General features: G+C 40.6%; 1 protein-coding gene across 2 annotated transcripts; it reads left to right on the top strand.

The window, feature by feature from the left end:
* Positions 1 to 35,408: 35,408 nt before the first annotated feature.
* On the top strand, positions 35,409 to 140,944 carry SERTAD2 (SERTA domain containing 2). 2 transcript variants are annotated; one of them, XM_032497681.1, is made up of 2 exons: positions 35,409 to 36,083; positions 135,700 to 140,944. In XM_032497681.1, exon 2 carries the CDS (start codon positions 135,704 to 135,706, stop codon positions 136,619 to 136,621), a length of 918 nt encoding a protein of 305 aa, XP_032353572.1. In that variant the 5' UTR covers positions 35,409 to 36,083; positions 135,700 to 135,703; the 3' UTR covers positions 136,622 to 140,944. The 2 variants fall into 2 exon arrangements, with proteins under 2 accessions (XP_032353572.1, XP_032353570.1); XM_032497679.1 differs by lacking the exon at positions 35,409 to 36,083 and adding an exon at positions 118,586 to 118,953.
* The last annotated feature ends 3,235 nt before the right edge of the window (positions 140,945 to 144,179 follow it).

The raw sequence follows: 144,179 nt of genomic DNA, 5'->3' as shown, positions 1-144,179 counted from the left end.
GAGGGCAAGAAACTTTATTTGAAACTCAAGAAGCAGAAGTTACACACATTGTTTCTACCCATTGGCCAAACCCAGTCCTATGGCTACTCTCAGTTGTTAGGGAAATTGGGAAATGTAGTCTCTACCTAATGTGATCATGTGTCTAGCTAAAATTCAGGCAGGAAAGTTCTATTAGTTTCCTGTGAGTACTGTAACAGGTTATCAAAAAATTGGTGGCTTAAAATAACAATAATGTATCCTCTTACAGTTCTGGAGGCCAGAAGTCCAAAATCAGTATCACTTGGTCAAAATCAAGGTGTTGTGAAGGCTGTACTTCCTCTAGAAGCTCTAGGGGAAAATCCCTTCCTTGTCTCTTTCAACTCCTGATGGCCACCAGCATTCTGTGATTTGTGGCCGCACGGTATCACTCCAATCCCTGCCTCAGTGGTCACATCCCCTTGTCTTCTTTTTTAATTTTTCCCCAACCCCCTTCTCTTCTATCTGGGTGAAATCTCCCTCTACCTCTGTCTTATAAATATACATGTGATTGCATTTTTAGAGCCCATCCAGACAATCAAGATCCTCAATTATATCTGCAAAGATCTTTTTCCCAAATAAGGTCACATTTACAGGTCCCAGGGATTAGGACCTGATATTCCAGGTCTGGGGGATTATTCAGACTACTACAGGGGCATTCAATTACTGAAAGGAAAAAGGAGAAAAGGGGCTCTGTAACACCCCAGCAATCAGAATTAGGAAACTCTGGTCAATGCAACCAGCCTCACCTAATGCTGGGTCTCAAAGAATTTGTCTCCAGCTCTTCAGATTTTCTCAGTTGGGTTCTAGATTGGTGTGGAGCCTGAACTGGGCTAGTCCCTGGCTGGGGCCAACTCAGGCAGGTGGCCCTGGCCAAGGGGAAAGAAAGGCCACTAAACAAAAGAAGGAGGGCATGCAGTGTGTGCCTTAAAAACGGTACCACCCACGGTGAGAAAGCCCAGTGAGTGTTACCCAAGGACACACATGAGGTTCTTCGACAAGTAAGTGCTGAGACGAGACCTTGGCAAAGCCTTGTTTGCAGATCACAGCCTCTTAAGACAGAAGGGTGCCTTCCACCATCACATTCCTTACCTTTCTCACCCCTGCCCCCAAATACCCAAACAGTCCGGATGCTTGTGAGTGAAACAGCGAAACCCCCTTTTACACAGCCCCAATTCTACTCCTCAGAATTAACCAATGTTAACAGTTTGATCCTTCCTGATTTTAATTCATGTATTTATAAACACACACATACAAAGAGAAATACAGTGGTTCCTTTTCACATAGATGGGATTGTGCCATACATGTGTTTTATTTATTCCCTTAATAATCATAGACCCAATTGCTTGGTAATAATAATAATACTAATAATAAATTTAGTGCCCACGATATACCAGGCAAGGTGCTGAGCACTTTACGTGTTTTTTATTTCATGTCACTCTCACAACCACCTTATTAGCTAGGTCCTATTATTTTCCTCTTTCAAAGATGACAAACAACCACGGGGAACTTAAGTGACTTGCCTAAGGTTACACAGTTGGTGAGAGGTCAAGCTAGGATTTGAACCCAGATAACCACCACCAGGACCTCAAATCTTTGCTAGCATCCTTCGCTATCATGTTTCTTGTCATGCGGCTCTCCCACGGGGAACCTCATCAGCTGTTGCACCAGATAAGCTTAACTTTTGCATCACCACCTCTTAGACTTCCCTGGAAACTGGTCTCCCTGGTTACTGGGCTGCTGACTATCTTGTAGAGCACGTGGCTTCAGCTGCCCTAAGTTGGCTTGTGCTGGGAAGGAGCCCTCAATCCCATTCCAGCGGCTGCTCCTGCCCTAGTCCCAACCTCTCTGCTAACTTTCTCTCTGCCTCCAAATTCGTTTTCTTATTTAGCCCTTGTGGGTCTGGGCCAGCATCTGTCGCCCCTGTTCAGATAAACTGGCCCTGCCTGGCACCTTCTGCCTCAAAATCTTCAGTCACGTATATGACTCTTCTCTCTGGTGCTACAGCAAATAGAAAGTCTTTGTAACCGCCAGCATCAGCCTTTCCTCCTCCATCTCCCTATTAGCCAAGAGCGGGCAGCAAGGGTCTGGTTGCAGTGAGACCCCTTCCGGGCCATCACCATGGAAACAGATGCTATAGAGGGCGACATCCCCCTTCCTGTCTGTTCCTGTTCACCTTCTAGGGGGACTCTGGCCCTCTCACTTTCCCCCTTGCCTACTTTCCTACCATTGAAACCTTCTCTTGCGCATGTGCGGGTGAAAACCGCTGATAATGCGGGCCCGGAGCCTGCGGGCTTCCGTCTTCCCGCGAGAACAGGACTCCGACGGGAGTGTGAGTCTCCCCGGCTGACCCACACAGACACAGGTGCGGGTGGCTGCTGTTGGGGTCCTAGGATGTTTCCTTCAGAGAACTCAAGGCTGGCAACGTCTCATCCTGAACCTTTGGAAGGTAAAGGCTATGCCTGGCGCAGTATCAGTCGCTCTGAGTGCCCAAAGGACCACCCCCTCCGCCCCCCCTCAGCTCTCCGTGGTGCAGCTGCTTCCGTGAGCTCGGCTCGTGGCCACACCCTCGCCGACTCCAGCCTCCCTCGTCGTCAGGCTGCGGGCTTCATTCCCTGATGTGGCTGCCTTGGGCCCCCCAGCCTGAGGGCAGGTAAAGCACAGGAGTTGCCGCGATACCAGCCACAGAGATGCCTCGGTCTCCGGGTGAAGCGCAGGTCCCGGGTGGTTCCTCACAGGCCTGTTGACCCCCACCCCTCAACACACACCTGCTCCACCCTAGACCCTCTGAGTCTGAATCTGCGGTTCCTTCAGATTCTCTCTCCTGGGAGGAAAGCAGGTCCACTTCCCTCACAAGACGGAGGGTTTTTCCTGGGTGGCCGTGGTTTGTCACTTTAAACCATGTGGTCAACCCTTGTTACCTACCCCTTCTTGGGTCTTGGGCTATGAACCAAACTTTTCTGTACTCTTTTGTGAGAAGCCAGATGCCCACTAAAGATAAGAAGGAAAGAGGCTGTATTGCCCCTCTTAGGGATTGATGTTGTTGGGTTTTTTTTAATAGACTTTATTTTTTAGAGCAGTTTCAGGTTCACAGCAGAATTGAGCAGAAAATACAGAGTTCCTACACAGCCCTCCACACCCACACATATATACTCCCCTACCCTCAACATCCCTCATCAGTGTGGCATATTTGGTGCAATCGAAGAACCAACATGGACACATTATTATCAACCAAAGTCCATAGTTTACATTCGGGTTCTCTTTTGATGTTGAACATTCTATGGGTTTTGACAAATGCATAATGACATGTAGCCACCACTATAATACTATACAGAGGATTCTGTTGTTTTATGAGGCCACGAAAACTAACAGGGGAATCTCAGGCCATTGGTAGTGGAAGGGTTTGGGGGAGACACACGATTTTCCAGGTTTCTCTGGAAACCATCATGTTGAGAGGGTTCCCTTGTTGCAGGAAGGGGCAGCAGGCTTCACGTGTTTATCCTTTGTGTTTACAGGTTTGTGCCACCCATGCTGAAGTCAGATTTCCCATAACCACAGCCTTCTTGTATTCAGACAGGGCTGGAGTAGGAGCCAGGGGCCAGATCATGAAGGGCCTTGAGAGCTTCTAAATGTTGGTCTTTATCCCCAGAATAGTGGACAGGCTTTCAGGCATGGCAGGGACATGCTCAGATTTGAAGGTTGGGGGCAGGCAGCTCTGGCTTCCTTGCAGAGAATGGATGGGAGTGGGGCAGGGTGGGGTCAGAAGAGTGAAGGCCCAGAAACCTGTTAGGGACACAGATGAAAGAGAATGGCAGCTTGAATCAGGTTATTGGCTGTGGCGATGGGGAGAAGTGGACAGGTTCTAGAGATGCTGATTATGGAGGAGAGGAGGAAAAAGAACCTGCTTACATACCACCTACTCTGGGTGAGGCACTGTCCTTGGCACTGGACATTTAAAGCTTACAGTGACAACCTTCTGCAGTCTGTAGGTTATAATTCTCATCTTACAGATACAGAAACTGAGGCACAGAGAAGCTAAGTAACATGCCCAAATAGTTTCTGATTGGATGAACGTAGGGGAGAGAGAGAGGGCGGGAGGAAAGAGTGAAGCATGGTACTTTGGTTTCTGACAGGAGCACTTGTAGATTCAGTGCAATTTCTTGCACCAAATGGGGAGCATGAGAAGAGAAGCTTTTTGGGTGGATCATGATCTCTCCCTTGGACTTGGGTTGGAGAGATGAAGTTCTCCAGCTGTCTCTCCTTAATGTTCTTTTTTTAAAGAAGCTGCTGTGATGCAACTTAAACATTTTTATCAGAAAGGGTGACGATGAAAAAATATTCAGGTGTCGGGAGGGGTTGAGTTTCAGTGACGTGGAATTACGTGTATGAATTATTTGTAGGGCTTTTGGGTTCAGCCTATCTTTGGGATTGTGATCCCTGAATCATGAAAGGTAAAAACCTCTGCCTTTTCATTAGCAGCCTCCACCTCAGAACATTTAATTGTCTTGTTTTTCATGTAAAGCCACTTCTTTGGAAAAGGATTCTTCACCCAAGAGATCAGAACGAATCAAGTAAATATGTGTTTAGACAGTTTCTGAAAATCTGTTGTTTAACCCCAGAGACCAGAGAGGTTTCTGTCTCCTAGGTAAACAGCAATTAAATGGTATATTAAAATGTATATTATGTACCCAATGGGTCCATGGAGTAATTATGTATTTTAGGAATATTTTAAAACATGTGTTTTGCCTCCCTCAGCACCATTTCAATCCATCAAGTAACTGTATACTTACAACATGTGTTCTACAGAGTAAGGGTCGTTTTATTAACCTCTCGTTAAAGGGAACCAAACGAAAAAGCATCAGCTGCAGCCCATTTGTCAGAAGTGTTTATGCCAACCAAATGTAGACAAAGGAAAACAAAACCAGAGAAGCAAGTCATCCACCACAGACCCTCCCTCACTGACTGCAGAAACTCAAGGGTGATCCTAGGCCATGAAGAGCAGACGTTGGGGCTCATTCAGACACCTTCCGGAGTCAGGCTAGAAGATGTCGATAAAGAAACCAGGGGGAAGGGTTATAGCCCAGGCACAGGTTTCTTTCCCAAGGGGAAAATTCACACTCCCCTGAAGAGAATGAAAAGCAGGTGTTCTCTTGGCTGGTTGGCAACTGAGAAACAGTGGGCCGAGGTCCAGCTCTGTCGGGTGTGCTGGTTTGCCAAGGGGCTAGAGCAGAGGCCAGGTGAGCTGGGCATCGGGGGAGGTGGGGGTCACAACAGGAGAAAGAGTGGCAGGATTCCCCCTCTGAAACCTGGGGCCTGAGGACAGTGGGTTACCTACACCAGCCATGGCCTCTGCACTCTCTTGGCCTCGCCACTGCCCTCAAGGACACAGCAACACGTTGAGCACTTTCTTTTCCTGGCATTTCAGTACCCCATTTGTATTTTTAAAAGTACTGTTTTATGTGTTAACTCTTGCCAGCTGTAAGGGAGCAAGGATGCACTGAACGTGCCTTTTTTCCCCAGTCTGAGAGCCTAAGCCTTAGCCATTAAATAGAAGGAAGCAGGGCTGGTTCTAAACTCAATGGACTTGGTGGAAAAAGAAAGTTAGGAACTTTCTGAGCCAAAGTGGATTCAACTATATCTTGAAGGCCAAAAAAAAAAAAAAAAAAAAGAAGGAGCTAAGCAGAAATGATTGGAGGGGAAATTCTGAAATGCAAAAGGGAGGTAAGGAAAAGGAAAACTAAAACTTTCAGAGGAAAAGTCAGGCAGTGTCCAAAAATATGCTCTCAGGGGATCTGGTGATTTGCTCGCTTTTTAAGTTCACTGGCGGTAGAGACAACAGTTTTTTCTCTATGTAAAAAGAGGAGCATTTACTCTGCCAGAGAAGATAGCAGCGCCCCTCTTGTTTTAATTTTGATATTGTAACAGCTCACAGAAGCGGCTATTATCTGGGAACTGGGGAATTCTTTTGACGTTATTTTTGGACCCAGTCCTAATCAGTTTTAAAGTATGACACAGATGCATTCTTCTAATGTTTAGTGTCTAGAGTCATTGATGCTGCTGGATGAGGAAGGAAATGAGCTGCATGAAATGCCTGAGTGGGTCCTGGCAAGGTCTGGCTTGAAGCCGTAAGAAGTAACTGTCCTCAGAACCTGCAGCAGGTATGGCTGCCAAGTGGCTTTGGGCTTTGAAATGAGTCACATATTCATTGCCATCAACGTTGTTGCCGCACTGGATGGAGGTGGGGAGTACTGACCCCATTTCATCATCTGTTGGGCACATGCTATGGCCAAGCAACGCCGCAGATGTGTCACATTCATTGTACCTGATCCCTACAGCCACTCAGCTTGGTAGAAATTTATCTGCTTCATGTCACCAAGTGGGAAATTGAGTACAATCTTGGCCGCAAAAGTGACTTTATTCTTCAGTGCTGCCTGTGTGGCTACCCGGGAGTGGTGTCCTTGCCGAACTGTGTTTTACATGCTCATTCTCTACAGGACTCCAGCTTGTCATCCATCCAGACTGTATTCCTGGCAGAGTGTAAGCAGGTTAGCAAGTTGTGGGCAAATAGGAGATAAAAGGAGCCCTAGGGGGTCAGGTCCAGGACAGCCCACTCCCCAGGGTCCACTGGGTCATCTGCCACACGCCTAACACCTGCAAGGTGCTACCTGGGTCATGAGAGAATCCTTATGTCCAAGCTGCTTATGGCCTGTTTGGGAGACCAGTCATGAAAACCCAGTTAGTCAGTCCACCACTTCACTGAGCATTGGTTCAGCTCTGTGCTGGATAAGGCCTGCTCTAGGCCCTGGGCTAGAGCAGTGAGCAAAACAGACAAAAATCCCTGCCCTCATGGAGCTTATAGTCTAATAGGGCAGACAGAAAAATAAATAAAATACGTAGCATGTTAGACAGCTAGAGGGAAAAAAGCAATGTAAAGGGGGGAGGGAGCCTCAGAATTGATGGAGGTTTTTGCACTTTATTTAATTAATTAATTTATAAATTGAAGTATAATTGATCTATAATGTTGTGTTAGTTTCTGGTGTATGGCATATTTATTCAGTTATACATATACATATTCTTTTTCATAACACTTTATTATAGGATATTGAACATAGTTCCCTGTGCTAAACAGTTGGACCTTGTTGTTTATCTGCACTTTTAAATAGTGTGACCTGGAAAGTCCTCAGTGAAGAGGTAATGATTGAGTAAAGACCTGAAGGAAGCAAGGGTCAGCTGGGGGAAGGATTCTGGGAGGAAGGAAAGGCAACTGCAGAGAACCTGGGATGGGGGTGTGTCACGTGCAGCTGGAGCAGAGGATACAAAGGAGAAGGCAGTGGGCATGGGGTTCTGGGAGGAAACGAGGCAAGGGATGGGGCTAGGGCAAGTAGGATGTCCTTGATCATTAAGAACTGTGGCTTTACCAGGAAGGAATGAGAAGTCATTGGAAGGTTTTGAGTGGAAGAGGAAAGTAATTCTGATTTTTTAATCCCCTCACTGGCCACTGTGTTGAAAACAGTCTGTATAGTTCTTAGGAGAGCAAGGACTAATGCCAAAAGACCAGTTAGGAGGCTCTAGAAGTTTCCAGATTTCCAGTCCTCTTCCCCTCTTCCCCACCATCTAACCTATCACTCAAGTTTAATGATTCTACCTCCATTGCCTTTTTGCCATTCTCTCTGCTACTGACCTTGCAGAACTTCATGGTCCTTCAGTGGGAGCATTGCCAGGCACCGTGGAAGACTCTCCTTGTCCCTCACCTCTCACTCCCCAAGCCTTCCTCCACATCACTGTGAGTGTAATTGCCTTAAAACCCAGGTCTGGTATTGTCACTTTCCTAGACAGCTTTAATGCGCCAGATGCTGGGGTGACTGAAACATAAAGAGATGACCTCTGCCCTTGAGGAACTCACAGTCTAGTGAGAGACACACAGGAGTGATGACCTGCAGCATCAGGTGATGTGTGCCACCCAGAGCGGGGCATCAACTTCTACTCCTCGCAAGGGGAATATAGAAGGAGCCCTTTAGCAATGCCAAGGGGGGAAACAGAAGGACATTACCCCATGCCTGGGCTTTAACAGATGAGAAACACTTCTCCTATGGAAAAGACAAAAAGGGCATCTGAGGCAGGGAGAACCACCTGGGTCCATGCACGTCAGTCCAGGAAGGCAGGCTGACCCTCCTGGCACTCAAGCAGGGACCCTGTATCTCAGCAGTGGACTCACACTAGCCCAACTCACAATGACTGATGTTAACATTGCAATTTGAATTTTTAAAAAATAGACTTCATTTTTTTTTAGAAAGTTTTAGATTCACAGCCAAATTGAGTAGAAGTTACAGAGAATTCCCATATACCTTCTGTGTCCACATACATACTGCCTCCTCTATATCAAAATCCTGCACATTTGTCACAATGAGTGAGACTTTTGTCACAGTCTAAGAACCTGTACTAACACATAATCACCCAGAGGACTCCATTGTTTAGCTTAGGGTTCACTCTTGGTGTTGTACATCCTATAGGTTTTGACAAATAGGTAATGACATGTATTGTAGAGTATCATATAGTATCATACAGAGTAGTTTCACTGCCCTAAAAATCCTGTGTGCTCTGCCTGTTCATCCCTCCTTCCTACAAACCCGGGTAACCACTGATCTTTTTACTGTCTCCATAATTTTGCCTTTTCTAGAATGTGATAGAATTGAAATTGTACAATATGTAGCTTCTTCAGGTTGGCTTCTTTCACTTAGTAATACAATTTAAGCTTTCTCCATGTCTTTCCATGGCTTGATAGCTCATTTCTTTTTAGTGCCAGATAATATTCCCTGTCTGGATATACCACAATTTTTTTTTTAATCCATTCATCTACCAAAGGATATCTTGGTTGCTTCCAAGTTTGGGCAATTATGAATAAAGCTGCTATAAACATTCCTGTGCAAGTTTCTGTGTGGACGTAAGTTTTTGGCTTATTTGGGTAAATACCAAGATTGCTGGATCATATGGTAAGAGAAACTGCCAAACTGTCTTCCAAAGCAGCTGCAGTATTTTGCATTCCCACCACAATGAATAGAGTTCCTGTTGCTCCACACCCTCACCAGCATTTGATCTTGTTCAACTTGAATTTGAAATAAGAAATCTAAATCCCTCACAAGCTGACCATACGTTCACGTTTGCTGATTGGCTTTCTCTCCCCGTATGCAAACCTGCTTAGGAAACTGGATGAAAACCAGCAGGTTGCTTGGGAAACAGGAAGGCTAAACAAAGGGATTACCCGGGAACTCCTAATGGCTGCTCTCAGTCCTGGTGGCCTGTGCCCTCCAATCAGCTTGATGGCTTTGTGAGCTGGAAAAGAGATTTTACTTTTCTCATTTCTAAGCTTCCTATTGGTTCATCATTTCTCCCACTGATTGCTACTTTCTATATAAAATATATTCGGAGCCAGGGCCATTCCTTCTCTTTAGGCAAAAGTGCTTAACCATTTTTGTGCCATGGTCCTCTCTGGCTATCTAGTAAAGCCCACAGACCTCCTTTTTTGGATCTCTTTTTGGAATAATGTTTTTAAATGCATAAAATGAAATGAATGGGATTACAAAGGAGACCAAATACACATAGCAACATATAAATGGTGATATAATAATGTATACACTTCTCTATTAAAACATTAATTAACGTGATGTAATGGTGAGCTTAATAGCTACTGTAATTTTGAAAAGATAATGAGTATTAAAAGTATTTCAAGACATGCAACAACCATTACATGATTTGAAAATATCTGAGATTTCTACTGCTGACAAAGCCACAAGAACTGCTGATACTACTGTAGTTTGTTGTTTCCATTCAAAATGCAACGGAATGCTAAATTTCAATTATACATTAAGGGAAAGAGATACGTAACTTTTTCCCATTCATGTTCATTGAGACCCTGACTTTTGCCCTCAAACCTGCAGATTAAGAACCTTCCTTTAAACTGATGGTCATGCATATCTTTGCTCGCATCTATTGTATGTTGTTTTATCATTTAATTTTCTCTTGTTTCCAAATCCTTGTCTGCAGAGGAGCTTCTTCTCCAGGAGACCTTCTCAGACCCATCTGAGCAGGTCCCTGCCCTGTGATTCCTTCCCAAGCACCATGAGCTTCTCTTTTCTAACTCTCCCTACAGTTATAATCTAGTATTTATTTGTGTATCTTCTCTTTTAAAAAAATGCTAAACGTAACTTTTTTGCTGATTACGTAAATACTACGTGTGCAACAATTTGGAACATGACATAAAAGGACTAGGGAGACAAAAACCACCCAAACCCCAGTTCCCTGAGATAGCCACTGTTTCTGTTAGGTTCAGAATAAACTTGTCTTTAGGAAGGTGGGTATAGTTCAGTGGTAGAGTGCATGTACGAGGTCCCGGGTTTGATCCCCAGTACCTCCATTAAAAAGATAAAGAAAAAGAATAAACTTGCCTTTATGTGATTTCTTGATACCTGTTGGTCTCCCCTACTCAACTGTAAGCCCTTGGGGAGCAAGAAGCTTGTTGGTGTTAAAGGAAAAATAAAATCTAAGGGACAAGAGGTTGAGCATTGAGTGGAATTTTTTCCTCTGCCAAAAGCGCCTGCTCCATCACAAAATCTGGGCTATGGGGGATGAGGTTAGTGGCGGAGAAACGAAGTAAGTCTTTTAAATGCAAAAACCCTGCTCATCATCTCCATTCCATATTAGCAAACGAGTTGGAGCTGGGTGTGTCTGGCCAGCAAGCACTGGGCTGTGCAGAGTGCCTGCCCTGGGCTTCGGATGTCCAGCTGCCTTCTATGGCACTCAGGTCTGACCCCTGTCTGCAGGCTGGGTGGCCAACTCAGGCTTCCTCATTGGTGTCTGGTCTCCCATAGAGCCTGGTGCATAGGAGATGCTCAGTAAATACCTGCTGAATTTTTATCCCCCTCTGTTCGCTACATATTCTACTTTGTGATCATCTTTGAACCCTCCTCCTTTATCTCTTTGACACTGCCCACTCCTGGTTCTCTGAAGCAATCGACTTTCCTTCTTTCATTTCAGAGAGACTTTGACTGCTCCTCATTAAGTTATTCTACTCCCCTGTGGTGATTCCTTCCATCCTTCATTCATTTGAAAAATATGAAGAGCTTACTTCATCCAGGGCATCACACAGAGCTTCTCTCCCTGAAGTCTCCGGGTATCTTCAGAGGCTATTTGCTGGCTGCTAAGAGCTGAGGAGGGAAATAAAAATTAGAAGTTCTTATTGTCCTCAGGCCTTCCCAGATCCTTCTCTCTAAAGAGAGTCTCTTCTTCCAAACACACCATGCTGTATTTCAGCCCCCTTTTGGCTTTCTTCATAACTCATCATCACTTGTCAGTGTTTCACTCTTTACTTGGATTTTGTCCTTCTCCTCAACTAGAATGACTTACTGAGTAGCGACGGTGTGTCTCCTGTCATAGCTCCATCTCCCAAGACATCATACATGGCATATCACAGGTGCCCAGTAAACATTTATTGATGGAATTTAAAATGAATGAATGGGAGGGGCAGGGTATAGCTCAGTGTTAGAGTGCATGCCTAGCATGCACAAGGTCCTGGACTCAATCCCCGGTACCTCAAATAAATAAATAAATAACCTAACCCCCCCCCCAACAAAAACTAAAAATAAAATAAAATGAATGAATGATTCAGTAATTCCTCAGAGTCCTCATTCTCATCACAGGCTAGGAGCCTTCTTCGCTGGGTCTGGGAGTTCATGTGCACATCCATTCTCATTGCAAAAAACAGACCTACAGTAAAGTCTGCCTGACCCCCTCCAGTTCCCCTGTACCTCTTCATCACAGGTGTTCTAATAACTCAGTGTCGTTTTTGTGCTCCACACATTTTCAATTTTCTGGAAATTTGGTTGTGCACTTGAAGAAATTAAAAGATCCAAAACTAGACTAAAGATGTGAACGGTGATTATAAAGCAATGTCTCGCCAGAAAGGGAAAGAGAAATACCATATGATATCACTTATAAGTGGAATCTAAAAAAAAGGAAGAAGAAGAAGAAGACAAACGAACTTATTTACAAAACAGAAACAGACTCACAGACATAGAAAACAAACTTATGGTTACCAGAGGGGAAGGGGGTGGGAAGGGATAAATTGGGAGTTTGAGATTTGCAGATACTGACTGGTATATATAAAATAGATAAACAAGTTTATACTGTATAGCACAGTGAACTATATTCAATATCTTGTAGTAGCTTACGGTGAAGAATATGAAAATGAACATACGTACATTCATGTATGACTGAAGTATTTTACACCAGAAATTGACACAACATTGTAAACTGACTATACTTCAATTAAAAAAAAAAAACCAAATTTCAATGTGCCATTCAAAAATAAATACATAAAATAAAGCGATGTCTCACAGTAATTTTAAAATTATCTACAGTTCCCATAGTGGTATCATCACTTTAACTACCTGACCATATGTCTACATACATCTATACATATTCTAGCATTGGATGTAACTTCTTTAGTATTTAACATATTTCCAGAAAGTTACTCAGATACAAGTTGTCTTCACACCAAGTTGCAATTTTCATTGACTAACATCGTTGTAGTGATTGTATGTTACATTGTAGCAAAAATACATTTTACACATAATTTTGAACTTGCCCACCTTTGCAAGGTTAGCTGCCCACCGCTTACACATCATGATGTCAGTCTGTTGACTATCAGTCTTCTGATGCTTGGCTTGACCCAAATGTAAGACAGCCACTGTTGACACATACGAGTTCCCCTGTTGAGTATGTATCCATAGTGTGAGGCTATGTACCTCTCTGTACATGTGTGCGGTGATTGCACATTTTCTACCCGGTAGAGCTGGGTATAACTGCATAAGTAGGAAAGGGTAGATAAAGGGAACTAAGAGTAAGCCAAGTTGGCCCCAGCCAAAGCAGGAACTGTATAAAGAACAGGCACAGTGGATCAGCACCAGTGGCCACACATACCATCAGAGTGAAAGATTAAAAGCCAACATCAGCCAGGTGTCCAGGAGAGCTCCCTGCAGGCTCCAGCCACCCACTGTCTCTTGGAGAGCGACCCTCCATGGCCCTCTAATTATAACGAGGTGGTACCAAGAAAGAAGGAAAGAAATAGTCAACTGAGGCAGGATATTCTGTGGTCACATGGTGGACATGAGGGCAGAGCCAAGAGGTGCCTGAGCAAGAGTTTAATGTTGGGGAGGGCACGGGACACAGAAGATGACAGGGCTGTAGTACATACACATGGGTTAGACTACACAGCACATCGCTGAGGTCAGTTGACTCTGGCGTGGCATACCCTGACTGGAGGGACTACACAAGGGTTAGAACGTGGGAATAATGTGAAAGTCCCTCCAGATATATGGCTCTGAACATTCGCTAGGGGTGATCTTGATGGCTGGGTTCCTGCTGGGCTCCAGATGATGAGCTTGGGAGTCAGGGCCAGTCATTAGGCACCACTGATCAACCATGTGTATCCTATGTACCAATGTTGTGTTATTCAAGGGTGTTACTATCTCCATAGTGGTTTATACAAGCTCCAGCCTCCCTTACCTCTTCTCACTTCTTACTTACCTATGACTGTAAGTCTTGTAAGGCCTTCAACTAAAAAAAGGTGGGCTAAGAGAGACTGTGAAACTCAAAATAGCTTAACTACTATACATGTAAACACTGGTTTAAGATTATTTTTTTTCCAGGGGAGGAAATTAAAATGACAGTAATAGCAAAAAATGAGATCTCATAATTTTCTGTGGATTTCAATTAACACTATCTATGAAAGCACCGTCCCTCATGCCATTCATTATCAAGAAAGAGAAGAATAAAGCACAGTTACAGATATAAATATAGACACATATGCATGAATTTCAAATTTAATATTGAGAGGTTATTAGAAATAAATAGAAAGATTTATTGTTACCAAACATTCCTGAGTTATTTTACCATGGAAAAAAATTGCAAAATTTTATATATTGAAATCCATAAATGCTCAAGAGACCAAAATAAAAAATATTTGTTGAAAGCTAAATGTAAGATATTTTTAATAATGCAGACGGGTGGATTAGAGTAGAAATCAGAAGTGGAGAATTAGATAGTTACTTACATTATCTGTTTAAACTAAAAGAAAGAAAAGATTTTACTCACTCATTGCTAACTAGGTAGTGTAGAGAAACTAGGGAATTGAGTCTGAAGTTGTAACACTGTGACTGAGTCTTTCTAAATTCTTGGTCTTCATCAAGCCAAAGTTACTAATCTCCCTCTTGTATTATACAAGGCATAGGAAAAAATGGATTCACTTTCAAAACCAGGTCAACACATCAACAGTTTTGAAATAAATTTTTATAATTTAATGGCTGATTTCCTTACACTTCACCAAAACACCAGCTCTTGACCTATTTATTTCTTTCATTTAGATATAATACAAAGCTATAGAGTTTTGAATGTAGTCTTCACTTGTAAGTTAAATGAGGATTCTTATATTTTGTAACCTTTGATTATTCCACATAGCTATCCAAAGTTACGAGACATAGACCTATGGCTGAGAACCATTCATTTATTTTTTGTATAAAAGCATAGACATTTGGCGTTAATGGAATCTTAGAAATAAACTAGTCTGTATCAGTCAGGGATTTGGGGTTGCGATTGACAGAAAACAAACTTGAACCAGCTTAGGCAGAAAGGAGAATCAGTTGGAATCAACCTGAGTGTCTTATTTAACTGTAGGCCAGGCAGGGTACACCTGGGTCTCAGAGACACCTGATCCAAATGCCACCAGAACGATCTGTCTCTTATCTCTACTTTTCACTGCATGCTAGCTCTTAGACTTCACATGGTGGAAAATGGACTGCCAAGTGGTCCTGAGCCCTACTCTACACACTTCACCCAGAGATGCTGACTCTTCCCAGTTCCAGTTCAACAATGAAAACAAAAATATCAAGCAAGCTCTCTGATTGGCCCAGCTTGGGTCAGGTGCCCATCCCTAAGCTGATCAACTATGGTCAGGGAGGTGGAGTCATATAAGAAAATAGAGGTCCCTATACTTTGGATGTGGGGGAAAAAAACAGTTCCCGGAAGAAAGGAGGGGGATAATGGGCAGACAACCCCCACCAACTGAAAAAAAAAAAACCAAAAAACAAAGAAACCACTCTGACTCATTTTACAGATGTGGAAATTTAGGCTCAGAGAAATTAAATGACTTACTCAAGGTTACAACTTGTACTTAAACTCAACTCATCTGGCACTGGGTCAAATGCTTGCCTCACTCCCCCACACTGCTGCTCATTCTGTGGAAGCTGCATTTCAAGCACTTTTGGCAGGAAAGGCAGGGGGCTGGGGGTGGAGTGGGGTGGTATTAAGGGTCTCATGTGATGCTTAATTGTCTTTCCAGTCTTTTGCTAGAGTTCTAACTCCAATAGCCTTTCTGTTGTCTGGTCTGGTCTTGTTTTAGTTTCTTACTGGGGAAATCCCCCAGTTGCCTTCTGCCCTTGTCAGTCTTAGGGGCTCATCCTGTGTCAAGTCAAACAATTATAATAAAAGCTTACACCAGAGAAGACTTACAATGTGCCAGGGACTGTGCTTTGGATACATTCTCTGCTTTAAGCCTCAGAACAGGCCCTATGAAAGAAGCAGTACTACCATTGTCAACCCATTTTACAGATAAGAAAACTGAGGCAAAGAGAGGTTAATTGACTTGTCTAAAGTCATAGAGTTGGGAAAAGTTGTAGGTAGAATTTAAACCGAGGGAGTCTAACTCCAGACCCATTGCTAGGCAAACATCTCCAGCCTGTGGCTGTCCACATGAAGCCCTGTGAGTGTCTGGGACTCCTTTGGATGTCTGCTGACCTAGAGCTGTTGCCAACCTGTTTAGGCTTTGGAGCCAGACTAGGGTTTGAGTCCTGGTCTACGATTCACTAGCCTTGTGACTTTGGCCAAATAAACTCTTAGCTACTATTCTGTGCCTTGGTTTTCTTACATATAAAATGAGGGTAGTAATACCTGCCTAGAAGTCTTGTGAAGATTAAATAAGATACAATGTTAGAGCCGATAGCAGAGTGCCTAGCATAAAATAAGTTTCAATAAATTCATTATTAGTATTGAGTCTTAATACTGGTGGCTGGACCTGAACTGACCTTTGATTTATGCAAATAGGATAATTAATAACCTGTAGTTTGCTATTGATCTACTTTCAACCTAGGTCCTGGCTGGAGGAAAGTTGGTTTGGTAACTTAGAAAGGCACAAGGAAGTGGTGGCAGGAGGGAGAAGAATCCTGCCCCAACTCCCCAACAGCTGGTGCTGAAAAAGACAATTCTGCCAGTTACCCTCCACTCCCTTCTCAGTTAGGGGACTCTTCCTCTCCTTTGGATGACGTTGGGTTTTCTTCCCCACTGTCATGGCTACACCAAGTTTATTTCTGATGTCATCTGATTTGTGCTAGGTTCAAGCACCTCCCAACCTGAGGGTCAGCCCTGACAAAGCCAAATGCCTCCTGGATTTGTGCAGTGATTGCAAAGTCCTACCTCACCTGCAGCCACTCACATCCATTCTCACCTCCAAATATTTCAGCCACAGAAGGTGTGTTTTTTGTTAAAACTTTAACCAGCCTTTTGCCTGGCTTTTTTTCAGGTCCCAAGTCTAGGAGCTGTTTCTGATCTATGTGGTTGATAAAGGCTTGTACTTTGTACTTCAGATCAGACTCAGAGAAAGAGGCAAGTGGTCAGCCATGCCACAGATGGGAACAGGCACAAAAAGATGGCCAAGGAGGTGGCACTTAATGGTGAATGAAAGATGCCAGTCTTGACTTTCAAATACCGTATGATCAAAATTTTGCTTTAAAATAAGTGTGTCTATGTAGAATCCAGTCAAGAGAACTAATTTGAAAATACTTTTTTTCCTTTCCCTGCATTTCTTTTTATTGTAAGCAAACAGCCCAGCATCCAAGATCTTACAGAGGTTTGTGCTTTTTTCAGCTAAGATGGCTTGACCTATATATAAGTATAAAAACCCTGTCTAGCTCAAACTCTGAAAGTGGAACTATAACACACTTCCCTGAGATAAAATACCATGAAATCCTCTTGGTTTTTTCCAGGAACCCTTGAGTCCTTAAGAGGACAGAACTTAAGGCAATGGGAAGAAAAATATCTTGCAAATGTAGTTACCTGTGAAAGAAAAACCAAGAAAAGAAGGAATTGAAGGGAGCAGATTATGAGAAAGATTGAAATAAAATCAACACACAGGAAAACGCGGGGGAAACCCACTGGACACAGCAATCAGAAGCGAGAAAGAACTGCAGGACATGCGGACACACACACACACACCACACACACTTAAAAGATGCAAAGGGAATAAAATTGTTTGTGTGTGGAAGAAAAGGAGCGGGGAGATAAGGGGGGGGGGAGAGAGTGAAATTTCGAGATCTAGACCGGGTCAAGCTGGAAGAACAGGCAGAGTAAGACAAGAGAGTGGGTGGGGAATCCCAGAACGATCTGTTTACAAAAAGATAGGCCTATGGAAATTCCACAAGTGACTTTTGAGATTCAGATCCGAAATAGAAAAGGACCCAAATCACACGCTGTCTGTAGTGTATTTTAACCAACTGCTGAGGTTCTATCTAGACTAGAGGAAATTCTCCCCGGCCTCGGACACTTCGAGATTTTAAACTTCAACAGACCTAAGTATCTTCCACGTGGCCTCCGACTGTGCCTGTGGGCCGGCCAGCGGCCGCGGTCCCGCTGGGCCGAGAAACCCGCGGGAGCGCGCGGCGCGCGGGGGCCGCCCCTTCGGAACTCCCCTCTCATTGTCTGTGCGCCCGGGAGTCTCCGCTTCCCAGGCGCGCTCTGGGTTATTGTTCTCCCTTGGCCGGCGGGGAGGAGGGTGGGATGGGGTAGGGGAAGCGGCCGGGAGGAGGGCGGCGGTAGTACTGGGACCGTGTGCCCAGGGGTGGGTCCGATGCCACCTGAGGCTGGGGGGATGCGGGGGCCGCCGGGCGCCTCCCCGGGACCCCTCCCCTGCCGTTCCCGAGGTCCCCAGCTCTTAGGCGGGAGCCAGGCGCGGGCCAGCCGGGCCAGGAGCCGGAAGCCGGGCCGGCGTCTCGGTGCCGCGCTGCGGCCGCCCGAGCGCTCGCAGCCCGGGGGAGGGACGCTATGACGCACCCTCCCGGTATTAGAACACTTCACCTTCTATTTATAGACACTCCTCCGACCGCAGACCTAGCTCGCTCTGGCGCTGCTTCCCTCGTCGTGAAGGAAGGGACGAAAAATTCTACCTAGAATGGAAGATCCTAATACGCAATGATAAGGAAGAAATCTGTTTTGCACATTCCTTTATAATTCCGACTATTAATTGCAGGTCTAGGGAGCGCTCTCTGGCACAGGGAATCCCCCACTTTTATGAAGCTTTAAAAGCTACACTTTATTTTACATGTCTTCTAAACATATCAAATAAATTCGTTTCTTGTGAGTTCGTGAAATATTCGCCAAGAATTTGCTCAAACTGGGTAAGACGCAAACCTATTGGATTCAGGGAAAGGCTTTTTCTAGCTGGCTTTCTGTATTTGCTAAACCCCAGCAATTCTAACCATAAAATTTATTTAGGAGAGGAAGCATATGGAGGGAAAACGTTGCACATTTCAAACAAAAGCAAAGTTTGTCTTTTTTTTTTTTTTAATTGGGGCTTTTGGATACTGACTTTATGCTTTTAGATGTACACTATCCATGTAATTATAGGTGATTAAAAATAATTCTTACCTAGTCATAGTAACATCTGCAGTAATTAAAACAGGGAATTTTTAAACTGTAATTTATTTCTCATAATTTGGTTGGTTGTGCAGCAGTCAACACTAAAGAGGAAGGCTGATCCTTATCTTTCATTTTGGTTTCTATTCAGTTTCACTTTCTAAACTCTAGAGTCGACCTAAGAAATACTGCTTTTCAGATTTTTAAGAAAACGGTTATACATATGTAGATATAAGCGTTTTTTTCATATGTGCCTTTTTAAATGATTTTTTAAAGAGCAATTTTAGGTTTACAAAATTAAAGGGGATGTACAGAAAATTTTCATATACCTTCTGCCCCCTCTCAAGCATAGCCTCCCCTGTTATCAACATCACTCGCCAGAATAGTACTTTTTTTTTTAAACTAAGGATAAGCTTACATTGACCCAGCATAGGCATCCAGAAAGTCCGTAGTTTACGTTAAGGTTCAGTCTTGGCATTGTACGTTCTATAGGTTTGGACAACTGTATAACGACATATATTCATCTTTATAATATCGTACAAAGTGTTTTCTCTACTCTAAAAATCTTCTAAGCTCTGTTTTTAAAAGCCTAGCTAAACCACAGATTGGTTACCATGCAGGCGATTCTAAGACCACAAGATACACGCAGAATATCAAATGTACCATTCTTGCTAACACCTAGTGTATAAAGTGAGGGGTGTCTATAAAAACAATATGGTTGGCTGTTGAACAAAGAGAAGGGGTTGGAGCACTGACTCTCTCACCTCAACGCAGTCAAAAATCCAAGTATAATTTATAGTGGTCCCTTCATATTCCTATGGTTTCTTCTGTATCTGTGCTTCCACACCCATGCATTCAACTAACCACGATCCTGTAGGACTGTAGTATTTATTATTGAAAGAGATCCTCCAAAAGTGCACCCATGCAGTTCAAACCTGTGTGGTTCAAGGGTAAACTGTATTATAACCTGATTTTGCTGTGGAGAGTACTGTGTCCTATTACTGTAGAAGTTTTTAATAAAGTTAAAGAACAACCACAATAGCAATTGTTAGATTGCAGTTATAAATACGTCTTTGATAGTAGGTTCCCCTGTGAAAGATAGTTTGACAACAGCCATCACATATTTAAATGTACATGCTTTGGACCCAGGAATTCCACTCTGGAGAGTATTTGCTACAGATGCAGGTACCCACATGTGAAATCACTGGTTGCTGCAGTGTTTGTACTAACAGAATATTGGAAGCAATATGAATGTCCTACAATTATGGTACATCCATATAATGAACCATTACATAGCCTTGAAGAAGATTAAAGCAACCTCTTTTTGTACTGATAGTGAAGTATCTCTAAGATACACTGTGAAAAAAGAAAGCTGCAGAAATAATATAAAATACTATGAGTTACATTACAAAAATGTAAATGCATATATTAACTTTTATATATATCAAATGTATATTTATATGGAAATATTTATGAAACTGGTGGCAGTGTTTGTTTCCTGGGAGGTAACTGGGAGGCTGGATGGGAGAGAAACTTATTTTCTATTATCTATCCTTTTGTATCTTTGGATTCTATTCCATGAGCATGCATCATCTACTAAAACATCTTTAAATTAAAAATACCTTTACATTCCTTTCTAAATTTACCCACATATGATAGATCTCTCTTTAATCTGTAGAAGTTCTATATTTGGGATGATTATCATTTTGGAGAAGTTTACTGTGATGGAACAAAACTAAACTAAACTTTTATCCTCAGCACTCTTTAAACCTAGTTCTACCTTATCTGTGAATCGTCATAGGAATGGTTTGCCCAGAGGTTGCTAGAATTCTATTACCAGCATTTTTAAAGAAGGCACTCTGTTGTTGATAAATTTTTTTTCTTATTCTTGTGGCATGTTATGAATGGGAGTAATGGCAGAGTTAAAGATCAATTGAGTATGTATTATAAAGTAAGTACTTAAAGAGATTTATAACTCATCCATTTTATTTTACACTAGACCAATACCTAAAATAGAGGTTATCAGAATTCATATTTCCTATGATGATTTTCTGTATTAGGTGTCAAATGGCTGCATTTCAAACTATTCCAGTAAGGTAATGTGCACAGAGTACGTCTGCCTCTGTTATAAAAGTGAAAAAAACAGAGGCATTGGGGCAGACAAGGGGTGTGTACTACAAGGTTATACCAGAAGTGAGCTGAATTATTTATGTTTTCAATTCTATTGTAGGTATTTCTTTTTCTCCCCTTTCCAGCTTTATTGAGATATAATTGACATATAATATTATATAAGGTTAAGGTGTGCAAAGTGTTGATTTGATACACTTACATACTGCAATATAATGGTACATTTTTTACATATTTTCATGTAAGTTTCTGCTACTACTCTTCGGTATAACGACAGGAATGGGTACAGGATTGACTTTGCCAGGGTGGTTTCCTTCAGAGGACCCAACACCAATGACTTGTGATGAAGACGAGGAGGAGGAGGTGGGGTCTCTTTGAACAAACAGAAATACTGCTCATTTACATGTATACCAGCTAATGCATGTAGAGCACTTAGCCCGAGTGTGGCAGATTCAAAAGGACTCGAAATAGAATTATTGGAATAAGGAGAGGTTTACAATAGTCTTCTTGGATCACAAGTTGTGTTTGGGGTCATAGGCTAGGGCCGCCCATATTCCACTTTCTTAAGAACTGCCAAGTCCCTGTACAATGTGTCCCATCTTCAAATACCACCAAAGTGAACCAGTTTCATGATTTGTACTGTCTCTAGGCACTACACTATTATTTGTAGAGAATTTTTAAAAACATAAGTTCAAGCTAACTTTACTCTCTAGCTTAGCTTTGCTCTAAGCAATAATCATGGCTTTTAGGTGTCAGTGACATATGTAATATACATATAATATTAGGATGAAATATGTTATGTATATAATATTAGAATAAAAAATGTTTGTGAACCTGCTGAAAGTATCTCATGTCGTTCCAATCACCATGTAATTGTTCACCTTGCCATAATCGGAAGAGGACCCTGTGAGACACTTGTCAGCTACTACTTCCCCTCCACATCCTAGATTTGATTGGGGTGGCTGCCCTGGAAGCTGGAAGAGCACAATAATCACCTGCTACTCATGCTGCAAGGCAGCAAATTTTAGGGCAGAAAGCTCTTCCAGCTCCTGGCCACGCATGATTAGACCTGCATGTATTCATGTGTCTATGTATCCGTATTCTGGTGGATGGTTATATTGCTGCTGGTCTCAGCTCAGAACTGACACTTTCCAATGAATATCCTCCAGTCAACTATTTAAGAACAAGATTACATTATGTGGGCAGTAAAGAAGTCAAAAAGGGTGGGAGTGTTTTGGGGAAAGAGCCCCAGTTTGTATAACCTGTTGGGGAAAGCCTCAGGATACAGATGAGTGAGGTTGTGGAAAACCTTACCTTTCGGAATTGGCCTAAGATATTAGCCTGTATTATATCATGCATATAAAAATAAAAAAGAATATAAGGCATACTTCATTTTTATTGCACTTCAGTTTATTTTTTATTTTTTATTGAAGTATAGTTGATGTACAGTGTTATGATAGTTTCTGGTTACAGCATAGTGATTCAGTTATACATATATATATATATATATATACACACACACACACACACACACATTCATATATATATTCCTTTCCATATTCTTTTTCATTATAGGCCATTACAAGGTACTGAATATAGTTCCCTATGCTATATACAGTAGGACCTTGTTGTTTATCTGATATTATTTTTTTTACAAATTGAAGGTTTGTAGCAATGCTGCATCAGGCAAGTCCTTCGGTGCCATTTTTCCAACAGCATTTGCTCACTTTATGTTATTATATTCATTATGATGATCTGTAATCAGTGATCTTTGATGTTACTTTTGTTTTGGAGCACCACAAACCATGCCCATGTAAGACATTAATTGATAAATATTGTATGTGTTCTGACTGCTCCGCCCTTCTCCCATCTCTCTCCCTCTCCTTGGGCCTTCCTATTCCCTGAGACACAACAACATTGAAATTAGACCAATTAATAACCTTACAATAGCTGCCAGGTGTTCAAGTGAAAGGAAGAGTCACCTGTGTCTCACTTTAAGTCAAAAGCTAGAAATGATTAAGCTTAGTGAGGAAGGCACGTCAAAAGCTGAGATAGGCTGAAAGCTAAGCCAAATTGTGAGTGCAAAGGAAAAGTCCTTGAAGGAAATTAAAAGTGCTGCTCTAGTGAACACACATGATAAGAAAATGAAACAGTCTTACTGCTGACATGGAAAAAGTTTTAGTGGTCTGGACAGAAGAGCAAACCAGCCACAACACTCTCTGAAGCCACAGCCTAATCCAGAGCAAGACCCTAACTCTCTTTAATTCTAGGGGGTGCTGAGAGAGGTGAGGAAGCTGCAGAAGTGTGAAGCTAGCAGAGGTTGTTCATTAGGTTCAAGGAAAGAAGCTGTCCATCTCCAGAACATAAAATGCAGGGTGAAGCAGCAAGTGCTGATGTAGAGACTGCAGCAAGTAAGCTATCCAGAAGATCTCGCTAAGGTCATTAATGAAGTTGGCTATAGTAAACAACAGATTTTCAATGTAGATGAAACAGCTTCTATTGGAAGAAGATGCCATCCAGGACTTTCATAGCTAGAGAGAAGAAGTCAATGCCTGGCTTCAAAGCTTCAAAGGACAGACTGACTCTCATGGTAGGAGCTAATGCAGCTGAAAGGTGAATTGAAGTTGAAGCCAATGCTCACCATTCTGAGAATCCTAGGGTGCTTAAGAATTAGTGTAAGTCTACTCTGCCTGCGCTCTTTAAATGGAACAACAAAGCCGGGCTGATGGCACATCTGTTTACAACATGGTTTGCTGAATATTTTAAGCCTACTGTTGAAACCGACTGCTCAGAAAAAAGCTTCCTTTCAAAATATTACTGCTCACTGACAATGCACCTGGTCACCCAAGATGATGGAGAAGTACAGTGAGATTAATGTTATTTGCATGCCTATTGACACAACATCCATTCTGCAGCCCATGGATCAAGGAGTAATGTCTACTTTCGTGTCTTATTATTGAAGAAATACATTTCATAAGACTATAGCTTCCATAGATAGTGATTCCTCTGATGGATCTGGGCAAAGTCAGTTGAAAACCTTCTGGAAAGGAACCTTCTAGATGCCATTAAGGACATTTGTGATTCATGGGAAGAGGTCAAAATATCAACATGACCAGGAGTTTGGAAGAAGTTAATTCCAACCCTCATGAATGACTTTGAGGGGTTCAGGACTTCAGAAGAGGAAGTAACTGCAGATGTGGTAGAAATACCAGGAGAACCAGAATTAGAAGTGGAGCCTGAAAATGTGACTGAATTGCTACAATCTCATGAGAAAACTTTAACAGATGAAGAGTTTCTTATGGATGAGCAAAGAAAGTGGTTTCTTGAGATGGAATCTACTCCTCGTGAAGATGCTGTGAAGATTGTCAAAATGACAGAGGAGTTAGAATAACTTAATTGATAAAGCAGCAGCAGGGTTTGAGAGGACTGAGTCCAATTTTGAAAGAAGTTCTGTGGGTAAAATGCTATCAAACAGCATTGCATGTGACAGAGAAATCATTTGTGAAAGGCAGACTTAATCGATGTAGCAAACTTCATCTTAAGAAATTGCCACAGCCACCCCAGCCTTCAACAACTAGCACCCTGATCAGTCAGCAACCATCAACATTGAGGCAAGACCTTGCACCAGCAGAGAGACTATAGTTCTTTAAAGGCTCAGATGATGGTTAGCATTTTTCAGCAATAAAATATTTTAAAATTAAGATCCATACATTTTTTTGGACATAGTGCTATTGCACACTTAATAGATTACAGTAGAGTGTAAATGTTAACTTTTGCATGCACTGGGAAACCACAAAATTCATGTGACTCGCTTTATTGTGATATTTGCTTTATTGCGATATTTGACGGGCAGTGTCTCTGAAGTGTGCCTGTATAAAATCAAAGTATACTGTTTAAAAAAAAAAAAAAACAGTAAATTAGCCACTGATGTGTCTACCACCCAGCTTAAGAAATAGAATATTACCAGCCCCATTTCCTAACACATTTGCCTTTCTGGCTTCTCTCGGGAACTACCTTTTTGAATTTTGTTTTGCTTTATAGCTGTAATGGTTATGTGTGTGTTCCTGAATAACATAGTGTTTCATTTTATCTGCCTTTTGAACTAGAGAGAGATAGGAATCTTTGACGTCTTGCTTTTTTTGCTTCACATTCTGTTTCTGAGCCTTGTCCAGTCGCTCCCTTTCTTTCCTCTTTGCAGACCCTCAGCCAACATCCCCTCTTGGATTCCTGAATTTATCTCCTCACTAGGCTCTGTTGACAGATTCTTCCCTCCAGAATTCACTGTGCAAACCATCACCAAATAGTCACTTTAAAATGTGAAGTTACATTTAAAACTGTTTTCTAGCAGTGTATTCAGTGGCATGAGAAATGTTTCTTACCTTTACAAGTTTTGTATAAAGATATATTAACAGTCACACAAAATTTTAACAGTGGCTCTCTCTGGACAGTAAGATTATAGATTATTTAATTTTTTTTTTTCTTTCAGTGGATCACATGAAGCCTTGGACGTGAAGTTCAGGTGTTCCCTGCTTTTATTTTCCCACCCTCAGTGGTTTCTGAGGTCTGACCGGGTGGACAGGTGGGAGCTTGGGGCACAGGAGCAGAACACAAAGGCCACTTTCTCAACGACACGTTCATATTCAGAGCCACACGCTTTCTTTCCCACCCTCAGTCTAGAGCATCATTCTCTTATATGAGGAGGGCAGCCGGGCCCTTCATCCATTTTTGCAAACAGGACCAACATCATGGATGTGCCACCTTTGCAGTCGTCGCACAGGGCCCTGCACTTAGAAGGGCTTTCTGCCCCTGTGCTGTCTCCAAAGTCTTGATTTTATTTTTGAACCTATGTTTTGTATATGAAGTCCAGTGGGACAGTGGAGCATGAGCAGAGGGCATATGCATGCGATATTTGTCTGCTGTTCTTGCTGCCCCTTGAGCACAGAATTCTGGCTTTCCCACTTGCTTGGGAGCTCGGCAAAATGTAAGCATGTTTCATCTTTGATTGAGTAAGTGCGGACGCTGACAGTCCAGAGAGGTCACAGTTTCCATTCAAACCGGAACTTGTTTTGAAGGCAGAAAGAGGGTAAAGGTATTCTAAAGACATGAACAGCCAAAGAATCTAATATCCTTTCTTACTTGTGATATTCCCTGTTTTGGTCAACCACATATGCATGAAATGAAGACGAAAAAGGAAAGGGAAATATAGGGAGCCCCATAGTGCCTCGTTACTCATCAGCGAGTTGAAGGTAGAGTGTTGGTGGAGTGAGCACATGTCAAGAAGTGCAATACAAACAGCTGAATTAGTTTTGTGCGAGTTTCCACTGTTCTGGTAAGAATGAAATATGTGTGACTGACAAGCTACAGAATATGGATTGGATAATTTTAGTGATTCTGCTTATAAATGAAAGGGCCTTATAGTTGCATTTAAAACTGATATTTTACAACATAAAAATGAACAATAAAGTTCAGGCTAATAATTTCAATTTTCAAGTTTTGTTTGCTTCGAATAATATTAAATAGCAAAAATTTTAAAACCGTGGTAAGTTGAGAGAGAGAGAGACTTGTGGAAGAAAGGAAAAAGCTTTAACAGCACTTTTTTCTGGGCCCCACAAATTATCCTTCCAAATGTATTGTTTATGCCCCTTTGTAGCTCATGAAAACCCGGCCTTTTCTCTAAAACTCTTGTCTCTGCTGTGAGTTCTTAAAGCCCATTTCAAGACCTGGAAGTCAAGAGATGACTCTTCTTTCTCAGTCTCAGCTGTACAATATCCATACCCTGAGAGAACAGGGTGGGGTAGAGAAAATGCAGAAAACCCACACTGGTTCACATCTCAAAATACCTCCCCACATGTTAAAAACAAAAACAGAACAATATGGAGTGACTAGAAATCCCTTGAGGGCAATGACTTTCTTTTTTCCCCTTGTGCTTAACATAGTGCTTTTCTATGGTAAGGACTTAATAGCTGTCTTTTTCTTCAACAGGTGTTTGCTCAGTTAAATTTAAAACACTCTTTTCAGCATGCCATTCCAGTTCTCAAACACTTTCAAAGGCTCCCTACTGCCTTATCCTATAGATTGAAACATTTAACCAGGCATTTAAAATTCTATAATTTGAGTTCAATCTACTTTTCCAAATTCACCTCCCAAGACTCCCTAGAATATCATAAGTAATGGCTGAACAAATATGGAATGATTGGATTACACAGCTTCTAGGACTTAGAGAAACTACAGATGTACAGATGGATAAATCATTAGCCCTTTTAGGGTTAGGTTTACGTAATAGATGCAAACTAACAATGTCCCAATATTGGGAGCCAGTGATGGGTGTTACAGACCCTAAATGGGAGTCACAAGATATACAGTCCTGAGAACAGTCATCTCTGCAGGATCACTTCTTGGCTTCTGCAGAAATCAGAGCCCCAAAGCAGGAGAGAAGCCTGCAGCTCTTGCTCAATCCGCTGGGCCGGGTGTGGACCGCTGGCCTCCCAAGCCACCCCGCGGAGCTCCCTACCTGGGCCCAGGCAAGCTTCTGGAGCTTGAGGGCCATGAAATCTTTGCCATTACTAAGCATCAGAATTTCGTATGCTAGTAATAAGCCATTAAGGAAAGCTTTGGGCAGAGATAGGCTTTTAAGGCAGTATAACCCAAGCAGGGGCTATTCTCAGTGTACCTTTGTGGGAATCAGTTGCATTTCCAACATGCCTGTGTTGGGGAGATTTGTAATCTGACAGGGGAGGAGAAACTTCAAGAGCCATCCCATCTATTCCCCTGTCTTTAGGTTAGAAAACCCCTAAATCTTTCCAGAAAATTACCTATCTATTCCCAAACCTTCAGGTTAACTCCTTCACTTGTTTGTCAACCCTGATTTCAGGGAGCTATTTCTGATATCTAACCTAAATCTCTACAGCTAATTATCTTTTCCCATCTCCTCAGTCTCAGTCAACTTTAAAAGGCCTTTTGTGTCCACCGCTTATTGACACAAGCTAATAATGCTGCTACTGTTATTGTTTCATCCTTACGGTTATTATTAGCATTGACGGCACACTAGGAAGTATATAAAAATACATAAGCAAACAAATTTTTAGGTCAGTCTTGAAAGAAAGCTTTTTAAAATGCAGGAATATTTGGATGCTTCTAACTGGGAAATGGGGAAGTAGGCAGATGTGGGTCTCAGATCTCTGACTGCGCCCACTCCTCAAGGGCCATCCCTCATCTCCCACTCAGCCTGGGAAGGAAACGTAGAACCAGATAAATGTATATTAAACATGTATGGGGGAGCAGGGAGTGATATGGGACGCCACGGTGGTAGAAGCTGATAAATAAATAAATGAACCTAATCCCCCCCACCCCCAAAAAAGGAACAACAACAACAACAGCCAAAAAAAAAAAAAATAATTTTTTTTAATTAAAGGAAACAAAAGTGCACCATAACAGCACCTTCCTTATCCTTCCCTCAAAGTGCCCCAGCTAAGAGCAGAAATGAAAAACATTGATGCAGCCTCTAATGAAAGATATCCCAAGGCTTGGGGCTTATGCCATCTTGTTGTTTCTTACCCTTTTTCACTTATAAAACATTTTAAAGATTTATGCATGCTGCTAGACACACATTTAGTGCGTTATTTCCCACAGCTGCATGTTATTCCACAGCATCTGCTGCATTTTATTTACCCGTTGTGTTGTACAGGTGATATATACTAAGTTTGCCTACAATACACTGCTATTTCAAGTATGGGTGTGTATTCCCAGGAGTGGAACTGCTGGGCTATCAGGAAAACACATGTTACATTTCATTACTTATTTCCAGATAACTCCAAAAAGGACTGTACCAGGGACTTGACTCCCAACAGTAATGCATGAGAGTTCATGCTTCCTCTCATCCTAGCCAACACTTGGTGTTATCCAACTTTCACCTTTTTGCCTGTTTTTTTCCTAATTTGTATGTTTTAACATTTTCGCCCATTTAATGGGTATAAAGAAGTAACTTGTTTTAACATGCATTTATGTGATTATAAGTGGGGTAATGTCTCTTCATCTACTTTTTTTTTAAAAAATTGAAGTATAGTTGATGTACAATATCGTATGTTACAAGTGTACAACACAGTGATTCACAATTTTTAAAGGTTATATTCCATTTATAGTTATTATGAAATATTTGCTATATTCTCTGTGTTGTACAATATATCTCTTCATCTACTTGTTAGTTTCTCAAGCTTCCCTTCTGTAAATTTGCCTGTTCATATCCTTTGGCTATTTTTTTTTCTTTTTTTTTTTTGAAGTTTGATATATTTAAAATTTTTTTAATTTATTTTTTAAGCTTTTTTTTGGGGGGGGAGGTAATTAGGTTTGTCTAATTTTTTTTTTTTTAATTGAAGTACCAGGGATTGAACTCAGAACTTCTTGCATGCGAAGCATGCACTCTGCCACTGAGATATACCCTCCCCACCTGGCTATTTTTCTATTGTGTTTCCTGTTTTGTTTTTTTCTCAATGATTTGCAGGAATGCCTAGTATATTCTAGATACTAATCTTGTGATGGTTTGGAAACACATCTCAATCTATCAGCTTTCTCTTGTCTGTGATGTCTTTGTTGAACAGAAAACTTTAATTTTGATATAGTCAAGTTCATCATTCATCATCATTATGCTTTCAGAGTCTTATTTATGAAGTCTTTTTCTATCCTAAGATTCCAAAGTTATTCTTCTGTTTTTAATTTCAATTACCTTGAGGGTTTTCCCTTTCCCTTTAACTTTTTTTTTTTTATTCATTGAAATCTCACCTTTGCATATGGTATGAGACGTGGATGTAAGTTTCTTTTTCTCCATGGTGAACCAATTTTCCAATTATCTATGAAACAAAACCTCTGTGTTAAGTTGGCCTATTGTTCCTGATCCTTCATGTCCTCCCTGACATAGAATTATACCTCCATGCCCTTTGCTATGTGGGTTTGCAGCATCTTCCACTAATACGTTGGATTTGACCATGTGACTTATTTGGCCAATGGAATGTTAGGAGATGTGATGGGCACAGAAGTGTTAAATGTGTTTGAGTGATTTGACTTCACCTCTTGAGCTTCTGTTATTGCCAGACTGAACATGTGATAAACACCTAAACTTAACCTGTGTTCTGGAGCAAAGCCGAGCTGAATTCAGCTGAGTCCAACCAAATCTTGACTAGACCAGGTGAGATCAGCAGAGTCTGAATTCACACACAGACCCGTGAGAGAGAAGAAACAATGGCTGCTATAAGTCATTGATATTTCAGGTTGTTTGTTATATAGTATCATTATTGAAGCAATAATTGACCATCTCAACATGATTTCCTCTTAGATTTGTGATGTTACTATTATCATATACCAAGTTCTCATAGGTAAATGGGTTGTTTCTCAGTTCTCTGTTTTGTTCCACTGTTCTACATGTCTGTTACTGTGACTTATAATCTGTCTTATTATCATGGGAAGGTTAATTTCCCCTCTATGGTTTTCTTTTCCAAAAATGACCAGATTATAATGGAATTTAATTTTCCACACGCATTTGAGAATGTTTAAGTTCCTTAAATCCTGTTACAAGTCTGAATGGTTTGCACTGAGTTTATGAATACATTGAGAGATCATTGCTATCTTAATGATGTTACTTCATCCTATCCAGAAAAATTATATATACCCCCTATTTAGGTCTTCTTTGATCTTTTAATACTATTAACATTTTTTTCCATAAAAGTTTTGTGCATTTTTTCTTAGGTTAATTCCTGAAGATTTTATAGTTTTGTTGCTATTGCAAATAGTATCCTATTTTCTAGTTTATTAGTACTAGTGTGTAGGAATACTCATGATTTTCATGAATTGATTTTGTATTTGGGAATCTTTATGTATCAGGATTAGGTTTGGCTATAAGTAACAATACACACACACATAGACAAACTAAAATAGAGTGGCGTGAATGATACAGAGGTTTATTCAAGAAGTTCAGGAAGGTTGGAGGTGGCTACTTTAGGTCTGGTGGCAGTGTAGCAGGTGCCTTCTGTCTTGCTTTTCTACTGTATGTGGCTTCCATAGCCAAGCTCAGCTCATGGTCTAAGATGACAGCTGAAGCTCTGGCTATTCTATCTTCATTTCAGATGGTAGGAAAGAGGCTGAGGCACACTCTCTCCCTTTAAGGATGTGTGCACCAATTCTGTTTTTAACCTGTCATCTGGAACATGGCAATACTTAGCTACAAGGGAGGATAGCAAATGTTATCTTTATTCTGGTTGGCCATGTGCCCCATTTTAAAAAAAAAAGTAGTACCGTGGAAGAAGGGGAGAAAAGCATCTCTGTCGCCTTACTGATTTCTCCTATTATTTCTAACAGCTTATTGTTTCTATTAGGTGTTTTATGTAGTTGACCATATTACTGCAAACAATTCCAGTTTTATCTTTTGCCTTCTGATTCTTCTATTTAATTTCTTCTTCCCTTTATTACAAATCTTATTTTGTCAGCCAGGACTTTCAATATCATGTTAAACAGTAGTAGCAACCTTGTCTTGATTCCACACTAAAATGGAATGAGTTTAAAGTTAATCCATTAAATAATATTTTGCTGTACATTTTTGGTCCTTTATAAAGTTAACTAAGTTTCTTCCTATTCCTAATTTTCCTGAAAGTTTTCATTGGTAATAAGTGATGCACTTTCTCGATGCTTTTTCTCTCTCTCTCTTTTTTTTTTTTAAATGGCGGAGGTACTGGGAATTGAACCCAGGATGTTGTGCATGCTAAGCATGTGCTCTACCACTGAGCTATACCCATCCCTCTCTTAGTCTTTTTTGAGGTGATTTATATGGATAGGTTTTCTGGTATTAAATCAAACTTGAGTTTCTGGAATAAAATTTATTTGATTTATTATGTTTTTATGATAAATGTCTAGGTCAGTAGCTAGATAGGTGTATTCTAAACCAAAGAGAGGGAAATGAGACTCAAGGTTTCTCCTAGTTCACTGGAGTAAGCATATTAGATTCAGTTAGCAGTATTTTATTTGGAATTTTGTGTGTTTATGTTCATAAGTGAAATAGGTGTATTCTTTTCTCAAACTGTTCTTTTTCAGATTTAGAATCTAAATGTGCTGTTTTTCTTTTTTTCCTGTCTCTGCTTCCTCTTGCTCATGGGGGCTTTTTTTCTTTTCTTTTCTTTTCTTTCGTAATTTGGATTGTAAGCTAATGTTTGTCTGTGACCTATCTGTGGGAATTCTAATGAGACCTGGGTTGATGCTCAATAAATGATGTGCTTTTGCTTCCTGGTCCATGTGGATTGTATATAAACTCTTTGAGATAACAAAAATCTCATATAGTACTTTTTTTTGGTAACCATAGTAGTTCTTAGTATGTCATTAGTCTCACTCTATTGTTTGGGGGAAAAATGACAGTAAGAATGTAAATGTATTATTTATGTATTGAAATTTGCATTTTGAAATGTGACTCCCATGTATAAAAATTATGTCTTTGTGTACTTTGAAATCATAAACTAGTAAGTGTCACACATAATGCAGATTTATACATAACATCAATTACAGGTGATATTTTTAAGCTTATAAATTTATTTGACATCCCCATATTTTAAGTATGGTAGTTATAAGCTATGCCTATGGTATTTATGAAAGACAATTTACCATTTTCATCCTTTTTTTCAGGGATCACCCTGCCAATATATAACACAGGCCTGTACACAAGAAATGTAGAATGGGAGGTGATCACAAAAATGACAGAGAGAAGATATATGGGAGAAAGGAATATATGTATGAGAAAGGAAAAGAAGAAAGGAAAAAATAAATAAGGGTTTTTAAATTTTCAAAAGGAAGGAGTAGGGGGAGGATATAGTTCAAGCGGTGGAGCGCATGCTTAGCATGCACAAGGTCCTGGGTTCAATCCCTGGTACTCCCTCCAAACATAAATAAACTTAATTACCACCCCCCAAAATTAATAAAAATAAATAAATAAAAATTTTTTAAAAAGGAAGGAATAAACAGAGGCTCTCAAATAAAATATTTGATATTTTAATATTTATTCAAGTCACTTGGGGTATCTGCTAAAAAAGCAAATGTCCAGGACCAGCCTACAGAGATGGTGATTCAGTAGATCTTGAGAGCAGACTCAGGAATCTAGGTGGGCCTTGGACAACCATTTAAGAAATACTGGACTATGGTGAGCACAGAATTAGAAAATGACACATGGTGGGGACTGGAGGCATGCCAGTAACAACAGACAAGGGGGCAACTTCTGCCACAGGATGCTAACCCTGGGTATTTGAAGATCCTCTGAAAGATACTAGTGTATGTCTAGACTCATAATCTTCTGTTTTTAGTACCATCCACAGTATGTAACATAACACTGCCACAATTATACTCACCTGAGCATAAAAAAAAGAGAGAAATGGGCTTTCTAAAATGTACTTTAGCACATTCTTAAATGTAGTATAATAGCCCATGTTAAAAATGGAGCTGATTTTTCCCACATGAGGGATCTAATTTGTTTAGACCATCATGGGGTGACCTGGCTAAGTGAATGCGTTTCACCTCCTGCAGATCACTATGTCCAGGGGTGAGGATGCTGGCCTCCTCGCACTGCCAAACTCCATAGAAATTCAACACACAGAGGGGCCATACATATACAAGCTGGGTGACTATGAGAAGTCTGCAGCACCACTCATTTTCTTAGGTAGACTCAGGACTACAGGCTGAAATCATGGAGTAGGGCCAAAAAAAAAAAAAAAAAAAAGAAAGAGAAGAGGTAAGAGGTGTCAGGCCAAGTGCCACAATTACGGCTCAGGGGAAGGATCTATACCCTAAAGTGACAATAATCATGGAAAGCCTCAATATGACTAGACCAGGCCTTTATGTTCACTTATTCCTCTCCTCTGAATTCCAGACCACTGTAGGTTTTAATCTTATAATTGTGGGAAAAAATGATCTTGCTCACTTTAAGACCATATATCAACCCTAGGCCTCTGTGGTTGACTTATCTGTGGAAAATGGGATATTTGGTGTTCTAAGTGGATTTGATAATCTGTTTTTGTAGGCATGTGATACGTGATTTGCCTTTCCTTGGTTTCTTGATAGGAAGCAATTGTCATAAATTTCAAATAGTGTGCAGACATGCACCTTGTGGAAAAGATGGATTTTTGCCAGTATATTTGCTTTTGTGGGCATCTCTGTTCAGGTTTATTAGTGATTGCTGTTACTTTCAAGTACAAGTGCGTGGGAAGTGTTAAGGTCTGTAAAATGATTACTAGACCGTAGGCAAGAAATTGAGAAAAAAAAGCCATAGCTCCTGGAAACGAGCAGCAAGACGTACTAGCAGTCAGCGCTCCCTAGCATTGTCAGGGTACTGGGTCGGGAGGGTGGGCAGAAAAGTGGGCGAAAGAATGGTGCGGGAGCAAGGGCTGGGGAAAGCTAAGATATACACGTACATGTATTTAAAAAAAAAAAAAGAAAGAAAGAAAAGAAAAGCCCGGAAAGCTTCACTCCTGCCAGGTTACGAAGTGCCTTTTCCAGAAACTCAGTAAAGAAATGGTATGTATTCAGGAGCTGTTTCAACCTGTCCACACCCTACCCTGACTTCCCCAGAAACAGGCAAGCACGGAGGCAAAGGCCACTGCCAAGCCTCCGGTCTCTGGCGTCCAGCGCCCTCAGCTCGCAGAGAACAGCCCCACAGAACGTCACACGGAGCTGTCTGCAAGAATGGGCACTGCACAGACGCGGGGCAAAGTTTTGATATGATTCACTCCAATTCTGGCTGCCTCTCGGGAGTGGGGTTTGGCCGCAGGGGCTCCCAGGCAGCGCCAGGCAGAGGCTGAGTAGCAGCAGCAGCATCCGCCGCCTGCAAGCTGAGTAAGGAGCCAGCCTCCGCCGCCGCCTCCTGCTGCCGGCGCGGAGTCGGCAGCACAGCCAGTCCCTTTGGCTGTCACGCCGCCAGCAGCGCGGCCCCTCCGCCGCCCTCCCTCCCTCCCCGCCACCCTCGCGCGGCCCCAACCCTCACACTGTTATTTGCGTGACTGACCCAAACCGGGCGGGAGGGAGGACCCGAGCGCCAGAGAGAGGGGAGGGCGTTAGCCCGCCCACTCCTTCCCCTGTGGCTCGCTGCGGCACCTTCTCCTCCTCATTGGTCACACGCTTGCGTCCATCACCCCCACGCAGCCCTCGGATTGGCAGAAGGCGTGCTTCTGGAGAGAGGAGGGCAGAGTGACTCCGCGGGTCTCCGGCGCCTCATCTTTCCCTCCACCCACTACTTCAACGTCCACCCACCTCTCCCCACCCCCCACTCCACTTCCCCCGCCCTGTTCGCGGCAGTGTCCTTAGAAGACTCATTGGGCCAGGGGTGAAGCCAGCCGCCTGTCGAGCTGCGCTGTCGTTGGTCGACGCTCACGCCCGTCGGAGCGGCGGGCTTCACCATTGGGTGGCTCCGTTCCGCTCCCCGCCCCCCCAACGCCTCGCCCTCTCAGTCGCCTCCTCCCCTCCCGGCTTTTCCACAGCCCCCTTTCCCCTCCCGTCCGCGTCGCATCTCCCCTGTCCAGCTGGGCGGGGACTGCTGTACGACTCTGTAAAGTCTGTGAGTCACTGCACAACCCATCAATCCAATTAAATGTCTTGAGCGAGCCGAGCAGGCGGTGCTGCTGCCGCCGCCGCTCGCCCCGCCGCGGCCGCCCCTGCTCGCAGCGCCCCTCTGATCCATGGCTGTCTGTCTGTACTTGTTACGGTGTAACCTCCTCCTCCGCCTCCGCCTCCTCCTCAGGAGCCGCTGCAACTTCCCCTCAGCTAGCCTCCTCTGCTTGGGGACTGCAAAGGCATGGGATAGACCTAGAGCCACTTCTGTCTCCCTTCCAGCCCTCGTTCAGCCTCCCCCCTTTAAATTAAAGTCTGTTCCTCGCGTCTCGTCTTTTTAGAGATTTATTTGTCAGTCTTTTATTCCCCCTGATTTTATTTTCCCTCCCTGGCGCAGGGGGTCGCAGGGGCCGGTGGGTTTATCTTAGGGAAGGGGCAGTCCACCCCCACCCCACCCCCGTTTTCCCTCCTCCCTCTTCGGCCGTGACTTGATTTCCCTGCTCCTCTCCGCTCCCACCCCGCGAACTCACAGTCCTGCACTCGAGTGACGCACCGACACCCCCCGCCCACAGCCCAGACGTCCCCTCCCTCGCTGCCACCCCGACCCGTCTCGGAGCTGGACCGGGTGCCGACTTCACAGAAGGGTGAGTACCGTGTTGGGCGTGGGGGGAGCGGGGTATCTGGAAAAATGTAGCCGGGCCACTTTAGGGAGGGCAGGGATCACGTTGTGGGCTAGAGGTTCCTGGTCCGGCGTGGATTTGAGGTGGCGACTGCCTCCCTCCCTCGCTCCCACTTCCCCCGCCCCTCGACTCCTTATTCACCAGCCTTGCTGTATTTCTAGGTATTGCCAGACTTCCACCATCGGAGCATTATAACGCTTATAAAATGAGCGGTAATGGCATTCTTTCTCAGTGAGCGATCATAGTCAGCGGTATGATCTGATAGACTCTATGACCTGCAAAAAGTGTAAAGCGGCTAATGGGTACATTTTCCCCCCAATCAAAGTTAAACTTTTATTCAATAAAGGCAAAGCAAAAGGTATTTCTAATTTGAATGTGTGGAGATAGAGCAAGAGAAGACAAGATCGCCTAGTGGCATGGCTTACTCTTTTTATTTTAAGATAGTTTTATAGGTTCCCTTTTGGAAAAGATATTAATTCAGGATTAACGTAAAGGTTATGAAGTCTTTGAACCTGTTGGAAGAAAGCAAGGCAAGATGGAAATCCAGCTTGACATTTCATCTTTAGCGCACCTCTATTCTAGCAACAAATTAAAACACAGAATTTTTTATTTCTCAGCCACCAGGCACAGTGGGGTATGTTAAGGACAAATAGGGTTTTTTTTTTTTTTTCTTTTGATATCCCTCTTTTGTATACTTGAATGCTCTTGAACAAAATTTTAATTTGGTTTCTTGGTTGTTGGTTGTTCAAAAGTACACATACTTGCCCATAAATTGTTCATGAGAATCTTGCTCTATGCATCTGTAATATTTAATCTGAGATAAAAATAAAAATTATGAGAAATAGTTACTCTGAATCAGCTTCTAAGGTCACTTTTGAGAATTTAGCCTATTTAAAATGGTATTACTCCTTTTGAATCAAGTTCTGGTCTAGTTGTCCACAAGATTCAAATTAGGCCAAACCAAACATGTTTTGAAGTATTGAAGTACAGGAAAGGCCTCTTCGTAGTTCATTCTCTCCTTCTCTTTCAGACTAACCAGAATAAGTTGTTGCTAAATTTAATTGTAAAGAATAGACTGTTCCTGTACTGAAATCTGCCAAGTTTCTACAGAAAGATTTCTTTTTAAGGAGGAGAAATGTGTTTATGATCAGCTCAAAGTAGTAAAGTTGAGTCAAAAGTAAATGCTGTCATAAGGAAATGCTTGTCATAAGCCCCCAAACCTTGCAGTGTTTCAGGAAGACTTATACAAAACCTTTTTGAATTGTTTAATAAATTTCATCATGTGGCCTTTTTCATTAGTGAATCATTGAGAGGCCTCCTAGCACTGGGGAGCCATGCTGCCTGAGTTTGAATCTAGCCACCATCCCTGGATGGCTGACTGACCTTGGGAAAACTTCAAACCTGGCCTGTTCTGGTTTTCTCCTATAGTGAGAGGGATGACTTTCCTCTAAGGGTTGCGGTAAGGATAAGTGAGAGAATGCAAGTCACAGAGCACTTGGTGTTAGCTGTCCCCCCTACCCCTACAAAAAAAATCATCCACTGAGCAGAATATTTGGTGTAATGCTTAAGAAGGGGGCCTCCACAATCAGACTGTGTAGGTTCAAGTCCCAGCATTTTCTCTTGCTATCTTTGTGATCTTGGTCAAGTTAACCTCCAATACATCATCTGTAAAATGGAGATAATAAAAGCATTTACTTCATAGGGTTACTGTGAGGTCTGAATGAGTTAGTATATGCAAAGATCTCAGCTAATGTTGGGTACATCTTTTCAAGTTTAATTCTCTGTTATGTTCCTGGTATGTCGAAACATGGGTGATTATATTTTTTACATGTATATTTTTTGAAAAAATAAAGAATTGTTGCTGTCAGTGAAATAGAATTCTTATCCATATGTATGATGTTTTATGGGATTTATACTTTTAAATAGAGTATATGATTTTTTATGAAATTTAGTGGTTGGATGAGTTGAATTGATCACTCTTTCATTTGAACTTGCATAACAGAATATACATACTTTTATTATGATGATACCAATCATGTATTTGCTGTTATATGTGATTTTCTCCTCTACTAAACAGAGAACTCTTTGAAGGTAAGAATAGTGTTTCACTTATAATTTAATCTCCGGTGCCTATCAGAGTGCCTGGTACATAAAGAAGCTTAATGAATGCTGTGGAATGAATTAAACAATGTTATTCTCAATTTGTTTATGAGTAGTTGAATGACACTGTAAGTGATATTATGGAGAATACTATTTTTGTACTGTTGAGTTGAATTTTTATGTTCTTTTTTTTGGTAAATAGAAAGGGAATTATAGTATAACATGTTTTATAAGGAAAACATTTTTCATTTTGAATATTAAACTTAAAATAGTCTGAAAAATACATATCAAATATCTTCCTTTAATACCTGACCTGGCCACTTTTTATTGAAAGATTTTCTGACTCCCAAACCTCTTGTCACTAAGTTGGATTTTATTGTAATTAATACGAATTATACAAATTAGGTTTTGAATGTCCCAAATAATGATGTGATGTTATTATCGGCTTCAGAATTAATAATAAAAAGGAGAATTTGTCAAACCAACACTGTGAAAATGAAACGGCATCATTTCCTTAAGGACCTAAGCTTTATTTCTTTTTCCATTTAAGAGTGAAACTCTCTTGAGCAGTCTTAATAAATAATTAGCTTTCCAAATAGCTGTAGTGTAATAGGAATCATAAAGAAGGTGTAGGTAATTAGTAAATAAAACACTTAAACTTTAAACTTCACCACGTACTTAATAGGCATTACACAATTGGGTAATATATTTTTTAAATAAGCAAAATTGATGGGGCCTCTGTCACCTGCTTCATTTATGGAATCATTCAGCTTTACTTGTCAATAAAACCAGTTTAATTACTGTACCCTCTGAAATTATAAAATGCAAGAAATATCTTTCATGAAAGAGATATCTTCAGTAACAAAATCTGAATACTAACCTACTCGGAAGTGTTACAGTGTCCCAATAACATCATTAAAACTTTTCAAATATGTGAGCTATCTAGTACAATGTGGATAATTTTGAATACATAATCCTTTGTTTAACCAAATCATCATTTACCCAATTTAGTTGACTATGTTACATTTTCACTGGCTAAAACAGTTAATTAAAAAAACTCACCCTTTTTTGTTCATACACTTTTAAAGCAGCCAATCTAAAATAAAATAAAAATATTAATTTGTAGGCACTTAGAAACTACACTTAGGTGTCTGGTCTGCAAGATGGAAGGTCTGATTTTTCGCTTGACACATTTCAGCATGACATTATTTCTATAGCTCACATCTCTTTCTTTAACATTTTTTTATGAAGACATTTGAATATTAGTATTTTACAGACGTATAGGATGTCTTCAGCTTTTAAAAAAGGAAACTCTCTGATGAAGAATTGTCTGGGAAGAAGAGGAAAGGCATAGAAATAACCTTTAGAGCCTGTGATTTCTATCTTTGTCTTTTCACATTAGGAAAATGGATAGCAGTATACTCTGTCAGTGATCAAAAGGAGAGGAAAATTATATATGCATTATCTATTGATGTAAACTTAGAATTGAGGTCTGTGGAGATCTAGAATGAACAGTGCTACTGATTGGCACGTGACCTTGAGCACTACACTTAACTTCCCGGATGCTCCCTGTTCTCATCCTTTCAGTGGGAAGAGGAAAGCAGTTACCTTGCCCTCACTCACAGAGAATGTTGTAGGGATAAGTTGTAAGTGCTTTTTAAAAGCATTGGAGAAGGACAAAATGCAGGCAGAATACACGTTAGCATTTAGAAACAGATGTTTGTTTATCATAATTTAAAAATTGTGACTTCTAGATCTTTTGTCTGAGGGGCATTTTTCCCTTTAACTTTATATTTGTAGAAACCTCTTATTGATGTGTTCACAAGAATGTATAAGGTACCTAAAGAGGCAAGGAACTTTGGTTTAATTGAATGGGATTTTGAATGTTAACACAGAGTTTTGGTACATCCTGGGTTATAGCAGATGTTGATGTTGTAAGAACAAACTGTATGTATGTATCTAGGAGATAATACATTTTATTAACTTAAAGCTTGTAAAACTTGCACGTGTGTTGCAGGAAAAAATGTTCAGGTATATCAGTTCCATTAGCATATTCAAAGAGAAAAATTATATTATTTACTTTTGAATTTCAGGAGAATTGCTTGGTTATAGGATCCCTCCTTACACACAGTTATTTTGTACCTTGACTGCAGTGAAATGTGCACATTTCAGAATATAGTGGTTTGGAAGATTTCATTTATTCCAGCTAATCTTTTATTTAGGAAGGTGAGTGAAAACAGGCGTGGAAAGGCTATATTTTAAAAAACTAGTTGTTTTTTTTTTTTTTCTCTTGTCCCTAAGAGTGAGGTGGAGACTTTAAGAGCCCAGAGTTAGCACATTATGTAAGTTTCTTTGAATTCAGCTTTCTGTCTCTCTGGTTATTAGCAGAAGAGTTGTCACAACCTCATGATGTTACTTTTTTTAAGTGGAAATGAAATTCTAGTGGATGCAGAGTAAGATCTATTAAAACAAGTGGGACATACAAATAAATACTTTTTGTTCCAACTAATATTAAGTACAGTGAACAGTGATCCTCAAATACAAGGTTGCTAAGCAGAAAGCAACTTTTAAAAACATACTGTCTTTTTGTCCTTACTGTTCAGCATCCAACTGATGAAAAAAACTTGGAGTGATCATATTTCTTTTCTACTTTTGAATGTAAAGTTTACACTGATGTTTATAAAGTTTTGTGTGGTGTTATGTACAACTTTTTAGTATTGGATATTTACTTTTAACATACTAAATAAAATGACCAAAACAGTCCACCTTTATTTAAGTTTTATCTGATTTTCACAACCCTCTTCCCTATGTTCTACCATTGTTTTTTCTATATGAGTTTGTCTGTCTTTTAATGTAGAATCTTTCTCATTTTGCTCTTATTTTCTTTCCACATTGGTCTTTTTCCTTGATCATGGCAGGTTTTTTCTTTGGCTCTCTTTTGCCTTTGCCTCTGTATAAGGTATGGAGTAAGGGTTTTCATCTATTTCAGTCTGCTTTTGTGAGGCTGAGGCAAAGGCCTTTCATATAGAAAATGTGCTTTGCTTTATCTCAAAAGATGAGCTCTGACCCTCTTATCTACATGAAACTTAAGGGGCTTTTTTTTTTTAATTTTTTTTTTGTGGGGGGAGGTAATTAGGTTCATTTATTTATTTATTTGATGTTAGAGGCAGTCCTGGGGATTGAACCCAGGACTTCATGCATCCTAAGCATGTGCTCTACTGCTTGAGCTATACCCTCCCCTCAAGGGGCTATTTTATAAACCTAAAACTAAGTTTTAACTTACGTGAGGTGGTGACGTGTTTATTATTTACTGCTTTTCTATTAATCTCTTGTTGGGGAATACCCACAAAATTTTTTCTGTCCACGTGACTTTGAAACATCTCAAACATCCAAGCTTTGTTTTGCACAGTGCCCAGCGCTGGGTGAGCCCTGGCGGGTGTCTGAGCAATGACTGTGGTCACCTGACCACGTGGGGGGCAGCAGGCCTGAAAACAGCACATTAGAGGTGAAGAGCAGCTCCTTTGTTTTGTTTTTAACTCCTTGAAACCAGACAGAACCTCAGACTAAGTCCACTGTGAAGTTTTCCAGGGTTCGCCATTGAGTGATTAATGGTTCCTGGTGCAGTAACCATCAGCTTTATTGTCTTCCAATGGCCTCAACTCAAATGAAATGTAGCCCTTTGAGTTAACTTTTGTTTTGATTTTAAGAGTTCTCATCGAGAAAATCAAAGGTTATGAAGATGAATATGTATTTTTAAACAAAAAAGGTTTACGTAAAAATCCCTTGAGTAAAAAGATTTCCCAAGGACCCAAATCCATTGATTTGGAGAGGATGATTAATAGTTTCTTAAAATACTTGACATCATTCAGACATTAGTAGTAGAAAACCTTTCAATTTGATTAAACAAAATGAATCTCCCTTTTGCTTTATATAACAAACAGTCCACTATTATTTTTTATTTAAAAAGTTCAAATATAAGATTAGATAAACTGCATTTTGGAGTTGATTAAAAAAGAGATTTTTCCAGAAATTATTCTTTATAAAGTCTATGCCTCTTGGAAGAAGCTTGGGGTTTTTTTGTTTGTTTGTTTGTTTTTTCTTTTTCTTTTTTTGCACACCGATATCCCATTCCTGGCTTCTCTTCATTCATTTACTCAGTTCATTCAACAGATTTATTGAGAACTTATTATGTGCCAGTTATTCTTATGAGGCATATATGTTACAGTAGTGAAGAAAAGGAACAAATATTACTGCCTTTGTAGAAATTACATTCTAAACTATTTTGATTTGTATAGTGCTTGTTGTCTGCTATTTGGAGTAGTCATAACTAAACATTGTGTACTGATGATCTGAAAAAAAGGGGTGATTTCGTCATATGGATTTTACGCCCTCTGACTTGGTAGAAAAGGAATCCTAAACCCTGAAACAAAACTGCATTTGAATAACTACATTTGAATGGGCAATATTTATGTGAGTTCGAGTTGAAATATTAAAAGCCTGTAATGTTGCCGGTTGTTTCCACCAGAAATCATGAAATCATCTTCATTTATAAATCTGGAAACCTTACAGTGGACATGGTCTGAGATTTCTCCTACCATTTTTTTTTTTTTTTACTACTTTTGAAGTTGTTTTCTCCCTCTACTTTGTTTTCTTTGTGACAGAGCCTGAAAAAAATGTGTAACACTGAAAATTGCACAATGGAAATGTAGTCAGCTATATTGCACAATTAACAAGAAAATCTTAAGTTGCCTTTGTCTAGTGTACATAAAGAACTAATCTTTTGTTTCTATGATTGTGAAAACTATGTGATTTCCTAAACAAACAAATAAAGCCCTCAGTGTACATTTCCATCTCAAATATTCAAGCAGTTAGATACATGTGTTTTTGCAGTACAAGTAGCATCAGTATATGATATGATATAATACAATGATTTTCATTAATTATTTTTGTTCTTGAATATTTAACACCTGTGCCAAGTACTTGGGGGGATCAGAAACTAATAAGACATAGCACGTGTCCATAATGGTGTTCATAGTCCAGCTGGGGAGACAAAAGATCCCCACATGAAAATTAAGTCTCTGTATTAGGCAATGTGAGATTTAACTCTTGGAAAGTCTAGTGTAGGCCTCTACAGCGTAGACCTTGGTCAAGTGGACTTGCCTTCTGGAGGTCCCGGATGGCCTTTGCGGGAATCCATCCTTCCTTTTAAGTTCAGCAGAGATGGTTAGTAGGCCTTCTTTGTGCCTTAGGCATCTAAGGGTAGAACTATCCCCTTTCTAGCTGCTGCAGCTGCTCATCAAGGATGGAAAGAAAGTGGAGCACACATCCTAGCCATTTAGTACATTTGCTAGCTATCTCTATGGGAAGCAGAAACTCTGCACCTGAAAACAGAATGCAGATGCCCCGACTTACCATGGTTCAACTTCCGACGGTTCGACTTTTACCGTGGTGTGAAAGCTCTACGCATCAGTAGAAACAAGACTTGGAATTTTGAGTTTGGATCTTTCCCTGGGCTGACAATATGCTATAGGGTCCTATGCTGATGACAGTCACGAGGTAATAACCAATACAGTTACAACCATCCTGTATTCATGCAACCATTCTGATTTTCACTTTCAGTACAGTATTCAGTAAGCTACATGGGATAGTCAGTGCTTTATTATAAAATAGGCCTTGTGTTTGATGAGTTTGCCTGACTGTAGGTTAATGGAAGTGTTCTGAGCATGTTTAAGGTAGGCTATGCTAAGCTCTGATGTTGAGTAGGTTAGGTGTATTAAATTAAATGCATTTTCGACTTAACGGTATTTTCCACTTACATGGGTTTGTTGGGATGTAACCCTGGTATAAGTCGAGGAAGATCTGTGTATGGACATACAATGGATACGGTTTAGGGTCTTGAGGACAAAAACTTTTCCATAGCGTTGGAAAGCCTGGTACATCAGTAAGGGCCCTGTGCACAAGAGGAGTTCCCTAAAAAGTGGAGAAAACACTGAAAGGAGAGAGAAGAATTGGAGGTGGAAACTTGACAGTTACTGAAGACGCATTGTTTCTTCCTCAGTTTTGCCCAGAGCAGTCTTGCCTATGAAATGGATGAGCCCTGAGCCTAATATGCCAAATTTAGGAAGTCTATACATTGCTATAATATGTAGGTATAACCTTTTAAAATTGTTTTGCTTTCGAATTAGCTCAGATTCCTGATATGTGTGTATTTAAATTCTCAAACATAATGCTGTGTGACTATGGCTTTTGTTTTCATTTTCCTGCACACTTGAAAATATTAAGAATTTGTTTTTAGAGTATATTTGTTTGTTTATTTGGACCTAAATCTAAGATAGAATAACACAATATATGCTTGTCCCTTAGATTTAAATTAGGGGGAAAAAGTCCAAAGCCTTAGTGTTTATTTTATCTGTTGGTGAAAGTATTTGGATACTTGTGTGGAGACTTCTTTTGTTTTTTTAAAAAATAACAATTCCTATCAAGAGTTTCTTTTCTTAAAAACTGTGTCTGTGCTCGAACCATCACACATCTGTTTGATTCAAAAGGCCACCTGGGATAGTTAGGTTCATTGTCTTGATTGATGTGATAGTTATAAGGGTGTATACATATGTCAAAGCTTATCAAATTATACATTTTAAGTATATGCATTTATTGTCTATCAATGAAACCTTTTTAAAAAAGCCACCTAGATTGAAAGGTATATTTTCAAGATAAAAATCCCTATTGTAAGTTTATATTTTTAAAGCTTGTCATTTATTTTTTAAATTTTACCTACCATTTATTTACCTTCTATCCCATAACCCAGACACATATATTTTAAGAAAGACAAATGGAACCACAGAGACCCATGTGCCAGCTGAAATTTAGATATGGGACCTTAGAGAGCTTTTCTCCATATGTAACACTCACTGGAGTATCTTTAAGTACTTTGCACAAATTTGAATTTAGAGAATTGGACTAGTGTATTTTTCAAGGAATCTTCCTTTTCGTATAGTTTAAGAGATTATGACTCATCTTTGGTGTGAAGTAAAGAGCATGAATTTAGTAAGACTTTTTTTTTTTTTTTAAAGTTTAAATCACTTAATGGTTCTTCTTAAATATTGTTCCTTTTTTTTTTTAATTGCATTTTTAGAAATTAAAATTTTGGCATGTTGGCCCATAGACTCCATGAATGAATTTGTTTAGGGAAGAACCAAGTCTGCTCCACTCCTCTTGCCTTCATGGTCTTGAGCACAGCATGGAAGGCTTCATATGTATCTGTTAAAGTCATGGTCTCATTTCAATTAAGTATTCCTTATGTCACCCAATGTATGTTTCAGGGAAATTTCTTTATTATTGGAGTTAATGCTTATGTTAACTTTTAAAACATTGGTGATTTTTTATGAATAAAGACAGTCTAGAAAAATTTTCAGAGTCGTCTTTCTGGGATGGGTACTGTCAGGGTGTTAATAAGCTGTCACTTTCAAACTCATGGTCTTTTTACCTTACAAGAGGGACACATTAGAATTACCTGTGCCCAGGCCACAACCTGGGCTGAGGCCCTGGCTTCAGTACTTTTTGGAAGCCCCCAAATTATTGCAGTATGCAGCCACGTTGTACTCCACAGTGCTGTCTCCCACACGATATCCCCCACACCCAAACTTTCTCTTGTGAAACTTTACAACATGTGGAAAACCTGAAAGAATAATTCAGTAAAAACCCATATTCCTCCACATAGATTCAGTAATTATTAACTTTTTGTTTGTATTTGTTTTATGACTCTCCCTTTCCCTATGTGTACACTTTTTTGTACCATGTGAAAGTAGGTTTTAGACATCATGACTCTTTACTATTAAATATTTCAATATGCATCTCCTGAGAATATGGACATTTTCCTACATAACCACAGTACCATTGTCACACCTAAGAAAATTAATAATAACTTGGAACGCTTTGCAATAGCTCAATTCCATTTATTAAAGGGGTATGAATTCATATTCTACTGATAATTAAATGCATGTGAAGTGAGAAGTTCTTGCAGAATATGAGGTTCTGGGAATTTTTGCTAAAGATATGTTTCTTTTCTGTGTTTGCAAGAAAGGCCACTACTTCAAACATTTTTATAAGGTAAATGCCTTTTCTCATGTGTAGTGAGGTAAGATCCTTTCTAGTTCTAACATCGCATGATCATATCATGAGAAAAAACATTCATCAAAGTTCATGCCACAATGTGGTTTCGTGGAAAAAGCCCCATTTTGAGCCAGAACGATGTTGGTTCAGTTTCTTGCTCTGCCACTTACTGTAAGTGACCTTGGAGAGGTTAAACTCATGTATCAGGATGCTTTCAGAAACCACCCTGAAACTTGCTGGAATCATCAAGAGATTTATTATCTCACAACAAATCCAGAGGGTAGGGCAGGCTCCGTGGTTGGTCAGTTCTGTAGCTCAGGTTCAGAGCATCTTTCAGCTCTCAGCTGGACTCCTTGCTGGCACTTACTTCTGTTTTGGCCCCTTCCCCAAGCTAGTTCACATCCATACGTGAGGATATTCAGAGGAAGTCAGAAACCTCTCCACAGGTGTGGACTGTCAAGTCTTTCTGTCTGATTGGGCATCTCTGCCCACATCTGGACCAGTAAGCGGGGATGGCGTTCTCCTAAGGAGAAGAAGAGAGGAGTGGATGTTGGGTATACCACTAACAGTTCATTAACTCCTAAGTCTCCGTTTTCCTTGCTATAAAGTAGGAACAGTGATAGTTACCTCAGTGATTATTAACTGATACACAATAGATAAAGCAACAAACACAGCTAATTTTAATAAATGCTAATTCTTATGTTTACTTCTCTTTCCATCTTATAGAAAATTCTGTCTTCCTTTGATACTGCCGTAGTCCATACTAGGAAGCATATGTGACTCTCTCTTAACTAGTCTCTTACCTGTTCTCTCATCTCAGTATCTAGGGCCTGGCATTTTATGGGAACTTTACAAATTGGTCAGATACCCTCCACTAACCTACCTTGGCCATCTTATTTTTTCTTATATATTTCAACTTCACTTTATATTATTTCAAAGCCAGGGAAAGGAAACTGTCAACAGTATGTATGTATTCATCAAGATACAAATCAGATGGGAACAAAAATCCCTTTAATTTCACTATTTGTAAAAACAACAGACTTGAAATAGATTTTTTTCCTTTTATTAAAAGAAATGCACCATGACCTATGGAAAAGTCAGCAAAATAAAATGCTATGTTTGAAATATAGTATCTTATTTGTCCAGGATACACCAAGTCTTTGATGCTTTGGGAATAGCCAGGCTTATCATGGTAGTTTAGCTGCTCTGGTTTCTCTAGAACTTATTTCCTAAATAGAATTGTGTCTAATTAACAAGTCAGTCTTTTTTGGATTCTTTGGTCTTGAAGCCTCTCTTACCCACCATGAGAAAGTCATCTTCTCAAGATGTATTTTCTGACATGTGTGTACACTGGAGGGTCTCTGCTCAGGCATGCCCTTCTCAAAACATGTAGAGAAGGATTGTCATATTTTTCCCCTATGGAATTTCTGAAGCATTCCTGAAACACCTGTGAAGCCTGTCACAACCTAATCACATGGGAAGATCTTCACCTTTTTTTTTTTTTAAATTTTCTTCCTAAATGATGTGATTACTTTTTAAAAAAATAAACAATGTTAGTATTTTATTTCCTTCTGTTTTTTTTTTTTTGGTATATATATTTTTATTGAAGTATCTTCAGTTTACAATGTTGTGTCAATTTCTGGTGTACAGCACAGTCATACATGAACATACATATATTCGTTTTCATATTCTTTTTCACCATAAGTTACTACAAGGTATCAAATATAGTTCCCTGTACTATTCAGCATGAACTTGCTGTTTATCTGTTCTCTATATATCAGTTAGTATCTGCAAATGTCTAACTCCCAATTTATCCCTGCCCCGGGATCACTTTTGAAGGAGAGCTGCCGATTCTTTTTGACCTCTCAAGTGGAATGTTTAATTCCTACCAGCCTCCATGGCAAGAAAAGAAGGGTGAAAGTCCAGTATCTCTCTTGACTTGGAAGATGCTAAGTCTTGATTTGTCCCTAGATTTTCAGTTACAGTTTTTTTGACCTTGTCTTTAATTTTTAGATTGAGCGTTGATGAGGTCTCTATGTTCTAGTAAGCTCTGTGAATATTGAAAATACTTGGATTTTTGAATGATTCCACCCATAATTCAAAGCTTCTGCAGTCATGAATTGTTTCAGATAGAGGTATACTTTTAAAAGAACTATTTCAGTGTGTGTTGATGTTTCTTATAATCTCAAATGAATGTCCTGTAAATGTTAAGTTATGAAGCAGCACAATGAAAGCAGAACTCTGAAATAGTAATTTTATATAAAAAGCCAGAGAGAGGACGTTGTGGCTATAATTTTAGTTAGAAGTGCTAGAGGTTTGGGAAAAAAAGTTAGAAATTTGTATTGCATTTCCTTGTAGTGCTATTGGTTACTCTTAAAAAGGATGACGTAAGATTATAACTTGTGAAGCTTGGTTTTGTTTGGGCAAATTTTTAATTTTAGTACCTTGCAGAGCAGTTTAGTGGACAAGATTCCCTTTGCTGCGTGACAAACGCCTTTACTGTTTGCTACCTGTGGCTCAGAGGCTGAAAGAAAAAGTGAAATGGCTGTTGTTTTCCATCTAATACAGATTTTATTTTTATTTCCACTACCCAGTGTTAAAAAAAGAAAAGAAAACAAAGATCAAGATCCAAAAGCTCAAACTAAAATTTAATTTCCTAACTAGAATAAGACTGGTTTTTGCCATGATGTGAAAAGTCATCCATAGGAAACGTTTGTTAATAGCTAAACAGTTGGCCGTACTGGTGGCTGGGATTAGTAGCATTAGCTTGGATCCAGATGTATCCCTATCTTCTGATGCTCAGTCAGGTTAAAAACCAATCAAGGCTAAGCAGTTGGGACTGACTCAACTTCTGTTTTACCTCCTTACAGAGGAATGTTTCAGCTGTGCTTCTTGCCCCTACTTTTTTTTGTCTCCCTGAGAGAATGGAACAAAAGTCCAAGTGACAGTAGTTTGGAGGGCAGTGCATTATCCGCCTCACATTACCCAAGACTTATATACTCAATGATAGAGTAATTGCTAGAGCTTTGTCCTTCTTTCTTTCTTGATTCTGTCATTTCTTTGTTGCCTTGGAGCTTCTCATGGGTGGGGCCTAAAGTTGTATGGAATGAATTCCAAGGGCAAACTGCTTTTGTCCCAGGTCATTTGTTGCTTTCATTTTCTATAAGGAGTTCTTATTTTGGCTGAAAATGGCAGCATGACCAACAGAAAATTGTTGACTAGCTGAGAAAAGTATATTTATAGTAGCTTTAAAAAAATTCTTTGGAAAAGAGATTATACTTTGAGAATGATTTTTATTATTATTTCTGAAAGACCCAAATACCATGGGGAAATTTTATAGCCATAAATCCATTTTGCTGTATTAACCATTGTGCCATTCAGTTTGTGCATCTTTAACAATATGCTATCTGAGCATGAAGCATTTGGGGATACTTACTGGTCCACTTTGAGTTTTGGGAAGTAATTTTTTTTTCCTATTTGCAGCTGGACAGAAACAAAGGATAGTTTGAGAGTATTATTGGAATGATATTATGGTTGAAAAATTTGATTGTTACAAAATTTGTCTGTAATTAGCCATGAATTTAGTTTTATAGTGGACCAAGTTGTGGACTCTGCTAGAGAAACAGTCCATCTTTCTGAACTTAGTGTGAAAATCTCGTAGTACGGGGACATCCTGTCTTCTCAGCATTGTTGTCGTGTTCTGCTGCAACTCATTTCAACTCATTTCAGGTGTTACTAAGGCTAACATAGTGACTTCTGAGTGGTAAGTACACTAGATTGGTAGGGGTCATGCATTTTTGGTTTTGTTTTTTTCAGTACTTACGTATCATAAGAACAACGTGATGAAAACTGAAGCATTTTCTGTTTGCACTAATTTAGGTCATCAATAGAGACATAAAGGCATTTGACTGCTTTTTTTTTTTTTCCGGTTTTGTTCTCACCTAAATACTAGACAGGGAGAAGGGCAAAGAATCTATGTTGCAGGGGCAGGGTGTGTTGGGAGGGATGTGATGGAGGAGAGGGGCTTGCTGCTACCACATCTGTTCATCTTTGTAATCTCCTAACTTCTTCATATGGTCTCTGACAACTGTTCTAGTGACAAGTTTCACTTCTTTTGGAGAAATTGTGACTTTTATTTTTGGGTAATTCTGTGAATAAGAAAATGGGTTTTTAAAAGTGGATTTCTTATTTCCTAAAATAAAGTGGAAGCCTTTTTCCTTTTGTTCTTCTGCTTCATCTTATATTAGCCAGTTGTACACTTACAGAATTATTGGTGTGAGAATTAACTCTTTTGAAAGCTTTCAAGTTTTTTTTTTTTTTTTTTTGATCCAGGTTGTTGGCATTCCACCTGACAGTATCTGCATACTTCTTATCTTAGGAATACAAAATAAGATGCACTTTAGAATATTTATCCTTTAATTTTTGAATCCCAGATGCAGGAACTAGTGCAAACTCGGTATGTCATTATGTGATGAGAGAAAACAAGACATGTTTATGACTAGGAGAAAATTCTTGGCAAAGAGAAGTTCTGTCCTGTTCAATCAATTCCTGAAATTGAACTGAGTTTTCTTTGATTAGGTACATCTTTGAAGTTGAAATGATTTAGCAGTCATTTGTGAGCACTGGTTAGTGAGGTCTGAGGGCCCTCTGTGCTCCCAAGGAGGCAGTTTGTGCAGCAGATTCATAGCGAGTAAGTGTACTATGACTTTTCTAAAGAGTTCTAAAGAATAGGTGATGTTTTGGTACACTGGGGCACAGCATTTACACCATGAGGTGTTAGGTGGAAACTCAGACGCTTTGTCAATCCACTCAGTCAGTATCTACCTTCATATGCCTTCATTTTCTCAAGATGCATTTGTAATTGCTTTAAAGCAGTCCTGTCAATTTGACAGCCAGAAAGGGTAACAAAAATAAAGTCCATATAGTTGACTTTAGAATTTTAAGTAAGTTGTATAGGGGAACATATTAAGTATGAGGGTAACCATCAATTTGATTTCTCTTACTGTTCCTCCTGCTGATCACTTTGATAAGTTGACTGCTTTGCTTTAGGTAAAGTTTTAATTCTTTTAAATTAAAAATGAAGTTCATGAACTTTGTACTGGCTCAGAATGTGTGATGTTCTGCTTTAATCACTGGTCTGTTCAGTCAGTAAAATTCCTATACTTTTAAAACATTCCTGACTGTCAGACTATTAATGTTACTGCATGCTGCCATTTTGTTATCATTGTTTTGTATCATCATTGACTCGTGTGATCAGGTGTCCTTCACCACATGAGGGAATGAAGCTGGCAACAGCCATTTTCAAGTATAGTCTAAAACTACTCCATATTTTTCCACCAGGTTTTGTGGCATCCTTTTTTAGCATTCATGTTAAAGGAGGCGCCCAGGATGGCCCTTCAGGTTTCTAGATGTGTTTAAGAATATGTAGCCAATGTTACTTGCTGGAAGCAGCCCTGGAAAAGTTGAACTGGTGCCATATTTTTCATGCCACTATTATATCTAGCTGTAAAACAAAGGAAGTGCTAATAACACTTCCTACTTGTTTAGCACATTTTCCTCCCCAGCTCTCCGAGGCATTGGCCAATATCAGGCAGGACTCCCAGCCTATATTTCTATTATTTTCTAATTCCTGTAACATAATGTTGCATAAGACTTCTACTCATTATCTTATATTCTTATGTTCTCCTAAAATTTGGAAAATAATGTTTGTTATTGTCATCCCCATTTCTCAGATGCTGAGAATAAGTCACATCATGGCTAAGTCTGTGACCTAGGATTATGCTGTAATCAGCCACAGAGGCAGAAACAGAACTCAGGATTCTTCCTCAGCTTCATTTTATTACTGAACAATAGTTTTCCTCCTTTTCATATATACTTACAACAGGACCAAAGAAAATACATTTTCAGGTTCCAAAATATTTCCCATATCTCTTCTTCAGAGAAGAGATATAAATGTTAGGATTTATACTAGATTTATTGTCTGAAGTAAAATTTCAGTGCTGGTTATAAACACGATCTGTTCCCATATTATTCCTGATTTGACTGCTATCCCAGAAGGTGATGAATAGTTGAAGAAAGAGTATAATGAATGCATCCCCTATTTTCTTTTTGCCCTTTTACATTTAATTTAATATGAAGTTGCTTTCTGCCGGGGAATATCATGAATGGACATATGTTAATAAGCCAGACTTTCTTCTCTTTTATAGGAATAAACTTAACAAAATATCTCCCCAAAGGGGGTCAGTTAGAGTGTGTTAATACTTGAGTGAGTACTTTCTAAACTTACAGGAGGAAGCAACTCCAACCCACTCGGAAAATGCAGTCGTTCCCGTAAAACTCAGCTACTACAGTCTGAATATAGTTTGTGCTTTGAAATATATCTTCTCTAATTCTTTTTGTTAGTGAGTGTCTGTAAAACTTGAGGCGGAGTCTGTAAAAACTAGAAGAATTAACCGTTCTGCTTTAAAAAAATCTAACTGAGGAGTTTCTGAGGGTGGCAGTTTTTTTTCTTTTCCTTCAGAGTAACAAAAGTGAAAGTTGCATTTTGATCAATTTTGCTCAGCCTTCTTAGTGACAACTTCAGGCACAAAGCGTGTGCTGGGGCACACACACAAAGCAGTCTTCTTGTTTCAGTGCCCTGCACGTGAACTGCTGCATGTCCACACATGCCACACATAAAGAGTCCATTCTTGCTCACACGCAGCCGAGGGAGGCCGGCCACTGCGGTCTTCTGCTCAGTGGAAATTGGCAGCCTTTCTCCTCCTGTAAACAACAGCCTGACGTCACCCCATGCAGCAGTGATAGCAGACCCACTTTAGAGATTCTCAATTGGCAGATCTGCTGAAGGCCTGTCACTGGCTTTGATCATCTTCACTCACACTTGAATAAATGCAGTGCGGAGAGGTTCCTTAACAGCAGGAATGCTGGCGGAGCCCTCTAAAACGGTTTGTGAAGCACTTGACCTTGAATTTTCACATATAATCCTAACAAGAAACCTGAGTGACGAGCAGGAGAATTATAGTCATTCCTATTTTAGAAACGAGCTAACTCCAGTCCAGAGAATTAAAGACTTAGCAAGTGGTGGAATGACTGAAATTCAGGCCTGTTTTGTCTTTCTTTTTACTGTATTAAATAACTTCTCTAGTAATTGTTAATTGTTCTATTCTGTTACTTCCTCTCCCATCTAAAATGTGTGGGATGATGATTTATGAGTTTTTCCCCAATCAAGACATCTGTGCATTAAAATCAGATATAGTCTTGTTGCATTTGGGAACTCCCAGAAAATACATTAACCCACTCCCTTGCCTCAGAGAGAGCCTTTTGAAAAATCCACCGTCAAGTCTACACTCACCATCCTAATTGGAAAGATTTATTAACAAGATGATCCTGTTCTTCATTTGGCCTCTGAAAGCTGCATAAAATTGAGAGGTTGAATGATCGTAATTCTTTTGTATTATTAACAGGAAGAGACAAAACCAACTTGAAGGGGCTGTTCTATTAGTTAGCTATCAGGAGTTTATTAGGAAGGAGGGAAGAGCTGAGCTACTGGTTAAAATGTAACTTACTTGTTGTATAAATAGTTGTCCTTCTCACGTGCCCACTTCTAGTTTATTTTCGGGCAGTTATGAAAAGTGAAAAAGTATAATGCCCTTTCATGATTTATGGTTGCATATGTGGTTTGGGAATCCTTCAGGTTGCAGATAACTCTTGGTTTTCTGTTTTTGACTCTTAAGTGGATTTTTCAATGTGATGTTAAAGAAGAAGCAGGAAGAGTGTTTAGATATGTATGGACTGTCCGCAGTCAAGTCCTCAGACCTTAAATTCTCTGATGAACGCCCCAGCTTGAGCCAGCTCCACCGATTTTGAGGTATCTGTTTAGGAAATGCAATTAATATTGATTTTAACTTACTCCTGACAGAAAATCTGCCTAAATCCTATGTATTAAAAAGACAAATATAATTTTTTAAAAGGCTGCTTTCTAAAATTGCACTTTGGCACACAGTAGGCACTCAAAAATGAATTTTAAATGAAACTGATCATCAGAAGCTAACTATGTTAGCAACCTCAGTAAACTAGCATCTACATAGTAGTTGACTGAAGCATACCCCAGGAAAAAAGTGCATTTGGGGTGAAAGAAACATATGTTGTTGGATAATGTAAAATGAACCAAAAGAGCTGTTTACTATGCTTTTTATTTCACTAACTGGAAAAAAATCGTTTGCCTTTAAAAGTCAGTAGTGCTGGTTTTAAAAACTAGAGCAGGTTGAAGGAATAGAGGGAGGGGTAGTACATCAAATCTGCTTTAACAAAGAAAATAAGTCACTGCCTTCTCACCATCTTTTGCGTCTTTCTGTCTGTGACAGAGAATAGGAGCAAGTAACAGCTGCCAGTCAAAGCCCCTCATTTTCTGCTGGGCAGTGAAGTCTCAAAGTCTGGGTGTGTGGTGGGGGGAGTGGAGCAGCCGGTGCAGTGAGCAGCCCTGGCGGTGTGCGCGCCGGTGCCCAGTGCCGGGCTTCCCCAGGGCTGCCCTTGCGGGAAGCCCGTGCCCACTTCTTACAGGAATGGCTGCAGGGGTCTGCCCAACCCAGTTTTAAGTTAAAAAAAAAAAAAGGATGCCAAGTGTCCCAGTCTATGACTTAACAGCATGGAGTTTCTCATCCCTGCAAGAGGCTGTTTGCAATTGTAAACACATAGTAGTAAGGGCAGAGGACAGATGTTAGGTAAGTGAGAGCAGTAGGGGAGCTTTGGGAGAGCCAAGCTGACCTTAGATTTTAACTCTTAGGTAATTAGCTTGTCTGTTCCACAGTGGATATAATATGAGCAGAAAGCAAGGAAGCATTTGAATTTTAACCCTTCATAAAAAGCATTAGCTTTTTATTTTAGCATTTCAGAGTTTGTTGGAAAATACCATTTTGGCAGGTTTGTCACAAGCGAGGATACCACCTGATTTGTATGGCGCATTGCTGTATACAAGCACTCTCAGGAGCATTGTTTTATTTAACACCCAAAGCCTTAACTACCTTGTGAGGTACTGCCCTTCCCCTTTATAAATGAGAAAACAGAATTCCGAGAGTTTGTGACTTGTTGAAGGGCTCCCAGCTAGTAGACAGAGCTCAAGCTTTGACTGGAATCCCTGTCTTTTGACTCCAGTGTTCCCTTCACCGAGCTGGGAACAAGCGCCTTGGTTAACACCCAGCTTCGTGGTCTTCCCTTCTCTCGCTCTCCTGTCTGCACAGAAAACCACAGTCAGCAAATCCAGCTTAGTGACCAGTTCCTGTTGCTTTGAGTAAGAACATACATACTATCAAAGGGTGGCTTCTTGATTGACTTTGAAGTTAATAATCCAATAAGAAAAGAGGAGCCTTGTTATTTCTTACTCAGAATCAGAATAGTAATACAGAATGAACCTTAGGGACCATTTGGTTTTAATACACATTGTTTTACCCAGAGTAAAGCCCTTCATAAGGAAAGTGAAACTCTTGTTAATTGCAGAGGACTGGAGCTCATTTCCCCAGACTCAGACCAGTGTGCTCTTTCTTTTAAAAAACCTCCTTAAATAGAGGCTACAGTTCTCATCCTAGGAGCTAATTTGACTTGAGTTTCCAGCAGACATTCCCGGGCATCTACCCTGTGCTGGAACCAGCCTTGTGGGCGTTTAGGATCTAAGGAGGGGAGACTTACTCTAGAGTGACATACACCAGTACTAAGTGTTCAGCCATTTAAGAGACTAAGAATATCACAGGTAGATTCATGGATAATTCAGATTTGGTCTCAGTCTTTTGGAAACATTTATGAAGAAGCCCTTTTTTGTATGACCTTCTATTTGCTAGAAAAATGACAACTGTGACCCCTTTGGAGTGTTTCAGAATATTGCTGCCCATCCTTGAGAAGCTGAAGTGTGAAGATTAAAAAAACAAATCAAATTGTAGTTGTTAGCATCAGATTTCTCTTTAGGCATTGTCCCTAGAAGTTTTGACTGAGAAAATTGTATATTCCTTGTGCCTTGGTATAACTTTTAACTCCTTGATGTACATTTTCAAGGAACTGATGGTGAGGGAGTTCAACTGAGAGCCCAGAGAGCCTTTTTGAAGCCTCTGGTAATTTGGGCAGTCTCCAAGTCAAGCTGAATTGATAGGGAATGCAAAATTGATCAGCATGGTTACAAGTTCCATTATATAAGAGAGATCCCTTTGCCAACAAAAACGCTCACAGAATGCCTTTATAGGATCTAACTTGCACCAGAATTAAACTTGTCTTTCTCAGTTGTTACTTCCAAAGCTGAACAGACTGCATTGTGTAAATGGGTCAGTTTGTGCAGTATTCTGCATGAAGTGTTCAGGTATATGCAAAGGCAGCTCGACTATAAATTTCAAGGACAAACTAACCTCCAGGAAAGCAGATATAGAAGGAAGCTATATTATGTTCTTAGAGAAAGAGAAACTTCTCTTTAATTTCTCAGGCTCTTGGCTTGGATCGTGCTCACCTCTGTCAACTCCAGGCAGCTGAGCTTCATTCTCTCACCTTTCTGCCTCTAAGTCCTTGAATCACACTCGGCGGTACGTGCTTATGAGCAGGTGATTCCGCCCTCATTCCGTTCTCTAGGGCCTAAGAACTGGATGGAGTGATTTGGGGTTAGCTTTAGAAAAATAAAGATACCCCACTGACTACAGTCTATGTAGTACCTTTCTACCATTAATGTGTCTCATTGGCTTCAAATCAGGCAGAGGTAAAATATAAATGGTACGTGGGTAAATTTTGCCAAAGAGGCTTTGAGGGTCCTACCTTCCCTTACCATGTTTACCCAGAAGTGTCCCTCATTTCATTTTGGTAGCAAAGACCGAAGTTGAATTTCAATAGCAATCTCTTTGTATTTGTGGCTTTTTATGAGTCGCACCAGTTTTCCCTCTTAGGTGATAAATGGTGGTTGTGGGGAAGGGGAATTCCATAGATTTTAGGGCAAGAACCCAACTCATTACTCATTCAATCCATTATTCATTATTTAAATGTTCAGTTCATAACTTCAGCCCCCAAGACTTTAGGAGAAAAACAGATATTGCCTGTCTGTTTGACGGGAGGTGTTGGAAACCTATCCGACCAACTTAGAAAACGGAGACTTACTGACGTACAGAATCTAAGAAACGCTTAGGGCTACCAAGCTGTGGGAAGAGCAGTATTGCAGTTGTTTGAACATGGTGAACATTGCCAAGACTCTCATTGTCTTTCATCTCTGCCTCTTTCTGTATGTTTGTTTCATTCCTTCTCGTGTCTGGGAACATGGCCACCAATGGTTTATCTTACAGCTTCTGTCATTGAAAAATTCTCTGGATGCCAAGTTAAAAAAAAATCATAGGCGAGGAGCTCAGATCAATGAGGGTCATGTGTCCATCCCTGGGTCACTCAACAGGGGTCAGGGAGGTGGGGGTCCTGGAAACATGGTGACACATGTGTTTAGCCATATGACTACAAATGGGTAGGTGGGTATTTCCCAGGATAAGAGATGATTGTTGGAAAGAAAATTCCCCAGTATGTATGCCCACTGCAACATGTCAGACCAGTGCCTTTCAAATGTTTTCACAGAAGAATCATAGTAAAAAATGTTTTACACAGAAGCACACATATACATACACTTTTAATTGAAAAAAAAATTATGAAACAGTATTCACCCTCACTATGTTACAAGACATTCTGGTACTTTCTCTTACATTCTATTAGAGTTCATTTTTAAGTAATGTTGGTTATAATCTACCTAATTGATTTCATGACCCATTAATGGTTAAGATCTGTAGTTTGAGAAATTCTGTGCTAATTAAAAGTAGCAGACAGGTAAGTTCACATGCATACAGATACTTGGGCATGGGTATTTGTTCAGTCCTGTTGAAGAAATGACTTATGTTCTAGAAGGATGCTGGGGTCTTGGAGGTGACAAATATGTAACATGAATACCTTTTCCAGTTTTCGTGGTGTTTTTCCTACCGAGGAACATTCTGGAGCCAGTCCCTTTGTAAAGTGAGCAGAACAAGTGCTATATGCCATCAGCTGCACTCCACTCTGTTTTGAACTTACCTTTGGGTGAGAAATAATGAAATCCTGTGGACCTAGAAAATTTCCCAAAGTGCTTTCACTTCTCTCTTAAAACAAAACATCAACACAGCTTTCTTGAAAACTTTATTTTGGCAGCGTGAAGGGCAGCTGTCCTGATCATCGTAATACTGTAAAAGGATGGGTGAAGTCTTTACTTATTCAAGAGTCGGTTGAAAAACTAAGGCCTCTTATTTTTTATTTTCTACTGAAACATTTGAATCCCCAGCCTTCTCTCTTTTAAGTTGAACTGAGAGATTCAGATGGAAACTTTTAACAGCAGTAGAGCAGAATGACTCCTGAATGACATATGAAAATGCAGAGAAGACTGGTAGAGTTCCTTCCTGCAGAAGCCCATGGAGATCCTAAATAGCTAACTGATTAGCATAAAGCGCCATAAGTCTCACTGTGAAATGCAAAGCAAAAAAATTGTCTAGAAGAATATATTGGGGAATATAGAATTAGGAATACAGAGAGATCTCATAAACAAGGTACAAAAAAGTACCGACCATGAAGAAAGAGACTGATAAAAAATTTGACTACTGTCGATGGGATTTCTGTTCACTGAGAAGATTGGAAAAAGTAGGTTTGGAAACGTATTTAGAACACGTATAATAGACAAAGGACTCATAGTCAGAATATATAAAGAACTGTTGGTGGGAGTGTAAATTGGTACAACCATGTTAGGAAGAAGTTTGGCAGTATCCAGTAAAGCTGAAGATAAGATACCCTGTGAGCCAGCAGTTTCAGTCCTACTAGGTTTATAACTTGGAACAATAGATCCTCAAACCTTTTGATCTCACTGTACACTCTTAAAAATTATTGAGGGCCTCAGAGAACTTTTGTTTATGTGGATTATATCTGCTGATGTCTACCATATTAGAAAATAGAGAAATTTATAAAATACTTGTTTATCCATTAAAAACCCCATTATGTGTTAACATAAATAACTTACTTTTTATGAAAAATAACAATTTTTCCAAAACAAGCAAAAAAATTTAGTGGGAAGACTGGCATTGTTTTCCAGTTTTGCAGATCTATTTGATGTCTAGCTTAATAGAAGAGAGCTGGATTCTTAGATCTGCTTTTTGTATACATCTGTTATGGTATGTTGTTTTGGTTGAAGTTTATGAAGGAAATGTAGCCTCACACAGATATGTGGTTGGAAAAAGGAGGGATATTTTAATAACCTTTTCAAACAATTGTAGATATTCTTTGTGAAATCTGAAACTGTATCAATGAACTTTCAATTATTTATTACATTAAAATCTTTTAGTTTAGCTTGCACATTGAGTAGATTCTTCACTCAACTGTTTTTGTAACGCCATACACTGATTATTTGGGAAATAATTGTTTCACCGACTTATGCAGATCTTTTTGTTGACACACTTCCATATACAATATTAAAATGTTGCATTCTTTAACTTTACTACTGATCTCATCAGAAAAGTGTTTAAATATGTCAAGGACATAGTGGCAGATTCAAGTTTTCCAAAATTCTCATTTTTACTTGAAAGCCTAAATGTTATCACTGGCACCAAAACTCAGTTGTTTTTCTCTAAAGGATAGGCTCACTTGTCTGCCAGATACTCAAATCTGAATAACCGCAGTTTGTATGGCTGTCATTCCTTCAGGAAGAATGGTGTCCCATGAAAAAGGCAGCTGCCGTCAGCTCAAAGGCAAACAGTTGCCCAAGCACCTTCTCCGGGCCCCCAGGGCACCTTGGTCTGAGGCAGAGGCGCTTTCTGTGTCCTCTCCCATTTAGTCACACGGAACATTAGAAAGACATGTACTTGAGGGTTGAGATTTAATCAAAATAATATTTTTTTCTGCTTTAGAGTGTGGTAGTGAGGAAAACAGCGACTGCTAGTGCAGTTTGCTGCCACTGCCTTTGTTCATGTCATCCGAAATCCCTCCAGGGTTTTTCACTGTTGTGAAGAAGGCAAATAATGTCTTAGAATTTGTATGAAAATAGTTTTGACTTTGTGGGCCCTCTGAAGGGGGCTGGGGATCCCCCACGATCCTAGGACGCCTCTCTCTCCAGGAGTTGGTCCACACTTGAGAACAGTGCCCTAGAGAAAGCACCACTCTCTTGCACCAGGATACACTAGGATGCATCAGGGTCACATGGGGAGGGGGGACATATGCTTAAGAAGGGGTATACGGTGGGGAGGGTGCTTCTGGGATACTGATAACATTCTGTTCCTTGGCCTGGGTGGAAGTATTTGTTCTACGATATGGGAATCTGTCCATTTTTATTTGTGCACTTTCCTATACATCTTTTACTTACCAGTCTGATTCTCTGACTTTGACTAGTTAGTCTCTGGTTTAGTGATACAAAGGGTATTGAGAATGGAAGAACTACCCTCCAGTGCCCCCCTGTTTGTATTGTATCTGGGATGTCTTTGTCCGACCGTTACCGCATTTTGGGCTATGGTTCCTTTGTTTATATTACAGTTGAGGTAGGAAGTCAAGTGCTTCTAGTGTGTTTTCCCTTTCGTAGTTTCTGACATGGCTAAGGCAGTGAAAATTATGAGGAGGGAGCTTCTTTTTTTTTTTTTAATTAAAAACTTTATATAGTGCTTAGTTACTTGAGATTTAGGGACCTTACCATAGAAGTTATTTCCATATCCTTATTTTCTGGAAGGGGAACAAAATGAAAAGTGACTTGAATAAGGACACACGTGGAGAATAAAACCATTTCTTTTGCTGTTATTAAATCATAGAACTATGGTGACCATCTGTGAAATAAGAAGTAGTAATAAGATTTTGGCATTACTGGATTATCTTACTTATGGTCATGCTCTTTGAACACTTTCACTTTGATTGTCTAATGTTATCTTGGTAACACCAAATTAGCACAAAAAGTTCTCATACTTCCATTTCATAGATAAGAACACTGAGGTTCAGAAAAGATCAGTAAATTAATTCAGTAGCAAAGCCAGGACTAGTCTAGATTTCACGGCTCCTAAAATTTGCTCTTCCCACGAAGCTAGTTTAATTTTATGGGGTTCAAGATAGTCAACAAAATCCTTGCCTCATTGGTCCTCTTGCTGCAAGCTGAGCTCTCGCGCTTTGGGTCAGGAGCATCAGTCAGTGCCCTGTATGTACATCAGCACCATCTCCCATGCTTCCTTATGTTCTAAACTTGGAATGAGAATATTCAGAAAAGCACAAAGACAGAATTTCAGTTTCGTCTGTTAGAAACTGAGTCCACCGTGGTATGCATTCTAGGCTACTAATCATAGCCTTCAACCTGAACCCACGTGCTGTAAGTGAGAGGAGTGTGCACGCTCCATTTATTAGCTGCCAGGGTGACTGGAAGGTGATGGAGCTGGACTGCAGGTAAAACTGATAAGCTTTCAGATGTACCTGATTTTCCAGCAGGACTGTCTTCCTGCTCCTTGGCTGAGGTTCACACACTCAGGATTTGTGTGTGCAAGAGTGTATGCACTAAGAAAACAGAATGATCCCTGCTTGGTTGCCACAGGTCAGGTGAAGACTGCCTGGATTCTGGAGGGTATGGGATATGGCCCACTGAGCTAGCTATGACTTAAATGGACATGTGAAGTCTTCACGAAGGTGTCTAACAATCTCTAGCAACAGAGTGAGGGAATAAGGGGGGAAAAAGGCTCTTTTTATAGTTTGCCCAGGCTAAAACTTCATTCTTTTTTGAAAGCAATGTTTACTTATGTTTAATGTTAGAATTCCAGGATAAATACAAACATTTTTGGATATTATAGGTCCTGTGTTTCACAACCAGGATCCATATTCAGTAAGTATTTTTCTCATTAACTTCTGCCAGGATATTATTTTTGAGATTTAGGTCTTAATCTGAGTCTTTCACAAGTGAAATAGAACAGAAATCTTAGAAATGAATCTACAAATTGCATTCTTCCTGATACATTTCATATAAGGCTGTCTAATTTTAAGCAGCCCCCTACACACACACACAAATGGTGGCTGCTCTTGCCCCAATTTTCCCCTTCTAACCAGGCCCGATGCAGCTGCCACAGAAAGTGTCATCACTGCTCAGAGAAGCTGAAGCTGGGAGTGGAGGAAGGAGGCAAAGCTATGGAAACAGGGACTGGGGAGCAGACCCCAGGAACAAAGCCCGTGCACTCATACTGTGGCAGTTTCCTGTCCTCTTGTCCATGACCAGAGTTCTTTTTCTTATTTATCCTCATCAAGTGCCATTGGAAAGAGTAACAGGTGTGGGGGAACAAGAGTCTTTAACATACGGCTGGGAGAAAAAGAGCATGAGTCCAGAGCCTGACACTTCAGACTTGAAATTGGGCGTTGCTGCCTCCCAGCTGTGACCTTTGAGCAGGTTGCTTTACCCCACCTAGCAAGTCTGTTTTGTCTTCTGTGAATAGAGATAATTGTACCCACTTCCCAGCGTTACTCTGGGATTATACACTGTATGCATATGGTGTACATGACCCCACACCTAGGATGCAGTAAGTGCCCAGTAGATGACAGCTCTTATCATATATGCAAACAACTAAAAAGTTCATTCATGATCCCTACAGCATAAATTATTTTTATGACAAGGCTTGATTCCAGATACCTGTTTGAATTCTACTCCCTGGAGGGGCTGACACTTTGAAAGAGGACAGTAGGGGACTTTTAGTGTGGAGATGCTAGGAAGAAGGGCAGGCCAAGGTGAGAAGTCAAGAAACACACAGCATCATAAGGTCCTGGAAAATGGGGGGAGGAACACTAAAAAATGAGACTAGGTACATTCTTCCCCCAGAAGAGTGGTGAATTCCTCTTCTCCCTCCCCACTGAACCACATACACATTGCTGCTAGGACCCCAGACTCAGGCTGAGAGTGTTAGTACTGTATCTGCCCTCTGGCTGCACATCCAATCACCTGCGGGGCTTATAAAAAAGGACCTAGGCTTGGGCCCTGCCCCAGTCCCTCAATCTGAATCTCTTAGGGGATGAGACCCAGCAGCACTTTAGGTAACCAGTGTGCAGCCAGGGTGGGGAAGCACTTGAGCTACGTAGGTTAAGTATACTTGTGAAGGCTAGCCTGGAGACCTGCCCATTCCAATTCTAGACAAGTGGGAACTTTACAAACACACACACACACACACACACACACACATGAATGTGCATATGCAGTCTTAAATAAAACTTAGTCCTTCATTGATTCAACAATCAAGAGGGGTGTAGAAGAGATGCTATTGTCAATACTTTTAAGTGGAGAAATAAGCTTTATTCACAAATAACTATAAAAATTCCCAGATTTCTTGAATGCTATATAGAGAGGCATTTTTTAGGATGACAGTTCAGAGGAAGGACAAAGTATCTTTATTAGTGTTAGCAGGGATAGTCTGGGGCCTTGAGGAAAAAGAAGGGAAAGGTATTTCAGAGAGAGGGAATGTTATGAGCCAAGACTTGGAGATGGAAAAGCCCAGGGCATATAGAGGAACAATAGGTGGACCAGCTGGGGAGAGAGTTGAAGTTGTTGAAGTTCGTGCTAAGGAATTTGGCAAGTTAATGCAGGGTTTGAAGAGGAGGGTGATGTGAGTGGAGCTGTCTCTAGGAAGCTGGAACTGATGGTATTCTGGGGAGAGAGGACTGGAAGAGGATGCGTTTCCACAAACCTGTAGAGTTGAACATAGACGTAGAGTTGAACAGTGAATGGTCTTGGAGGGGTGACATGGAGAGAATGGGAAATGCGAGAGGAGGCAGCTGGCTTGGAGCAGAGGAAACTCATTCTTTTGGTTGGCCCGCTGTTGCCCATCATCTACATTATTATTATTCTGCAAGATCCATTGTCCACCCACCTCAAACCACTTTTTGATTTCTTCCTAGAGATGCAAAGGCACAGAAAAAATCTGGAACTTTTTTTTTTTTTTAAACAACCGTTTTTTGCTGAGATCTTTTCCCTGAAATTATAGAATATTGGAGAAATTGTTTAAAATAAGGTGTTTCTGTTGCAACCTGCTCATAACTGCTGATTCCTCCCAAATTATTTCTAAAAACCTGGCGGTAGAAAGACTTCTCTGAAAAACCATCTGCAGCTCTCACTTCCCTGAATCCCATTCTCCCTTTGTCAGGCATTCTTTATCTAATGGCCCAGATAAAATGAACTCTTTGGGAGAATCTGAGTGCATTTCCACTTGTGAGCACTGAGAAATACTTTATTTAGAAATAGGAAGGGTTTTTTTGTAAGCCAGTCCATGTGGCTGCAGAGAGCTCCTAGAAAATTAAGGAAGGCATGTGAATGTGGGAGCACCTCTCCTGGGTTTGCCTGGATTAGTCCTGGACTTAGTGTCTTGAGAAGGGACAGTGATTTATATTATTTCCAGTTAATATAAATACTAAGAATGACAAGAAAGGCAAATGACAAGAATGACAAAGTTAGTTCTGACTTAGAAATCAGACTAATTAGGCAAAGCCCATACGTGGGAGAAGTTATAATCAGTGAGACAGTTTTCTTTTAGGAAGTTTCCTCCACTATAAAGAAACTGAAAAATTGATACAGTTATAAAGCAATAGAAGGACATTAGAGTGATATGAGAAGTTTTTATTTTAAGAAAGACACCTAATCATAGCCATTAAAATACTGTTTTTGACATTTGCTTTATTCCATGTATGTATGTTTTTATATAGGTATAAATAATATTCATATAATGATGTGATCAGGAATATGTAGTTAAAATATAATCATATTTTGTATTTCTATAGCATTTATATGATTGAAGTTTATTTAGTATTATAATTCATAATTTATCAAGCAGTTCTCTACTGCTAGATTATTAGATTGTTTCTTGTTTTTAGGTACTAGAGAAACACTGTGTTGTGTATCTTCTACACGTGCTTTTTTGCTTTTTTTTCAATTATCTCCCTAGAATAGATTCCTAGGAGTGGATTTATTTAGTCAAAGGGTATAATATCTTTATCGTGGTTGTCTCAGTTCCTTTCTGGAAATGAATACTTTCTGTATCTACTTAACACTCTAATGATAGTAAACCTAGAAACTGTAAAACTTTCTTTATTACCACAATTTTCATTTTAGTTTTTTAATCTCAAATTGAGAAAAACTATTACTCTTTTAAATTTAGCATCTCACAAATTAATTTATATCTGTAACATAAATTAAAACTAAATTCAGTTCATGGATTTATAATTATCTAAATAAGTTATATCCTTTATTATATAAAAATAAATCCCACACATTATCTTCTCTTTTCATCATTGTTTCCAGAAAGTTTATATCACTAGTTTTTTTAAATTATAAATCCCTATAAAATCCTAATTTTTCTTTTTTTTCATAGTATGCTAGGTCAGTTCAATCATGTTTATATACCTAGAGCTCACTTTAAAAAACCTGTTTGTGCATACAGATGTATGTTTCTTCTGTTTTTTTTAAACACCAGTTTTTATTTGAGCTATTACATATCAATCTGGAATATTACAATATGTTTTTCTGCAAGCTGCAAGTCATCTTGCAGCTTTTTTCCAAGGTGGGTCTTTTTTCAAGGACTTATTTTCTGTGTGTCTGATATATAGCTATGTTAAGACTAAAATAAGCTTTGTGGCTTAGAATAGTCTCCTTGCCAGTCGGTCCCTGCCACACTTTTCTTTCCTCTCCAGTCCATCCTATTCATTATTCCCAGATTAATTTTCCTAAAACACTGCTTACTGAAAAACCTCACTGGAAAACCTTAATTGACTCCCCATTTCTAGTTGAATTGAGTATAAACTTTTCACCTTGGCATTTAAGTCCTATGACAAAACATGCCTTTGCAGGCTCATGAGAACCACTAGCCAGGAGATTAGTGTGCTACCGCATCCCCCGACCCCAGATTTACCTAGTCAGAAACTTCTAAGGGTGGGACCTTCCAAAATCTCTCTCTTTTCAAAGCCTCCCCAGGTGCTGCACCGCTGGGCAGTGAGGGACAAGCTCTGGCCCTGGCAAAGGGCAGACACAGGCTTACAACCTGGCTTTACCACTTAGCAGCTCAGGGGTTTCCAGCATGGGTGCAGCCCTCTACTCTCAGGCTTTCTTCTTTTTTTTCTGTAAAATGTGGTCAAATAGTATTTCATAAGAATGATCGCAATTGTGCATACCACGATTGTTACAGGGGTAGGTACTAAACAAATCCTGGCTGCTACTGTTTCATAGTGACAGTAGTAGTAGTAGTAGTAGTAGTAGTAGTAGTAGTAGTAGTAGTAAAAGTCATCAGCTTTGTGTTCAGACAGATGTGAGCTCAACTCACAACTCTGTTCCTCCTCTCTCTGGATCTTATCCAGATTACCTAATTCTCTGACCCTCAGTGTCCTCATCTACAAACAGGGCGAATAATAAATGAGATATAAAATATTAGCACATTGCTACATGGTAGGCACAAAATGATAGCAAATGTTTTATTATATGCTGGGTACAGGTCTAAGCTCTTTATGTTTTAACTGCTCTTCCCGTGAACCTTATGAGGTGATAACCACTATTATCTTCATTTTACAGATGAAAGAAAGTAAGACAGAGAGAGGTTAAGTGACTTGCTTAAGGTCTCACAGCTAGGAAGCTAGGATCTGGACTCAGTTCTGTGACTCCAGAGCCCACTCTCAGCCACCAGGCAGTGTTCCTTCTCCTTACTGTATTGCATTATTATTGACTTACTTTATTCCCCCTACCCCCACCACGTCTGTCTACACTAGCTCCCTTAGGAAGGTGATTTTTCTTTATTTCCCCCGACAGTACCTGGCAAGTATCTCATCTGTAGAAGACACCTAAACATGTGTTCCATTGAACATAATAAACATACCCATTTCTCGCATCTGGTCACAAGTAAACTACTCTTGGTTTTAGGCAGCTGCCATCTGGCAGACCGCCTTCCAGCCGCAAATCAGAGGACTCTAACTACTTTCCCAGCGTCTTCCCCTGACCTGGAAAGGTCTGCGTTCTGAGGAGGGGAGGGTGGGTCAGGGGTGGTGGGATTTGGTAGGGACTCTCCAGAAGGACCAGGCACCTGGAAGGCAGCCTGGAGGGGGTGGGAGGTGGGGTTGCTGGGAGGTGAGAGGCCAGGCTCCGAAACAGCTGTCTCAGGGGAAGGCAGGTTCAGCCGCCACCCATGTCGCCCCTCCCCCGTGACTGCGCCAGGAAGACGCTCCCTTCTGCAGTTAACCCTGTGCACCTCCTCGGTTTCCGAGAGATGTTGCATTTATTTCCCCAAAGTCTGATCCTGTTTTGACTTGCTGTTTCAGAGGGGCCATTTCTGCGGTGATTGTCTTCCCTGACCTCTGTCCCGTTCAACGGCAAGATGAGAGTATCAATTACGTTCTCTCTTCATGTCGCTTGCTTCCCTTACTTCCGTGGACTTCACACACTCCTTAAAAGACCTTTTTATTTTAGCTTTCCCCAAAGGAGAAACTTAGGTGTATATCTTCCTTTATTTTATTACTTTTATTCCGAAAAAGTTGAGATTTAATCAGAATTGCTGTCTTCCTGAGTGATCTGAAATTCTGTATTACAGTTGGTTTTCTTTGATATTTTATCAGGATCTTTGATTTCTGTTTCTCATAACACATACTGTTATATTTTTTCTTATTACAAAATCAATAAATATTCATTATAGAAAACTATGTAAAAATGCAGAAAGGAGTAAGTTAAAACATACAAACTATGCTGCATTCTGATATTGAGTGATATTTACTTTTAACAATTTGACACATGCCCTTCCACTGTTTTTTTCCAGGAAATCCACATACGTAATACAAACATACACAGATAATATATACAGCAAAATTCCTTTTTTTCATAAAATTAGCATTTGGCTGTATATAGTATATCTTATTTTCTTTTACTATGTGATTTTCAAGTATCATTCTTTGACTCATTTACAAAAATAATGGAAGTGAATGAAAAGGAGACTGTGTACGCTGCTGACAGTCAACATAGGCATTTTTCACTAACGCATTTCTTGGGACCTAGGCAGCCTTTTGTCCGAGCTCCACTTGGAAGTCTGTCTCAGTACTAAGAGTGATTAACAGAAAATGAGCTTGCTGGGGAATTTTGAGGTGGTTCTCTCTGTGGATCGCAGGGACTGGCCTTCACCCTGCCATTTGAGTCCTGTTGCTGAAAACAAAGCTGGCTTTGGACTCTGGTGCACTGCTGTATGTGGTACTTGATTCTATATGCCTTGGTTTTCCACATGCCTTGCCAAATTGGTTTCCTGACCATGACCTTGTAGTTCAGCATTTCCCTTTCCCTCCACCCGTTTCCTGCCTTTACTTTTGATCATTAGGATTTTTTTTCACATGAATCCCATGGTAGTAATGTAGTAGTCAGGCCAACAGTCAGGAGACCCCACACTTGGTCTCCTGAAATTCCTTTTGGAAAAGTACATTTTCCAGGTCCATACTCAATAATTGTAATATCAAATTACCACACAATTTAAAAAACATCTTTTTTTGTTCTATTTTTACTAGCAAATTTTGGAATAGACAAACATTTTTTCTTCATCAATCCTGGCATTGACATTGCTCTTAAGGAGCATTTTCAGTTCTTACCCATGTGCACGTGACTCCTGCATCTTGTTCGGTCCTCACATCTCCCGTCTGCTCCAGTTCTGTATTTCTGTACACTTTTATTGGGACATCTCCAGGTAGGTATAACATTGTCACTTTAAGCTCCACCTGTCTTATATGGACCTCATTATCTTGCATATAAACCTGCTTCAACTACCTTTTTTCTTCCCTGTGGAACCTAATACCCTTTCACTCTCCCAGAATACTAAGAGAATTAGTAAGAGAAAACAATAAGATGGCCAGATGCAAAGTGAAGTACACAGAATTCAGTAGCTTTCCTATACATCATCAGCGATCACTTTGAAAATGTAATGAAATAAAGCCCCAATCACCATAGCGGTTAAAACTATAGAATACCCAGGAACAATTTTTAATAATTCTGTAAGGCTTATACTTTTTAAAATTTTTTGCTGAAGAACTAAATATTTAAAGAAACATATTCCTAGGGGAGACAGTGCCAGTTCTCCCCATAGTGATCTGTAGATTCAGTGCAGTTATAACCAAAGTCCTAATAGGATTTTTAATAGAATTTGGTAAGCCGGTTCCAGCATTTCTGAAAATTTGAATAAAGAAGAATGAAAGGAATAATCCTACCAGGTACAAAGATCTAGCTTAAATCTAGAGTAATTAAATCATTAAGGCATTGGCACAGGAAGAGACCAACAGATCAATAAAACAGAATAGAGTCCAGAAAAGAAAAGACATAGGATCAAATTTAATATATGGTAAATGCAGCATTTAAAATCAAAGGGAAAGATCAAATTTAAAAAATAATAAATAGATAAAATCAAAGACAGAGAACAAGGAACGTAGCAGAGGCCCTCAGGTGAGAGGCCATGAATGGTGCCTCTCTTGGAGCAAGGGATTCCCTTTACTGGAGAGGAGGAGTAGGGACAATAGAGAGAAATAATGTTAAGGAGGCAAGCTAGGGTCCTCATATGCCCTTCTAAAGAGTTTAGGCTTTTTATTTAAGTGCCTTATTTATCCCCAGATTAACAAAAATTTTCTCATATATTTTCTCTGTTCTTTCATGGTTTATTTTATTACATTTAGAGCTTTATCTGGAATTTTTACCCATTCATTATATGAGATAAGGATACAGCTTTCATTTTTCCTAACTAAGTAGACAATTATCCCAGTTCCATTAATCGAATCTTCTTCCACTGGTTTTAAGTGCTGCTTTAAATGTCATCATATATATAAAATTATTTTTCTGGGTTTGTTTCTAGACTCCGTTTCATCCCATAAATCTGTTTATCTATTCCCATACCTATATAAAATGCACCACCTTGAATAGTCCTAAGCAGCAGAAAGACATTGTCAGATTTGTAGAGAGCTCACACTGGCCAGTTGGGATTCTGTTCTGGTGAAAGATAGTCTCAGCCAGAACTGAAGTGAAACAGCAGACCTTGGTACTTACTGGAGTGTGGTGGGTTTACAGAGAGGAGGAAGTGAGGAAGATGCCCAGATTTCTGGCTTGGGCAACTGGATGGTTAATGATGATACCTTTCACCAAGAGAGGAAGAGCAACAGGTTTGAGGAGAGGCATGAGGAGAGGATGAGTTCAGTTTTGGACACACTCTATTTAGAATACCCATAAGACTTCTCAGAGGGGAAGTAGAGTAGAGTTAGGCATTTGAATTTATAAATCTGAGTCTCACTAAAGATCTGGGTGGAGAAATACTTATGAGGGAGACATCAGCAGATAGCCCACAATTGAGGTTTAGGAGTAGATGAGAGTGTATAGGGAGAGGATATCAGTGAGCAAGTGGGATCAGCATCCTCAGGAATACCTTGAGGGAGAGGAGCCTCCAAAGAAACTGAGGTCGAGGGGCCAGAGAAGTAGGGGGAAATTGACAATGAAGTGTTTTGGAAGCCAGGGGAAGAGAACATTTAAAAAGGAGAGAATGGTTAGTAGGGTGTAGTCCTGCAGAGAGATCAAGAAAGCTAAGTTCTGAAAGGTTTCCATGGACTTAGTAACAAGGAGGCTGTTGCCGACTGTGACAAGTACTGGCTGGATGGAGTGGTGACGTGGAAACTTGTAGTGAGTTGAGCAGCAAATGGGAAGGGAAAAGGTGAATGCAGAAAAGTTGGTAGGAATTTTGACTGCCAAGAGGAGAAAAACTGTGGTACCTAAGAGACTGTGGAGCTGAACAGTTTTCTGAGTTCCTTTTTTGAAAATGGGAAAAGCTTCAATATACTTAGATGCGAACGGGAAGGATCCGGAAGAGGGAAAGGAAATAATTGGTAGGGTCTGGTTTCCAGGGTGACTAAGACCAAGAACCCCGGAGGGGTTGGATGCAGAGAAAGAGTGCACATGTAGGTGACTTTGTCATGTTGGGGTCAAGTTAAGAGAGCGTGAAGGCTTCTATTTTCTCTGTGAAGTAGGAGCAAGGTTTTTTGCTGTGAATTGGGAGAGATGTGCTGGAATGAGGGGTTTGAGAAAAATACAGAAAGTTTGAAATAGCTCCTGTGTGGAATGGAGAGATGACTGGCGCAGTATGATGATTTTGGACACGTGGAATCTGAATTCAGGGACGGCCTCTTTGTGAGGTAACAGATCAGAGCTGAGGCTTGAGTTCAAGGAGTCGGAGATTAGATACGGAGATTTGGGGTTGTTAGATACCTTTAATTAAGGGTGGAGAGGAAAATGAACAATTGGCAAAGCAAATGGGGTCAGAGAAAAAGACTCCAGACAAAAGATCTTGAAGAAGAACAATAGGAGAAATAGAAATACCCTGCAGTGTGATATCCCAGCCATCAAGAGTTTCATTAGAAGGAGTGAATTAATGAATGGAGTCCATGTGGTAAACTGTGGTTCTCAACCCTGTAGAATCACCTAGGGAGCTTTAAGCAAGTCCCCAGCCCCCTGCCAACCCAAGACCAGTTAAATTGGAATCTGCGGGTGGGGCCCTGGCATCAGTATTTTCTTTGCACTTCTGGTTTGTACCCAGGGTTGAGAATCACTGCTGTGGAGAGAGTATGATGAAGACTGAGACGTGATTGGACTTGGCAGCCAAGTCATCAGTGGCTTTTGAGAGAGCAGTTTCAGTAAAGTGGTGAGCCTGGATTCCAATCTGTAGCAGGAGGGCCTGGATAAGAATACAGAGTTTGTGGTGAAAGTCAAGTAAATGGGGAGAACTGATGCTGCATAGCCCCGTCTTCTTACAAAGTAAGTGTTGTTGTCAGCTTCTAACTGTGAGCTCGGTGTGGAGCTATTTGAGGTTTTGTGCAGAGTGGGGAAAAAACTGAACAGATGCTCTGAGGAATATGGGACTGTAGAGCCGCAGTGACGGCCTAGATGAGCATGGATTGCCTTCTGTAATTATCTGGCCTCTGTTACTCACGGTTATTGAAGTAACACATGCAGTGCTGATGCGTATAGTGGAGCTGCATCTGAGGCAGGAGTTATGTTTTGAAGTTAGCATATAAGGCAAAAGTTGCATTTGGTCAAAATTGCTCTGTAAATCCCTCAGGAAGATGCCCAGTGGGCACTGACATTCTGTCTCCCCAGCGAGCCAGTGGAATAATCCCTGCTTCTTCCATTGAGCACCTTAGCTGACTTGTACGTAACTAATGTTATATGAAAAATGTCTCTTTACACTAAAACCACACTCAGCTTAATTAAATACTCTCAGCAAGGAGAAGTACTTGGGTCATTAAGGAGTGCTTACGTACTGAAATGGACTAAGGGTACAAAAGAATTAGTTTCCCATCTCTGTCCCGTGCCTACAATGGGTAAAACAGAGGGAATCGCCTCTACTGCCTTAGTTGCTATTCTCCAGTTTTCTTTTTTTAATTGAGCACATATAGTTGAATTTGTATAAATTAAGTATGATGATGTAATCACAGCACTCTATTTTTATTTCTTGTTTGCTCAAAACTATCATCAGAGAGTATAATACAGCAGTTAAGAATGTGGGCCCTGGCTCACACCACCTGGGTTCCAGTCATGTTGCTGACACCCGCAACATGTGTGACTTTGGTTGTGTTACTTAATCTCTCTTTTCCTCAGATTTCTCATCTATATAGTCAGCATGAAAATAATATCTACCTCATAGCGAGGACTAAAAAGTAAGTCGATCTATGGAAAGCGCTCAATACTGTTAGAAATTATTATTGTTAGTTGTAATAACAACAGTGTGTGCTGATTCATAAGGGTGACTTGATGTTAGACCACAACTTACATCAGGTCAGACTTTTACTAGACCTTAGACTGTGGCCCAGGAGATGATCTTTGCCTTTCAAGTCGAGGACCAGATGAAACAGCTGCTGACAGAGTTCAGACATTTACTACCAAAAAACGGGGCTATATTTATGACTGTTAAACAACCAAACCTGCCACAAAAGGGTCTCCCACAAATCTCAGAATTAAACAAATACAGATCTTCCTTGGCTTACAGTGGGGTAATGTCCTGATAAACCCATTGTAAGTTGAAAATATCGTTAAGTCAGATATGCATTTAACACATGTAACCTAGGGAACACTGTAGGTTAGCCCAGCCTACCCTAAATGTGCTCAGAGCACTTCCACCAGCCTACACTTGGGCAAAATCATCTCACGTAAAGCCCATATTATAATAAAGTGTTAACTCTCTCATATGACTTATTGAATCCTGTACTGAACTTGAGAAGCAGAATGGTCGTGTGGGTCCGGGGTGGTTCTAATTGTATTGATTGTTTCCCCTCACGATTGCGTGGCTGACTGGGAGCTGCGGCTGCCACTGCCCCCGCATCGTGAGAGAGCATTGTGCAGCATCTTGTTAGCCCAGGAAAAGGTCCACCTTCAAATTTGAAGTCTGGTTTCTACTGAATGTGTAGTATTTTCGTGCCATCATAAAATAGAAAAATCATTAAGTTGAAGGATTGGAAGTCGGAGACTATCTGTATACTGATCAATCCACAAAATCACAGTCCTTGTATGTTGAAATGTAGTTGATTGCTAGAAATGTAAATTTTATAGGTTATCTCTATGAAAACCAACAGTGCTATGAAAGACAGACTCTTCTACGTGAAATAATGTGATGAGTTGGCCAGATTTTAGGCTTTATGATTTTTTTTTGCAAAATTGGAGGGACATTTATAGGAGCATCCCTACTGAAAAGGGACAGTGACATGAAGTCTAATATGTTAATGAAATTAAAGAGTGGCTAAAAGTGGAATGATGAAAAAGTAAAAAGAAAAGTTTCATTGTGATAGAATTGAGGGGGAAATTTTACATCTAAGATTAGAGCATTTTTAGTACTAGGTTTTTCAGATAGTTGGATTTTGCAGTGGTCCCTTTCAATTTTGTAATTACTGGCATAGACTCCTCATTGCCACTTCTTTGAAGTATATGTCATGTTTGCAGAGATTTTTTTTTTTCCAGACTAAATCCTGCAACTGATAAACATACCCACTCTCAGAAATTATCTGTTTGAAAAAAATAATACCATATTTTGGCTCAGAAAATAAATAACTAGATTAAGCCTCTGAGCTCTTTGAAACAATTGTACTATTAAACCTTATGAATAACATTTAGTTAATGCAGAGTGTTAAAGCACCTCAAAGAATTAAAGTTAATTATTCACCATTTTTTTAAAAAGTCAGACCCATAAAAAGTTGAGTTATAAATACCTTAGAACTTAAATTTAGCTTGGTTAGTTCTGTGGCTGTCCAACACTCAGAGTGCTAGAATCCTTTATGCCTCATTGTCTTATAATAGCTAATATTAATTGAGTATTCTCTGAGTCAGGAACTGTTCTAAGTGCTTTATGTGTATTAACTCAGTTAATCCTATAGGTCATACTTTGCCCAAGATTTCATAGCTAGTAGGTGGTAGAGCTGAGACTCGTACTCATACTATCCACCTCTGGGGTCTTAATCACTATGCAAGGCTGCCTGTATTTGAATAGGTAGATTCTGAGATGGAGTTTAACATGCTTGAATTCCCCATATATCTTGATTTTTAAAGAAGTGGAGAGACTTCACAATATTAACTTGGATTTATGATACAAGTTATGGTACCCTGTAGAGAGCTTTCTGTTTCAAAGGTGGAATTCTTGAGAATTTAAGTACTTCAAAACATTATAGAAACAAGAATATTAATTGAAACAAGACTTTCAGATATGCTGGTTGTACTATTTAGTGTACTAGACTGACAACTTGTATTACATTACCTCTTCCTGATATCAATCTTGCCTGCTATATTACATGCCAAGCATTTGACGTACTACTTTTAAAATGGATTTTATGTCGGAGGATTTGGGGATAAGTAGTGGGTGAATATGTTTGAGTTTGCAGCAAAGTAAGAGACACTCTGGTGCTGCTGAACAAAGGAATCCCATTGCATTTGGATATGTTTTCAAGTGTAGGTTTCTGACTGGTCAGAATTGATGTAGTGACCACCTGGACAACTGGTGGCCTTGGTTCATTCCCCATAGTTCCTCAGTTTCCTTGTTCTTTGTGTTAATTCAGAAGAGCATCATTTACAAGATAAAACAAGTTCTTTTCTTGGAATGCTTTACCTGAATAACTATGCTAGCTTCTACCTTTCCCTTGGGTTTTATACCTCTAGAATGAAAGGGGATTTTATTCCCTCTTAGGCCAACTTGGTAAAATTTTAGGTTTACATTGCCATAATGAAAAGATTAAGATTCCCTCATGTCTTATCTGACTACATAGTAAATTGAATTCCTTTGGAAATTGCACTAATTCTGTATATGTGCATGTGTATATTGTTTTTATTACTTTGCATGTTTATAAAGATAACATATGTTTTTTTCAAGAGATCCAAACCATGAATGTATACCCTCTAAGCCCTCCGCTCAGAAGCCACTGGCATCATTTTAATGAATCCCTCCCAGACGGGATACATAGAAATAAATAACTTTATTGAATAGAGTCCTACATTAGATAGTTTTGCTTTCTGTTATTTTAAGTCATGGAGCTCTTCTCCTGTCAATTTAGATTATCTTTTTATTTTTATTTATTTGTTTATTTGTTTTAGATTATCTTTTTAAAAAGTAGCATGGTATTCCAATGTGAATGGATGTATAATAATTTATTCAGTAAACCATTATTGCCAGACATTTACATTGTTTTTCTTTTGTCCTCTTGGAAGCAGTGTACTGCTGGGAACATCACTTATACTGAACATCTTTGCACACTTTCCCATTTTTCTCAGTGAGATAAATTTGTAGTTATGGGCTTGCTGATTCTAGCAGAATGTCCATTAGAGCACTCTATAATATTGCTGGTTTGCTTCTCCCGTGTTGTACCAGTGTTGTACCAGTGTGCACTCCTACCACGTCTGTTTTATTATAAACATTTGCTTCTTTCCTGAATTGATTCATTTATTTATTTAATAAAATCTTAGTGCCTACTATGTGCTGCAGTGTGCTAGGATTTCAATAATAAACAGTACAGAAGTGGTTTTTGCCTTCCGAGGATTTTAATCTTTATTTCTTCCCATTAACTTGAATATTTTAAAATAAATATTGACTAATATTCTTTTGTGAATGGCATATTCACATGCTTGTTTTTCTGTAATTTTTTTCTTATTTTATTACTATTTTTAGATTATTATTTAGTGAGATCTATCTTTCTAGGCAGGCCTTCTCCACTTTAAGATCGTAAAATTGTTTGCTCAGTGGACTAGCTAGGGTTCTTGATTGCAAAAACAGAAACTCACTCTGTTTTACTTAAGCCAAAAATGACATTAGATGCTCACAGAATTGCCAGGAAAGCTGGAAACAAGGAGTCAAGAGGAGGTGGGTGGCCTGTAGCAGTGTAAGGATATCCATATGACATCCACATGACAAGGATAGATTGGTAAGACCAGCCTTCTTGTCCTGAACCTGCTACTGCTAAAATAATAGCCGTAGGAGTGCAGGAATGTGTAATCTTTTCTTACTTTTCTTCATTCCTCCCCTTCATCCTCTTCCTCCACCCCACCCCCATCCCATGTTTTCATTTCAGGTGTATTCTCCCCATGTGGTAGTAAAGACAGCCAGAAGTGATAGTCTTACTTTTTTGGCAACCTTAGCAGAAGGAGGGCACTTCTTTACCAATAGTTTGTGCGAAAGTCTTGGCAGTGAATCTCATTGGCCTGTCCTGGGACGTGTATGTATCTGTGAACCAGTCACCATGATGCAGGGGGTAGAATGCTTTGATTGGCCAGGCATAGGTCATGTGCCTGCCCCTGGTACTGGTAGTAGAATCAGCTGGACTGAGGGAAAAAGGGAGGGGTGGTTCTTAAGGAAAAGTGAGGTACTATTATGGAAGAAGAGGAATAGATGCAACAAAGCAACAGATGTCCTCTGTAATCGTGGTATTTGACATTTTAAATAATACTGGATTCTGCATTCTTTCAGTAGAGCAGAATTCCACTTTGCAATTTATTATTGCAGAAAATTAAAATGTCTTTTTATTGAATTAGTTATTTCTCATTGTACATTAGTTACTAGGAAGAGGAAATATTAAAATCCTAATAAGGAAAGTAAGTTTCATTCTTCATTTTTGAGTCAATTATATTGAATGAAAGACAGTTATATAGAGGAGGAAAGAACTGCTTTTTAAAAATTGTATATATATATATATATATAACATGGGTTCTTAAAGATGCAAGATTCATACATAGTAGAGATGTACATTTTACTGCAAATCCATATGTTACTGAAATCTGATACAGTGTTATAAATCTGTTTAGAGGTCCAGATAGTAGCATATACGAGGAAAGACAAAAATACAAAACTGAAAAGAAAAATACATATACCCTCAATCACATGGCAAGAAAAGTCACTGCTGTGTGTTACAAGACATTCCTGTAGTCATTCAGAACTGTTTCCCTATTTGAGTCAGTACTTGCTCAATGTATTTTTCTCCCACGAGTGCCAGTAACAGAAAAATATCAAGAAACAATGAAGGGTGGTGAAGCAAAGAGGGGTTTTGGACCCAGCCAAACTTGAGTTTCAGTCTGATCTTAAATGATGTGACTTTAAGAATGCATCCTCATCTGAAAAATGATATAATACCTATCTCATCAGTTTAAAGGTTAAATGACATTATTTACATAACAACAGTAATTGCAATTTAGTATTGCAATTTAGAATTATTATTTGGGGAAAAGGTAACATTCCTTTGGAAAATCCACTGGGTCATTTAGCATATTCAGAGACAGTTGTGTATATTTAAGAAATATGATGCATTTCAAAATGTGTAATCTGTACTGTTCTTTTGATGCCTGCAGTTTGTTTATTATTATTTTTTTGCAGAGGGAGGGGATAATTGGGCTTTTATTTATTTATTTTTAATGGGGGTACTGGGGATTGAACCCAGGACCTTGTGCTTGCTAGTCACGCGCTCTCCCACTGAGCTATACCCTCCCCTCTCCCCATGCCTGCAGTTTAGGTACTGCTGTGGGTGAAAAGGTTGATTTACCAAAGATAGGCTGTGATGTGCTGACTTAGATTATTCTTGTGTTCAAGGATCTGTGAGAAGCTCTCTGTACATTTTCAGGTCTAGGGAAGAGCAGCCACAGCCCGAAGTGCCTGGTTACTGCAGCATGGTCCAGTGCCGGAGGCTTTGAATGAATTCTCCGTGGAGTTAGCCCCATCTGGCCCAGCAGCATTCGAACTCTGGGCCACACTTTAATTTGATTAACACTTTCACTTATTGATGGTCTTGTTATTTTGGCACTTTGCAATTGAATGACTTATACAAAAGCTTCATCCTTTATTTGTTGTCTAACTACAGAATTGAGCACCGAATAATTTTATGACAGACCACATTTGGCATGCCTAGTTATTCAGGGAATTTTCAAAGAACTGTAGTGGGACTTTTTAGTCACACATCCTCTCTGTTCTTAGTCATCCATTCCTTTTATGGTAGTCATTAGCAAATATCTCTCAACCACTTCTATAATGGTTAACAGTCAGTGTAAGCTGTCTGTAGTGTTGGCTGTTTTGAGCTCTGTGTACTTAATTGTGAGATAGTCAGCATGTATTTGTGAAAACGTAAACTAAATGTTGGTATAGTCTCCACATGGTTTCTTTTTACAGAACTACAGTTGTTAGTATACATGTTAAACTATTTCAAAATCATGGTTTAAAAGACTTTTCTCAGATATACTTTTTTGGGTATTATCTTTTCTCTCCTTCAGTTAGTTGTGCCACTTATCTAAGTGTGATTAGTTACTTTTAGAATTAAGGCAAAAGAGAACTGAAAATCAGGGTAATGAGAAGTTTTGCTTTAATGAAGAGGAAAACAGACATTCTGATGTCCTGGGCTATCAGGAGCACATTTTCCATTTAACTGCTTGACCCTAATGACCTGGTCAAATTCCAGTGTTGCACAATTGCATTCTACCTTCCCTAATACCTAGTAAATCCAGTTGTTTGGCTGCCACCTATTTCTTTAACTTTAAAAACTGTTCGTAGGCCATGCTCTTACTGCAAGAGTACACCAGAAGCTGTACTTGTCACCTCTTCTAAAAATTTGATTATTTTCACTCCAACTCCTTCTAACCCTTCAACTTTCTCCTCAAACTCACAGACACTTTTCTCCAAACGTACTGGAGAGAGTTCTTTTTCACACATTCAGAAGACATTGGACGTGTGGTCTGAAAACAGCATGAAGGGTAATGATTAATTAAGGTGAGAAAAGGAGATAATGGGCAGGACCTTGCTCTGATCGCCTTGTGTTACCAAGTGCTCCTCCAGAGGGCTTGCTGGCCCCTGACTCAACATCTCCTGGGTTAAACTCGTTCTCTCTCCCCAGCCTCTAGCTTACCCTCCTAAATTCTCTATCCCCTGTTACAGCATCTCTCTCCATCCAAGAGATTTATCCTGTCATCCAAGTTGAGATTTATCATCTCAACTGGAACCCCAGCTCTCTTCCTCACACTCCTCACATATCCAATCCCCTCAGCCCCTGGTGGGGGTGGGGGTGGCCCTGGGAAGCTTCCGTGGTGAACTCATCCAGCAACCTCAAGGGCATCCATTCATGTACATTTGCTGTACAAATATTTTCTTTGTGTGCATGATTTGAAAAAGTTTGGGAAGTATTGCTCTACAGGATAAAATACGTACTCCTATAAAGACTGTGCCCAACATGACCCCAGCTGACTTCTGGCTTTAGCTTCTCTCATCGCCCACAAGTGCATTTTATGTTCTCATCTCATCAAACAACTCTCAGTACCCTAATATACTTTGCCATGTCTAAATTAGCTCATTTTGTGGTTGCTTTTCCCTTTTCTGCCAGGTGAAGTTTTGTTCATCCTTTAAGTACAACCCAAGTGTTATCTCTTTCTTGACCCTGCTAGGCAAATTTGATAAGTAAATAAATAATAAATTAAAAGTTTAAAAAAAAAGTTTCTGTGACTCCAGAGCTTATGCTTTTAACCATTATGCCATGAGGAGCCAATACATCTCTATTGCTTTGGAGTTGGACTACCTGAGTTCAGATTCCAGCTGTATGGCAGCTTGTATGACCTGGGTGATTACATAAACCTCCAAGTACTCAGTTTTCTTCTTTGTAAAGGAACGTAATAATGTTCTGTAACTCATGGAGTAGCTGTGAGGATTAAGTGACAGATAATGCTATTTAGTGCTCAGTTAATGTTATAATGATTATTTGAACTTGAAATAGTTTTACATTGCTTCTTGTTGTGTGCCCTTTGCTGGGTTGTAAATTCTTTGGAGGAAAGGGGCTCTGTCTCACTCACTTTTGTCCAACATCTATGATAATGCTTGGCACTATTGTTGTTATTGTTTTTGTTATTATTATTATTGGTGGTGGTGGTGGTGGTGGTGGTAGTAAGTGCTCTGTAGATCTTGCTTTGTGCCAGGCAGTGTTCTAAGAACTTTTGATAGTATGTCTTTCATAGAGTTGTTGAGAGTGTCAAATGCCCTGCTAACAACCCTGAGGGAGATACTGTTGTATCTGCTTGATGAGGAAGCTGAGGCACAGAGAATTTAAGTATCTTGTCCAAGTACCTAGCTTGGTTACAGATTTCATGCATGTAACCATTATACTAGGGTCCTTCATAGTAGGTGTTAATAAATATCTGTTGGAACCAGTAAATGAATGAGACGCAGATAAACAGGCGTGTGGGAGAGAGTGCTAGGAGACAGTCTTATTCAATGAGATGTGAGTAAAAAGCCAAAAAATCGTCAAGAGATAGACTAAATGAATAAAAGAAAGCACTGATAAATAATGGTAACGCTGGGGAATAATCATTGTTAGGGACCATGGTGGCTGGTCCTTTGCAGGTACGTAACTGTTCAGCAGGCAGTGCAGGACTGTGATCTCTGAAAGAGGAAAGTGGGCTAAGCTTTGAGATCATCATAAGTTTCTGCCTGTAGGTACTATGTGTCCACATTGTAGCTGAGCTGAGGGGAGGGAGGGAGGAAGGGAGAGAGAAGAGAGATTCATTAGAGTTCACTGAGGCTGAAGAGGCTGGAATTTGTCAGATCAAGTACCAGATATGGGGTGCTATGCAGACATCTGCCTAAGTGACCCTTGAGTCTGTTTCTGAATACTAAACTATGCATGCCTAGGTTAAACTCCACAAGGCTGGGTGTATTGGTGGTCCCCAGACCACAATCAGTTTGATGATTCTCTAGGAAGACTCACTGTACTTGGCATATATTCATACTTCTGGCTAAGATCTATTATAGTGAAAAGATACCAAGCAAAAGTCAACAAGGGGAAATGGTGCATGGGGTGAAGTCTGGAAGAGACCACATGTGAGCTTCCAAGAGTCCTATCCCCACGGAGTCACACAGGACATATTTTCCTGTGTGTTGAGCTGTGGCAGCACATCTGGAATGTTGCCTACCAGGGAAGCCCATTAGAAGCTTGGTACCAGGATTTTTATTAAATACGGCCTAGTCAAGTTAGGCACATTCTACCTGACAATACCACAATTCCATACTTTCACAAAGAAAGCAGGTGTTCAGAATAAACCATAATGTTTGGACAAACAGTTTAGGCACAGTGTGCCACTTATGAGTTAGGGTGCTGGGAGCACTCCTGAAATTCAATTTCCCAGATGTCAGCCACGGACTAACTTCTAAATAGGCCTTTCAAAAGATAGCAATCTGGCCTGCTATGTTATCTCTTTTCTGTATACTAGGCAGAGAAATGAGAGAATCTGTAAGCTAATGATTCCCAGACCCCACATAGGGCATTATAATATTTGAGTTCTGAGTAGCCACGTCATTCAGTAGAGGTATCAAAAAAGTCACACCTTAAAAATTGGGCTAAATTAGCCCTAAAATAAATGCTACCCTAGGCCAGTGGTTCTCAACCAGGAATGGTTTTGTCCCCCCAGATGACATTTGGTAATATCTTTAGACATTTTGTGTTGTCACAACTGGGAAATGTTACTGGTATCTAAAGGGTAGAGGCCAGGAATGTCCACTAGGCAATCCACAGAGCAGTCACCCTACAACCAAGAATTCTACGACCCAAAATGTCAGTAGTGCTAAGGTTGAGAAACTCTGTTCTGGACCCATCTAACAACTTAAAAATAAGCCTATAAAGGATCAAGTTGATCTGCAAGCAACTTAAATACTAGTCAAAACAAAACCAGCACTTTTAAAAGAAAGTAAAATTCAGACACTTAACAATGCAGCATTTATAATGTCCAGCATCCAATTTAAAAAATTACTAGACATGTGAAGAAATAAAGAATATGATTTGTCACCAGGAGAAAAAAATTAGTCAATAAAAGGAGGGCTGGAAATGACTAAGATGATGAATTAGCAGACAGTTATTATCAATATGACCATGATTTAAAGTAAAACATAAACATAAGTAAGGACAAAAGTGGAAGATATTTAAAAACTGTAACTTCTAAAGCTGAAAAATACAGTGTTTGAAATGAAAAATTCACTGGATGAGATCCATGGTAGGTTAGAAATTGCATTCAGTGAACTGGAAGACATAGCAATAGAAACTATCCAATATGAAGCATGGAAAAAAATAACTGCAGAAAAATCGACAGAGCCTCAGTGACCCATGGGACAGTATAAGTGGTCTAATATACATGTAATCGAAATTCTAAGGGTAGAGGGAGAAAAAAATTAGACAAAATAAAGCACAAAAATACCCAAACAAAACCTACAGACTCAAGAAGCTAAATGAACCTAAAGCAGAACAAACACAAAGACAACCACACCAAGATACATCATAACCAAATTGCTGAAAACCTACGATAATAATAAAAATCTTAAAAGGAGCCATTGAAAAAGACATATACCTTTAGGGAATTTTTTTTTTTTTTTAAATATCACAAACTCCTCGTTAGTAACTATACAAGCAGAAAACAGTGCAATAACATCTCTAAGATGCTGAAGGGAAAAGCACACAATATAAAATTATATACCAGGTGAAAATATCCTTCAAAAAATGAAGACAAAATAAAGACCTTTCAAACCAACAAAAGGTAATTGAATTCATGGCCAGCAGAAGTACACCAAGAAATGTAATGGGAAATTTTTCAAGCTGAAGGAAAAAGATCCCAGTTGGAAACAGATGTACATAAAAGAATAAAGAGCACTGGAAGTGGTAATACAACTTATGTAGAAATAAAATAAATGACATCAATAGTACCAAGAGTGGTTCTTGTTTACAATGTATATGAAGTTGTATAATATTATTTAAAGGTATAATGTGTTAAGTTTAAAATGCATATTGCAAATGTGAATAAAGAAATTAAGTTAAGAGGAGTAGCTAATACACAAATGGAAGAGATAAAATGAAATAGTAAAGAATACCCAGCCTGACAAAAGAGAGGAAAAATGTAACAAAAAACAAATGAGATAAATAGAAAACAAATAATGAGATACCAGACTTAAATCCAGCCTATTTCAATAATTACATTAAGTGTAAATGGTTTAAATGAACCAGTTAAAAGAAGTCAGATTGAATTAGAAAACTGAATATTGCTATCTACAAGCAGGGCCCAACTGTATATCATCTATAATTACATATTATCTATAGACTTGAAATATAAAGACAGAGGGTAAAAGTAAAAGAAAAGAGAAAAATTAACTTTACAAACACTAATCAAAAGAAAGCTGTAATGGTTATATCATTATCAAGGTAGACTTCAGAGTAAGAAATATTACTAGGGATAAAATCATTTCATGGTGATTGTGGTAGTTTTAAAATGTGTCCTCAAATTGTTTGACATTCTTTTCTTTAAGAAGTGGAGCCTAATTTTTCTCCCTTTGAATAGAGGTTGGACTCTATGACTCATAAATAGAATATGGTGGAAGAGATAAAAAATAGTATGGCTTTCAACTTGGTTGCTCTCTATTTGGTCATTTGTTGTGGGGAAAGTTGACTGCAGCACCATGAAGAGAGGTCTTTATGGTTGATTGGCCTCCAACCAAGAGCAACATGAGTAACCACCTTGGAAGCAGATCCTATGGCCCCAGTCAAGCCTTTAGATGACTGTAGCCCCAGCTGACATCTTAGCTGTCACTTCATGAGATACCTGAAGGTAGAACCACCCAGCTAAGCTGCCCCTGGATTTCCTACCCTCTGAACATACACTAGAAACAAAATAAGTGTTTGTTGTTTTAAGCTGCTGTTTTAGAGTAACTTACTACATAGTAACAGAGCCAATAGAATGATAAAAGGGTTGATTTGTCAAGGAAACATTCAGATCTTAAATCTGTATGCACTTAATAACAGAGCTTCAAAATATGTAAGGTAAAACTTGGCAGAACTAAAAGCAGAAATAGGTAAATCCATAATAATTTCCTTCAACTGGAGATTTTAACACTCCATACTCTTTAATTGATAGAATAAATACACACACACATACACACACATGCACAAACGATCAGAAAGGAGTTGGAAGACTTGAAAAGTACCATCAGCTAACCTAACTTAATCTTTATATACTGCACCTAGGAGGAGCAGAATGCACATTTTTTTTCAAGTGCACATTACAACATTCACCAAGATAGATTATATTCTTAGCTATTTGAAAAAGTCTCAGTAAATTTTAAAAGACTGAAATCATGGAGAATATGTTCTCTGACCACAGTGGAATCAAACTAGAAGTCAGTAACAGAAATATATCTGGGAAATTTCCCGAATATTCGGAAATTAAACTTCATACTTTAAAATTAACACATGATTTAAAAAGAAATCACAAGGGAAAATAAAAAATATTTTTAACTGAATGAAAATGAAATCACAGCATATCAAAATTTGTGAGATGCAGTTAAAGCAGCACTTGAGGGAAATTTGTAGTTTTAAGTGCTTATACTGGAAAAGAAAAAAGGCCCAAAATCAATGACTAAGGTTTCCACTTGGATAAATGAGAAAAAGAAAAGCAAATTAAACCCAAAGTAAGTCGAAGGAAAGATATAACAAAGAGAAATCAGTCAACAAAATAGAAGAGCAAAGAATATTAAAAATTCTGTGAAACAAAAATTGGTTATTTGCAATGAACAATAAATTGATTAAATATATTGAGTCTGATTCCTTAAAATGCAATATAGTACACTGTTAAAATGAATTTTTAAAAACTAAAAAGCTGACTCCTCAATTGTTTTTTATTTGAGATAAAATGGCCTTGTTTTGAAATCTAGGTTTTGAGCTGCAATACAACTTATTTTAATAAGTGTCAGTTATAAGTGTAGTTATGATCAATTATATTTATTTCAGAAAGAGTCCTTTGAAAGATAATTCACTATACTTATGCCAAAATAGTATTTGGGGGAAAAAAGAACCTCCAGAATTTCTATGTTAAGTTCTGTATTTTGTCTTCAGTTTTGAACAAAAAAAGTATATAAAGCAGATGATGAAAAGTTTGAGCAGTAATATAAATTCCAGGAAAATTCAGTTAAAATGCTGAAAAACACACTTTGGGCATTTTTAGATTTCTTTTGGAAGAAACATACGTTCATCGTACACATTTACTGTGAGGAGTTGTTCAGTACTATAGGTTATGAACAAATACCTGCCAAAAGAAATAAAACTGAACAGAGACTAAACCACCAGCATACCACGTAATGATGTACAGTGTTTGATAGTTCACCTTTTCAGTTATCAGACCCATTGATAAATAATCTGTGCCTGTATTTGCAGCGTTACTCAGTGACAGAATTTTGAAACAAGATGAAGCAAGGTAAAAATGTGTAAGGATTAATTTTGTCTTTAATGTAAGTGATCTTAAATATTCAATTTTATCCAGATTCTAAGATAATAAACTATTTAATTGTGCTGTTCACCAAATATGAATACAAGACCAAGGAAAAAATAAAATCAAGTAGTATTCTCTTAATCACTAGGATATTTGGTAAATTTATATTATTTCTTGATTATTCATGATCTGATAATTTTATTCACAGATTACACAGGTTTTCTCTTTTGCTTATAAAATTGTAGAATCAAGTGACATAATCCAGTCCCCTCATTCAGTTTCCTTTTGCTCTTCATTTTTTTGAAACACCTCACTGGTTATGAGCCCAAAACAGGAAGAAATACTTAAAACCAAACCAGTCAGTTCTGCTACATTCTAGTAGTGTTTTTAAAGGGTTTCTTCATGTAGGGATGGGGGTGGAGGAAGGCTAGACATTGATAAAACAACCAAGATTAGGATTTTAGGATTATAGGTGAAATTCAATTTCACTTCCTAATTTTTGGCTTCGTTAGTCATCTTAGCCTGTAATATGCTTGTCCACCTGCTTCTCAAGAATCTTTTCTTTCTGTTTTTTGGATAATATTTCTTTTGAAGTATGAATTTTCACCCCAGGCAAAGATTTGTAGTTAACAGACTCAAGGAAAAATTTATAAGGATTCCTTTTCTGGGGGAATTTTGATGGTTAGATTAGATAGAGTACAATGCTTGGAATTAGAAGGAGACTTTTGGCTGGCTTTGAGAAGAGCCAATTTTAAGGACAGGAGTAACATTCTTCCTGCCTGTTGTATACTTTCAGCTACCAGGAATTATTTAAATGCTGTGAATCCCAGGGTTTAAGTGTGACAGAACGATAGTTACACCAGTTGTTGTTGAGAATTGTTTACACTCTTGTTTCCTATATGCATGTCCTCCTACATTTTTCGAGTTTGCTGTATTTGACAGCTGTGCATCAAAGGTGTTTTTATAGTTCAAAATAAGTAGAATGTGCTATAGCTGTAACTTTGTATTTTCTCTCTTTGTTACTCTCTACCCTAGTAGGAGGGTTTGTTTTTGTTTGTTTGGGGCTGTATTTATAAAGCAGTGGGATGTAAACACTTGTTATTATTGGTATCTCTCATGAATTTTGTAATATTTTCTAAGTGTTGCACTTAGAATTCAATTCTAAATTGCGTTGTAATCAAGGTACTATTTTATTTTGGTAGAAAAGAGCAAGAAATTTTTATAGCTATGTAATATAGATCATTGCTTTGATATTAAATCATTATTCCTACAAGATTTAATAAAATTAATCATTTGGTCACTTTCAAAGACTGATTTGCTAGTGTCCAAATTGTATAGCTATGAACAAAGTTATTTTCGTACTCTGGATAATGTATTTCTTTCATTTTCACATAAACACTACCTACAAATTTCTAGTATGTATAAAAGCAGCAAAACCATGACATGAAATGTATGTGTAACTTTTTAAAATTATGATCTCTTATCATTGATGCTTATATTTTGGAACAGCTGTATTAGTTATCTATTGCTGCATAACAGATTACCCCAAAACTTAACAGCTTAAAACAACACGCATTTATCATCTTAGTTTCTGTGAGTAAAGATCCGGTTGCCTCTGCCTGAGGATCTCTCAGTGTCTGACAGGGCTGCAGGCTCCTCTGATGGCTAGTTGGAGGGCGGATCCACTTCTAAGCTTATTCAAGTGGTTGTGGGCAGGAGTCAGCTCCTCACAGGCTGTTGGAATGGATGCCTCAGTTCCTCATGGGATGTTGGAAGGAGTCCCTCGATTTGTAGAGTAGCTTCCAGCATGGCATCTGGCTTCCATCAGAACAATCGAGAAGAGAGGGTGAGCAAGATGGAGGCCGCAGTCGTCTTCTTCTTGTGAACCTACCCTTGAAAGTGACATCCCATCACATTTGCTGCATCTCTTCCTCAGCAGTGAGTCTCTAGCTTGGCCTAACCTCAAGGGAAGGGAATCTCACAGAATATGAATACCAGGAGGCAGGAGTCAGTGGGGGACCATGTCAGAGGCTGCCTAATGACATTCCTCTCAGATGATTCTACATAATATGTATTAAGGTTAACTTAGAATTCATTTTTCACTAAGAGTATTATGGAGCTCTTGGGAATATTAGTGATACTCAAAGGTGTAATAGGTAAAGGACCCGGGAACATGCACTGGAACTGTTCCCGTACCACTTTCTTCTTGTTGCTCCACTGCGCCTGAAGCATCACCTCTGTCCAGGATGGCTCAACACCTACTGGAACAGCCACTGGGAAGGGGACTGGGGAGAGGGGGGTGACGGACACAGACCAGAAGTTACAGCTGTCAGTCGTTCCAGCTCATATCCCGTTTGCCAGAACGTAGTCACATGGCCACACTCAGCTACAAAAGAGGCTAAGAAATTTAGTCTTTGGTTGGGCAGTCATGGGCTCAACTAAAAATTGTATCATTATGGTTTTTATAAGAATAAAAATTCTGAAGAATAGAAATCCCCAAAGAAAGGGAGACTATTTGGGAGAAGTCTCTGCCCAGAGCTTTCAGCATGGATATCACACGGTCATGCACTAAGGCATTTTACTCCGAGGGGAGTAAATGTCCTCTTTCAGAGCCTATTACTCTTAATTTAAACAGCATTCTTATTAGCTTAGTTAGAGGACTTCCCAAACCGCTGCAGATTAGGAGGCAATACAGTGAAAAGCAGGTATCTTGACAGCTGCAAAAATTGAGAGCAGAATGTCCGGTAACAAATAAGGACAAACAGAGGGCCTAGGCAAAGACTAAACTGGCTGTTCAGAGGAATTTGATAGCGGGGCAGCCAGTCCTGTGAACATTAGTGGCCCCGAGGCATTGCTCATTTAACAACATCGCCACAGAGTAAAACACGTAGTAGTGACGATCCAGAGTTTTCCATTGTGGTTCTAAGAAGAAAAACATTTTGGCACTCAGAAAGAGGGAAGCCTCACCAGTTATCTGGAAAATTCACTCGTGTAGAAAATTCTATAAATATGATTGTGGCAAATAAAGAAGCAACCCCTCTACTCACAATCCTCCTCACTCTGTCTAATTACTACAACATTATCTGCATAAGGAAGTTCTTTCCAAGTTTTATTTCTGGTATCTAGACTTATATATTGTCTCAGAGTGGATGGCATTAGTAATTTCTTTGTTTTTTAAAGAAAGTATCTGTATTAGCCAACCCCCATATATTTAAAATTGTAAACATAAAGCAATTACTCCCCATCCCCGCCATCCTGTAAAGAGTGCCCAGCTTTCTGGTTACACAGAGTATTACTGTAAGTGTAGGGTTGTCAGAGAGTTCTCCAGTTCTCCTGGGTTTTAAAGCCAACTGCATCATAGCTAGTATTGCCATTCTGATATGTTAGCCCTGAATGTTTTTTCCCATTTCTCAATCTGGCCAACTCTTACTCATTTAAGACCCAGGTCTGTTACAAAGTAAAATGTATTATGAAATGTGTGATCTATAAAAGGAATAGTTAACAAATTAGACCTTCACAATTAAAAAGTTTGCTCTATGAAAGACTATGTTAAAAGGATGAAAAGACAAGGTACCGACTTGGGAGAAAATATTTGCAAACCATGTATCTGACAAAGGCCTAGTATCTGGACTATGTAAAGAATTCTAAAAACTTAGCAGTGAAAATAACAAACAGTCCAATTAAAAAAATATGCAGAAGACATGAAGAGACTTTTTTTTCAGATGGCAAAAAAGATGTTCAACATCGTTAGGTAAGTGAAATACCAATTAAATCAGTAAGATACGTACACACCTGTCAGAATGGCTAAAATAAAAAAATAGTGACAATACCAAATGCTGATGAGAATTCCAAGAGACTAGGTCACAGATACATTGCTGGTAGGCATGCAAATAATGTGGTAATTAGATAAAGTGATGAGTATTGTGAGTAGAGGGGCCGCTCCTTTGGAAAACAGCTTGGCAGATTATTATTTTTAAAGTAAACATGCCAGTATCACATGACTCAGCACTGGCACACCTGAGCATTTATCCCAGAAAAATGAAAACTTAAATTCATACAAAAACCTGGACACAAATGTTTGTAGCAGCTTTATTCATAATAGCACCAAACTGTAAACAACTCAGATCCATTGATAAGTAAATGGTTAACCTAACTATGTTATGTTCAGCACTACTGAGCAACAAAAAGGAACCAAGTAATGATACATGCTGCAACCTGAATGGATTATACTGAGTGAGAAAAGCCAATCCCAAATGGTTGCATACCATATGATTCCATGTATGTGAAAAAATGACAGAAATGGAGAACAGATCAGTGGTTTTGGGGGGTTAAGGAAGGTGGGGAGGAGAGCGAGGAAAGTGGGTGTGGCTATAAAAAGGCAACACAAGGGATCTGTGTGGTGATGGAAAAGTTCTGTATCTTGACTACATCAATGTCAATATCCCGTGCTGTAGTTTTATAAGATGTTACCTTTGGTTAACTCCATTTGACTGTGAGCCCGTGAGGGGAGGGATATCTGTATTTCACCAGCAGCTAGTACAGTGCCTGCCTCATGGGAGATACTTTAAAAATGTTTTATGGGCTGCTTTAAGGGAGAGAGGCTGAACGTTTGAATGTAATCATATTAAGCACCCACATCTGACAGTACCTCCTCAAATAAAGGGTATCTCTCTGCTGACTCATTCTTATAGGTGCTACAAATACAACTGGGAACAAAATAAGGGGTGGGGGAATGGGGAATCCCTGCTTTCCTGGAGGTTACAGTTTAACTGGGGCAGAAGACAATAAACAGAAATTTAGAAGTCAGTAAGTGTAAGAAAAAAAATCTTAAGCAGTGATTAGGGGCTGAGGATATGGAAAGGATGGCAGGAGTGAGTAGGTTGCAATTTGTAATTTTAACCAGGGTTTAATGGCCAAGAGACAGTGTCATTTGAGCATCGTCTTGAAAGAATTAAGGAGAAAACCATGCAGATAAATTAAGGAAGAGAGTTCCAGGCAAAAAAAAAAAAACAGTCGGTGTCAAAGGCTCTGAGGTGGAAAGCTATGTAGCGTGTTCAGGGCTAGTAAGGAAGTGACGCCAGTGTTGGAGGAATGAGAATGAGTGAAGGAGGGTAGTTGGGTGATGAAGTTAGAGAGACAAGTGCAGGACGTGCAGAGCCTTGTAGGGTGTTGCAAAGTCTTTTGTTCCCACTTTGAACGAAAAGGGGAAACATTAGAGGATTTTGAGCGGAGGAGTCACATGACCTGACTTAACAGTTTAGAAGAGGTCACTGTGGCTATGTTGAGGATGGACGGTAGAGGAGCAGGGGAAAAGCAAGGAAGAGAACTTGAGAAGCTACTTAGGTACTCCTGGCAGGAAGTGACGGCGATTTGGCTGGGGTGGTAGCAGTGGAGGCCTGAGAAGTGATCCATTTGTGTTTAGGTTTTGAAGGCAGAGCCAGCAGGATTGGCTGCCAGATTAGACGTGGAGTATGAAGGAAAGAAGAGTCAGTGATGACTCCAAAGGCTTTGGAGCTGAGGACTCAGCAGGGGTGGGGCCAGGTTTGGTGGGGGAAGTTGAGATATCTAAGTGATGTTGAATAGGCAGTTGGATATTCCAGTCTGGAGTTTAGAGGAGAGGTAAACAGACTGGAGATATAAACTTGCAAGTTGTCAGCATCTGTGACATTTAAAGCCACGAAACTGGATGAGATCTCTAAGGCAGGGGTATAGTGAAGTCCAAAGACTGAGCCTTTAGAAGTCAGGGAGAGAGGAACCAGCTGAGAAAGGATGAGAAGGTGTGGCCAGTGAGAGAGGAAGAAAACCAAGGCCCAAGTGAACAAAATGTTTCCTGGAGGAGGAGGGAGTGGTCAACTCTGTAGGTCAAGTAAGATAAGGATTGAGAATAGACCATTGAATTTAGCAACGTGCAGGAAAATGGTGACTTCCATACATCAGAGAAGAATTTTAGTCATTAATCTATGGCTCATTTCAAGGACAAAATTAAGTTTTAGAAGATTTGTTTTAAAAAGCTACTTTTCAGTTCCTCAAAAAGTTATAGAATTACCATATGACCCAGCAATTCTACTTCTAGGTATATGCTCAAAAGAGCTGAGAGCAGGAACTCAAACAGATACTTGTATGCCAGTGTTCATTCAGAGCATTATTCAGGGTAACCTAAAGGTAGAAGCAACCCAAATGTCCACCAACAGGTGAATGGATAAGCAAAATGTGGTATACACATACAATAGGATGTTATTCATCCTTAAAAAGAAATGAAATTCCAATGCATACTACAACATAGGTGAACATGGAAAACATACTAAGTGAAATAAGCAAGACACAAAAGAACAAATATTGTATGACTCCACTTATATAAGGTACCTAAAATAGTCAAGTTCATAAAGATAGAATGTAGAATACAGGTTATCAGAAGCTGGGGGCAGGAAGGAGTGGAGAGTTGTTGTTGAATGGGTATGAGTTGCTGTCTGGGATGATGAAAGAATTCTGGAAGTGGATGGTGATGATTGTACAACAATATGGATTTACTTAATGCCATTGAATTCTACACTTTAAAAAGTTTGGAATGGTAAATGTAAATACCACAATAAAAAGAAAGTATAGGATGCAGATAAAACACTGTCTAAAGGGAAACTGATTATAAATACATGTATGTGAATAAAAATCGATGAATGAGCAAAAAAAGGCTATTTTTTTCACTTCTGATCTAAGAGCTATGTTCTTTCTAAGCATCATCTATGACCTGGCTTTCCTGGGAGATCCTGTAGTACATGTTTGTTACACTCTCAGTGGCTCAAGCCTTAGCCATTGCGGTTAAAGAAAAGAGTGTCCCCTTACAAAGGTCATTATCATCAGAAGGGCAGGGAAAGAGTCAGTTGCTACAGAGTGATCAAGTAATTATAATTTTTGGAAAAAGAGTTCATCTTTTTTTTTATTAGTATCTGCAAATCTCTTAAGAGTTCATTTTAAAAGAAACATATGTATGTCTGTGTGTATGTGTTTGTATGTGTATACATGTATCTCTGCTCATTCAGGAAAACCTTTCTCTCTCATATAGTAGTTCTTAAAAAGAATGTTCCTTGTATGCACACGTAAATAATTTCCCTGCTAAAAGCAGCATTTTTGATCATTTAGCAGAGCTGATACGGAGAAAACCTTGAGTCCTGGAAGGTTTTGTGGCACAGCATATTTAATAACCGTGACAACTCAAGAATTTTGAGCAGACTCGCCTCCTTGTCTGGGATCTGTCGGCACCAGAGTGTCTCTGCTGGCAAGTCCTTAAATGTACTGTTTCAGCCAAAACTGTGCTAATGATGGTCTACCAAATTTTAACAGGATGTTTTAAAAACTTGATAGTCTCATGATTGAAAAGAAAAAAAAAGGCTTTCCTCTATTCCTTTCAGAAGCTGCCACTCTAAAATATGTGGCAAATTTAAAAAAAAAAAGTCTGAAATTGCTTTACAGCCTTGATGAAACAAAGACTGGTGTGTTGGTGTGGTTGCAAGGAGCTCTGCGCTGCCTTTGTATGATTTCAGAGGTGAATTTAGATGGCTGGAAGATAGATGGGTGCCAGATGCAGTTTGACATAGATTCAGGCAGCTGCTCCTGGGCTAGGTTTCATTAGCTGGTAAGTGCGCCAGCAGAAGCAGCAGAGCAAGGCCCCAAATGCCAAAATGACAGTGAGAACAGTGGAACAATACAATATTCACTAAGTGATTTTAATCTCGGAGATTAAATGTCACCCAATCAGTTTCCAGGTTTTAAAAACCAACTCGTATAAAGCCATTAGAGGGCCCAGGTCTTTGTCCACTGGGATAAAAAGTTTTACTTAAAAAAATTTTTTTTATTAGTTTTAAAACAAACAGAAAGTGTCATAAAGCCATTTCGGTCAACCTTCTCCACACACGCACACACACACACCCCCCACAGTAAAAGAAATGTATTCATTATTGCAACCAGGCAAATATTCCTCCATATAAATGGACCCAATGTTGGTTTGTTTGTCTGTCTTTCTTAAAATGAAAGTCTTGGAAGAGCCTCCCAGGCCTGTTCCAGCTTTAAGGCCCCCTCCCCCACCACTACCACACCCATCCTTCAAAGAACGACCAAGGTCTCAAAACAGAGAGTGTATATTTATTTGCTTTTGAGACCTTATGATCTGCATAGCTAGTGGTGAATATGTACCCAACCACATAATTAATTGTGAATTAAAACCATTTTTTTCTATAAAGAAATTTTGCTCTACTTGTGGGGTCATAAGTAATTATGAAACTGACTCCAGAACTCCCCATGCTTGATTACAACTCACATGTTTTCTCTGCTGAGAAAAGGAACCTTTATTTAGTATATTAAACTTACTAAACTTATCTTTGCTTTCCTGTTAAGAGTGTTATGATCTAATACATCAGTGATGCAACCATTTTATGTGGGGTAATTTTTAAAATTAAAATTAACACAAAATGAGTAATTGATTGGACATGTACGTATTTGAAAACTGTAAATCTAACCAGTCTCTGCTTTTCTTATTTAGCCTTAGGAAACTAATGCATCACTTACAGTAGCTCTGAGGCATTACAGTGTACTTTTTTTTTGCCCTCCAAATGAGTGTGTGCCCAGCTCTCTTAATAACAATGAGAGTTGTATATGTGCTCAGCAGAGAATAGCTTCCATTGTGTTTTAGTATTTTTAGTATTTTGCTTAGTAATAACGTTGTAATACTACACTTTTTTTAGCCTACAGCATGGTTAAAAATTTAGAAATACACTTTGATTGAGTCAGAAGCTGTATGTTCAGGAGCAATTATAATGTTAATTAATGGTTATATGATACCCTACCAAATTTTAATATATTCTGGGCTTGAATTTGTTGCATACATATTCTCTGAAAGTTTAATTTCCTTGGGACAAATGCTATGTATCTGTGGACTTATATTTGAATTAAAGGGAATAATATCTTAGGTGACATGGTTTTAGGTCATCTAAATCCTAGGGAGTTGTTTCGAAGTAATCAAAGCTCCGCCTCTCACCTCCTTCCCTTTTTTTCCCCTCCCTTCCTCTTTTGGGCTAGTACTGACAAATTAACTACAGTGATCTAAACATTGAGACCTTTTTTTTAGTTTCACTGTATATACTACTTAAAAAAGTGGATTTGCAGACCTCTTTGATAAGGGGTAAGTACTGAGTTGATGAAGCGTCTCTTTGATTCAGCACACCCAGTTTTTGGTGAACCTAACTGGACTCGGATTGCATTTCTCACGAGCAGCCTTTAAAAGCCTACCTAAGCTTTCTGAATCTCCTCTGGGAGGAAAAAATGAGGCAGCATGTGTAACACATTCAGCACAATATTTGGCACAAAGACTCATTCTATAGTTCTGTATTCTGTTTCTTTTCTTTACCTTATGCAAATATTCTCTGGAAAAATTCTCATTTAACCTTACGAGAAAAAGTTAATACGTGCAGAAAACATATGCAGATCCTCTGAGAAAAGTGCTGTATGAATAAGTCCAAGATGTTATTGTGGTTATTACTATTAATTACCAACCAATACAAAGCCATTTTAATTGTTAATAATCATTTGACATTTTAATTCACTTTCCCGCCAATGAAGTAATAAATTTAAACCACAGTCTCTTACCACTTACTGCAAATGCTATTAATTATCTGTGCTGTATCTGTTCCCCCTGTTTCCTCATTCTGGTTTTGTGTGTTTTGCTGGTAAAATATATATAACCTTACATTTAACATCTCAACCATTTTTAAGTGCACAGTTCAGTGGTATTAAATACATTTCTATTACTGTGCAACCATCACCACCCTCCATTGCCATAACTCTTTTCATCTTGTAAAACTAAGTACTTCATATAAATGGAATCATATAGTATGTGTCTTTTTGTGATTGGCTTATTTCACTAAGCATAATGTCTTCATCCATGCATGAGGTTTGTCCATGTTGTAGCGTATTGCAGAATTTCCTCCCTTTTTAAAGTTGAGTAATACTCCATTGTATGTATATACCACAGTTTGCTTATCCATTCATCTGTCAGTGGACACTTGGTTGTTTCCATATTTCAGCTACTGTGAAAAATGCTGCTGTGAACATAGGTGTACAAATATCTCTTTGAGACGTTAGCTTTCAATTCTTTGGGGGTATATTCCCAGAAGTGGAATTGTTGGCTTACAAAGTTATTCTATTTAAAAATTTTGTGTAAACACCATTCTGTTTTTCACAGTGGCTGTATTATTTTATGTTCCTACCAATAGGGCACAAGGGTTCCAACTTCAATACACATCCTTACTTGTACTTGTTGTTTTCTGGGATTTTTTTTATTTGTTTGTTTGTTGATAGTAGCCATCCTAATGGGTGTAAGATGGTATCTCACTGTAGTTTTGATTTGGATTGCCCTAATGATTAGTGAAGTTGAGCATTTTTTGTGTGCTTGTTGGCCATTCGTATATCTTATTTGGAGTAATGTCTATTCAAGTCCTTTACCTGTTTTTAAATTGGGTTGTTTGTTTTTGTTGTTGAGTTTAGGAGTTCTCTGTATGTTTTAGATATTAATCCCTCATCAGATATATGATTTGCAAATATTTTCTCATTCTGTGGGTTGTCTTTTTACTCTGTTGATAGTGTCTTTTGATGCGCAAGATTTAAAAATTTTTGTAAAGTCCAGTTTGTCTATTTTTTTTTTGCTACTTGTGCCTTTGGTGTTACATCCAAGAAATCAATGCCAAATCTAATGTTGTAAAGCTTTTGTCCTATGTTTTCTTCTAAGATTTTTATTGTTTTTACTTCTTACATTTAGATTCTTGATTCATCTTGAGTTAATTTTTGTATATAGTGTTAGATAAGGGTCCAACTTCATTCTTTTGCATGTGGTTATCCAGTTTTCCCAGCACATTTGTTGAAAGATTGAATGGTCTTGGCACCCTTGTCAAAAATCATTTGATGATGTATGTGATGGTTTATTTCTGAGCTCTCCATTCTATTCATTAGTCTATATGTCTGTCTTTATGCCAGTGCCATACTGTTTTGATTATTGTAGCTTTGTAGTAAAATTTGAAATTAGGAACTATAAGTTCTCCAGTTTTGTGATTCTTTTTTGAGATTGCTTTGGCTGTTTAGTGTCCTTTGAGATTCCATATGAATTTTTAGAATGATTTTTCTATTCTTGCAAAAAAATATCATTGGGGTTTTGATAGAGATTGCATTGAATCTGTAGATTACTTTGGGTAGTATTGACATTTTAACAATATTGTCTTCAGTCCATGAACATGGATGTATTTTCATTTATTTATGTCTTCTTTAATTTCTTTCAGCAATGTTTTGTAGTTTCCATTTCACAAGTCTTTTGCACCTTTTTGATTAAGTTAATTCCTAAATATTCTTTTTGATACTATTATAAATGGAATTGTTTTTGTAATTTCTTTTTGAGATTGTTCATTGTTTGTTTATAGAAATACAATCAGTTTAAAGTAATTGCTGATAAAGGAGGGACTTCTGTCACTGTGGTATTTGTTTTCTATATGACTTACAGCTTTTGTCCCTCATGTTCTGTATTACTGTCTTCTTTTGTGTTGAGTTGATTTTTTTGTAGTGAAATGTTTAAATTCCCTCCTCATTTTTTTTGTGTATATTCTATAGCTGTTTTCTTTGTGATTACCATGGGGATTACATTTAACATCCTAAAGTTATAACATTCTAATTTGAATTTATAGCAACCTAGCTTCAATAACATACAAAAACTCTGTTTCTTTATAGCTCCTTTCCAACCCCTTTCAGTTACTGATGTCATGAAATTAACCTGCTTATACATTGTATGCCCCCAAATATAAACTAATAACTCTTTTAAATGCACTAGTCTCTTGAATTGTATAGAAAACAAGATTTGGAGTTACAAACCAAAGTTACAGTAATATTAGCTTTTACACTAGTAATTGTTTTTTTCTTTAAATCTTTTAGTTTCTTAAATCATGTAGAAACCAAAGGTGCAATTAAAAACACTTTCACAATAATACTAGCTTTTATAATTGCCATGTGTTTACTTGTATTGAGATCTTTATTTCTCCATATGACTTCAAGTTACTGTTTAGTGTCCTTTCATTTCACCTTGTAGGACCCCCTTGAACATTTCTTGTAGGGCAGTCCTAGTCATCATGAACTCCCTCAGCTTTTGTTTATCTGGGAATGTCTTAATTTCTCCTCATGTTTGAAGGACAGTTTTGCCAAATATAGGATTTCTGGTTGACAAATTTTTCTATTTCTTTTTCTTTTTCTTTTTCTTTTCCTTTTAGCACTGAATATATCAGCCCACTGTCTTCTGGCCTCCAAAGTTTTTGATGAGAAACATGCTGATAATATTGAGGATCCCTATATGTGATGATTTGCTTATTTCTCACTGCCTTCAGGGTTCTGTCTTTAGAAATTTTTATTGTAATGTGTCTTGGTGTAGGTCTCTGAGTTCATCTTACTTGGCATTTCTTGAGCTTTCTGTATGCTTATATCCATGTCTTGCATCAAATTGGGATGTTTTCAGCCTTCATTTCATCAGATAGTCTCTCTGGCCTTTTCTCTCCCTCTTCTGGGCCTCCCATGATGCGTACATTGGTCCACTTGATGTTCCACAGGCCCCTTAGGCACTTCTCACTTTTCTTCAATCTTTCTTTTTTGTTCTCAGATTTGATCATTTCCATTGTCCTATCTTCAAGTTTGCTGATTCTTTCTTCTGTGCAAATCTGCCTTTGAATCTTTCTAGTGGATTTTTCATATAAGTTACAATACTTTTCAACTCTGGAACTTCTTTTTAATTTCCTTTTTAGGTTGTCTTTATTGAAATTTCCATTTTGTTCACACGTCATTTTCTTGACTTTCTCTACATCTTCCTTTAGTTCTTTGAGCACTTTAAAAAGACTTTTTTAAAATTAGTCTTTGTCTAGTATATGTCCATTAGGTCTTTTTCAAGGACAGTTTCTGGTTATTTTTTGTTTGTTTGTTTTTTGAATGGGTCATATTTTCTTGTGAATTTTTGGTTGAACAATGGACATTTGAATCTAATAATGTGGTGACTCTGGAAATCATATTTCTCCCCTTTATCAAGATTTGCTGTTTTTTTGTATTGTTTTTGTTTATCTTTTTTTTTTTTTTTTTAATGTGATAGGCTGTCTCTGTGCCAAAGATCAGCCTGGGTGTAAATTTAAGATCTTCTCAAGTCTTTTCTGAGCCTTTCTGTGTGCATACATGATTATGTTCTTATTTTTCCTACATACTGCAGTTGTTTTTAAATGTCCTAGTCTTTAATGTCTAGGGTAAAAAGTGAAAAATAAAAATGAGTGGGTAGGTGCTGGCCGTTTAAATCCCCTGGCAGTCACTTCAGGTGGAAGAGGAGGGGCTTGCAACACGGTAGCGGGGTGGAGCTGCAGCAGCAGTGACTGCCACCTCTTTGTCTGCACTTCTGTGATCAGAAGCAACAATCAGAGCATAGACCCCTAATATTTACAGGACAGGGTCCTTTTTGCTTCCCTGGCTCTTGCAAGGGGTACATGCACAGCTGGGAGTAAGGGGGCGGCTAGCTGCTACTGTGCTAAGAGCTGTAATTGACTGAAATTAACCAAAATTTACTGCAATTTACCATATAAGTCTTCTCCTGGAAGTTGGAAGCCTTCAACAGACTCCAGAGTTCCAAAATGCTTATGTCATTTAGATTCTGTCAGTGCAATTTTTGTCTAGGTAGAGAGACAGATTCCTAGTGCTACCTACCTCATCATCTTCCCCAAATCCTTTTCCCCTCATTCTGTTTTAAGGGAACCTGGATTTTATTTGGGGTAGCTCTGTGCTAAGCTAAAATACTTGATGTTCTGATACCCTTAGATAGATGAGGTAACTATGTTCTGGCTCTGTTTTATCCTGTGAAATGTGCGTAGAGGTCCCTAGGAAAATACCCCTTCTTGAATAAAAAGACAAAGCCTCATGAAGACTACTTTTGACTTTATTCTTAGATAGAACGTAGATGAAATAACTGGTGGATAGCGGCCTTCTTATGACTCTGAGCACTATGAGGATGGTGAAACAGGTACTTTTGAGCCATTTTTTCATTCCTGAGCTGCCTAACCTCAGACTTCTAATTTTATGAGAAAAAAAAAAATTCTTAGTCATTCCAGCCACGATTAGTATTTCTTTACTCACAGTCAAATGTAAATCGTAATATACCATTCAAGCCCATCCATCAAACTGAGGGTAGAAGCATGGACCACTGGTGATATTTGCAGGCAGATGCTCTGCCCTTGAGCTGTATCCCTCCAGTGGAGATATTAGTACCTGTGATGAGCACCAGTATTTTTCAGAGCAACTCAACAGATTGAGATATGATGTCTGAGGTTCAGTTGCTTAGAGGTATAATGGGTATTAAAGAAATATGGGTACGTCTACTCCTAATGGGGCTTAAAGCTTCCTACTTGTTTTGTGTACATTCTCCATTTCTTTGGGTTCACTTGCCAAACATTACTGGCATTTTTTTTTTTCAGGTAGAAAAAGAGAGTATTGTAGCCCAGTTACAGCAATGGAAGTAGGAAGAGACATGCTAGATGCTGCTGTTATATTTTAAAGCCCTTGAAGAAAGTAGCTGATCTTTCCTAGTCTTTGCTATGTTTTGTTATGTATGCATTTTCCCCTCAGAATATAATTAAAGCAAAGAAACGAGGAGGAAATTACAAATAATTAACAATTCAGGGGTCTTACATTCTCTCAGTTCTTTTCTTAAACTTAGCCTAGGGCCTGACACAGTGGACAGTCAGTAAATATTTGTTAGACAAAGGGGAAAAAAAGGTGGAGTTGATTTTATATTGAATTGCAGGGACAGATGTACATTTTGAATGCTAGTCAGATGAGATTTATTTAATAAAAATGTCTTTTTCCTGTCCTCCAGTCTGACCTAATGCCTTAAGTGAGTGGAGCTCCATCTCCTCTCCAGTGTGTATCTCAAACCCTTGCATAAGATTCATCACAGTTGGCAGCAATGTCTCAACCCCGGCTGGGGCAGAGCAAGGGAGCTCTCCTTCCAATACCAGTGACCACCGGTGCAGTATTGAATTTAATGAGCATTAAATAATTGAGTAATTATTAATAACAGAAATAGCTACCTTTGTGTATCATTTTCAGAGACTATGCTAACATCTTTACATATGTAATTTCACTTAACCCACAGGATAACACCATGCCTCAGGTCCTGATTCTGTCCCCTTTTTACAGTTGAGAAAATTGAGGCTTGAACAAGTTGCCTAAGGGCAGATCACCAGCACACGATCAAGCTGGAGCTTGAAACCCTGTCTGTCTCAGGACTACTTGACTCCAAAGTTGGTGTTCTTAGGCATGTTGGAAAATCTTGACTGTAGTTTGCTTAATTACATGTTAAATAATCTCAAAATACTCTGTGTTTTGTACTTTGGTTTTTCTGCAGAGGACCAAAAGGTTATGGTATAAAAGTGGCCCTACTCATAGTGAATGAAGACTTTTTTTACTGTTAATGTGGAAAAGGTGATTTCTGACTAAGGGTGCTTTATGTAATCTTTTTTTTATTTACTTCAGTTTCACAGCACGCACTCTTCTTCAAGTGGGTGGATGGGTCGGAGGTGGATGAATATGCTTTGCTGGAGTTACAGCAGCTCGTGGTGGAGGCAGGAGAGCGTGAATGTGTCTTACACAGAGTGCAGCTTCACAGCCGATGGGTCCATCGCTGAGCTGCGGGGCTGGGGCAGCCTGGTGAATCATGGCTGTCTGAGCTCTGTATGTGTCATCAATGCATGTGGGTTGAAATTGCACGGAAACGTAGTAGTCCAGAAGAAATATAAATAAAAGTAAAATGCACCATTGGATTAAGAATAACTATAGCATTTCATATAGCGACCAAATATTTGTGGAATCTGTACATTTTGAGCTTTTTGGTTTTTGAGCTAATGATTTTGTTTTTTAGCTTAGACCATCTAAGCATTTTCTATTTATTTGTTTAAGATTCAGTCATAAAATCTCACTCTGAACTAAAGCTGTTTATAGAAACTTAACCAATGTGTGCGCATAATAAAGATAAAAGGATCAGATATATTTTAAAAATATGTTAAAAATTTGCTGCTTTATAAATAGGCAGGTAAATAGATAGATAGATTAATGTCTCAAGAGATAGATTACCATACTTAAAGTTCCCACCTGAATTTGTTTTCAGAAATGTGCTTTGGCAAAGAGTCTTCATTAGATGGTTAAGTGAAGTGATATTTGCAATAATGTAAATTTGAAAATAAAAACTGGATCTGGAATCTAGGCTTTGCAAAGCTTGGTCATTATGGAATCTCGAGAAAGTTTTCTTTGAACCTCAGTTCCTCCAGTGTAAACAGAATAGTTGTAGCTGGCTCTTGGGGCTTTAGGGTATGGGGAGCAAATAAGATGATGATGTCAATGTGCTTTATAATGTGTATAAGTAAATAATTACACAGATTTGAAGGTGTGGCATTGTTATCACATACTCCACAGCCAGCCGATGGACCAGTCTAACACCATCCTTCATCCATGAAGGTGACAGTGTCAATTTCAGCCTCTCAGACAACACAGATTTATTGAGTTTTATGCTGTGTGAGGACTTCCTTCACATCAGCAGAACTTATGTTTAGATTTACAACAGCTATGGTTTATACGGCAACATATTATTTATGTAGCATACAGGCATTCTGCACACGTGCATTTTATAGATGTTTGAAGTTTCTCTTTAAGCCCCCAAATTTGTTTATTGTAAGCTTGCTTGATAAAAATCTTTCCCTATATCATTTGTTGTTGTTGTTGTTGTTGTTGTTGTTACATTTTTCCTCACAGAGAGCATTGAGCATAATGCTACCTTTTCTTCATAATTCAGCATCATTTAGATTGCTGAGGTATTCTGTTGAAATACAGAGCCCACCCCTATTTTAAATGATCCCACATCACTAAAATTTTTAAACTCTTGTATCAACATTAAAAAAATTTTTTTTTTTTAATTTTGGGGGACAGGTAATTAGGTTCATTTATTTATTTTAATGGAAGTTCTGGGGATTGAACCCAGGACCTCGTGCATGCTAAGCTTGTGCTCAACCACTGAGCTATCCCCTCTACCCTACTTGTGTCAACACTTTTTAATCCCCTCTACTCTGATTTCTAGTTATTAGCTGCCTTTTCCTTTTTTTTTTTTTTTGGCTAGTATCAACGTGCTTCATTTTTAATTCAATCTCCTCTCTAATTTCCATTTACAATCTATGGTTTGGAGGAGAAAGACAAAATCATCTTCAAGAGTAAAAAGACACTTAAGGAATACATGATGTAACACATCAGTAACGCATGAGGTTGATACTTGGGCTTTGTGATTTCTTCCTATTTCTCAAGGATTTATCTTTGCTTGCTTTGTTGGATCCGAGTAGCAGGAGTCTCTCTGAATGAGTTGTTTTGCCCAGTGCCACCATTTACAGTCAGCATCAGTTTCCTCTAATAATCACCAGTGATACTTATCTAGCTTGTTACCAGTTATAAAGTTGTTCTACATCTCTTGATCCTCACATGATCGTGAGAGATAGACAGGACGTGTGTGCGTGTGTGAATATATATATATACATTTTACAGATGAGAAAACTAAGGCATAGTAGGAGGTTATTCAGTGGACTTTACCCAAGGATTGTAGCTGAATGTCCCAGGGAGGTTCATTTAACCAGACATTCTTGGTGCACCTACCTGGATATCCCATTTCCATAGGTCTGGGGCAGGACCCAGGTTGTATTTTAGAAAAAGATACCAAATAATTCTAATGTGCAAAGCTTTCTGCAGCTTGTTCCCCAATCATCCACACACCCCTCCAACCCCTCTGCTCCCATTCGGAACCGCTGGGTCAAGTTTTTATGACCAGGAAGTGATTTATTTGTTTAGATGCTTTCACTTGTGGGTCCACAATCAGTGGCTTAAATTTATGATTTTTTAATGGTCCTGTAACAAACTGATGTGGTGGTCAGAACAGTGCCCTCCCTACCCATCCATGTTACTTTATTTGGTATAAGATACTGTGAATGTTTATAAATTAAGGATCTTGAGATTCTTACTATCCAGGTTATCCTGGATTGTTTGGCTGTGCTCCATGTGATCATAAAGGTCTTTATAAGAGGGAGGCAGGAAGGTCAAAGGCAGAAGAAAGAGATGGGACAACAGGAGCAGAGAGAATGGTGTGTTTTGAAGATGGAGGATGGGGCTACAAAGCAAGGGGTGCAGGCGGCCTCTAAAAGCTGGAAAAGACAAGGAAACAGAGTCTCCCTTGAAGTCTCCAGAAGGAATTCAGGCCTGTCAGAACTGCGATTTTAGACTCTGAACTATGTAAGAGAGTAAATTTGAGTCCTTTTAAGCCACTAAGTTTATGGTAATTTGTTAAGCAGCAATAGAAACCCAATACAACTGGAAAGTATAAAATACAGATTGTTAAGTCCTCCCACAGAGCTACTGTTTTAGCAGAGCTGGTGGGGTCCAGGGAAGTGGGGTTAAACTAGTCCTCCAGTGGTTCGGTGGCCTGTGGTCCTTGGACCTCGCTTGCGTTACAGACATACTCAACAGGCCGTCAGTTGTTTCCCTCGGAAGCCTGGAGCTAGAGGTAGTCCTAGCGTCAGCTGTCCTCAGCTCATCCGCTCAGTGGCATCTTCGAGGACCCAGGCTCCACCTCAACCTCTACGCCACCACCCTCAGTCCTTCGCCTTCTCACATGATATACGCAGGATGGCTACCCTAGCTCCAGGGACCACATCCCCGCATGGCCAGGAAGGAGAGAAAGAGCTCTTCCTGCAGGTCCCTTGTTTTTAATCAGAGAGGAAAAATTCTTTCCCAGGACTCCCAGTAGACTTTCCCCTTCTACCCGATTAGCCACAACTGCATCACCTGGCATCACCAGCAGGAAATCTTGAGTAATGTCTCAAAACACTTTCCTGTTCTCTTCCCACAAAACCTCTGCATCCCGCAAACAATGCTTAACTCTCGTCTCTCTGGTGCCTTCCTCCTCCAAAGATGATCCTTTAGTGCCGGGTCTTTGTACCTTTTAAAATCACCTCCTGTGCCACTAATGGCACAAAAAATGCATTTTCTTTCTTTTTTTTTTTTTTTAAAAAAAAACAATATTTTGTGTAGGGGGGGTGCATGTGAGATAATTAGGTTTATTTATTTTTTAATGGAGGTACTGGGGATTGAACCCAGGACCTCATGCGTGCTGAACACGTGCTCTACCACTGAGCTATATATCCTCTACCCCCCCCAAAATGCATTTTCTTATTTAATCTTTATAATACTGTGGGGTGGGTAATATTTTTTTCTTTTTTATAGTTAAGAATCAGAGGTTGAGAAACTTGCCCAAGGTTCATAAGTGGAAAGCTCAGAGGTGGCAGATCTGTCTCATGGAAGGCTCAGGCTCTTAACCATTACAACCAACCCAGACAGTGATTCTCCATCGTTGAGTTGCACATTTTCAAATCTTAGTCTGAAGGCATATCTGAGATTAAAAACTCAAAGCAACACTAAACAAATCAATCGTTACAACCCAATCACCATCACTGAAAAGTTTTAAGAGAGGAGTGACATGACCTGACTTTTGTTTTTAAAGGATCATTCTGTTGAGAATACATGATTAGGGGCCAAGAGTATTGCAGTAGTTGCTTCCCGTCTGACTCAAGGTCAAAACCAAAGTCACTGCATTGGCTTATAAGCCCTCTACACCCTGCCCCCTCCTCCTTGTACTTCTTCTCCTCCCACTCCCCCCCCCCACTCTTCCCCTCTGTAGTGACATCCTTGAGCCCTCAGGCACAAACCCCACCCACACCTGCCCTGCTTGCATTTTCTGTTCCCTCTGCCATGAAAACTTGCTTGGCTTGAGTCCTCACCTCCTTCAGATCTTTACTCAAATGTCATCTTCTCAGTGAGGCTTTTCTTAACTACTTCTTCAGAATTGCTCCTCACCCTACCCCACACATACACACCCAAGCACACATTCCCCATCCTCCTTCCCTGCTTATTTTTCCCGGGAGCACTTAGTTTCTAATATATCATATAATTTACTAATTTATTCTCTTTTCTCTCATTCTCCTCACTACAACAGAAGAGCTGTGAAAACAGGGATTTTGGTGTGTTTTCTTTGCTGCCAAATTCCCAACTCCTAGAACCTAGGGCAAAGTGGTCATTCAATAAATATTTGTTGAAAGACTATATTCTTTTTGCACAGCTCTGATTAGTTCCATGAGGTAAATTCCTAGAAACGAAATGACCACAGTACAGAATATGGACATTTTAAGAGGTTCTTGATACACATGTCCAAACTCCGCCTTCTCAGGGTTGACTCCACCGACACTCCCATCAGTGGCTATGACACAGACCATCCACTGTGCCCTCATGTTACCTGTTTTAGCACACTTGTAGCCAGGTTGGTATGTGGCGATGATATTTCTCTATAATTTGTATTACTTTGATTAGGTGCATTTGTATTTTTTTTTCACGCATTTCTTCCTTTGGTCATCATCAGCTTGTGCCCTTTGTCCATTTTTCTAGTTTCAGTGTTTTCTATTGGTGTTTTTCTAATTGATTCTTAAGCCCTCTTTAGGTTATAAAGTTACGAAGTCTTTGTTATCTGGTTTGCAAATATTTTTTCAAGGTTTGTCGCTTTTTCTTTTAATTTTGCTTAAAGCATTTCTTGATGTGTAGTTTTTTAGTGTAATCCATTTTAGTTTTATGGTTCTTTTGCTTTATGTTTGGAAAGGCCTTGTCTACCTCTAAGATAAATTGTTCATCGGTAATTTTCTTTAGTTCTCTTACATTTTTAAAAATATGTTTTATTCTTTAGTTAATCTCTAGTGTTGTGTCATATTGTGTGAGGTGAGACTCTAACATCCATTTTTCCCCTTCAATAGTAAAGTGTCACACATGCCTTCCTTTCACACTAGCAATGCCACCTTTAGAATGTACTAAATCTTTATATTAAGATCTGTTTCAAGTTTTTCCATGTAAATTCATTTATATTTTTCTTTTGCCAGAACCCAACTCTGTTAATTATTACAGCTTTTTAATACGTTCTTTAAATTTTATTTTATTTTTTTCATTTGGTAGTCATTCTAAGCAAATTTTAGGATCATTCTGTCACGTTCAGGAATAGATGTGGAATTGACACCTTAAAATAAAAACAAGATTGTGCCTCTCCCCTGTGGAAAATCTTTTAATGACCCCTCACCACCTTCAGAATCTAAAGGTCTTCCTAGACATGCTCAGCCAAGCTCTCTAGTCTGGTTTATTGCTATTCCCTGCTTGCGATTTACACTTGAGATCTGCACCCATACTCTCTGCTGTTTCTCACCTCCCTGTCTCTGCTGCTCCATCTCCCTTTAATGACCTTGACTAACTCCAGTTTACCCTAAAATCCATCATTACCTCCCTGACTGTTTTCACACTGGCCTGGCTCTGTGGCCACTTGTGCGTGTCCATCGTCACCCTGTGTGTGTCCATATCGCCACATAACCCGTTGCATCCCAGTGATGAGTTAGCCTTCCCTGTGAACTCAGTGGGAGCATCTCTTGTTCATTTTGTGTTTCTAGTACCTAGCATGCTTCCTGCCTGCAGTAGGTGGTGTAGATGGATTAGAGGAGACTAGCCAAGACTGGGAGTAGGAAGATGGATTGATGCAGTAATCGAAGCGAACGATATTAGAGCCTTGACAGGGTGGAGATGGGAAAAATGGAGAGGAGGGGATGTATTTGAAAAATATTTGAGAGAGAAAATTGATAGGACTTTATGTCTGGTTAAATGTGACAGAAGGGGAGAGAGAAGATATGCTGAATTTTAGATTTCTAACTTAGACACCAGGTGTACCTTGTTGGTACCTTAACCATGTTTCAGCATTCAGGAGGAGGATCAGATTTAGGGAAGATAATACAATTAGGACAATTTTAGATGTGCTGTGAGTTGGAGATATCTTTCTGATACCCAGTCGAGGTGTCTAATAAGCAATGGGATAGAAATAGACTAATTATGTACTTTTATTGTTCAGACCAGGACCCTTTTGAGATTGAAACAGGGTGCTGTTAATAATTATGCCAGCACAAGCAAAACTAGGAATGACCCTGACAAACTGAGATATATGATCTCTCTCTCTCTAAAGGTCAGATATGAACCTCAAAGAGAAAGGTCTGGAATGTGATTAATGATTTGTGAATCATTAGCATATAGATGCCCTGAGAGTGGGTGAGGTTGCCTAGGGAGAATTTGTAGGATGAGAAGAAGAGTAGAGGGAGCAAAAACAAAACCATAGGGAATACCAACATTTAGATAGCAATTATCAACTGGTAAAATTTTTTCAAAACACTCATGCCCCCAGATTTTCCTGAAGATTCTGATATCCTAACCAACCATCCCCATCCTGCACTCACCTTGGTACTCTTCCTCCAAATTGCAATTGAGGGACGGTGTTTTGTTTTGTTTTTTAAGGCGGAGAACTGTAGGTTTATAGGGTAGTCAAAGGAAGAGGAGCCAGCAAAGGAAACAAGTGGCCAGAGAAATAAGAACCAGGAGACTGACTATAGTTCAACCAAATTTACTGAAAGAAATGGTTACAAGTGATCAATAATGTCAGATGCTATTAAGAGGCTTAGTAATATGAGGAACTGAGAAATGTCCATTGGCTTGGCATTTACGGAGCACTGGTGCCCTTTTCTGGGGGCAGAAGCCAGAGGAAGTAGAAGGGACTAAAGCTGTGAAGGGTAAAGACAGGAGCAACCACCAGCATTCGTGAAGCACTGAAGGACGGGAAGGATTGCTTCTTGTTTTAAAAGTGAAGACAGAGAGCATTGAGACTGTAATTTATTGACAGTAGAGAGAGCAAGGCTGAGTGTATAGGAGAGGAAGAAATAACCAGTCTGCAGTGATAGTTAAGCTGTTTCTCTCAGCCCCATTTTCTGGTCTGGAGTACCTGTGCTTTACCATAGTTGATTGTCACCGATCCGTTCCAGTGGGAGACACTGAGAATTTGAAAACCATCCTTCAGGTGTCTTTCTATTTGGTTGCCTTAGGATCTAGATTTTTTCCCCCTCTTTTTCACTCAAGACTCAAGATGGGAGCCTTTAAATAATAGAATATAACTTTATCTTCTAGATGCATTGATCTGCTGGACTGTCACTGATAGAGTGTTGATATTCCATCAAGTCCAGATGTACAGTCCTTGTTGATAGATTGAGAAACATACACTGCAGATGAACGTATACCTTTGGGACGTATGTGTGTGTGTGTTTACTTAGTATTGTATGTATTAGAAGGAACAGTGGGTTTTAAACTGAGAATCGATTTTTTTTTCCCTTGAGACGCTTCATTAAGAAAAAAAAGGTTAAGTTTCCGAATAGAAACTGTTCCGTTTTCTGATCTGCTACCTCATAGTAAGAAGTTAGTTGTAGGGTTACTTCCTCGGAGAAAAGGCGGCAAGGACACCAGCGAAAGGAAAAGGAAGGTTTAATTGCTCTGCAGAGGCCCAAACATGCTCTGAAAAGTAAAGATTTCAGGCTTAATGTGCATGGAACAAAAGGCCGTTGTGAACTGTGTACAAGAGTTGGTGAGAGTTTGTATTCTGCCCCTTTTTTCTGTGGGAGTTATTTCCTGTTGTTGACTAGAGTTCTTTATTTAGAACCACCTAGCTTCAGAATGCCTGCTAGCAAGCAGAAAAGTGTGTATTTACAACATAGGTTTATTTCAAGACAATCTCTGAAAAAAAAAGTCACACTACTCAGGCACTGAGACAGCATCACGTCCCCAAAGGTCAGGAGAGCGTGTGGGCTTTATTCCTGTGACCCTGTATCAAGGGACACAAATAAGAGAGAAGCAAAAGGCATTTGGTGTAGCAGTAAGTGGTCACCGAACACCAAGTGAAAGACACTTCACGGTAAAGTGTGTTTCTGTTGTTTTTTAAAACAAAGCAAGATTTCACTTTTTAGTGCTAGATGTGTTATTTGGCATATTAAGGAAGTAACAGGAAGCCTTACGTATTTTCTGATGAAGCTTTTATCCTTTCTCTCATGGTAGAAGTTAGCCTGGCAGATGAGACATATACCTCAAACACCAGCTTTAAACCAATTATTCCCTTATACGTGCCTTGTCAGCTGGGTTTCCTGTTAAGAACTTTAGGTTACGCTGGCATCATCACTGAATTTTACAGTCTCTTATTAAGAGAGAGAGAGAGAAGGACACTATCTCAAAATGAGTGAAAGGAATAAGTTATTACTGAAATGATGGGGAACAAATAAAAGTGTGGAATACGAATATTGTCCAATGCTTTATTAACAGATACTAGAAATTGTAGGGGAAAAAAAACCTTACGAACCATCAAGAAGAAAGGGAAAAAATTATTTTTTTACTGTGATGAGATCTAAAATGGTAACTTCATACTGTTCACTGTAACATATTTATTTGCTTTTCATGTTTTTAAAAAAGAAATTTAAACATTATAGATAAAATAGAAGCCACCTGTTTGTCTCTCCCTAATTCCTTCACCCTCCTCCATGTCCAAAGTTAACCACTTTCCTGAATGTTTTTTTCTAATTGATCCTGAATGTTTTTTGTCTCCAATGTTTTTATTCTAAAATTGAATATGTATGTATAAACAATATGTAGCAATGTTTTACATATTTTTAAATATTTTATATAAAGGATATACTGTACATATTTTACAGCTTGCTTTATTTTACTCAGCATTATGTTTTTGAGATTTAACCATGTCGATACATGGTAACTTTAGTGCTTTTTAACCACTGTAGTTTTCAGGTGTATCAGTTTATTCTTATCTCAATGAACATTAAAGTTGCTTCTGATTTTTAGCTATTACAAGCAAAGCTGCCACAAACATTCCTCTATGTCTCCAGGAGGGTTAAAAACAAGAGTTTCTCTGGATTATAGATTTAGCCCTTCTCATCCAGAATTCCTGCAGAGAATTAAGCCTTAGTACCCTAAAGCATCCATTGCATGTTATGGATTATCTTCTGTCCTCTACATCTAGAAGGGTTCAAGTGTTGGGCTGGAGGTGAAGACTAATACCTGCTCCTAAGAGTGAGTGTGCCAATAGCTTTCTCATTCTTGAGTTCAGCTGGGAAGCTTGAAATCAGCCACGGTGGGAGGACTTCTTTCCCCCACCCCCCTCCCCCACCCCCAGTCAGTTGTTAAACATTTACCAGCACACCGCTGGATTTTACCTTTATACCACCCTTGGGAGGACTGAGGAAACAGTCACTTGAATCGTTTTCTGTAGAGCTTATTTTCTCATGGGACCCTAGTTGAGCGGACTGCATGTATATGGGCAGGGTGAGCATCTCCAACTTTGCTGCAGAATGCCCAGTTATCGTCAGAGTGGTCAGTCTGATAGCTGTGAACTAACCTTTAATATTGCATTTTTCTTGTTACTGCTGAGGCGAGTATCGTTTCACACATTGTGTTTCCTCTTTTACCCATTTTTCTATTGGGTTTATATGGCTTTTAAAAAATTGATTCAGAGGAGTTCTTTATTTCTGAACACTAATCCTTTGTTGATTATATGAATCACATATATCATCTGCAGCTTGCCTTTAGCTTGTTTATAGTATATTTTGTTTAATAGATGTTTAATTTTTAATGTCATCAAAGTTATTGGCCTTTTCCTTTATAGTTTGTGCATTGGCTGTCGTTTCTTACTAGTCAAAGTCTCGGCAGGAAACAGAATTCCACTCAAATGATTCAACTAAAGAGACTTTAATGAAGGGGCTTTTTACAGAGGGGTGACAAAAGTTGAGGCATGGAAGACCAAGGAAGAGTGGGGAGCTGTTACTGTCCTTAGATCCAAAGGGGAAACAGGAGGAAATTGTCTTGTGGGAATCCGTGAGAGTTGGCGCCTTGGAGAAGGGGCCAGCTGCAGAAGCTGTGGTTGTGGAGGGAGGGGTACTGGAGGAATGGTAACAGGGGCCCAAAACAGGAAGGAGCAGGGAATATTCCCCAGCCTCTCTCCCCTCTGGCCCACTGGTCTCTTTCAGGTGCCTTCCTTTTGCCGAATCTAGCTGGAGGCTAGTTGGCAAAGGAGCTTAGTCCCAAGGGGTCAACATTTCAGGGCACAGAGCACAGCAGAGGCAAGCAGAGAATGAATCTTAGGAGACAAGCAGTAATCACACAGTGCTTGTCCTGAGCCCATAAACACATTTTCCTATATTCTCTCCTAAAAGTTGTGAAGTTTTGTTTTACATATTTAGATGTTAGTCTCCCTGAAATGTATTTTTTTGAAAAATATAAGGTACCTAATTTTATTTTGTTGTCCATGCAAGTAACCAGGTGACCTTTAGCCATTTATTGAATAGCCTGTCCTCTCCCACTGATCTGTAATCCCACCTCTGTCATATTTTACACTTTCATCTGTGTATGGGTCTCTCTCTGTTCTCTCAGTTCTGTTCTATTGCTCTGTTTATCCCTTGCCAGCCCCACTCTGTTTTAATTACTCGAGCTTTATAATAAGCCTTGACATCTGATAGGACACATCTCCCATCTTTTTCTTCAAATTTATTACAGCTATCTTTTGCCCTTTGCTATTCCAGAGGATTTCTGGATTTGCTTATATAGTTCCTTGGGCAGAAGGTAGGAGGGCGTTGGGGTTTAAGTGGGAATCGTGTTTAATTTACTGATGAGTTTTGGGGAGAACTGATAATTGTATAGTATTGGGTATTCCTGTCCATGAACGGTGTGGCTCCCCATTAATCCTATTCTTTTTATCTGATGAACTTTTGGAAAGGTTTCTATTTTCTCACTTTTCATTTTTGGCTGTAATGTGGAAATAGTAACTCTGGAAGTCTTTATAGCTGTTATTTTTTTATCACTAAAATTAAGAACACGGTGTCTAACAGTTCTAAAGTAACAGATCAGAATTGATTGACCATGAATGTCTGATTCATTAAAATTCTTTTCAACCTTTTTATAATTTGGGCTTTAATTTCTTAAAGGAAGTTAAAAGGAAATCCAGGTGGTGGTGAAAGAACCAGTGCTATTCCCACGAAAACGGTGTATCAGCCACCCCAGTATGGGCTGTGCTGCCCTTTTGTAGTGAGGCCAGATGAATCACTGTAGTCAAAGTCAGGGAATCTGGCACTTTTTAAATGAGGGTTTTTTTGGCTTTGTTTTTTTCTTGACGTGACTCTTCACATGTACATTTTCTTTTAAAAGAATCATCTTCAAAGATGATTAAAAGCATGCATTGTTTGAGGAAACTCCAGTTTGTAGAGCGCACATTGATTTGTAACAGAACAGAACGGCAGTGGGCGTCTATACTATAGATGATATTCTCGTGGTATTTGCTGCCATCCACTCTCCTTTCTAAATTTGGTGTTACAGATTCAACTTCTGTTTTTGAAAAGGGAAGTTACATATAGCTCATTCACACTATTATTTTCTCCTTAAAAGCCAGTTTCTCTGATGATTGCCCATTTAAGGAGTTTCATATGCCTCAAACAAGACTTCTCCAAGAAAACCATCTTGAGACAAATATTCCTTAGGAAGATAAAACCTTTCATTCAATATTTACAGCATGTTTAGAAAAACAATTGACTAGTTGCACAAGTGTATCTAACATGGCGCTGGTGTTTATCTGAGATGCTTGCTTTATTTCTCCCTGCTTGAATTCACCCTGTGCGTTTCTGAAATTTCAAATATAAAAAAAATTAAATTTAAAAATACAGGGTTTTTTTTTTCCAATTTAAAGCAAGTATTGGACAGTTGCGTAATTTTGAAGAAGTCTTGTTTACTCTGGCAAAAAGTTTTTAAACAACAGTTCTGCGTTGGTGACTAAAAGAAATGATAAAGTCTGCACACGGTATCGGTCTTACCTAAGTGTTACCTCTCCTCCAGAAAACCAATAAAAATTCAAAGTGGCAAAGAGCTGATTCATTTTTTGTTGCATGCTATGTTTACATTAAACTGTTCTCTGTCCATATGTTTATTTTCTAATGATACCTCATAGCCTGAACTTAGAGGCATTTCCTGGACATTTATACACATTAAAGCTTTGACTTTTTTAACTTCCCAAGGTAGAATTTTTATAGGTGGGACTTCAAAAAAATGGTTTAAATACATTATTTACATTCCCCAGATCACCATATTTTCTTAAATGACCTCTTTACTCATAGGTGATTTAAAGGTACACAACCCTAGATGGTTTCTATACTAGATATGAGAAGATATATAGCAGAAAATAGAATGTGAAGTTGGTTTTATATTCTGCCAAACTCCTATGAAGGTAGTCCCATTGTAGTCACCTTTTCGCAGACTCCTAACTCTGGGAAGGGACTTAGAGAAACCCTTGAGCCCTCGTGCCACATTTTACGGGGTGTGGACGCAGTCCCGTGATGCCAAGGGCCTGATTCAGCTTCACTGCCGACAGTGCCTGAGGAACTAGACCCGAGATCTCCTGACCAACAACCTGTGCTCTTTTCACCAGAACCGGCGTTAATCCTAAATCTGTGACATAGCAGATTAAGAAACTGAAAGGTCAGTGATTAGTCATAGTTAAGTGATTTATTTGTACAAGATCTTCAAACTCCTGCTCCAGGACTCTTCATCTCAGCCAGGCTGGCCCCCAGGGACAAGGAAGGTCTGGGGGCTGCCCGATTTCTAACATTCATGGAAGTTTTTGATGGAAGCCAGGAATGCTGAGTATCTTGAGAAGAGTGTGAACCCCTCAAAGAAGGGAGGATGGCTGATAGAAAGGAAGTACAGAGTCAACGTGCAGAGGCCACCAGGAGGGTGGTGCTGTGTGGGGAACTGGGGACAAGGAGAGATGTTTCTGAGAAGCGACCACCAGTCTCAATGGAGCAGCATCTGGCGGGAAGGGAACACTGGAGTCATCACCAGGAACAGCCTTTGCTCTCCAGCCAAGAAGGTGAAAGCAAAAGCTGGGGTCTCTCAGGAGGGCTGCTCCAAAGTGGGCCTCACAATTTATTTGAAGATTTTAACAAAAAATAGTGGCAAATGAAAGAGACAGACGCCATCTTCTCTAGAAATGGTTAGAAGGGACTTAACGGAAATGCTGGGGAGAAAAAGACAATAGTTTTAAAAGCATTTTCTTCCAATATTTTCATGAAGATTTTGTTCCAAATTAGGATTTAAATATTGTCAGATTATTAAAAGAGAAGAAGGTGTGTATCTCTAACAGAAAAATGACCCTCTCTCGTAACACGTAAGGGGCAGTCATTGCAAAGCGCCCCGTAACAATACGGGAGCCTTTGCAGGAGCAGCCCTTCCCTAGGGCTGAAGCTGTCCTCCTGAAGCAGGAAGGGAAAGGCGGGACAAAACCTGGCAAGAGTAGGTGGACAAAGAGATGCAGAAGAGTCTGCAGAAGTAGATGGTCCTGTGAAGTTTTAACTTGCTAGCACCGAATCTGTCTGTGCCATCTTTGTGAGAGTGTTTAGTTTTCCAACTCATTGTATCCTGTATCAATCAGCTCCTTAATAATAGGTTAGGTGATGTGACCTCCAGACTTTATTTTGAAGATTTAGTAATAGATTTCAGTTATCAGTGAATGAGAAGTCCACATTCAATCAGGATCTCTGTATTTTCTGTGAAAAGATTAGCCCAGCTGGTTGTATATAATGTGTTTAATAACTGAAATGTTTTTGGGGGCAGGGGGCATAAGACCAATATTTCCAAGGTGTACAGATGGGTGATTATTACCAGTGTTTCACGTGGAACCTGAAAGATAAAATACCATAAAGGAAAAGGAATAAGCTTGAGAACTGTCTTCAAGTCTTTCTCAGTTTATGCAGCCAGCTAGCCCTGTGTCAGTTCTTTGGTGCATGCTAAGTAAGTGCTAAAAGTGGCCTTCAGTTAGTGCAGTAGTCTAGTCGTTTGCAAGATGTGAAGGCACAGAAACTTTGAAGAGAAGCAGTGAAGTGCAAAGTAGTATCCACAACTACACAGCAATGTTGAGAAGTACCTCTCTGAAATTAAACTCATGAGTATTTTTAAAAATTACCATCACAGATCTATACTTAACAAAAGCAATGTTTCTTTTCTCCCTAAACAGATATGTTCCTGATAGTTAAATGTGGATGACTGGCCTAATTTCTTATATGTTCAAGTGAGAGGGAAAAACTCTTAACTAAATCCTGAGGATAGGATTATTTTAAACGGGCTTTAAAATGTCCCCAAAAGTGAAAGTGTGAAAACCACACTTTGTGTTCATGAAACATTTCTGGTTCATTTGCTAGGAATAAACAATATTTAAAAAAAAAAATCATGCATGCTGAAGGGAGTTGACTTCAAAAGCCTTTCCTTAGCCTCATGTAGTTGGATTCCCAGGGCCAGGCAGGAATTGCTCTGCTGGTCTGTGAGGGAGTCAGCCTGGGGGAGGGGAGCAGTTAACCACCTGGTGTGGGACCACAGCAGCAGCAGTTAAAGCTGCCACTTCATGCTATGACTTCTTGGTGAAAGATGCCGGAATCTAAAAGTGGGGGAAGCGGGACTTGTGTCTAACATGTGCATCAATAAGACATTTTATCCTGCAGAAGTGTGGAAAGGTGAGAAACATTTACCCCAGAACTCAGGTTGCTAGCCTGAGAACTCAAACTTTTACCATGCACACACAGAATAGGTGCTTCAGTAGAATCATGTGTCCACTCTGGAGACACAAAAATTGTTACTTTGATCTTAGTGCTTTTGTACAGAACGACTGCATTTGGAAGTCCCTTTGCTAGAAAATATCCAAGTGTCACAGAAATTCTGCAAGTCTAACTTGCTGCTAACTTCAATTCATGAATAACAGTTTAAATTTATTTTAAATTCAACAGAGCCTCTGGCCTCCGCTACAAAGATATCACAGGAAGAGATTATTGCAGCTTCTATTTCAATGGCTTCTCCTTAAAGTGAGTGCTGAAAGTATAAGTGAGTGGGTAGTTCTAGGAAACTCTTAGTAGTTAGTGCCCTCTCTGAAACGCAGAACTCTGGAAATGAAACATACCTTGGCTTCATGGCAAAATGTTTGAATATTATGCCACTCAGGCATAAACTGAACTGGACTTGCTGAAGGCCCTGAGCACTTCTTCCATGATGTGTAATTTGGAATGCCATTGTAATGAAACTTTCCAAAGATATCCACAGATAATTAGCTTTTGGCATTGGTTATACTTAATGAAAAATCTGTGTAAGATTTTAATTATACTGAGGGCCCAGTAAAAACCTTTTCCATTCCCTTTATAAAGCAAGAAACATTCTCCTCTACCAATATTTTAGCCCAGGTTTAATTTCAATAAGATCATCAATTTGATTGATAACAAATCATTACTGAACAGTTTCAATAGGTGTAAACTTGTCTTGATGTTAATGACGGATAATCACCTTTATGTTAGGTCTTAAAGCTTTATTAGTCTTAAATATAACTAGTATAGTGGACTGTTAAAACTCCAGAGAGATCTGGGATGATATTGATTGGGGTGGCAGTCAAAATTTTAAGGTGCCTGAAATTACTTTTTGTAACATCTTTACGCTGAACGCGCAGGGACTCTTAAAAATTAATAATTAATTTTCCAGGGGAACTGCCTCTTAGGGCTTTAAAATTCACACCAGGCACACAACCTCTCCCAAGTAGTGTAAATTTCCCTGCTCAATGTAAGTAGTTCAAAGCAGAAGCTTTCTTGAGACGGAAAAGGCTGTGAATGTGAAAATGCTTCTGACCCTCCTGCGTCTCCAAGCCTGGCTTCCCTACCGGGTCTGCACCGTGGCTGTAGCCTGCCACGAAAGATGCAACTCGGTTCCCTCCTGTTCCGAAAGTACTGTTGACTTGGTGACCCATTTCAAGTGTTGAGCCGAGGTCACCACAAGCAAGAGGCATTTTCTGGCCCCAGCTCCAGCTAGAGCCCCCATCCTGCGGGCCACTCGCGCGTCCTGAGACGATGGGGGTGTCGTCGGGAGTGTCTTAGCTGCGAACGGTGCCGCCCCCGCCCTCCCGGGATGCCTGGCTCGAAAGTCCCGCGGGCAGCATGGACTCCGCGCCTCCAGGTCGGATTTTCGCCTCCCCCCAACCCCCCGGGACCCTGCCTGCCCGGCTAACCGGCCCCAAGTTGCAGAATAGCTCAGATGCTTGTCATATTTGCGGTCGCGCGACTCAGTAGGCTGTGCGCGCGCGGCACTCGCCGCCGCCTTTGTCACTCGCGGCTCCGTCATTTGCATGAGTGGTGTGAGGGGATTACTGGTGGTTAGTTGTGGTCCCCCGGCCAGAGAGTCTCTTTTTCTCTCCCGTTCTCCTTAAGCTTTTCCTTAAGAGAAAATCAAGGGCGCGCCGGCTGGAAAGGGAGTCGTGGGCGGCGCTGCCACCCGGCGTCTCGCGTGCTCCGCCTGCCCCTTCCTGCTCCTGGGGCGGCCAGGGCTCGGCTCGGCATTTATCGCGCCTCCCGGGACCGCCGGAGGAGGGGGCGGGGCCGGCGGTCGAGGGGCGGGGTCGTCGAGGGGCGGGGCCTGCTGAGCCGGGGGCCCGGAGCTCGCGGGAGGCTCGCTGGCCGCACGTCACTCCTGCACGGCGAGTGCTGGAGCACGAGCTGCCGCTCGCTCGGTCAGGGCGCCCCCTCCGCCCGCCTCCCGCTTCCTCCTCCGCTGCCTGCCGCCGCCGCCTCCTCCTCCACCATTGTATAATGCTCCGAGCGCGCAGGCAAAGGACGGCGGAGTCTTAGCTTCGGTCTCGCCTTCTGCCCGCTCCCCGGCGCCACCCTCGGGCCCCCGGAGCGGGGGACTCCGCATGGATCAGCAGTAGCTTGAGGAGTGGGCAGAAACCCCTCCTGATGTGTTAGTTCCCAGGTGGAGCTGCATGTGGTAAGTTCTCCCGGCGCCGGGTTGGAGGGGATCCTCGGATGCTCGGGGCTCCCGATGGGTGGGGGGCGGCACTGGTAGCCGGCTGAGGCCGGGAGAGCCGGGAGGGCGGAGGAGGGGCCCGGGCGGCCGCGAGGGTCGCGGGCGCGTCCACGGGAGGGACCTGGACCTGGGCTGGAGCAGGTACCGAGAGGAGTGCTCCCTTCCGCTGCTTCCCGGCCCTGCGCCCTTGGACCCTCGGGGCGAGCGCCGGGGACCCCCAGCGTTAGCCGGCAGATCTGCTGGGGGAAGGGCAGGGGACGGGCAGTCACGGACCGGGGTCAGGAGGGGGTCGGAGCTAACCAGAGCCCAGCGATGGGGCGGAGGGAGCTCGGAGCTGTCGCTTTTACAGCTGGGATATGTGTGCATGTTGTGGCGGTTGTGTTGTTGTGAACGTGCGAGACTTTTTTTTAAGCCTCGGATTGCTGGCGCGGAGGCTGCTTTACTTTTGAGTTCTGTGGCCGGGTTTGCATCCAACTTGCTTTAGTGTTTCTGTGAGTTTCCCTGTGTTTTTAGCCTAAAAACATCCCTCTCCACCCTCTTTTCGCCCGTGCCCAAGTGAATCGATTTTAAATATATATGTATATTAAACTTGATGTCTCATTGGTTTTTAAGTTAGAAATCTACAAGTCATCTTGGTGGTGACCGCCTATGACTGAAAGGGAGGGGGCTGAGGGGAGCCAGCTGTCCCAAGCCCTGGACTTTGTACCATTAAGACAGGGTGCCGTCAGAGGGCCATTGCATCGAGAGGAAATCATGAATTTTTCTTTTTTCTTTTTTTTTAATTTTCTTGGCCGGGAGTTATCTTTTAGCAGAAGTAATAGTAATAGAGATGGGAATAAAGTTCTGCATTTAGTCTTAAGTTTCACAAAAAGATTAGATATAGTTTGTCTTAGAATAACTTTTTGCTTTCAAGCTGGGTGGTTTCAGGATGTTTCAGGGAGGTGGAAAGTAAGCTTTTACAGGCTCTGAATGGGGAAGGGCAATCAGGAGGGTGAGACATCCAGCCTCAGACAGCAGTTTTAATTTGAATCAAATTGGGCAGCCTCATCTGGTCTTAAGGAAGATAGTAAATGTTTTCAAGCTTTGTTCGGAAATAGGCTGTTTTGGTTTCCCAATGTATGTTAGGAAATGTTCACAATGTGTGTAAAGAGCCTAGGAGTTGTCGTAGCCAATAGGATCCCTGAGGCCTTAAGTGTTCAAAGTAGCCTTTTATAATTAGGGACTGGTCTCTGACAAGAGTGAAGTGGGCTCTTGGCTCCACTCAACCCCTGGAGGACAGTCCACCTGAGAGCCTCTGGGTTGTTTTGCTGATGAGGGGGATAGTTGTTCAGCTACCCAGAAGGCATATCTCCCCCAAGAGCTCCTCCCATTCCTCCCCCTTTTTATAGCAGTCTATTCTGATTTGAGTGTGGTAGGGTGTCCTCTGGGGATGAAAATACCCATCCTGAGATCCCAGCTTCTGGCACAAGCAAGAATAGCTTGCTCCTGGATCTCTGCTTCCCCATTCATTTTACCAGTTTTTTCATGGGGGAGGGGGAGGACAAATGTTAAAAAGTTTTCCTTTAGCGTTATTGATTTATCTAGAGGTATTATATGTTTCATGTAGGTTGTTTATGTTGTTCATCAAGTTTGGGATCCTTTAAAATAATTTTTTCTTCTTCCCTCCCCTAATTAAAATGGGCATAATCATGTTGCTCTCAGGTGAGAAATCGTATGAAATGGATTTGACAGCTTTTTTTTTTTTAAACATTCAGCTCTGTTCCTTGCTTTATTACGGCAGGTAGGAGAGAAGACTCACATTTTGCAATACCAACCAAGTGTACGACAAGAGTGTCCTAGGGAACAGTTTTATTGTCAGGCGAGTGTCACAGCTTCTTAGGTAACAGCTGCTTGGCCATGTTCCCCTTAAAAAACTAAGAGAAGGATATTAACTCAGTTTAAGAAAATCTTTAGACTTCTGTTTGCTGAATTGTTCCCTTGAAAGCTTTTTTATTTAACTGAGGAACTGAAATATAAATTTTTACCCAGTTGCCATGCACTGAGTTATTAATAAGTACAAATAGTATATATTTTGATATTTTAAAATTCACTCAAATTTGTGTAGCAGCTGATAGCTTTTGGCATACACTATTTTAAACAGCACTCCAATGGCAGAATAAAAGTTACATTGCTACTGAGAAAGGCACACACACACAAAACAGATTAAAAAATATAAGGGAAGGTTGAGCATACATATGTATGTATGTATATAAAAATACATAAAGATTTTTTTCGGTCAATAGACAGAAAAAAATAAAAGCATACTACAAATTATCAGTAGCAAATTATAGTAAAAGTTTGCCTTTGGTCAACATATTTTACACTTTAGTTACTAAGAAAGATAAAAACTACAACAGGAACATTTAGAGGTTTCTTTTACTGTGGCTTCTTGTTAAAGAACACTAGCAAAAGCATGAAGCTTTATTTTATATTTCATTTATATAAAAAAATCAGGACGGCTTTGTCAGTATTACAACATAGATTAAAATATGTATAGATAAACATGGTATTTAGGAGTGTGAACTTTGATTCACTTGTGGAATTTTTAAAAACTTTGTTGCTACATAAATTTCGTATTTACTGTTACGGCATATCCTATAGGAAATAGCTGTAGTTGCACCAGTTTTTTGTCAAAGGAGAAGGCGGGGAGAGGGGAGAGAGACAGAGAGCGAGGTGTCTCTGATGACTGAGTGCAAAGATCAGGTGTACGCTCAAGGCACCGGAGGGCAAGCTCCAATTTTGTTTTTTTGGGGGGTGGGGGGAACTAGATTTGTTCATTATTTATTCTGATAGAGGTACTGGGAATTGAACCCAGCACGTCGTAAGAGCTGAGCATGCACTCTACCACTGAGCTATATAGCCCCCCACTCCCCGACCCCGCAAGCTGCAGTTTTAAGTGAAAATGGCCTCGAAATAAAGGAAACACCCACCTTCATAGGTCTTTCCATTAATCAACACTGACCAGCAGAACAGGAACACCTAAAAATGCTATGGCCACTACATATACACAAATTCTGTATTTCCTACTGACAGTTAATAATTAGTCCTTACACAATTGACAGAAGCCCACCAGCTCAGACTCCTGCATAAGAATTGTGTGGGTGTTTAATTCAGTTTTCATATTCTCGAAGGAAACAGCAACTAGCCAAACTTGGCTTGTCTTTTAAACAACATGATTGTCTCCAATGGCCAGTGCAGTTGATATTAAAGGCAAACTTCTGCCCTCTGTGCAGATGCTGGGAAACCCTGTGAACAGCACTGTCCCCTGGAGCGCCCATCACTCATTGTGCAGAGCAGTGTCTTTCTCCACGAGCGCTGTGTGGCAGTTCATTCTTTGTATGAATCTGTGAATGGCATATGTCAGGCCAATAAGACGACATTCCTATTCTGGGTAGTAAATAGACGCCTTGTTGTGTGTGTGTGTGTGTTTTTTTTCCCTTGAAGATCATGAGACAGACAAAACATGCTTGGCTGTCTAAAAATTTTCTTTGAAATACAAATAAAAATTTCAAAATAAAAACTATTACAGTATCTCTGAAAACACATGACTCCTAATAGGACAAAACAGATGCTGATCATTTAAACAAGCAGTACATCCAGACAATGAAAACTCCCTTTTGGAAATTCTGCTCTCTTTGTGGTCTGAGGGCTCCTGGAGCTGGAAAGCCTGGTTCGTCCCCTCTCAGGATCTCCCGTCTCTCCTCTGAACTTAATTGGGAATCCCTGCCAGGATTCACTGAAGCAAACCCGGCAATTTGATGTATCTATCTTAGCAACCCGGGAGCACAGAAGCTGTATTCTGCACCCACTGCAGCTTTCAATTCAGAATGGAGGCGGCATCTGCTCGCTCTCTCGTCTGGCCTCCTCTTCCCCTCGCAAGCTGTGTGTCCAGAGCTGGCCCTGCCCCTTCGCGGGGACGCGAGGACGGCAGAGCGGGGGCTGAGTGTGCCCGCTCGGCCCCGCCCCGAGTGGAATGAGCAATGCGGATGCGTGGGGTGGGGGCTGGAGGGAGGAGAGTGGAGGACAGATCCGAGCCGACTGTGCAACTGCTACAGCAGGTCTGACTAGTTTGAGGTGCCCAAAGGCAGCTTTGTTTCTCTAGTAACTCCAGGTAGCAGCAAACCTCAGTTCTTAAAACGAATTCATGTCTGCATTACTATCTTTTGGGCCTCTGCAAAAACCTGTAGATTTGCAGAGTTGCTGTTTAATTCTAAGCTTCTCTCTCTCTCTCTCTCTCTCTCTCTCTCTCTCGCTCTCGCTCTCGCTCTCGCTCTCGCTCTCGCTCTCTCGCTCTCTCTCTCTCCCTCTCCCTCGCTCTCTCAAAAAAAGCCTATCATAGACGGTTAACTGAAAAGACGCTAAACCAGGCGTTTCTGTGTTTCTGAGGCATCTCACATAGAATAGTGAAGGGGAAGGCATTCTGGCTCTTAAGGACACATACACACACTCTTGGTTACACTGGTCTGTGCGAACCTGTTGAATGAAAGTAAAAAGTATTACTTGATTAGGCCATGGTCAGAAAATTAAGTAATGAAGCATTACTTGCTGCAGATCAACCTTTAGCCCCTTGCTCTGCTCTCCTGGCTGACTGCTTATCATTCCACACCAGCCGCAACCCCTGGGCTTGGAGCAGGCCTGTGGGAGTACCCCACCCTGGTGTGTAGAAGTGTTGAGTTAAACTCAGGGAATCTGAAAGTCCCAAGGTCATCTCTGCACCAGAACAGGTTTGCATAAAATTCTAGCCACACCAGTGAGATAATGAGGTGGCAACTGTTTTAATCTGATCCTCCCTTAGTGGTTATCCCATTTTATAATCATTCTGGATGCAGATTTGCTTTTCAGAGTTCTTTCCTTTTTTAAGGAGGGAACTTCCATGTACGTGTGTACTTCTGTGTCTTCCCTGCTGTCACAGAAAACCCATCTGGTGGAGGAACCTGAGCACCGTGGTCCGTGGATGATGAAGAAATTCTTGCCCTGCCCCTCTGCTTGTCACCAACCTGATGATGGTCTTTTCCGAACAGTTTCTTAAACAGACTGCTTTTTGAAAAGATTTTTATTATGTCCAGAAATATAAAATAGGTTTTACTTGGTGATGATTGTTAGCTAACAGTAGTTGGTTAACACATTCAAAATATGGATTCCTCAAGTGGCACCTGCCTTCTTGCTTCTAAATTCCCTAAAGTTTGGCAGGATGAAAGGACTGTTCGGGGCTGGTAGCTTGGAGGCAGGGTCTCCTTAAAGGTCCTTGAAGATCATTGAAGTTGAAGTACTGGAAGGTAGTTTCCTTAGAAAATAAATATCTTTTCCATTCAGTGTGGTACTCTGATCCCTTTTACTCTATTTGACTAAGTGACTTTGTGCTAAGTTCTACAGGCCATTAGTTATCAATACCCAGAAGTCCTCGGGAAGAAATAAATTTTATCTCAAAATAGCCCCAAAGTAATCACTTTTAAAAACAAATGGCTGCCACATTTACAAAGTATCACTCAACTGCCCTCAAGTTTAGTTTGTATCCTCATTTCCTTTTTCTACTTTGTGAATTATTCACGTATATGACATAAAGTTTAAACTGGCTTTGTAAAACCTTATCAGAAGCCTGTCTAATTCTTAGAATTGACTAAACATTCTGAATATCTATGCTGCTTATTACATGGAACAGATATTTACATTGTAGAATAGTTATTTCCTCCCTTTTACATGTCTCTTAAGTATATTTCTTTCGTCTTGTACCTTTAGTTTTTATACTCATACGTCATATTGTAGAAGTGTGATAGGTTTCTTTTAAGGAATCCTGATTTGAACCATACAGTATATTTAGTTTTACTCAGTGAGTAAATAATAAAGAACATTTCTCTGGTTTTCTCTTTAGATTGAATGTGAAAGTTAAAAGATGAAATATGTTCAGTATTTGTGAGGAATATTTTATAGCATGTCTTCTTTCGAGTGTTATTTTTCACAGTAATTAAGCCTTCCCAATTTGAAAGCAAAGAAGATTAAAACTAGTAATAACCTTTAAGAAACACTTTCATAAAAACACTTCACAATGAAGTACTTAGTTTTTGTTATTTGTTAGTGACAAGTAGTTGGCTAACAAAACCTAGAAAGTAATTTTTTTTTTTTTTAGTAAAGTCAGATTTATTTAGAGAGGTACATACTGCATAAGAGTGTAGGCTGTTTCAGAAGGCAAGAGAAAGGCCATGAGGTGTGGGGGTTGGGAGCTCAGGTTAAAGTAGATACACACTCCATAGAGAGAGTGCGGGCTGTCTCTGAAGAGGATGGAGAGAGAGGCGGCTTTTTTTTTTTTTTTTAGCATCTTTTTTTAATGTTTTTTTGCAGTTTTTTAAAATGTTTTTTAAATTTTTTTTTATGGGGGGAGGTAATTAGGTTTACTTATTTATTTTTTAATGGAGGTGCTGGGAATTGAACCCAGGACTTCCAGCATGCTAGGAGCGGGCTCTACCACTGAGCTATACCCTCCCCCAAGTAATCTTTTGTTTTAACTAAGATGCAATTTTATTTTTCACACATTTGTTCTAACAAATTATATTTTTATCTGTTTTAGTGCGACTGTTTTATAGATCCGAGGGCCCTCTTTAAAAAACAAAACAAAACAAAACTCTGTCATATACTTAGGGGAAAGCATTTGGTTTCTACTCTAAGCCTTTTCTCCCCTTAACATTGTTCATTCAGGGTCTCTAGTGTGAGGGGGAAAACATCGTATCTTCAGGGAAAAGATGCTTTGGGAGGGTTGAAACCAGAATCCCATACAAGCAATTATAAGTACAGGAGAAAAAAAATGTTTTCATTGTGCACGGGAATGGAGGTGGAGCAAGGCTGGCTAGCCCTTACTGGCACGTAACCTTAGGGGAAAGTATTCAAATCTAAGAATTTCCTCCCTTAATGATAATGAGGCTTTCTATTCAGCATGCTAAAGATGTGTTCCTGACACCAAATTAGTATGGAGTAGCCTCCTAGTTTTGATGACTACAATATATTATTTATAAAAATAATATAATATGTTCATATTTACCAAAGTTCAAATGGAAAGATTGGTGATAGTAGTTTGTCTCTTAGGAACATTATTATTGAACATGCAGTATCATAGAACCTCAGCTTGTAATCTGAATAGAAAGGATTCCAGCAAATTAAAAACAGTCAGCTTGCTTCATTGTCTTTAGTTTACCTGAGTTACACTTTACTATTAAATGGCTCCTTCCCAATATTCTTTATGAAGTTTTCCCTGAAACTTCTGAAGCCATTTCTGTTCAGCGTGGAGGTAATTTCTTGTTATTGAGAAGCAATAGGATTACTGAAGGCTTTTCTATGTTAGTAAAATTCCTACTACTAACCTTGAGACTCATTGTGTGGCTGGGAGATCTCTTTAGGACCCCCACTGGAAAGTCTGAACTGCTGGCTTCTCCTAGTCCACATCTTATGACCCGGGTTGTATGTTTGTTGTTGTGTGTCTTTGTGCTGACTTCAGGAATCCTCCAGGGATTTTAACCACGATTTTTGAAACATCAGTGTTACAACAACCTATTGTACATACAGTATTTTCAGATTTTGAACCATAGCATAATATAATTTAGTTGCTCTTGGCAGTGCTCTTTGCTTGCTTAGCAGTGTTCTATTGAGACCTGATTTGGGGAACAATCTTGGAAATGTGTATACTTTGAGAGATCTGTAGGTAGAAATTGCTGTGAATAATCAGACTTAAAGGGGTGCCTGTTGCTCTGCTGCGCCCCCTTGTGGTTATTTGTGATGCTCTTTCAGAGCTCAAGAGGAGTTCCCACTTGTACTGGGCACACTTGTTTACTTAGAGCATATACAGCTTTCTTCGGTGTGAATAACCTATCAAGTTAATATAATAGTTCTCACAGAGGATATAAATAGTTTATTGTATTTATTTGATTTTTTAATTTGTAGAATTTTTTAAATGTATATTGGTGTGTTGTGTTCTTTTACCTTTTTCTTACGGAAAATTCCAAACACGCTCAAAAGTAAAGAGAAAGTACAGTGCACCCCCTTGTACTCATCACCCGGCTTCAACAGTTACCAACATTTTGTCAGAGTTGTTTCACCTACACAGAGGTTTTTTTTCTTCCCTAGAGTATTTTAAAGTACATTTCAGGCATTGTATCATATTGAGTATGTTTTTGTTAAACTTCAGCTTAGAAACTGAAATTTTGCTCAATCTTTTACTTTAAGTGTGCAGTACTTTTAGCCAGAATTGTTAGGTAAAATAAAAGAGTTGTTAGCATTCTCACTGTCTCACTTTAGAAGAAGGTGACTGGTGTCCCTAGCTTCCTCAGAATTAGGTTGAAAACCTAAAATTCCCAGCTGGCTGAGGAACCAATAAGACAGGGTACTAGAAACATTTTCTACTACTTAACAGTTACATTCTAAAAAGGCTGTTTTTCTTTCCAGATGTTTATTAACAAGGCCGTAATTTATTCCAAAGAAATATTCAAACATTCTCTTCCAGAATTTGACTATTTTGCCTGCTAAATACAGTTAGTTGTCAACATTTTAAAATGTTGCTTTCTTTTTCCAAGAGCAAAGATGATATTTGACAAACCAGCAGTTTCAGAAACTGTCTTCAATTTAATAGAAGCGTGTAAAAATCCTGAGAGGGAAAGCTAGAGCTTCTTAAAAATGTAGGCTTGAAGGAAACATCCCCAAACAGTAAAAGTTGTTTTTTAATTGACTTGGAGGTCGACTTCCTGGCCGAATTTCGGTTGGTCTCCAGGCGTTCAGGCGCTGTCAAGAAAGCAAGGAGGATTGTTCCCGGCAGAGCCTGATCCCGATAAACAGCCGTGCGCTGCCCCCCGCGCCCCCCGCGCCCCCCGTGCCGCCCGCAGAGCCGAGGGGAGGCTCTGCCGCAAACAGTGGTGTCGGGTTACAGCCCCGGAGCCGCGCCGAGCGCGCTTAACTGGCTTGATCTAGTGACTGGCTTCATAATTACATTGCTGATTTGTTAGGGAAGGCTTTGTCTTACTTACCAATTAACATGGATGTTACTGCAGGGACCTCATCCTGGATGAGCTTGGGTTTAAAAAAAGAAAAGCTTCCCCGATCCGGCCAGCTTTAGGGGTTCAGTTACAAACTCTCGCATGTCTTCGGGGAGCCCTCACCCACCCTGTCTGTAAACACGCAGAGGCTTTCTCCCCGTTGGAATTTTGCCCGCCTTCCTGCCATTCCCCGAGGCCACAGGCAGTCACTCTGGGGTCCACAGGCGGCCTTTGGGAGTGCTGACCCCTTGACCCCTCCCAGAGGCTCACCACCCCAGTTCTGGGGGTACTGCCACCACTCCTGCCCCAGCCCCAGCGCATTCATTAGGAAAGGGGTTAACAGCATAGATGTTACCAGATTTCTAAGTCCTATATGTCTTTTAAGGTGTAATATTTTAACATTGGAGAAAGTTGTCTAAGCCAGCCTGGCTTTCCTTCCTGCCTGGAAGCTGCTGTGTGACCCTCAGACCGGAGAACCCACGGGTGGTGGGAGGGGTCCTGTTAAGAACGGAGGCTCTCCCTTTGGACCACCTCAGAAGGCAGGGGTACAGGGTGAGGAGAGATGTGAGAAGCGTGTGTTTCCGAAGGGTCTCACCAGCTTTTCGGGCCAGCCTCTCCTGATCTCAGAAGGCTGTCACACATTCCGTAATTTTGCCAGGGACACTCTTTTCTTTCTTCTTCCACTGCCCCCAAAAGAAACTGAAAGAATATGTTTCCACTTAAAGGACTTTGGGTTTGGCTGCACAGGTTGTCAGTGAGGAAACAGCCCTGCTAGCCTGTTTGAAGACACTCATCACACGTCTTGTCTGAGCTTCTTTTTTCCTCCAAACTGGGTAGATCCATGAGGAAAAACCGTCATTCTGAACTGTTGGCATTACTGTAGGTGCCTCGCTTTTATGATTTTTAGTGTCAGTGTGAGCACTTCTGGACTTTACAGCAACCAGTGGTCACCAGTGGTCACACAGGACGGCACAGTTGAGGAGATGAGGGACATGGCTTCTTAGAGCTCCCCACTGGATGAGGAGTCTTTAACTGGAGAGCTGTTAACTGGTGAAGCAGGCATACAGAAATGCTCACAGGTCCCCAGTGTGCAGGCCAGTGACTTAACCCAAAGCAGGCACCAAGGTCTTCGGCACTGAGGTGAGGAAGTAGGCCGTGACCAGCTCCCCAAGAGCCAAGGGCCTCACTAGTAACTACGCTTGCCCAGGGGCAGATGCCAGGGCTCAGCTCTGCCTTGTTAACTGACTGTGGAGACAACCTGTCACTTCATCGTGAAGCCTGCTGCACTCCTGAGAGGAGGGAACACATGATTTCTGGTAGTCCAAAAGGAAATTGGAACAGGCTCTTGAATGTGGACACAGTATGCGGACCATCGGGCTTTGCGTGTTTCAGAGCAGTGACTTCCGGAGTCCCCCAGCCACCGGCCTCTGTGTGGACGAGCCTCCTTCCACCTGGACGGTGCTGAGCTGGGAGCCATTTCCACACCCTCCCCAGTGTTCAGGCCTCCCACCTCCCCTCTTAGCTGCCTTTTTGATCCTGCGGTCAGTCACACCTTCCCCCATCATCTTCTCCCTTCAGAAATTGGGACTAATGACCTTCTTTTAAACACCTTTTGTGCCAGTAGTCCCCTTGGACACTGTATAGGATGAAATGGAGGGTTTTCCTTCTGTTTGGAGTAATGACTGTTGTTTGGGATGAGTTGAGTTAAAGCATGGTGTGCAGTCTTCCGTGCCTCTTTTTGATCCACACTGAGCCAGAAAGCCAGCTTGTGTTGGGGGCTGAGGCCGGAGGGCTCTTGGTTCGGGTCTGTCACTAGCCCCAGTGGTGATGTTGCCCACAGGGGCCTGTCAGTCAGCCATCAGGCTCTGGGCCCCTAGGAAGCACTACTGGCCCCAGAGGGCTGCAAGTTAAAGCAATGGGTTTTGTTGTTGTTAGTGGGGATGGCAGAAGTGGTGATTTGCCCAAAGTAGATTTAATATTCTTTTTTCTTAAATGTATTACTATTTTTTTAATGGGAGTGCTGGGGATTGACCCCAGGACCTCGTGCATGCTAAGCACTGAGCTATACCCACTCCCCCGTGATATAACACTCTTATTTTAAAATAACATTTATTTTGACAGTTCAAATAACATTAAAGGAGAGTGATTTAAAAAATCTTAAGGCATAGCTTTTAAATACTTAAAAAACAGTGAGTATATGAAAACTTTTTTGATTGCTTTTTTTAATGTTTGCATTTTTTCCCTTAATGCTTTAAAAATATAAAAACTGTGGAATGTTCCTTTTTAACACATAGGTACTATTTCCATTTCTCTTTGGACTTTGGCATAAGGCCTCACTGCCATTCACTCTGAGATCACACCAAGAAGAATCTGGGCCCCAGTGAGCCAGTGGGACCAGATGTATCAGTCTGAGAAGCTGTTTCATCATTAAAATTGAGCTGAAGACAACTTTATTCTGCATAGAATCTTTGTTTTTTAATGTCAGTTGCCAGCACAAAAACGCTATTTATTCCTTTTCTTCTTACTTGCTTAGGCACAAATAGGGAAGTCCTTCGAACTCAAGTTAAATTGAGTAAAGACATTCTCAGGTTTAAACATGAAATAGCCTGCTGAGGGAAAAAGGAAGCCATGGTTCTCAAAGTGACCTTCCCAAACCAGTAAGACCTGGAAACTCGTTGGAAATGCAGGTTCTCAGGCCCCATAGCAGACCTACTGAATGGGAATCTGGGCTGGTGGAGGGCAGCGTTCTGTGTTAGCAAGCCCCCTCAGTGAGTCTGAGGCTTGCCCAAGTCTGAGAATGAAAGACTGAAAGAGGCATTCACAGAGCTTTCTGACCAGAGCATCCCTGTCCCCTCTCTGTGCCCCAGGGCCTGCCCTGTACAGCTGTCCCCTCTGAGGTCCATTCAGCCCTCCCCTTGGGCATACCCTCCTTCTCGGGCCCAGTTCACACCCAGGGCCAAAGACACACACCTCTGTCTTTGTTTTACAGTCCTCCAGCTGTCCCTCCAATCTTTTCTCATTCTTTCCATTGACTGTTTATTCAGCAACGATTTCTGGAGCCTCTTCTGTGCATCAGGGACTGGCTGCATTATCCTGAGGATACGGAGTTGGACGAAACAGTCTGTGCTCTCATAGGGCTTCCTGTTTGGGGTGGGAGACCAGACATGAACAGACAGCCCCGCCTTAAATATAAACCTCAAATCCTGTCTCCAGGAGTCTCCGCTGATCACCCCAGTCTGTACCAGTTTCTCAGTCTCTCAGACTCCTGACTGTGGGAGTCATTCAGAATCTGAAATTGCAAACCCCCAGGTAGTCAGGTAATATCTTCTCCTGTTGCTCTGGTTCCTTCTCTTCTGAGGACTCTCCTAGTGACATATTTTGATCATCTGCCCAGGCAGATTGTAGCTTTTGAGGGCAGGGTCCTTCCTAATGAAAGCTGCACAGTTGAAAGCCAGGTTTGGTATCAGAGAGTTTTATTCAGCATTAAACTTCCTGGAAGACTCCCGGCAGGGAAGTGTTCATTTATATTGCTCCCCGTGAGTTTTGTTCTCTGTTTTCAAAACTTGAGATTGCTACAGTCAATGCTTGCCAAAATTTATGTTTTAGAAAATCAAAATGCTAGGAGTTTGTTCCTAACAAGTTTATTGGAGAGGGAGGGTGTTTTATCTCAAACCTTATAGTAAGTAAGAGCCAATGAATGTTCAATATGAGTGGCTGTCGTTGGTGTTAGACCCCTTTGGGTGGGCAGAAAAGGGAGGGAGCACCCGTCTCACTCCTCCATGTGGGGGTCTCTACCAGCCCTGAAGCTCAGGGTCCCTTTGGGGCCTTTGCCTGAGAGATTAGGTAGGAGACGTGGGCTTTGGGCCTGGGTCTTCACAAGCCAGGGTGGAGGCAGAGAGGGGTGCTGATCCTGAGGGTGGCCTGAGAACCAGACTTGTCACCAGCCCCTCCTTTCGGTGAACCAGGGGCTACCGTCCTGGTGTCTGGTTCCACAGCCGAGCGGCCTTTCGGGCAGTGACCGCAGACACCCCCTAACCTCCTGTTACCTCGAAGCCCCTAATGAAGTGCAGCCAAGTGAGTCCTTGTAAAAGGTCCCGGGCCTCTCCAAAGGCTTCAGGAGCTACTGCTGTTTTCTTAGAGGGCCCAAGGAGAAGGCTTTGGGCAGCCTTGCCCTCAGGTGCTTGAGAGGCTTGTCTTGGCATTGAGTTGTGTCTGTTCGAACAGGTGGTGTTCACATCGCACCTTGAGAGGCCTTGGCACCTCCTCCCACTTCCAGGAGCTGGAGGCCTGTGAGTGGGAAGACAGGACTCCACACTGTATTAAGCAAACTTGGAGGAAACTTAAAACTTTTTACAAATTTTAAATTAAAAAAAAAAATTTTTTAATTTTAAAGTTCTAAGTAAAAATATGGATTTGATTTTTACTATGTTGTCTTTCACTCCTTTCCATAAAAACACAGAATTAGGATTACAAACCAGGATTGTGTGCATTTCGCAATCGCCCTGGGTGTGTAGAGCCCGTCTTGCCTCATAAAATGAAATAGAAAAATGAAGGCAAACCTGCTTTGAGACACACTCTGTCGTGGGTCCTTACTGACACATTCGAGAAGCATCCAAGAGTCGATTCGTCTGCCTGTTCCTGCTCGCAGGTTTTGCTTCCACGGTCCCTCCTCCTTCCCTCTTCCAGACAGCATTACAGATGTCTTATCAGGCTTTCCCCAGATCATTAGGATTTATCACACAGCTGTGACCAGCTGGGTCATTCTAAGTGGAAATTAGGTGCTTCTCACGTTGAAATCTCTGAAAAGTATCTCCACAGATCTCCCTCAGCTGTGGGAATTCTGCTACATGCCTGTAGTACTGAGTGCTTTTAAAATATTTAAATATGTAGAATATTTGAGTTCTGTGGGTTAGTGATTATTTCTAGAGAAATATGAGTTATTGAGAAAGTCCTGTTTTTTCTGGCAACAAGTCTCTAAAAGACAGCTCTGTATGGATGACTAAAACTCTACATCATCTTTCCAAAGTGTGACTTCTCCAGAAAACCGGTAAAAATTCAGAGTAGTGACGAGCTTACCAATTTAGTTTTGTTGTGGGTTTTTTGTTTGTTTTCATTCCTGTTTTTTTAAAACTAATTTGTTTTGAGGTGTGTATTTGGTTTACGTTTTGGGACAGTGCTTCTCAAACTTTCTGTGAATGAAGGACCACGTTGTTTGCGTTTTCCTCCTTTATAGAGTAATATGTTAGTAAAACATGATAAAAATAACTACTAGAAAATGAAATCAGAGTACAAAAATGTAAAATAGAAGCCTCATTTTTAATTAGGTTTACAGAGATACATTTACTTCGTAAATCTGCTTAAGGTTTTCTAAACAATACAGTAGCTCTACTTCATCATGAACCAGTAATGTTCACAGACTGGCTCCATCCCTGGACCACACTTTGAGAAACAGTATTTTAGAGAATGTGTGTGTGTGTGTACACATTTGTGTATCCTCGCACACATTTGGATGTATTGGGTACAGTCACATTATAACATAATATAGATCATATGACACCTTTATATGATAATTAAATGCATCCAGTGAGCTCTTTGGTAAAAACGGAGTTTTTCTGGACGTTACTTTTAAATGCTTAAATTGTAAGCAAGTACAAATGCTGTAATTGTGAGTACAGTTATGTTTCAAAACACAGTTGTTCAGATAATACATCTAATGCATAAAGTAGAAAGTTTTGTTAACGTGAAATGAAATCACCTCCTTTCTGATTCACACTCACCTGTAAATGGGATACAGATACTTTAGATAGGAAATGCTCTATGAAAAATGTATATACAAATGGGACTTTTAGCACTAAACAGTAGGAAATGTTCCTGTCATGTGAAGCATGAGATAAGTGAGTTGTTACCTTCCTTGCCTCAGAGAACAGTTAATTATGGGGACTGGTCTTCAGTCCTAGTGATTGACAGCCATTTTCTTAATGTTTACAAAGTGAGGGAGAGCATTTCATACAAGCAACTCCACACTCTTTATGAGTGCTAACACATTCTCAAGCTGCCTGGCCTTGGTGGCAGCTGTCTTGGTCCCTCTCTCCTAGAGACTGAGGCCCATGAAGGCAGCCACCCGAGGCGGGCCTTGTGTGCCAGGCTCTGTCCATCTGCATGTCTGTCCGCCTGGAGGGCAGCATGGCCTTCTTTCACACAGCCTTGGAAGGAGGTTCTGTGAAGTTTTATTAGGGTTAGCCTTATTCCTCTAGGATGAGACTCATAATTTCTAAGTGATAACGGGGTGTGGGAGAAGATATCCAGCCCCTTGAAGACCAGACTTTATTCGCCTACCAGACTCCCTGCTTTCTGGCAGAAGGTCCCAAGACAGCGTAGATGCGGGATGAGTTAAAAGAATGAAAGAGGCAATTCAGTAAAAGGCAAATCGCCTTTAGAAGAAAAACTGGATAACTACAAAGCACTTTTATCATATGTGAAGACACCCGAAAGAGTGAGTGTCCTTGAGGAGAGCATTCACCCGTGTCTGGGTGAGCGTTGTAGAGGAGTGAGGGGGCAGGCAGGGGCCTGGCTTCCTTAGAACCGTGTCTCCTGGTCTGAACGACGTAAGGACAGCTTTCTTGATGAAATGGTTAGAAAGTGAGGTCTATGAGGCAAAGGCCGGTGGACTTGTGATTGCTCTGTTTAGGTGGGAGAAGTTCTGAGAGGAAGGACCAACTCTCCAGCTGCGGGTGCCTTCGTTAAGGCCAGAGCACACCAGGAGGCTGCCTAGGCTGTGTGTGTCCAGCGAGGTGGGCAGGAGTTCAGATTGCACCCATTCCCGAATGCTCAAGGTCTGAGATAGGAGGTCGTCGTCTCTTTGAAATCCAGATGTATCTCTGGAATCACAGTAGGTATTTTGTTATGAAATATCTCCAGTAACCAAACAGCAGTGCTTCTAATTAGAGCAGATTATTTTGAAATTAGTCCTTTTGCACTCAGACATGATTGTATGCAGTGAAATTGAGCCACAGAAAATCTTGGGCTGGGAAACCCACATTCCTCCACTTGAATCTAGACTGAATAGCGGTGGCAGCTCAATCACGGTGGTCGTTTAACACAGCCCAAGTGCTTCGCCACATGTCACCAAACAGGCAGAAAGTCTCTATGCATAAATGAGGAAGGAAACGGCATTTTGAAAGCTCAGGCAGTTCTGCCAAAATTGTCCATAATCCCCTTTCTCCAACTTGCTTCTTTGAATCCTTTCAGGTGTGTTAAAGCTGTAATCTATGACATCTTTATCTGTTTGAGTCATAGCACTGTGTCTTCTTGGGCTTTAAAAATAAATCTGTTTGGGGGAGGGAAGTTGAACCCGCGTGGTAACATAGGCATGCAAACGCAAGCACAGACCAGCGGAGAAAGTCAAAATCCCGGTTTCCATGGTAACGTTTAACTTGTCTGTGTCGTACACATTTCTCAAGAAATTCAGTCAACAGACTACCCAGTGATAAAAATTGCTCCACCGGCATACAAAGGTGGATTTCCCAATGAATTCATCTGTTGTAACCAGCCCTGGGCAGGGAGCTCAAGTCCGGGCCCTGACCTCTGAATCAGCGTCTTTTTTACGGTGGAAAATCATTGTGGAATTGATTCCATCTCCTTCCTTTCTCCTTGGCAGATATATGTTGGGGAAAGGAGGAAAACGGAAGTTTGATGAGCATGAAGATGGGCTGGAAGGCAAAATCGTGTCTCCCTCCGACGGTCCGTCCAAGGTGTCTTACACCTTACAGCGCCAGACTATCTTCAACATTTCCCTTATGAAACTCTACAACCACAGGCCCCTCACCGAGCCCAGCTTGCAAAAGACCGTGCTCATCAACAACATGTTGAGGCGGATCCAGGAGGAGCTGAAGCAGGAAGGCAGCCTGCGGCCCGGCTTCCCCGCCGCCTCCGCGCCCGCCGACCCGCTGGGCGCCGCCTACCGGGAGGCGCCGCCCGCGCTCGGCCAGCCCGCCGCCGCGCCGCCCTGCGAGCTCGCCAGCCCCGCGCCCCTGGAGGCCTGCCTCACCCCGGCCTCGCTGCTCGAGGACGACGACACTTTTTGCACTTCCCCGGCCGCGCCGCCCGCGGCCCCCGCCCGACTCGCACCTCCAGCCCTCCCGCCGGAAAAGGACAGCTTCTCCTCCGCCCTGGACGAGATCGAGGAGCTCTGTCCCACATCTACCTCCACGGAGGCCAAAGGGGCCTCGGGCGGGGCCGGCGCCGGCGCTCAGAGACCCGAGGGGCCCCAGGACGGCCGAGCCGACGACCCGAAGCTGATGGACTCCCTGCCCGGCAACTTCGAGATCACCACGTCCACGGGCTTCCTGACGGACTTGACCCTGGACGACATCCTGTTCGCCGACATCGACACGTCCATGTACGATTTTGACCCCTGCACGTCGGCGTCGGGGACGGCCTCAAAAATGGCCCCGGTGTCGGCCGACGACCTCCTCAAGACGCTGGCCCCCTACAGCAGCCAGCCCGTCGCCCCGAGCCAGCCTTTCAAGATGGACCTCACGGAGCTGGACCACATCATGGAGGTGCTGGTCGGGTCCTGAGCCCCAGGGCCCCGCCGCGGCGCCCGCGCACCCCGACAGCTCTCCGCACTGTGCATGCACCCTGGCTTGCCTTTTTCTGAGAAAAAGAACATTCTACACAAGGATCACACTAGTTTTTGCTTTGAGCAGAGTTGGAGTGCCTTCATCCCAGTATGACCACTTTTAATATGCTTTTTTGAGTGGTTCCTCAGAGACCTACTACCCGGGAATAGGAAAGAACACATTTGAAGACAGTTTCGCCATGCTGAATGACAAAATAAACAGTTCAAGTGAAGCACAAGGAATAAGTTGGAAACGCTGTAAATTGCATGTGCATATTTGTCTATTTTTTCTATAAGTTTTATTGCAAGAGGTAAAAGAAGAAAATATATATATATATTATTTAGATAATCTCAGTACCTTCTCCGGCATTTTCGCCCTGTATAGGTTGACTTGGCAATTCAGCCTTTTTAGAGGCATTAACTACTCCTCGTAAGTGTTGCATTTACATGGCTGTTTAGAAACTGCTGCCCAAAATTTATTTTATATTTTTGTACAGATTCCGCAGTTTATGATATTGTTTTTCTAAAAACAAATGCTGTTTATACATATGAGATAGCTATTTTGATAGGATTTGCTCACATAGTTCCTGCAAACTTCAGATGTACAAGTTGCACTTGTACTTTTATAGAGTTGTAATGTTTTATATGTGTTTGGTGCAAAGAGAAAATTGGATCAAATCAATCCGCAGTTGATGTCCCCAAATGCAAACACACATATACACACAGCGCTTTAAGAAGGGCCAGGCGATGTCACACCCAAATTTCACAAGCACCGACCCCCTGGCATGAACACCCGCCAGCACTGTGACTTCCAAAGCCAGAGCCACGTCTGCTCATCAAACTCGCATTAAGCAGTTGGCGGGAGGTGGCCATGTAGCTCGGGGTTTATGTGATGGTTCTCTTTATCTCTCTCTCTCTCTCTCTCTCTGGGAAGGCTACCGCGTACTCACTGTATTTATGCCAAGTCTGTGCTTTTAATTGTTGTTATTGTTTTTAAACAGAACCCCAGATCTTTCCTTTTGGGCATAATTTTTATGATGATCTGAAATTTTACAGTCGAACAAAATTTTTTGGGAAGTAACCAACCTCTTCATGGAACTAAACCCTATTGCAATGCTTAGGGCTTGTCCAGAAGAAAATCTCCACCCCTCCACCCGCTACTTCTTCGTCCCACCCCAACCCCTGCTTGAAGGCATCCATCATGTTGCTCAAATATCTTTTCCAGCTTCCCTTCCCCAGAGCTTTCGTTCCCTTGGTTGCTAAGTGCTGCACATAGCATCTTCATGATCACCACCGTGAGCCTGGCTCACCTCCGCCCAGCCTGGGATGCACTCTTGTAACACCCATGGCTCTTGAACCTGGAGTTGGTCCCATTACGTCATGGCTTCCAGTCTGGTTGCTTTCTGAAATCAACTGCTTTAACTACACTTTACAAGGCTGTTTTACCCAAATACACAGACAGGACTTGCTATGCATGTTCCCCTCCTTCCCCCTCGCCATCTCCCCCTATCTACCCAACCCCCTGCCAGGACACTTGAGAACTAGCTTTTTATTCTTAGTGGTGTATATTTAATTTTAAAACGTTTGCAATGTATCATGCTTGTTGCTGAAATTGTTCATGGCCTTTCCGTTTCAGTTTTTTCTTTCTTCCAATGGTACTTTAGCTGGTTACAACCTATATTGTTGAAATGCAGATGGCTTCTTTAGGAATAACTTTTATATTTATTTAAGAATTTTTAAATTATGGGATTTGTGTTGTTGTTGTTGTCTTTGTTGTTGGTCATTTGTCAATATTCAGTCACCAATTCTGCTCACTTCTTGCCATGGATAAAATTGAGTCTTTCTGGCCAATTAAAAAAGACAGCTTTATAAAATGGCACTTTAAACAAGCCATAGATAGTTTTTATAATGCACATGGCGAAAAGCAAATACATTTGTGATGAAGGAACTGCTCATCTAAGCAAAAGATTCGTGTATGGTATGATTAAGTCTTTCTTCATTCTGATTCACTTTTTCCCCCCACTTGAATGTGTTTTTCAAGGCTAATTATCAACTCAGTAGTGCAGTGAGAAACCGATCAAATTGCACCTTCTCCTGCAAGCACCCTCCACCGGACGCCTCTCACTACTGCAGATGTGTCATTTCCTTTGATAGGACCAGGGACCATATAGATAAGGTGAGGGTGGTCATAGATGCTTCCAATGTCACTGTGCCTGTCTATTTGAAGGGCTTCCTTTTCCGTAGAGAACAAGTCCGCCCAGACCCCACACTCTGGAGAACTGGAGGACCCAGCAAACTCTCCACATGCCGCCCACAGACATGTACATGGACGTGCACAATAGTGTTGATTATTCCGGACAATAACAGGGTAAGGCGGCTGATTTGCCATTGTTAAAAACTGACTGATAGTAACTTAGAACAACTGTACTTCGGTTGGATTAGCAAATCGTGTGTTTTAACAAATCCCATATGTTGGGCAGCAGTTCAAATAAGCACGGCGAAGTGTTGCCTACACGTGGTTCTCCGGCTCTCCCGCATTTGTAAGGCTGGGCTTCAGGATCAAAACAAACCCCACCTCCCTTCCCCCAGCAGCAGGCAAATGCTTTTTAACTCTGGACGCCCTCGCCATAAATTCTAGATCTTCAAGGTTGAATGAGGAAGATGTGGGAAATTAGTGGCCCCTTTTAAAAAGAACAAAACCATCAAGTGTTCCAGTTATCTTTGTGTCTTATTTTTACGAAGTGATGTCCCAACAGGGAAGAACATGAGCCTGTGTGTGACCTCCAAGTCCCAGTTTGAGGGCAGGATGGGCTTCCAGATGCCACCCGGCAGCAGTGCCTTCTCCTCTCTAAAGGACATCCCGTGGCATTCAGAGTCAAGCAGGCAGTTGGAGGTGCCTTTACAAGAAAGACATGCTGGGTGGGGCTCGGAGAGGACAGTTATTGACAGTTATGTGCAATGAAGTGACAAGATGAGAGCAGAATAATAAGAGCTTTGAATTTGAAGTGATTTTTTTTCATAAGTTATTTATTCCTTTTTTTTCTGTGTAAATATATTTATTTTACTGTGGAGCTCTCACAACATCTGGATCGTAACATGTGCAGAATGTATGGTAGGAATGTATTCTCTCGTAGGAATGTCAATCTGTATTACAAGGGGGTCCAAGCCCGACCCCTGGATCTTTTCATCATGTGCACAGTCCACACTCATTTGTACTCTCTTCTCTAATATGGGTCTCTTTGAAATATGCAAAAGGTATGGATGAGGAATGTTTTAATACCTCCAAATTTTTAAGAAAATCAAGCATCAAAGGGTTGATATTTTTAAACATTTTTTTAGTCGCACTTTCTCTTTATGACAGAGGGGGCAACCACACTGACACCCTCATTCACACCGGAGGGTAAGAACTCGCCAGAGCCACCTCCACCTGAGTGTCTTTCTCAGTCGTGCTCTTTATTGCCATAGCCCCTTGGAGTGTCCCAACTGCCCTGAGGTCAATCAAGGAAAATTCTCAGATAAATAATCTCCAAAGAGCCAAAGTGTCAACTTACAGATCATTTTTAAAGCATACATTTATTAACCACCCTTGTGGTAAACAATGAATTATGAATCCACAGGGCAGCCTTCTCAAATGACAGACATAAGAAAGAAGAGAGAGACTCTACTTTGTGCCGCGATTGTTATCCTTTGTATGAATTGTCTTAATTTCAAAATCTTGCTGTTCCAAATTGGACCTTTATATGCTTTCTGAAAATAACTGAAAAGAGTATATTTAACCTGTCCTGGCTGTAAATGGTTAACTTCTTGTAACTGCCAATGGCGAGTTGCAGCGAGGTGTGTGCGTCCCACTTACGTACATTTCTTTTCAGGGCTTCTAAGAATGAGTCTAAATGGTTCTTGAAAATTAGCCAGGATCAAATGCTATTGCAGACAAAGCCAATAAAAATTTTCGGCGTCTTTTGGGGATCACAAGTTTGGAAGAGAAGTGCGGTCATACGAGCAAAACACCAAGATTTGGAAAAGATGTACATAGTGATATGTTTGGATGCATGGTTTTTGAGGAGGGCTTTTGTCAAAAAGGAGGTGTAACCTTTTCCCCCACAGACCTGAGAGCTGTGCCTTTTCTATGCAATATTACAGACGTTACATCGGAACCCAGGTGGCTGTACTCACATGTAGGTTTGGGCTGTAATCTAAAACAATTGGACAGATTAAATGTACATGGAAATGAGCAGTCTTACTTTTGTAGTTTTATATTATACAATAAACAGTTAAAAGAAGAGAGAGGTGTGTTTGCAGTTTCCTTTTGCCCGGAGCACAGCCAGCTCGGATGTCACAGGTTGCTCGTGTGAAGGAACGGTCTGCAGGTGGGGCCTCTGCCCAGCTTGGTCCTGCTGACGCCCTCCCACCGTCTTGGTCTCCGAGGGGAGCACTTTCCCCTGTTGGCTCTCCCCCGCCTCGTAGGCCCTTCTCGAACCTCCTCCCCCAACTCTCTAAATACTATTTTTTTCCAGGGTTTGGTCCGAGAGCAGCTCTCTGCTGAGCCTCCACTCCTGCTTGCTCTCCCAAGAGGAACTAATCCACTCAGGACTCTGAAAACTTGTTTCCAGCTCCTACCTCTCCCCCAGCTCTGGGTTTTAAGTATCCACTGAGCTTGGTCCTCTCACACTCGGTGAGTCTAAAACAGCCTCGTTTCCCCCACGGGGCTGATCCTTCACCTCTGGGCCTCTCTTTGGCCTCATCCCCCTCCCCCCAGGTGTGATTCCGCCACCTTCTCTCTTAAACCTACCTTGGCTTCCCCAATGCAGGCCTCTTCTCTCCTGGTCTCCCATCATATCGCACCTGCTTCCTAACTGCCATGATCCTTTCTCTACCTCCTTGATGCTAGAGCTGGCATTCCAGCTCCAGTGGTTTATGAATTTGTTGCACATTCTCCAGCAGCCACCCGCTCCTGCCCCACATTTATCCAGTCCCGCCATCCCCCACCATCGTCCACCAATCAGTGGAAGGGACCCTGTACAATCTCCTCGCAGCTGGGCCATCTTTGAGAGTTGTGGGATCCAACCTCACCTGCTCAGGCAGCTTTGGGCCACTATGCCAGCTGGTGAGGGAATAGGGCTGAATACAAAGGTTCCATTCAATCAAAAATGGGATATAGTGGAGGGGGGGGGTGTTGGAGGTGTTATGGATTGAATGATGTCCTCCAAAAAGGAGATGTTGAAGTCCTAACCCCCAACACCTGAGAATGTGACCTTAATTTAGAAATGGGGGCTTTACAGCAAGAACCAAATTTAAATAAGCTTATTACTGAGGGCTCTAATCCAATATGACTAGTGTCCTTACAAATAAGGGGAGGTTTCGATACAGAAGAGCACAGAGAACACCATGTGAAGAAGCCACAGACCAGGGCACTGTGTCTACGTGCCAAGAACACCAAAGATCGCCAGCAAACCAGCTGGGGGAGTGGCATGGACCAGACTTCCTCCTCACAGCCCTCAGAAGGAGCCAACCCTGCTGACACCCCAGCCTCTGACTTCTAGCCTCCAAAACAATAAATTTCTATTGTTGAAGCCACTGCATTTGTGGGACTGTGTTACGGAGGCTCTAGCAGACAAACACGGGGGAGAAGAGGCTGCACTCTGTCCACACATCCCGGTGGAGATACTCATTAGGCAGCTCGAAGAGACTGTTGCTCAGTAGAGAGGTTTGTCTCTGGAATAAGAGCATCTGCTGTTAATTAGGGAATTTGGGGGACTTGTTCAATCTCTCTGTGTTTGTGAGAGCAAGATAAAGCCATAACTCCTAAAACACTTCGAAAATGTCGACCGTGCAATAAAAATGCAAGTTCGTCCTTCTCTATGGCAGGACAGAAGCATAGAGCATGGTCTTGTCTGGGCCCCAGGGCCCACTCCTGTCGGCCCTCTGGACATCCCCATTGCCAGCACACTGCATACCTTGGCTGGTGCCCCCAGTTTTGCTTGTGGAAATTCTCCCCATCACTCCAGGGCCAAGCTCAGTGCCCATCCGTGAGAGCTCCGCACCTCCTCTTTCGGAGGGTTCTGCCTCTGCCAAGGCACTTAGCAAGGCCTGCCATGTCTCAGGCTAGCCGTGCTCCCTGGCTTCCTGTGCCACCCTCTGCTGGTCTGAAGAACAGCCACCCTGTGATGTTCATCTTTGCCAGAGGTCAGCTCTTGGGCCAAATCCTGCCCGCTGCCTGTTTGTGTAAGTTTTATTGGAACACAGTCATATTCCTTGATTTGTGTGTTGTCTGTGGCTACTGTCCTACTACAATGGCATAGAGACCATCTGGCCCTCAAAGTTTAAAATATTTGCTCTCTGGCCTGTGACAGAAAAAGCTTATTAAACCTCGATCTTTGCAAACCATGCAATGCTTAGGACAGTGTCTGACCATAGTTGAGTTCAGGCCATAGTCTCTGGGCTCGGGGCCTTGCACAGACTGGGACGTACAGCCCTGGAAATGAATACCATACAGGTGCAGGGGTGGGGGTCCCAAGGACACAGAGCACTGGAGGTGGGGGTGCGAGGGCCAGAGAGGGCAGAGGAGTCGGAAAAGTCACACAAGAGTGGATGTCTTCAGAGCTCTTAAGACCTGGGAGGAGGCTTAGATGTGGACTTTCTGGCCCAAGGGCCTGGTTTTACAGATGTGAAAGCTGAAATACGGAGAGGGAAAGTGATTCTTGTTAAGGCAAGAGTGAGTATAGCACAGAGGGTTCAAAGCTTGGCTCTGCAACTAGCCCGCCTGAGTTTGAATCCTGGCTCCATCATTGACGGCCTGTAACCATGGGCGAGTTCCCGAAGCTCTCTGTGCCTCAGCTTTCTCATTTATAAGATGAGATTAATAACTGAACTTATCTCATGCAACAGCGGGGATTAAAGGAGGCCAGACATGTAAAGCACTTAAACAGTTCTACGGCATTAAAGAAATTCGCAAATGTTAGCTCCAGCTAACATGACAGCAGCAAGGCCAAAATCTAGGCCTCCGCTTGGTGTGGGGTTTGAGCTTGGGCCATTAAGCAAAGTGGTGACCTCCTATCTAATGTGGAAGGCACCTTCTGTGGGGGCATCACCGTTTCCTAACGCCACGTGGTCATCATGGCGCTCGGCTATGCATTTACTGAGGACACTGCTGGGAGCTTGAGTGGCAATCTGAGGTCCCAGAGTCCCTATGATCTCTTCTATCTTTGCTTTTAATGTCCGTTTGCTCCTCTCGGAAAGGAATCTTAACCGAGTCTGGTATAATGGTCCCCAGGGTTACCACTTCCTGAGCGCTCACGCATGCCAGGCACCGCATGGCGGTGGCTGTGTGCGTGATCTCATGGACTCTGTCCCGGCCCTTCAAGGTTTGTCTTACCATCTTCGCTTTGCACAGGAGGTTGTTGAGGCTCAGAGAGGCTAAGCAGCCTCCCAAAGTTCACACATCCCAGTCCAAGCTTTACCTTTTCCCCTTGCCTGACCTTGGACGTGCTGCCCACCCCTCCTCTTCTCCACCGGGATGT

The sequence above is a fragment of the Camelus ferus genome, chromosome 15 (assembly GCF_009834535.1).
Source record: "Camelus ferus isolate YT-003-E chromosome 15, BCGSAC_Cfer_1.0, whole genome shotgun sequence".
Taxonomy (NCBI): domain Eukaryota; kingdom Metazoa; phylum Chordata; class Mammalia; order Artiodactyla; family Camelidae; genus Camelus; species Camelus ferus.
The sequence above is the reverse complement of the archived record's forward strand: the minus strand, read 5'-3'. Positions and strand labels throughout refer to the sequence as shown.

Excerpts from the sequence above, each read along its gene's own strand:
- SERTAD2 (XM_032497681.1), top strand. The coding sequence starts at position 135,704 with ATGTTGGGGAAAGGAGGAAAACGGAAGTTTGATGAGCATGAAGATGGG.